This window comes from Triticum aestivum, chromosome 3B (genome assembly GCF_018294505.1).
Source record: "Triticum aestivum cultivar Chinese Spring chromosome 3B, IWGSC CS RefSeq v2.1, whole genome shotgun sequence".
Classification (NCBI taxonomy): domain Eukaryota; kingdom Viridiplantae; phylum Streptophyta; class Magnoliopsida; order Poales; family Poaceae; genus Triticum; species Triticum aestivum.
The window spans coordinates 343010958-343155136 of record NC_057801.1 but is presented as its reverse complement, the minus strand read 5'-3'; the positions used below and the strand labels follow the sequence as shown (position 1 = coordinate 343155136).

General features: G+C 48.4%; 1 protein-coding gene across 1 annotated transcript; it reads left to right on the top strand.

The window, feature by feature from the left end:
* The first annotated feature begins 93071 nt into the window (after nt 1-93071).
* On the top strand, nt 93072-96027 carry LOC123069862 (uncharacterized). The gene is made up of 6 exons (XM_044492813.1): nt 93072-93648; nt 93746-93832; nt 93970-94188; nt 94844-95008; nt 95125-95178; nt 95272-96027. Exons 1-6 carry the CDS (start codon nt 93427-93429, stop codon nt 95794-95796), a joined length of 1272 nt encoding a protein of 423 aa, XP_044348748.1. The 5' UTR covers nt 93072-93426; the 3' UTR covers nt 95797-96027.
* Nucleotides 96028-144179: the final 48152 nt, after the last annotated feature.

The window sequence follows — 144179 nt, the reverse complement described above, 5'->3', positions numbered from 1 at the left end:
ATGGGCTTTATTTTACACATTTATATAATTTTTGGGACTAACCTACTAACCGGAGGCCGAGCCCATATTGATGTTTTTTTGCCTATTTCAGTATTTGGAAGAAAAGGAATATCAAATGGAGTCCAAACGGAATGAAACCTTCAGGAGCATGATTTTTGGAACGAACATGATCCGAAGAGCTTGGAGTGCAAGTCAAGAAGCTTTCGAGGGCCCCACGAGATAGCCCCCCCCTTGTAGGGCGTGCCCCCCTCTCTCGTGGGCCCCTCGGGCGGCCACCGACGTACTTCTTCCTCCTATATATACCTACGTACCCCGAAAACATTCAGGGGCACCACGAAACACAATTTCCACCGTCGTAACCTTCTGTATCCATGAGATCCCATCCTGGAGCCTTCGTCGGCACTCTGCCGGAGGGAGAATCGACCATGGAGGGCCTCTACATAAACATCCTTGCCCCTCCGATGAGTTGTGAGTAGTTTACCACAGACCTACGGGTCCATAGTTATTAGCTAGATGGCTTCTTCTCTCTTTTTGGATCTCAATACAATGTTCTCCCCCTCTCTTGTGGAGATTTATTCGATGTAAACTCTTTTTGCGATGTGTTTGTCGAGATCCGATGAATTGTGGGTTTATGATCAAGTTTATGTATGAATAATATTTGAATCTTCTCTGAATTCTTTTATGTATGATTAAGTTATGTTTGCAAGTCTCTTCGAATTATCAGTTTGGTTTGGCCTACTAGATTGGTCTTTCTTGCCATGGGAGAAGTGCTTAGCTTTGGGTTCAATCTTGCGGTGTCCTTACCCAGTGACAGAAAGGGTTGCAAGGCACGTATTGTATTGTTGCCATTGAGGATAACAAGATGGGGTTTACATCATATTGCATGAGTTTATCCCTCTACATCATGTCATCTTGCTTAATGCGTTACTCTGTTCTTATGAACTTAATACTCTAGATGCAGGCAGGAGTCGGTCGATGTGTGGAGTAATAGTAGTAGATGCAGGCTGGAGTCAGTCTACTTGTTATGGACGTGATGCCTATATACATGATCATGCCTAGATAATCTCATAACTATGCGCTTTTCTATCAATTGCTCGACAGTAATTTGTTCACCCACCGTAATACTTATGCTATCTTGAGAGAAGCCTCTAGTGAAACCTATGGCCCCCGGGTCTATCTCTTATCATATTTGATTTCCATCTTCTTCTATTTGCATCTTTACTTTTTGCATCTATATCATAAAATACCAAAAATAGATTTATCTTATCATAATATCTTTATTAGATCTCACTTTCGCAAGTGGCCGTGAAGGGATTGACAACCCCTTTATTGCGTTGGTTGCGAGTTCTCAATTTGTTTGCGTAGGTGCGTGGGACTTTTGAGGAGCCTCCTACTGGATTGATACCTTCGTTCTCAAAACTGAGGGAAATACTTACGCTACACTTTGCTGCATCACCCTCTCCTCTCTGAGGAAAACCAATGCAAGATTGAGACATAGCAAGAAGGATTTCTGGCGCCGTTGCCGGGGAGGTCTTCGCTCAAGTCAAGACATACCAAGTACCCATCACAAACCCATCTCCCTCGCATTTACATTATTTGCCATTTGCCTCTCGTTTTCCTCTCCCCCACTTCACCCTTGCCGTTTTATTCGCCCTCTCTTTCCCAATCTCCTCCTCTCTTCTCCTTTTGCCTTCCCGTTGCCATGGCTGAGTCAAAAAGAACTAAGGGTTTTCTCCCGAGCTCTAGTGCCTCGGACAACCCCTCTATCCTCTCTAAGCTCATGAATAATGATGCTATACAAAGACCCACCGGGGCCTCCAATGAGAGTTTGAATAATTTTGATGAGGTTGACTCTGGAATTTTTTGCTATTTACTTGATGAGTCTTTAAAAGATGCTTGGGATAGATTATTAAGGATTCGGGCCAGCTATGTGCCACAATATAAAATTGAAGATTACTTAAAAAGTTTTTATGTTGGCTTGCCCGCTTCTTTTAAACAAGTTTTAGATTCTATTTTTGAAGGAAGTTTTCTTGAAAGGGATGCCGTAGATACTTATGAAAAAAAGAAAACCATATTTGGTCAACCTATGAATGATAAGGTTGAATCAACTACTCTCTTGTGCTTTTATCAAAATGAAATTATTAAAGAGATGAAGTCTAGTTTAGAGGCAAGCTTCCGTAACGTGCTTAATCTTACTTCTTCCATTAATGGCCATGTGCTTACCTTAAATAGAAGATTGAATGCCATAGAAAGGAGATCCCTCTCTCCTAGTGCCAAAGATGGCACTCGTTAAATCTATCTTTGTTTTATGCCTAGCTAGGGGCGTTAAACGATAGCGCTAGTTGGGAGGCAACCCAATTTTCTTTATGTTTTTTTTGTTTTTGCTTCTGTTTAGTAATAAATCTTGCATCTACCTTCTGTTTAGATGTGTTTTTATCTTTTAATTAGTGTTTGTGCCAAGTAGAACCTATAGGATAACCTACGATGATAGTTGATTTGATTCTGCTGAAAAAAACAGAAACTTTGCGTGCACGAATATAATTTTGTTAAATCATAGAAACGAGATTTTGTGTTGATTCATTTTTCTGCTGTTCTATAAACAAATTGTCCAGGACTTCCTTTTTTCGCAGGATTTTTAGAGTTCCAGAAGTTTGCGTTAGTTACAGATTGCTACAGACTATTCTGTTTTTGACAGATTCTGTTTTTCGTGTGTTGTTTGCTTATTTCAATGCATCTATGGCTAGTAATTCAGTCTATGAACCATAAAGAAGTTGGAATACAGTAGGTTTAACACCAAAATAAATAAAGAATGAGTTCATTACAGTACCTTCTGTGGTGGTTTCATTTTCTTTCACTAACGGAGCTTATAAGATTTCCTGTTGAGTTTTGTGTTGTGAAGTTTTCAAGTTTTGGGTAAAGCTTTTATGGAATATGGAATAAGGAGTGGCAAGATCCTAAGCTTGGGGATGCCCATGGCACCCCAAGATATTCAAGGAGAGCCAAAAGCCTAAGCTTGGGGATGCCCCGGGAAGGCATCCCCTCTTTCGTCTTCGTTCATTGGTAACTTTACTTGGAGCTATATTTTTATTCGCCACATGATATGTGTTTTGCTTGGAGCGTCGTGTATTATATTAGTCTTTGCTTTTTAGTCTACCACAATCATCCTTGCTGTACACACCTTTTGCGAGAAGCCTATTTGATTAGAATTTGCTAGAATACTCTATGTGCTTCACTTATATCTTTTGAGCTTGATAGTTTTTGCTCTAGTGCTTCACTTATATCTTTTAGAGCACGGTGGTGTCTTAATTTTGAAGAAATTGCTAGTCTCTCATGCTTAACTTATATTATTTTGAGAGTCTTTCAGAACAGCATGGTATTTGATTTGATCTTAAAAGTTGGTCCTAGAATGATGAGCATCCAAGTTGGGTATAATAAAAACTATCATAGAAAGTGAATTGGATGCTATGATCAACTTGATGCCTGATAATTGTTTTGAGATATGGAGATAGTGATATTAAAGTCATGCTAGTTGGGTGATTATGAATTTAAAGAATGCTTGTGTTGAAGTTCGTGATTCCTGTAACATGCACGTATGGTGAACCGCTTTGTGATGAAGTTGGAGCACAATTTTATTTATTGATTGTCTTCCTTATGAGTGGCGGTCGGGGACGAGTGATGGTATTTTCCTACCAATCTATCCCCCTAGGAGCATGCGCATAGTGCTTTGATTTTTGATGACTTCTAAATTTTTGCAACAAGTATATGAGTTCTTTTGATTAATGTTGAGTCCATGGATTATACGCACTCCTTCACCCTTCCACCATTGCTAGCCTCTCTTGTACCGCGCAACTTTCGCCGGTACCATACACCCACCATTTACCTTCCTCAAAACAGCCACCATACCTACCTATTATGGCATTTCCATAGCCATTCCGAGATATATTGCCATGCAACTTGTCGGTGTACTAGAGTAGGGGTACCCTAGTATCCCGAACTTGTGCACGGGCAGTCGCAGCACCCCGCGGCAAGGCTTGTCGGGTGACCGCCAAGGTCCTCCATGTTTCCTTTGGAGCCATTCAAGAACAAAGTATTCAAGCCAAGGAGACAAGGCCCCGGCAAGAGGAGCTTGCCGGGAAGGCCAACCAAGGCATCTCAAGGAACTTGCCGTGACGCGCCACGCATCCCGGCAAGGCCCGGTGAGCAACAAGCTTCTGGACGCGACAAGGCAACGACCGCGGCAAGTCGCTTGCCGCGGCAAACTACCACTCTGTACCCACGCTCCAGCACATCCACCAACGTGTCGCCCTGGGGCCTTTTCAGGCGCGCGTGGCGAGAGGCCGTGCAGCCAGCAGTGCGCGGTGACAAGCGGCGCTGACAAGATAGCCATCGTGGCAAGCGGTGGCGTCCCTGACGGTCCCTTTCTGCACTATTTGGGCGACGCAGACGGGCATTTAATGCCTTTGTCCCCTGCCGTCAGGGTTAGGTATGATACACTGTACAGGTAGTTGTACCAACCACAATTCCTTTTCCATTTTTACCCTTGTCTATGTTGCCACCTGTCGGTGACCCCTTGAGCATATAAAAGGAGGCCCATGCGCAACGTAGAGGGGGGTTCGAAGGCAGAAAAACACTCACGCTCGGTCTCGTTAGCAGCTAGTGTGTACTGTAGCACTCAGCGCTCCCGAGCAAGAACTCAATACACTCAGACATGCAGCAGTAGGAGTGTTATCTCTCCGGAGAGCTCCGAAGCTGGGTAAACTGCTCGTGTGCTTCGCCTCGATCCGCTCTTCGTGCGATCTCCGCCCCCCGCCGAACCGAAAGGGGCTCGGTCCGCCGGTCCCATAGGTGTTCGTGGATCAGTTTCCCCGACATCTTTGGCGCGCCAGGTAGGGGGCGTCGAGGTTGTGTGAACCTGATCCGGCGTTCACACGAGCTAGATCTTCATCTTCTTCATCGACATGCCACCGAAGAAGAAGGCTTCGGCGGCAGCTGTTCCGTCCACGTCGATCCCACCACCACCGGAGCAAACGGGTGGTGGGGTAGACGCCGGCGGAAGAACGGACATCGACGAGGGAGCCCACGGTGCTGCCAGGTCCAAGGACAAGGCTGCGCAGACCTCGGCGTCCGTACATGCACCGCGCCCATCTCAGGAGGCGCAGGACCGACAGCGTCATGGTATTCGCAGTACCATACGTTTGTTGGACCAAGATCGAGCTGGTGGATCTCGGGGTGCTCAAGACCAGCATGCACGCCAACATGCTGGCACGAGCGAGACACGGTCGCCTGGACGGGATACTGCTCCTTCTAACATAGTTAGAAGTCCGAGCATATCCCGCTCCTCGCGCCGTTCGCCACTGCCGCCCACCACTCCAGCAGAAGCTTTGGCGCGAGCTCAACTGCTCCTGGATTACCCTCCAACGGCAGACAAGATCGATGAATGGAGGGCCACCATTCAGAGTCTCATCGGCTTCGCCAACGGCGACACTCCGCGGCAGCCGAGTACATCGCTGCCGCGGCAGGACTGCCAGGCACGAGCCGATGGCGACGAAACCGGTGGGGGTGCAACCACCATGCACTCTCCACCCCGAAGGCCAAGATCGCCGACTCGCCGGATCCACCTCGACAGCGACTCCACCGCATCATCAGATCCACGAGCTCGTCGCGATCAGCGCCAAGTTCTTCACGAACGACAGCAAGAAGACGCTCGAACTCGCATCGAGCGCCGAAGAGAAGCGCGGCGTCAATCGGACCAGCGCGCTGGGCCCTCTGTCGACATGCATGCACCAGGGGAACCAGGCGACTTGCCGTACGCGGGAGGTTGCCCTGCGTTCACTCGTGAGCTGCGGCAAGTCCAGTGGCCCAGCACGAAGAATTTCAAGCCAGACGTACCAGAGAAGTACGACGGCAAGTCGCATCCGTCGGAGTTCCTCAGCATCTACACCATCACGGTGCAAGCTGCCGGGGGCGGGACGACAAGATCCTGGCCAACTACTTCTCGCTGGTGCTCAAGCCCAATGTCAGATCCTGGCTCATGCACTTGCCGGACAACTCCATATCCTCCTGGGCAGACCTATGCCATCAGTTTGTCGGCGCCTTTACAGGCGGCCACAAGCCTCATGGCCAAGAGAGCGACCTTCATCTGCTCGCCCAGAAGGAAGGAGAGCCCCTGCGCAAGTACATTCAGAGATTCAGCCGCGTACAGCACAACATCCCAGATGTCCACCCTGCCGCGGTAATCAGCGCGTTCCATCAGAACGTGCGAAACCGCAGGATGCGGGAGGAGATGGCGATGTGCAAGATCAGAGACGTCAGTGAGCTATATGCCCTGGCCGACAAGTGTGCACGTGCTGAGGAAGGGAGGAAACTCCCCGGAGAGAATACAGAAGCAGGAGGATCTGATAGTGAGGAGGCTGCCCCGGCAAAGAAAAACCGGCGGCGGAACAACAGGAAGAAGAAAGGCAAAGATGTGCTAGTCGTTGAGCAGTCCGGCAACGGAGGTGGCGCCAAGAAAGCCAAAGCTGGTAGCTCCGGCAAGGAGATTGCCGCAGGCACCAACTACCAGGCTGTGGCGGTCGCCGACAAGCAGGACGGCACCAACAAGCAGTACTGCAAGATCCACCGCACCAAGGGCCATGACCTCCAGAGCTGCAAGAAGGTCGAGCAGCTTGTCGAGCAGCAAAAGGCTGAATACGAGCGACGCGACAAGGAGAAGGCCCAGGAAGGTGCTGGAGGAGCCGGCAAGAAACGCCCCGGCCGAGGAGGACGCCGCGGCAAGGCCAAGCAGCGGCAAGGAGACAGACCTCCCCGCGGCCGCGACAAGGATGAAGATGACGACGACGATGAAGATATGGATGATGACGAGACCGATGAGCAGGAGTTCCAGAAAGCCACAGAGGTCCTGTGCGTTGACGGTGGTGCTTCTCTGCATACTTCACACCGCCAGCTCAAGCAGTGGGTGCGGGAAGTCAATGCGGCAGAACCACCCGTCGAGTCACGCAAGCCTCTGAAATGGTCCAGCACGCCTATCATCTTTGATATTGAGGACCACCCTGATCGCATAACTGCGGTCGGGTGCTTGCCGATGTTGGTTTCACCAACTATCCGCAACCTCAAGGTCACTAAGATGCTAGTTGACGGCGGGGCCGGCTTGAACCTGATCTCCTCCGCGGTACTCCAGAAACTCCAGATCCCTGATGGCGAGCTCGAAGAGACCGGCACATTCCAAGGAATCAATCCGGGAAGGAGCAAGCCGAAGGGAAAGATCACGTTGCCGGTGACATTTGGCAGCGAGTTGAACTTCAGGACTGAGAGGGTCACTTTTGACGTTGCTGACTTTCCATTGCCTTACAATGGGATACTCGGCCGTCCAGCACTCGCCAAATTCATGGCAGCCTCTCACTATGCATACAACATGCTGAAGATGCCAGGCCCGATAAGTGTCATCTCTGTCCCTGGCGACAAGAAGGATGCTCTTATCTGCGCCGACAAGATCTACCGGGAAGCAGCAGCCGCAACAGATCGCAAGTCACTTGCCGTTGAAGCTCCCGGGGCGAAGAAGAAGACCAAGTCCGGCAAGAGTTCTGATGCCCACTCCGGCAAGCGCACCTCTTCGGAGTGCTGCGCTACCGTCGAGGACGCACCATCGAGCTCCACCGGCAAGTGTAAGAAGGCAATGGCAGCTCCACCAGAGACCAAGAAGGTGTCCGCCAAGGAGGACGGCACTGGTGGTACCTTCACCATCAGTGCCACTCTCGACCCTAAATAGGAAAGCGCGCTCGTTGCTTTCCTGCGGGCGAACGTCGACGTGTTTGCGTGGCAACCGTCTGACATCCCCGGTGTTCCCAGGAAAGTAATCGAGCACCATCTTGCCGTCTGTCCTCATGCGCGGCCCGTCAAGCAGAAAGTCAGGAAACAGGCAGTGGAGCGCCAAGAATTCATCGCAGAAGAAATCAAGAAATTGGAAGCAGCAGGCCTTGTCAGAGGAGTGCTCCATCCTACGTGGTTGGCCAATCCTGTAGTCGTGCGCAAGGCTAACGGGAAATGGAGGCTTTGTATCGACTTTACCGATGTCAATAAAGCTTGTCCCAAAGACCCATTTCCCTTGCCGCGCATCGACCAGATTGTTGACTCCACGGCCGGATGTGACTTGCTTTCATTTCTTGATGCATACTCAGGATACCATCAGATCTTCATGGCAGAAGAGGATGAGGAGAAGACCGCATTCATCACCCCATGTGGCACATACTGTTTCGTACGGATGCCTTTCGGTTTAAAGAATGCTGGTTCAACATTTGCAAGGGTAGTCCATGACGCTTTTGAGCCCAAATACACAGAAATGTGGAAGCCTACATGGATGACATAGTGGTCAAGAGCAAGGACAAGGCGACTCTGATTCAAGATTTAGACGAAACCTTTGCAAATCTGCGCAAGATCAACCTCAAGCTTAACCCCGAGAAGTGTGTGTTTGGAGTCCCCTCCGGCAAGCTTCTCGGGTTCTTCGTGTCTCAGCGGGGAATTGAAGCCAATCCCGACAAGATCAAGGCCATTGAGCAGATTGAAGCACCAAAGCGCGTCAAGGATGTACGAAGACTTGCCGGTTGCGTGGCTGCTCTCAGCAGGTTTATCTCTAGATCTGCTGAGCGCGCCCTGCCGTTTTTCAAAATATTGAAAAAGGCAGGTCCAATGAAATGGACTCCGGAGGCGGAGGCTGCGCTGCAGGACTTGAAGAGATACCTGTCCTCCACTCCAACACTTGTCGCACCTAAGCCACAAGAGAAGTTGCTGCTATATATAGCGGCAACCAATCAAGTGGTTAGTGCTGCGTTAGTAGCGGAGAGGGAGGCGGATGATGAGCCAGCAACCACGACAGATGTATCCAGCGACAAGCAGGGGACTTCACCGGCAAGCTCTGGTCCCGACAAAGATGGATCTGCGCAGGCACGTGAGAAGATGCAGAAAAGAATGGTGCAGCGCCCAGTTTACTTTGTCAGTTCCCTTCTGCAGGGGGCTAGGTCAAGGTACTCTGGTGTGTAGAAATTGCTTTTCAGCCTTCTCATGGCCTCGAGAAAGCTGTGCCATTACTTCCAAGCACATGAGATCACAGTCGTCACTCGTTTTTAGCTGAAGAGGATACTGCAAAATCCAGAAACAACAGGTAGGATTGTCGAGTGGCCACTGGAACTGTCAAGCTTTGGCCTCAAGTTTGAGAGCACTTCAACTATTCAAAGTAGAGCATTGGCAGAGTTCATAGCAGAGTGGACGCCAACACAAGACGAACAAATTCCAGAAACAAGCATCCTCGTCAAGGAAGCAAGCAAAGAGTGGCTGATGTACTTTGATGGTGCCTTCTCGCTGCAAGGCGCCGGTGCGGGCGTGCTACTTGTTGCACCCACCGGAGAGCACCTCAAGTACGTAGTCCAGATGCACTTTCCTAAGGAGCAAGCAACAAACAATACCATAGAGTATGAAGGTTTGCTTGTCGGTCTCAGGATCGTAGCAGACCTTGGGATCAAGAAGCTCATTGTCAGGGGTCACCGCTTGTCGTCCGCCAAGTGAACAAGAATTATCAGAGTCCGTTAATGGAAGCTTACGTTGATGAAGTGAGAAAGCTAGAAGAGCACTTTGACGGTCTACAGATAGAACATGTTCCAGGAGCTCAGAACGACATTGCCGATGGCCTGTCAAAGTGCGCCGCACTTAAGTTACCTGTGGAACCAGGGATCTTTGTGCTCAAACTGACTCAACCGTCTGTAACGCCATCAACTGGACAGAGCAAGAAGAGGAAATTGATTTCTGGTGACTATTTTCCGGCAGAGCTCCCCGAAGCCGCCGCCAAGAAGGTCCTCAAGATCAACACCAAGGGTGCTGAGGAGCAGTCTGCTCCGGCAAGCCCTAGGGTTTGTTCCGTTGAAGCAGACGCTCCCGACAAGTTTTGCTCCGACAAGCTTGCCGGGGAACATCAAGCTCCGGCTGAGCCGCAGGATCTCGCCGTAGAAGCGGATGTTCCCGCAGCAGCAGATGTGCCTTTAGTCCTTGTTGTCGAGCCGCAAGCTCCAGCATGGGCACAGCAGATTGTCCGTTTCCTTCAGACAGGAGAACTTCCCGAAGAGCAAGAAGAAGCGGAAAGAGTAGCCCGGCAGTCAAGTATGTACCAGTTTGTCGACAACACACTGTACAGAAGAAGACTCAACGGTGTGAAATTGAAGTGTATTCACCGGGAAGACGGACAAAAGCTGTTGGCAGAGATACATGGAGGCATATGTGGTCACCACATTGGCGCAAGAGCACTTGCCGGCAAAGCGTTCCGGCAAGGTTTCTTTTGGCCGACAGCCCTCCAGGATGCAACTGCACAAGTAACCAAGTGTGAAGCGTGCCAGTTCCATTCCAAGCAGATACACCAGCCAGCTCAAGCTCTCCAGACGATCCCTTTATCCTGGCCATTTTCGGTCTGGGGGCTCGACATCCTCGGCCCCTTTCCCCGAGCTGTCGGGGGCTTTGAGTACTTGTACGTTGCAATCGACAAGTTCACAAAGTGGCCGGAAGTGGAACCAGTGAGGAAGGTGACAGCACAGTCAGCAGTCAAGTTCTTCAGGTCGATTGTTTGCCGTTTCGGGATCCCTAACAGGATCATCACCGACAACGGCACACAATTCACGAGCCGCACCTTCATGCAGTACGTCCAAGATCTTGGCGCCAAGGTCTGCTTCGCTTCTGTTGCTCATCCGAGAAGCAACGGTCAAGCGGAGAGGGCAAATGCTGAAGTGCTGCGCGGGCTCAAGACCAGGACTTTCGACAGGCTGCGCAAGTGCGGAAAGAACTGGATTGAGGAGCTGCCGGTGGTTCTTTGGTCGATCAGGACGACGCCAAATCGAGCCACTGGCCAGACACCTTTCGCTCTAGTCTATGGAGCAGAGGCAGTTCTCCCCACGGAACTCGTATACGGGTCACCTCGAGTGCTCGCTTATGATGAGCTTGAGCAAGAGCAGCTGCGACAAGATGACGCGCTGCTCCTTGAGGAGGACCGTCTTCAGGCTGCTGTACGAGCTGCTCGATACCAGCAAGCTTTGCGCCGCTACCATAGCCGCAAAGTTAATGCCAGAAGTTTTGAGGAAGGCAACCTTGTTCTTCGGCGCGTTCAGTCCGCCAAGAATTCCAACAAGTTGACGCCGAAGTGGGAAGGCCCTTACCGGGTGAAACGAGTCACTAGGCCTGGCGCTGTCCGCCTTGAGACCGAAGATGGCATTCCGGTGAGCAACTCCTGGAACATTGAGCATCTTCGTAAGTTTTACCCGTAGGGCGCGGTTGCCGGAACCTGTTCCGGCAACCACCTTTTGTACAAGTCTTGCCGATGTTGCATGTAATCCTTTGTACAAAGCCGGGCGCAGACCCCGTGCATAAGTAAAGCTCATGTGCTCCGCACATCTTGTCAATTTCATGCTTTATACTTTTTTTGCATGTGTTATCTGACACTTTGTGCAGCGCCTACCCCCGGTAAGCAATAACGAGCCGTAAGGCTCCATATCTTTATTTTCTCTTCTTTCTTTTTCTCAAAAGGAAAGGAAGGTTCCCTCGCCCACAAGTTTGCCGGGGGGAAAGGAGAAGATAATGGTGTGGACCAGGCGTCGTTCAAGGAAGTTTCGCCTTACCGGAAAGCAAACGACAGAAAAGCTAAGTTGCCAAAGTTTGAGCAATCAGTTTTAATTTTTAAGTTATCTTCCTCGAACGACCGTGCTTTGTATGGAAAACCTGTGCGCGGAGGAACCAACTCGTAGCTAGTTGCGCCCTTACTTTGTTTCGAGTCCGCTCAACAACTTAAGTGAGCTGCGACTAGTTGCGACAAGGTTTCTTGTCGGAAGCGGCACCGCCAGCAGGCTGCTGACGTCCCGCACTCAGCGCTCGCGGCCCAGGTGCCTGCGCCGACAAGTTCCCTAAAAGCGTAGGGCAAAAACATACAAAGGAAGGAATCAAGTAAAGGAAATAACACAGCAATCTCTACCCAAAATAGAGTTATATTACAAGATAGCTTGTCGCAGCTCTAACAGATTGTTCTCATGACATGACCAGCAGCGACAAAGAAAAAGAGAAAACGGGCGGCCTAATCTACGCGATCGCTCTCAACCCTGTTGATCCCGCTCACCTTGTCCACAATGGGTGCGACAAGGGCCTTGAGCGCTTCCAGATCAGCATCCGGCGGCAGGGACCTGAGGACGTTGGTGAGGTTGAGGCCTGGGTTGCCGAAGGCCACCTTCACCAGCACCTTTTGAAGAGCTCCCGCGCAGATCTTGCGCGACTCGTCGGCCAGCTGCTTTGGGATCTTCTCCCGGAGTCGCTGGAGGGCCGTCACCACGCCTTTGAATAACAAGCTGAGCTTGGTGCTGGGTTGGAGGTGCTCATCGGAGGAGTACCCGAGATCCTCCATCCCCAGCTGCGCCAGCTCCCTGTCGATGGCTGCGGCAACATCCATGAGACCCTCCGTCCAGTGCTCCACATTCTCCCTAAAAGTGTTCTGGGCAGCGGCAGCACTCGCCAGCAGCGCCTCGTCGGCCTTGATCTTCTCCGTCAAGGCCACCTCCCGCTCCTTGGCACCGTCCAGCGTCTGAGTCAAAGTAACCAGCTTCAACTCAAGATCTGCGTTGGAGTCCTTGGCGGCACTCAGCTCTTTGCTCCTCTCAGCGAGACGACCCTGCAGCTCGCCATGAGCGGCGGTGTCCTTCTCGCGCTCACGCTTGAGTGCAGCAAGCTCCTCGTCGCTCGCCTTGAGATCGGCCTCCAGCTGGGCCATCTTCGTCTCCAGCTCCTTCTTGGCGGCCTCGGCAGCTGCGGCAGCATCCTCTGCTTCCTTGAGAGCCCCGCCAAATGTTTGCTCGTGCACGGCAAGCTCCTCCTCGTGGCTGTCAAGGTTAACCTTGCGCTGCGCCAACTCGCCTTCCTGCGCAGATAGCTTCTCGGCAACAAGCCGCTGTTGCTCTTCAACTTCAGCCTTCTCGAGGAGGAAGGCTTTCCGCTCCTCGGCAAGTTGCTCCCGCTCCTCTGCCAGGGACCGGAGAGCTTCCTGGTTGAAGCCCCGGAGCTCCTCCATGCGCTTCTCGATGTCCACTCCCGCCTTCGCGACAAGCGCTTCTCGGGATACCAGCTTGGCCTGTCGGGCGCGGTAGAGCGACAACAGCTTCCGTAGCAGCTGCTCCTCCTCAGGCTCGTCGCTGCTGCTGCTTGGCGCGTCGACCAGCGTCAGCCCAGCAGAGGCGAGCACCTCTCCATCCAAGATCTCTCCTTCAACCGGCGCCCTGGAGCTTGACGCCCAAGGGAGCTTGATGAAGATGCCGTCGCCGGCCTTCAAATAGGCGCCGGGCTGGGGCTCTTTGGAGCCTGGCGCTGCAGCAGCGGCGGAGGGATCAGTGGTCGGCGTAGCGCCTGACGCTCCTGGAGCCTCGGGGCCGTCAGTGCGATCGCCGAATCCCTCGCCAGCTTCTGCGGCGGCAGCTTTGGCGGCCTCTTCTCCGGCGGGATCATCAGCGCCGGCTTCTCCTTCGGTGGCAATGGCGTCGTCGGTATTGCTGCGCGCGTTCTCCTCGCTGGCGACCTCGGTTTCCATCGGCTCCGTGGCAGATGGATCTGACGAACGGAAAAAGGAGAAAAGTCAAGCAAATATCCAAAAAGAAAATCAGAAGAAGAAGAACCCAAGGGAAGTTTTCAAGCAAGAGGATTACCTGTACTAGGATCTGCAGTCGTGGTCTCAACCACCGGAGGGTCGCTGGTGTTGTCCCTTGCCGGAGAACTGTCCCTTGCCGGAGAATTCTCCCTTGCCGGAGAACGCTCCCTTGCCGCGGAATCCTCCCTTGGCGGTGTAGTCGAAGCAGATGGCATTTTGGGAGCGGCTTCCGGGCACTCCTGGTGAGGCTGCTCTGCTCCTACACAAACCAACAGTCAGATATCAGCAAAGAAAGAGCACCCATGCGCGCCTGACAGCAGGAAGTAAACCATATACTTACGCTGGAGGCTGCTTTGGGGAATAGTTGCCGAGTCCGGCAAGGTGGTCTCGGACACGCCCCCTGCTGTCACGGTGGGTTCGTCCTCGATGACAATCACCGAGACCTTGGCTCTCTTCGCCGCTCTCTGGGCCAGAGTCCTGAAAAGGAATGGGTTCGGAGTAAAGCAAATCAGATACAAGACAAAACAGCAAGAATTGAAGAACTACAAGTACATCAAAGAATCTTACTCTTCTTCTTCCTCGTTGGAGCTAAGCGCGGAGAGATCGAAGTCCAGCTCGCCTCCGGTGCGACGAGGCGGAGGAGTAGGTTCCCTTGTCCGCTTGGCAGGAGCAGTAGCGGTGGACCGGGAAGACCCCGCTCCAGTTGCCACAGCGGCGTGAGGCGCTCCCGCGGCAACAGTGCTTGCCACGGTAGAGCGTGTCGCGCGGCACGGCGGCTGTTGACTCGTCTGCCGCCCCGCTACGTCCCCGGCCTTGTGGAGACGCCTTCGTGGTGGAGCTGGGGGCTCCGCTTGCGGCGAGCTGGCTGAAGGTGGGGAGGAGGAGGAGCCGATCTTCAACGAGTCGCTCGCGCCCTCGGCGGGCTCGCTCGACTCAGCTTCAGGCCCAACAAGCTCTTCCTCGCCGGCAAGCTCCTCTCGCACGACAAGGCTTGCCGCCTCTGCTGCCTCTGCCTCCTCCACGGTGAATCCGAACTCGCCCGCGGCAACGGCTGCTGCCGCCTCTTCCAGCCTGGTGGCGATGTGCTGCATCTCATCATCGGTGGTGTCGCGGGTGAGGCTCTTCTGTTCATCGGGGCGGACCGGCACTTCTACCAGGCCGTCAAAGAACTCCTGCACGACGTCATCTGCAGGCTCTTGCCAAGTTGGGACAATTCCATGTGAGTCGCACAGCGGCATCATTGCACGGATGCGGTCGAGCGAGGAGTTGTTACACAGCGGGACGACACCCCTCAGCAACCTGAACATTTCGGGATGTTGATGGTCGTGCTTGAACAGTTCCAGGAGCATCGCGTCCAGTTCCAGGACAGTGAAGTTGAAGTTGAGGCCCGGGCGCAGCCTCATGATATCCGCCGCATTCTGGAATTCCCAGGCGGGTCTCCTCCTCTCCTGCAGAGGGGCGATGCGGCGACGAAGAAAATCTGCGCCAACGGCGCCTACAGTGAGCCCGGCAAGCCTAAGGCGTAGGATCCGGGTGACGGCAATCTTCAGCCTAGCATCTTCCGGGGCCACGCTGCTCCAATCGTTGCCACGCACTACTGGGGCTTGGCGCTGGGCGGTAAACGGCTGCGGGTTCTCCTCGACAATCCAGCACCAGTCTGCTCTCCATTCATCCCACTTGCTGCGGAGCTCTCCCTCCAGATAAGCGTCCTTCTTGCCGGTTCTCGAGATCCAAGCGATTCCGCCGGAAAGAGGCTCCCCTCTCTCAACTCGGGGCATAAAGAAGTGGCGGAAAAGAGCTACGTTTGGACAGACTCCGACAAAGTTTTCGCAGAGATGTGCGGAAACTGCCATGGTCAGAACAGCATTGGGGGTGAAGTCAAGGAGGCGGAACCCGTAGGTGTTCATGATATCGCAGAAAAATTCAGAGAAAGGCGGGCAGAGCCCGCGGTAGAAGAAAGGGTATCCATTCGGAGCCAGTTCCGAAGCGGCAGCTGGGAGTACCTTCGTACGCGGATGCGCTCGCGTCTCCGTCGACCAGAAGAGGTAGTAGTACTCCCTCAGCTCCTTCGCAGCGAGCTGGGGGGGGGGAGATTGCCCGCTCCTTTCGCAGCGCCACGAGCCGCTGCGCCTCGGCCGACTTCACGACCTTCCCCTTGTCGGCTTTCGGAGCCATGGCGGAGGTGGTGGGGGAAATCGACAGCGTAGGTGATGCTGGTGGCGATGGGGGGCGGAGCGCTGCTCTCTTTCAGCTTTGGGAAGAAGGGGGGAGCGGCGGAGATTTCTGAGATTGGAGTAGCAACCGGCGAGATGGGCGAACTGCGCCTATTTCCCCTGCTTATAAAGAGGGAGGGGGCAGGCGTTCCGTCTTTCCGAATAAAGAAACCACCCACGATCTCTCCCACGACGCCGCATTCGACGCGTACCGTTCGGGGAAGACGCATGCCCGTGCCCTGTCGTGGGCCTGGCCCAACAGCGCTCGGCGCCATGTGTGGCCCAGGCCCGGGGGCTCCTGTCGGTGTACTAGAGTAGGGGTACCCTAGTATCCCGAACTTGTGCATGGGCAGTCGCAGCACCCCGCGGCAAGGCTTGTTGGGTGACCTCCAAGGTCCTCCGTGTTTCCTTTGGAGCCATTCAAGAACAAAGTATTCAAGCCAAGGAGACAAGGCCCCGGCAAGAGGAGCTTGCCGGGAAGGCCAACCAAGGCATCTCAAGGAACTTGCCGCGACGCGCCACACGTCCCGGCAAGGCCCGGTGAGCGACAAGCTTCCGGACGCGACAAGGCAACGACCGCGGCAAGGCGCTTGCCGCGGCAAACTACCACTCTGTACCCACGCTCCAGCACATCCACCAACGTGTCACCCTGGGGCCTTTTCAGGCGCGCGTGGCGAGAGGCCGTGCAGCCAGCAGTGCGCGGTGGCAAGCGGCGCTGAAAAGATAGCCATCGTGGCAAGCAGTGGCGTCCCTGACGGTCCCTTTCTGCACTGTTTGGGCGACGCATATGGGCATTTAATGCCTTTGTCCCCTGCCGTCAGGGTTAGGTATGATACACTGTATAGGTAGTTGTACCAACCACAATTCCTTTTCCATTTTTACCCTTGTCTACGTTGCCACCTGTCGGTGACCCCTTGAGCATATAAAGAAGGCCCATGCGCAACATAGGGGGGAGGTTGGAAGGCAGAAAAACACTCACGCTCGGTCTCGTTAGCAGCTAGTGTGTACTGTAGCACTCAGCGCTCCCGAGCAAGAACTCAATACACTTAGACATGCAGCAGTAGGAGTGTTATCTCTCCGGAGAGCTCCGAAGCTGGGTAAACTGCTCGTGTGCTTCGCCTCGATCCGCTCTTCGTGCGATCTCCGCCCCCCGCCGAACTGAAAGGGGCTCGGTCCGCCGGTCCCATAGGTGTTCGTGGATCAGCTACCCCGACACAACTTTCCACCGTTTCATTCATATGACATGCATTACTTATTCATATTGCTTTTTGCATGATCATGTAGTTGACATTGTATTTGTGGCAAGGCCACCTTCATAACTTTAATACATGTCGCTCTTGATTCATTGCATATCCCGGTACACCGCCGGAGGCATTCATATAGAGTCATATCTTGCTCTAGCTTTGAGATGTAAATCCATAAAAGTGTGATGATCTTCATTATTAGAGCATTGTCCTAGTGAGGCAAGGATGATGAAGGATATGATTCCCCCACAAGTCGGGATGAGACTTCGGACTTTACAAAAAGAAAAAAAAGAAAAAAAAAGAGAATGGCCAAAAAAAGAGAAGGCCAAAGAAAAAAAAGAAAAGGAGAAAAAGAAAAAGAAAAATAAATAAAATGAGAGAAAAAGAGAGAAGGGACAATGCTACTATCTCTTTTTCCACACTTGTGCTTCAAAATAGCACCATGATCTTCATGTTAGAGAGCCTCATATGTTGTCACTTTCATATACTAGTGGGAATTTTTCATTATAGAACTTGGCTTGTATATTCCAATGATGGGCTTCTTCAAAGTGCCCTAGGTCTTCGTGAGCAAGCAAGTTGGATGCACCCCACTTAGTTTCTTTTGTTGAGCTTTCATATATTTATAGCTCTAGTACATCCGTTGCATGGCAATCCCTACTCACTCACATTGATATCTATTAATGGGCATCTCCATAGCATGTTGATACGCCTAGTTGATGTGAGACTATCTTCTCCTTTTTTGTCTTCTCCACAACCACCATTCTATTTCACATATAGTGCTATGTCCATGGCTCACGCTCATGTATTGCGTGAAAGTTGAAAAAGTTTGAGATTATTAAAGTATGAAAAATTGCTTGGCTTGTCATCGGGGTTGTGCATGATTAAATACTTTGTGTGATGAAGATAGAGCATAGAAAGACTATATGATTTTCTAGGGATAACTTTCTTTAGACATGTTATTTTGAGAATACATGATTGCTTTGATTGGTATGCTTGAAGTATTACTATTTCTTATGTCAATATGAACTTTTATTTTGTATTCATTTGGATCTGAACATTCATGCCACAATAAAGAAAATTACATTATGAATTATGCTAGGTAGCATTCCAGATCAAAAATTCTCTTTTTTATCATTTACCTACTCGAGGACGAGCAGGAATTAAGCTTGGGGATGCTTGATACGTCTCCAACGCATCTATAATTTTTTATTGTTCCATGCTATTATATTACCCCTTTTGGATGTTTATGGGCTTTATTTTACACATTTATATCATTTTGGGGAATAACCTACTAACCGGAGGCCCAGCCCATATTGCTATTTTTTTTGCCTATTTCAGTATTTCGAAGAAAAGGAATATCAAACAGAGTCCAAATGGAATGAAACCTTCGGGAGCATGATTTTTGGAACGAACATGATCCGGAGAGCTTGGAGTGCAAGTCAAGAAGCTTCCGAGGGCCCCACGAGATAGGGGGGTGTGCCCCCCCTGTAGGGCCCGCCCCCCTGTCTCATGGGCCCCTCGGGCAGCCACCGACGTACTTCTTCCTCCTATATATACCTACGTACCCCAAAAACATCTAGGGGCACCACGAAACACAATTTCCACCGCCGTAACCTTCTGTATCCGTGAGATCCCATCTTCGAGCCTTCGCCGGCACTCTGCCGGAGGGGAAATCGACCATGGAGGGCCTCTACATCAACATCCTTGCCCCTCCGATGAGTTGTGAGTAGTTTACCACAGACCTACGGTTCCATAGCTATTAGCTAGATGGCTTCTTCTCTCTTTTTGGATCTCAATACAATGTTCTCCCCCTCTCTTGTGGAGATCTATTCGATGTAAACTCTTTTTGTGGTGTGTTTGTCGAGATCCGATGAATTGTGGGTTTATGATCAAGTTTATCTTTGAATAATATTTGAATCTTCTCTGAATTCTTTTATGTATGATTGAGTTATCTTTGCAAGTCTCTTCGAATTATCAGTTTGGTTTGGCCTACTAGATTGGTCTTTCTTGCCATGGGAGAAGTGCTTAGCTTTGGGTTCAATCTTGCGGTGTCCTTACTCAGTGACAGAAAGGGTTGCAAGGCATGTATTTTATTGTTGCCATCGAGGATAACAAGATGGGGTTTACATCATATTGCATGAGTTTATCCCTCTACATCATGTCATATTGCTTAATGCGTTACTCTGTTCTTATGAACTTAATACTCTAGATGTAGGCAGAAGTCGGTCGATGTGTGGAGTAATAGTAGTAGATGCAGGCAGGAGTCGGTCTACTTGTTATGGACGTGATGCCTATATACATGATCATGCCTAGATAATATCATAACTATGAGCTTTTCCATCAATTGCTCGACAGTAATTTGTTCACCCACCGTAATACTTATGCTATCTTGAGAGAAGCATCTAGTGAAACCTATGGCCCCCAGGTCTATCTCTTATCATATTTGCTTTCCATATTCTTTATTTGCATCTTTACTTTTTGCATCTATATCATAAAGTACCAAAAATATATTTATCTTGTCATACTATCTTTATTAGATCTCACTTTCGCAAGTGGCCGTGAAGGGATTGACAACCCCTTTATTGTGTTGGTTGCGAGTTCTCAGTTTGTTTGTGTAGGTGCGTGGGACTTTTGAGGAGCCTCCTACTGGATTGATACCTTGGTTCTCAAAACTGAGGGAAATACATACCCTACACTTTGCTGCATCACCCTCTCCTCTTCGAGGAAAACCAACGCAAGCTCAATACGTAGCAAACATTCATTGCCATGTTCATGCTTTTGATGCACCATCCCATTATGACATCATTTTGCGCAATGGTCACATTCATCATATTCACAACACCTTTGTGGATGCCTCAAATAAATTTGACAACATGAATGCTTTACATGTCATTTTACATCATTTGGATAAGCATATCCTGCCTTTTCATGAAAAATTCCATTGGACGACTTCATGCTTACTTGATGGACACCTTGTGTGCGCTAACCATTGTATTTTCGAGTGTCACTTGTGTTTGCTTGTTTTGCATGTATACCATTCCAATGACATCTTGAAGTACTTGGGTTGCGCCATGACTTCCACTCCGTCCAACTACAAGTCTGTCCACGACAACTGTTTCCATGATGATGAGGTTTTGATCTGAGGTTGGATCTTTCCCAAGGGAGGGGAGATGATGCGGAGCATCCGACGCTCATCCCCATGTACACTATGACTACTCCCCAAGCCCCAAGTGGACATACGATGAGACCTAAAACATACGCCATTGGACACAATGTGAACCCGTTCCTAAATGCTTCCCCTTTCCACTCGTGCGAGACATGGTTTCTACCTAATGCAAAAACACTACATGTGCTCAGGAACCTAGGAGACAACCATGGAGATGCTCGAAGCATAGGACAAGTCCACACGGAAGCGGATCAAGAAGTGCCTCAAGTGGAGTCGCCGCGGAGCTACAGCGGACGGACATCCGGCAGGAGCCCGGACCTCCGGTGCCACCAACCAAAAAAAGACTAGAGAGAGATGGACGCCAGGCGACTCTACAGTGGCCGGACATCCGGCCGACCCCCGGACATCCGGTGCCCCATGACTGGCCGGACATTCGGCACCTGCTCGGAAATCCGGCGCAGGATATCCAGAGAGCACCGAGACCAGCCCCGCCAGCCCGGACATCCAGCCTGCACACCCGGACATCCGGCTCCTCATGAAGGCCCGGACATCCAGCCCGATGCCCGGAAATCTGATTCTGCCTATCTGCCCACAGTGAAGGGCCTAGGCCCATGTACCCTTCGCCCACCTAGACTATATATACTCCTCCCCCCCCCCTCTTTCTAGGGTTAGCATTGTGCTAGCTCATATGTGAAATAGAGCTTTGCTCATCCATCTGGATCTACTCCACCTCGAGGGACCGACACCTCTTCGGAGAAGAGCCACTTGGATTCAAGACCCCTAACGGGAAGAACTCAAGACCTCCTAATGGAGAAGAACCGGTTACCCTATGTATCTTTCCTTGTTGGATTCTAATCGTGTATCTCTTTGTGTTTCAAGGATCTAGCATATGTGTGACCATCTCTTGTTGGTTATGTGATTTCTCTCGTGTTTCCCTCGTGTTCCCCTCGATTTCCCCCTCATGTTTACGTGTTCTTTGTAGGATCCCCTCCAATCGTGAAAGATCGGGCATCTATGGTTCCACCCTACATCAACACAGGTTTGAATTTTCAACTAATTTATATGCATTAAAGCATGTGCATGTAGTTCAAATTTGAATTATGCACATGAATGCATAGAAAACTCAGTTAATGTATAAAAATGTCCATGCGAACCCCGAAAAATCCCAAAAATTGACACAGCACTTGTGTTGTTCTATGTTGACACGAGAAAAAATTTGAAACTAAGAAGAGGCAACAGATATCGTTTCGTCCCCCAAGGTGGCACGTCCCTACCGAAACCATCAGGCTTGTTGTGAGAGAAGCTCTGGTTTGCGAGAAGCTTATACCCCAAACCTGCCCCAAATGGGACAATATTTTTACCATGACATGTCAATGTCGTTCCATGATCTCATGTCAAGTTTCATGAATTTCAGAAGAGTTTTTGATTTACTATAATTTTAAAACCATGTATCTCAATGTTAGCAGCCGAGCGACAGTGTCAAGGTGTTTGACATTGATTCTCATTTCTTGCATGTGACCTAAGCTTGCAACCAAGGACAAACATTTGATTTCGCAACCTATTTTTATGGACTGGAGCATGTACATGTAGTTCAATTTTGAATTATACATATAAATGCCTACAAAACTAAATTAACATATAAAAATGTCCAAACAGTCCCCGAAAAAATCCAAAATTTAACACGACACTCCTGTTGCTCTATGTTGACAACAGGAAAAAAATTAAAGGAAGAAGTGGCGATGAATATCGTTTTGTCCACAAAGGTGACACGTTTCCCTAACGGAACCATGAGGCTTCTTGTGAGAAGCTCTAGTTTGTGAGAAGCCTATACCATAACCGGCCCCAAATGGGACAATATTTTTTACCCCAACATGTTGATGCCATTTCATGATAGCATGCCAAGGTTCATGAATTTTAGACGGGTTTTGGATTTACTAGAATTACAAAAGCAAGTACCTCAATGTTTGCCAGAGAGCCACGGTGTCGTGGTGTTCAAAATTCATCCCCATTTCTTGCATGGGACATAAGCATAAACCCATGGACACATATATGATTTTACAACCCATGTTGGTGCACCGGAGCATGTGCATGTAGTTTAATTTTGAATTGTGCACCTGAAATGGCTAGAAAACCAATTTAATGTATAAAATGTCCAAACGGACCCTCAATAATTAAAATTTTTTTATGACACACATATAGTTGCATGTTCACTGCAAATAAAAGGTCTAGCAATTCAAACACCGTCCATTGCCGCTGTGACCCCATTATGTAATTCAAATCAAGATGAAAAATCAAGTAGATCCCACACAGTTTATTATCACCAACCATGTGAGATGCAGTACAAAATATCCTGGAGCATCGTTGTTGTATAGTACGACTATGTCTCACGCGAGAAGGTGCGTCGGCTACAGTCCACAGCCAGCGTGTCAAGCACACTAGCTTGCTCCCCAAATATCATTTCACTGTTCAATCGTCGATGGTGAAAGATGCGGACGTGGACCCACATCATGAGGGCAACTTCGGCCGCCCACTCCGACGAGAGTGCGGCCGCAGCCGCCATGCGTGTGCTAACAAGGTGCATGAGCGTGGCCGCAATCTACAACCGGGCGGCCAAGGCAGCCCAAACGGCCGTTGTTGCTTCTTAGGTGGAGGCAGGAACATCTGCCTCGTGGATAGCAACTGGTGAGAGTGGCCCAACTATTCTCCATTCCGCAGTAGCGGTCTTAGCCCTGATGGAGGCTGCCCACGACCATGTCGAGGCCGCCCACGCCCAACTCATGGTGGTCACCGCACAAATCGAACGAACCTTCTCCGACAACGGTCAGCAACCCATGACCGAAGAGTTGGCAATCATCGAGAGAGTTCGAGCATCTATACGTTCCTCCGCGCATACCTTGCCACAACGTAGCCCGTCCAAGCCCAGATGACGGCCACCCACGTCCAGCTCATGGCGGCCTTTTCCAAAGAGATGGCGGACACAGATGGTGAGATGCTTCCGAGTATGGTGCGATGGATTCCGTGGAGCCCCTTCCCCAGGAGACCGTCGGGCGCGAGCTGGACATGGAGGAGGTGGCGAAGATTGACGAGCACCAGCCATAGTAGTACTCTTTGTTTTGTTTAATTAAGAGCACCGGTCTTTATTTTTTAGAGTAACATTTAGGTCAGCTAGCTCTGTTTAATTTTTGAACTTGCTTGATTAAGAAGTGTGGGTATGTTGTAGTCTCCTTTGTGTACCCAAATTATGCAATGACATGGATGACCACTATAACCAGGGGAACTGGAACCAAATTTTTTGACGTTCAAACTCATCACACACGGGTTAAGCTATCTGAATTGTTTGTGATGTTCACATATCATACACAGTTCTGAATAATGGACTGTGTCGGATGACACTTTGCACCCAAGTTTTTTCATTGAATCGATTCAAAAAATTTGGCTTCCACGGAAGTATCTACCTCCCCCCCCCCTTACCAAAATCCACATTTCCCCTGTTTCCGCCTTCCATTCCAAGTTGAAAACCTCACTCCTTGCTTGCAGCACCGCCCCCTTGCCGGCGACCCTCCTTCACACTGCTCGGCCTCATCTATCCAGGCAGGTAATCCACACCAGACCCCCATCCTCATCCTTCTTCCAAATCCCACATGCCCCAACTACCGGTGCGGCACCATCCACCCAAATCACTGACCCCTCCACCAAATAAGCGCCGCCCAAAGCCATGGTGCACACAGTATAGCCAGGAGCTCAAGGAGCATTTCACAGCGGAGAAGCAAATCGCGGCCGCACGCGCGGATGAGGTCGCGATGGCTGCCATTCGTGCCGACACCCAGATCTTGGAGGAGCACCTTGGCATTTGCTAGCTACGCCGGTTAAGCATGCTCGGTTTACCTGTTGCGTGTGCTGCTCCTACCTTTCCATAACAAATTCTAGTGAATTGTGCTATCTAATTTTACCATGCAATCTATTGCGCTAGTGTATATGTCCTATATGCCGTGCAGTGTGGTGCTCACTTAGTAACTGTTTGTTTAATTAGTTGTCATCTTTAGTTAACTGTTTGGTTCAATTCTGCAAACGTGATGTTCAATTCTTCAGGCTGCAATTTTGTATTGTCTTCCATGTGAGAAATAGATCGAATTTATCTTTACAAAACACATGAGAAACGAATACAATTGCTAATTTCCAAGTTGTCAAGAATGCTTTGTTTGGTTATACATTGTGCAATGTGGTGCTCAATTAATGTTTGGTTCATTTGTTGTGGTGTTTAGTTAACTGTTTCGTTCAATTCTTCAATGCGATGTTCAATTGTTGTGGGTGCATTCTATTATTGCATACCATGTGAGAAGTAAATCGAATTTGGTTGTACTAAATACATGAGGAACAAATACAATTTCTATATTTCCAAGTTGTTAAGCATGCTTAGTTTGGTTAACTGTCTGATCTTCTATTAGGAGTATGTTATATTGTGCAATGTGGTGCTCAGTTAATGGTTGGTTCATTTGTTGTGGTGTTTAGTTAACTGTTTGGTTCAAATCTGCAATGCGATGTTCAATTGTTATGGGTGCATTCTGTTATTGTATACCATGTGATGAATAAATTGAATTTGGCTGTAGTAAATACATGAGAAATAAATACAATTATTATATTTCCAAGTTGTTAAGCATGCTTGGTTTGGTTAATTGTTTGATCTTCTATTAGGAGTATGTTATATTGTGCAATACCGAAAAAGGCTTTCGCCCCGCTTTATAAATAAAGCAAACCGCCAAGAGCACACATACAAGGTCTAGTACAGATCACACACACCCAAGTCATGCAACAAGAGATCCAGAGGTACTGCTGAGGGCACAGCTCAATAAGCCCAACACACACACACACACACACACACACACACGAAATAAAGCCAAGGCTCAGCCGGGGCCAAGGACGGGGAGCAAACTGGCATCTAATCAGGCTCTAGAGGAGGCGGCGACAGGAGGACGGCCATCAAGCGGAGGACGGCGATGAAGGCGGAGATGGCATCCCAGTCCCGAGGGCGGCTAAGCGGCCGCCAGAGCTGCAAGTAACCAGACAGTTTGAAGACAGCGTCAGTAGACCGACGAAGTGGGGTGCGCTGAATCACAAGCTTATTCCGAACCGTCCAGAGCGTCCTCGCGAGAACCCCAATCTCAAGCCACCTAATGTGGCGAGTGGTCAGCGGGGAGGTCTGGACTTCGGCGAAGAGGCCGGGGACGTTGGAGTGGCACCAATCTCCACCAACCTCCTCCCTAAAGCATCTCCAGATGAACTGAGAAGACACGCAGGCGAAGAAGATGTGGTTCGAGTCTTCGGGGGTATCACAGAGAGGGTACAGGCCAGATCCCGGGCCATTGTGCTTGCGGACCTCAACTCCAGACGGGATCCGACCACGGATCCATTGCCACATGAAGATCCGGATTTTTAGGGGAAGACGAATGGACCACACTATCTGGAGGGGGGTGGGGCGGAGGACGGGGCGATCACCGAGTAGAGGGACTTGGTTCAATTAAGCAGCTCATGGAGAGCAATGCAATCAAGCAGCTCATGCTAGGCGGCAACTTCCGGAGGCCCAAATGGCCTCCGAAACGCGAGGCGCCCTAAGTCAATAAGGTCCTATGGAACCGAGATCGTTGGGACGACAGCAATGGAGAAGAGATCGGGGAAGCGGGCCGCGAAGGGGGCGTCTCCCGCCCATCTGTCAAACTAGACCAGGGTCGCTGCTCCCAATTCGACCGAAATGGAAGTCCCAATGCGGAGGACGGGGGGCAATTGGATGACCGACTGCCAGAATTGGGACCCACCCGAACATTGGCAGAAGGCCAGAGGTTGGCCACGCAAGTATTTGTTCCGGATGATGTCTAACCACAGCCCGCCATGCCCTTGTGAGATGCGCCAGAGCCAGCAGGAGAGGAGGGCAATGTTCATGCGCTTCGAGCACATGATGTCGAGGCCTCCTTGCTCCCGGGGCTTGTAGATGTCCGACCAAGTAACCATATGATATTTCTTCTTGTTATTGTCCCCGGCCCAATAGAAGCGGCCTTGGATTTTGGCGATCTCGTGATGGAGGGTCTCGTGAAGGCTGTAGAATCTCATAAGGAACAAGAGGAGGCTGGAGAGCGAGGAGTTGATAAGAATCTTCCGGACCGCCTTTCAGAGCCACCGATCCTGCCAAGGCTCAATGGGCATTTGTAACTTGGTCCCAGGCAGCAATTGAGGCAGTTGGCAATATCAAGGGCCTCAGACGGAGAATAACCCATCACCATCACGTCGCTCTTGTCAAAGTTGATCTTCAGGCCAGACATTTGTTGAAAGCAGAGGAGGAGGAATTTAAGGCTAGCAATGTCCGTATCCATGCCTTCGACCATGATGATGGTGTCGTCAACGTACTGGAGCAAGGAGATGCCGATGCCACCGGCAAAGTGGGGGGGTGATCCCACGAATATGGCCAGCGGCCTTAGCCTTGTCCAGGATGGCTGCAAGTGCGTCCACCGCCATATTGAACAGGAACGGGGAGAGTGGATCGCCTTGCCTCACCCCACAGTAAGTGGGGAAGTAAGGCCCGATCTCCCCATTGATGTTCACGGCCATGCGACCACAAGAGACCATTTGCATAACCCTAGTAACCCAATGGTCATCAAAACCTCTCCGGAGAAGAACTTCCTGAAGGAAGGGCCAACTAACAGTGTCATAGGCCTTATGGAAATCGATCTTCAAGAAGACCGCCTTGAGGTGTTTGGAGCGGATATCGTGGAGGATTTCATGTAGAACAAGCACCCCATCCAGAATATAGAGACCTTGGATGAAGGCCTACTGGTTGGGGTGGGTAATATGGTCTACTAGCAAGGTCACCCTATTGGTGTACCCTTTTTCCAGAATTTGAAAGATCACATTTATCACTGTGATCGGGTGGAACTGACGGATGTCAGACGCGCCAGGAACCTTGGGGATAAGCGATATCGTCCCGTAATTAAGGCGCCCGAGATCGATGGACCCAACGTAGAACTCGTCAAAGATTGCCATGACCTCTGGCTTGATCACATTCCAGAAGGATTGGAAGAACTTAACCGGGAGGCCATCAGGATCAGGGGCCGAGGCAGGGTTCATGCCATTGATGGCAGCCCAGACCTTGCTCTCAAAGAAGGAGGCCGTAAGAGCCGCGTTCTCCGAACCGGAGAAAAGCTGGCGGCCGGACCAACAGTCGGGAGCCAGAGATAAGCCGCTCCGAGGAGCGGCTGTGAACAGGGATCTATATAAGCCGTCGACGTGGGACCTAATGTCCCGTGGGGACTGCCGGAGAGTCGGGCCATCCTAGAGGAGGGGGATGGTGTTGCGCCTACGGCGGCCATTAGGTATGGCTTGGAAATACGCCATATTCGCGTCGCCCTTCAAGAGCCATTTCTAAGCACCACGCAAACGCCAGTAGGCCTCTTCACTACAAAAAAACACACATCCGTGACATTTTTGGCCGAACGAAATTTTTTCTGTCATACATATGACACTTCTATGACGATAATTGTGAGAAAACCCGGTATCATCATAGATGTGGTGGGCTCCTACTTCTATGACAAAAACTCATGACAGAAAATGGGCTTTTTGTCCTGGGCGGGCCGGAGATGCAGCTGCATGACATTCTTTGGGCCATCCATGATGAAAAAAACCATGGTAGAAGCGAGGGGGAGGAAACTTTTGGGGAGTTGCCGGTTACGGTGGGAGGTCGGGGCCCGAGCGATGCGCGTTTCTCTCGTACACGTGCGAGGCATTGGCTCTAACTGAACCTAAGCGTGGCGTTGGGCACTAACTGAACCCGAGCGATTGCACTGCAGGCTACACGTTACTGAACCCGAGTGATCGATCGATGGCTGTTAACTGAACCCGATGGAGCGATTCCTTTGCTATTGCTGCTAACTGAAGCCGATCGATTGGATGAACAGTGAGCGTTGCGGGGGGGGGGAGGGGGGTTGGATGAACAGTGAGCGGTGGCGTTGCCTCTGGATGAACAGGACCCCATGGTGTGGAGGGCTGGATGAACAGTAGACAGTGGAGGGGTGGCCGTGGAGGGGTGGTTGAACAGGACCCGTGGTGTGGAGGGCTGGATGAACAGTAAGACGGTGGAGGGGATGAGTCGCGTGGAGGTGTTGAACAGTAGCCGGTGGAGTAGCACGCGGTGGAGGCTGGATGAACAGGAGCCCGTGGAGGCTGGAGGAGGTCCTACGGTAGCCCGTGGTGGCTGGAGGAGGTCCGACAGTGGAGATGAAACAGTAACCCCTGGAGTTCCCGTTTTGCGGTACGCCACACCCCTCCCGATGAACAGGACATCCCCGTTTCGACCGTAAGGCCCAAAGGTCTGTTTCGTCCGTTTGGCTGTACGCCACACCCTCCCGATCAACAGGAACCCCCGTTTCGACGCGTAGGAGGTCATTTCCTCCATTTGTGGTCGCCACACCCTCCCGATCAACAGGACCCCGTTTCGACCGATAGGAGGTCCGTTTCCTCCATTTGCGGTACGCCACACCCTCCCGATCACAGGACCCCGTTCCGAACGTAGGAGTTTGTTTCCTCCGTTGTGCGTACGCCAGCCTCGTCTTCCATCACCTGTTCCGTCCAAGCCCTCCCGATGAACACGACCATGCATTCTGTTCCGAACCAGCCAGTTGGCTCCCACACGTCCGTCCTCCCGATGAAACGGTGCATTCCGGCCTCCCATGAACACGACGCATTCTGTTGCCTCCCATGAACACGACGACGCTGTTTCTCCGTTCCGACCTAGCCATGTACGTATGCGAGCGAGTAGGCGTTCGAGACCCTGCCCGTATGTACGTACGTGCCGTATTTTCTTTCTTGCACCCTCGCCGCTGACATACGTGTGCATGCTACGTGCGTGCCTCTACTACGACACGTGTGCGCCTCTACTCGACCAGTATGTACGTACACGTTCGCGACCAGAATGACAACACTACGTACGCTTCGACCAGGTGGGTCCCGACTGTCAGGCACTTCCTTGCCTGCGAAGATGTAGCTGGTGGGTCCCAGCAGTCAGGGGGGCGAATCATTTTTTTTTGCCCGAACGCACTTCCTTGCGTGCGAAGATGTAGCTGGTGGGTCCCAGCAGTCAGGGGCGCGAATCGTTTTTTTTTTGCCCGGACGCACTTCCTTGCGTGCGAAGATGTAGCTGGTGGGTCCCAGCAGTCAGGGGGCGAATCGTTTTTTTTGCCCGGACGCACTTCCTTGTGTGCGAAAAGTGCAGCTCGTGGGCCCCAGCAGTCAGGGGGGAAATGTTTTTTTGCGAAATACAGTGGCCCGTCCAGTGGGTCCCCACTGTCAGGTGGAGAATAATTATTTTCCGCATAATAAGGAGGCACTTCCTTGCTGCGACTGTGGACCCAGCTGTCAGCCTCTCCACATACAGTCCACGTCCGATGGAAGTCGTTCCTTGACCACGTTGATCACGCCGCACCGAGAGCACCAGGGCGGTGGACGATGGCGAGGCCTAGGAAGGGGACGACGGAGAGCCGGGGAAGACGCGGCAGTGGAAGCCCGCACGGAAAGGAGTACGAGGGTTCACTGGTTCGGCTGCGGTGTGAGGCTGCCGTCGCCGCAGGGCCTGGCCAGCGGTGGGAATAGTAGGGGGCGGTGAGGCCTCCACGGCAGCACATCCGGCCACGGGAAGCAGGAGCATGCGACACGACCGGCGCTGCTTTGGGCGGCTGGAGCAAGAAGACCAGAGGTTGAAGAAGCACTACGGCCGTTGGATGGACATCGTACGGTCACTGTAGCTAGAATCGTTTATATTGACTAAGTTGACAAAGCCCTCCGTCCCCGTCAACTTAGTAGGCCCACAAGTCAGCCTCCCACCAAGGTGGGTCCCAGCTAGCAGGGGGTATTCATTTTTTTGTGCGTAATAAGGAGGCACTTCTGGTGGGTTCGAGCTGACAGCAAGGGCAGCGTTTTTTCGCGAAATACGGTGGCCCGTCGGGTGGGTCCCAGCAGTCAGGGGCAAACTTTTTTTGCGAAATACTGGTGGCCCGTCCGGTGGGTCCCTGCTGTCAGGTGGAGGAATAATTATTTTCCGCGTAATAAGGAGGCACTTCCTTGCGGCTGCCGTGGACCCAGCTGTCAGCCTCTTCACGTACAGTATTCTTCCGATGGAATTCGGTCGTTGACCACATTGACCACGCCGCGCCGAGAGCACCACGGCGGTGGACGACGGCGAGGCCTAGGAAGGGGACGACACGGAGCCGGGGAAGATGCGGCAGTGGATGCCCACGCAGAGAGGAGTACGAGGGTTCACTGGTTCGGCTGCGCTGCCGTCGCCGCAGAATAACAGGGGGTGTGGGTGAGTGGAGTGGAGGGATGGCCTGGCCAGCGGTGGGAGTAGTATGGGGGCGGTGAGGCCTCCGCGGCAGCACAGCCGGCCACGGGAGGCAGGAGCAGGCGGCACGACCGGCGCTGCTTTGGGCGGCTGGAGCAAGAAGACCAGAGGTTGAAGAAGCACTACGGCCGTTGGATGGACATCGTACGGTCAGTCGAGCTAGAATCGTGCATATTGACTAAGTTGACAAAGCCCTTCGTCCCCGTCAACTTAGTAGGCCCCGTCAACTTAGTGGACATCGTACGGGGAGTATTCTTTTTTTGGGCGTAATAAGGAGGCACTTCCTTGCGTGCGAAGATATAGCTGGTGGGTCCGAGCTGTCAGCGGCGGTAACGTTTTTTTCGCGAAATACAGAGGCCCTTTCGGTGGGTCCCAGATGTCAGGTGGAGGAATCATTATTTTGCGCGTAATAAGGAGGCATTTCCTTGCGTGCGGCCATGGACCCAGCTGTCAGCCTCTCCACGTACAGTCCACTTCAGATGCATGTCGGTCGTTGACCACGTTGACCACGCCACGCCGAGAGCACCAGGGCGGTGGACGACGGCGAGGCCTAGGAAGGGAACGACATGGAGGCAGGGAAGACTCGGCAGTTGTTTCCCACGCGGAGGGGAGTACGACTGTACGAGGGTTTACTGGTTCGTCTGCCGTCGCCGGAGAATAACAGCAGGTGTGGGACTGTGGGTGAGTAGAGGGATGGCTAGGCCCGCGATGGGAGTACGGTGGGGCGGTGAGGCCTGCGCGGCAGCACAGCCGGCCGCGGGGAGGAGGGAGCAGGCAGTCCCGCCGGCGCTTGTTTGAGCGGCTGCAGCAGGAAGAGCAGAGATTGAAGAAGCACGACGGCCGTTGATTGGACATCCAACAGTATACAGGCCATCTGTGGAAAGCCTCAAATCTGTGGAAAACAGCATACAGCCCATCTGCCATTATTTCAAATAGTTTACAGCCCATTTGCTAATTCTTACGGTTTTTTTGGAGCCCATATTCTTTTTGTTAGCATTACAACCCATATTGTGGCCACGGTTAAAAAATTATACGAAATTTTGCATATGTCGGTGCGGTCTGAACTGTTTTTAATCCCGACATTTCGAGTCACATTCAGACTGGTTTTAAAAATAAATGTATATCAATATAAAATCCAATAAATTGTCCACGCATAAAAATCAATGCAATTTAAAATCTCGAAATGAAAAAAAGATATTTGAAACTAATTGCCGGTTTGATGTGTTTTAAAAATGTACAACCCATTTCTCATTACTGATAGGCCATTTTCTCGGCCAGCCGAATGAAGCTCTCCTCGTCTTGAAAGATTTGCAGCCCAACAGGCCTGATAAAGCGACTTACTTGACAAATCACAAAAAAACTGGGCTAGCCATTTTCAGAAAGAAAAAAACTACTGGGCTGGTCTGTGGTAAACATAAAAGAAAAGGCTGTCTAGACAGGCCAGAGTGTCCCGCACAGCCCAGTTGACACCCTGCTTCCGTCTCAAAAACAAATTAGATAAATGCCACTCCAATTATGGTGATTCATAAAAATGCCACTGCAATTTCCAAACTTTGAAAAATGCCACTGCAATTTTTGCAAACTTTGAAAAACGCCACTGCAGTTTGCAAACTTTGAAAAACGCCACTCCAGACTTCGAAAAATGCCACTAGAAATGGCATGAAATGGCATTTTTCAAAGTTTGGAAATTGCAGTGGCATTTCTCGGAGGCATTTATCAAATTAACCCAAAACAAAAATAAATGGGAGAGCTGCTGGGTCCCTGGTGTCAGCTGCTCGTTGTGCAATTCTCTCGTTTATTGACTACGTTGACAATGGCATGGGACCCAATGTCAGAAATCCACTAGGAGGAGCCATTTTTTTATTGGCTTGAAATAAGGAGGCACTTGCTTGCGTACTGCCATGACCTTGGCGGGTCCCTGCTGTCATCCTCTCCACGTACAATCATCTCCTGATTGTGTACGCGTCAACTTGCTAGGCCCACAAGTCAGCCTCTAAACCCTTGGAGGACAAATACAACCCATTTAAAAAAATAACAGCCCATTCCAGACGTTCAAATGGAAAGTTCAAAGAAAACTAACAGGTCTAATCCACATATAGAGTACTGAACCTCCACGTTGACAACCATCATAGCCAACTTAACTATCTACTCCCACTAGACCAGTACTAACTTACTCTTAGCTAACTAGACGATGTCGGCCGCCATCTGTGGTACACGCTAAACGCCGGCACCGGCGTCCTGCGCCTCGCCTCAGACTTGCCAGAGGTGCGATAGGGCACATTGCTCGCGCGCGTTGGCCCTTTCCATGCCGGCGTGGTCCACCGAAGCTTCGGCTTCCAAGCGGGAAACCCACTTGACGAGCTGGTAGTAAAAATCGGCGTCTTGAACGCGTGCGTGCCCGACAGCCTCCAGGGCTATTTGCCGGGCGCCGGCCTCCACATAGTCGGCCCAGTTGCGGGCGCTCTGCTCGTGACTCAGAGCGTCGGTGCGCTGCTGCTCCATGTCCCGCTGGCGGCGCAAATCGGCGATACGCTGCTCCTCCGCCAGGCGGTCGCGCTCCAACAACTCCTGCTCCTCCGCCATGCGGTCGCGCTCCAACAACTCCTCGATCTGCGCATTGCCATCTAAAGACAGATAGAATGCCTCCTCCCTCCGTCTGCCTTCCGGTGAAAAACCGAACACTAGTTCCGGCGGTGACCGCCTCCGGCGTCGCCTACCGCGGACGGGCGGGGGCATGGCGGACGTGGCGAGCGACGTCGGGCCGGTGGGGGCTTATGAGGATATGGCGAGTTGGGTCACGGTGGCACCGGAGAAGGCCGGGAAACAGTACTTATAGGGGGAAGGTAGCGCGACGGTCATCGGAATTCAATGCATAATGGCTTAGCGCGCCAGCTTGCCGTGGAAAACTAGGGAAACTGAAATTATGACTGTGTCGTCCCGTCCCGTCTGGGTCGCACGCCGGCATGGCGGTCAAACGAGTGCACTCGAATCATCTCCCTCCTTGTCAATAATGATTTCACGGATTTAAAAAGCCCGCAACAATTAAAGCGTATCTTTTTTCGCATCAGTTAGCTGCCTTAATTACGGCCGGCTGCATGCAGGCACTCAGAATCGCTCGCAGGCAGTACGCGAAGCAGCATGCAACGAGTCGCAGCCGAGGGCACGCATGCAGCCACTTAAATCGCTGGAATTAATTAGGCTTAAACTTCTGCATGCCGTTAATTATTGCCATGCCTTGGTCTTGCTGCTTTGCTCACGGGACTAATAAACCCGGACGGAGGGAGCACCTTGGTTGGTGAGAGGTTTGAATTAAGCCCTGCAAACCGGAAAGGAGGTACTAGTACGTGCGTGATCCGCTATTTATTCGTGTAGGATCGAGTAGGTCGTTTCTTGAATTGAGCCCTGCAAACCGGAAAGGAGGTAGTACGTGCGTGATCCGCTATTTATCCGTGTAGGATCGATAGTGTAGCTTGTCAGTTTCTTCAGAGGTAGGCATTTTTATCCGTGTAGGATCGATAGTGTAGCTTGTCAGTTTCTTCAGAGGTAGGCATTTTTATTCAAAAAACTGCCACTTCGCATCTTGCGTCGCAAATAAAACTGCCAGGAGCGCATTTGTAGGCTAGCTAGTGATCGATCAGTAACTTGTAAACACTGAGCGAACAGAAATAAGAAACTGTTAATGCATCTCAATGATTCACAGATCATATACAAATATGTAGCTCCAAAAGCAAAGATCAGCCACTTCGGATCTTGCGTCGCAAGACTCGCAACTAAAACTAACTAGTACGATTCCCATACATAAGATCAACATGTTAATGCATCTCAATGATTCACAGATCATATACAAATATGTAGCTCCAAAAGCAAAGATCTAGAAAAAACATCTGTTCTTCCTACTAACATGGATGCTTCTCTTGGCCAACATTCAGTACAGACTGAAAGACAAATTTGTTTGTGAAGTCTACAATTCCTCTTGCAAACGTAAGTGGTTTCACCAACAGCTGGAACCATGAGAATGAACCACACATGATGGAGGAACATCCACTGCAATATGATTTGGTCTTCTCTCGATCACACCGCGAGACTATTTTCGGAATACAAACTTTAACTTAGGGAAAATGATGCCCATTGTATAATCAGACCAAAGCAATGAAGCACCTAGTGTTGGCCAGTAAATAGTACAGTACTACTTTTCTGCAGTCCATGAAGTGACTATCCAATCTTTGTGTCTATTTTCAAATGGCACTGCATGCAGTGACTATACTATTCTTTTGTGCAGTTCAACCAAAATTGCGGACACTTTGTTTGTTTGCCAAATAGCAACGGGCAGACATCTCTGTCTGCACAAATATCAAGCAGCTAGTAAACATATACCACACCATGTTCGCAGTGATGGAAGAGGTGAAATCGATACAACCGAAATTGAGCATCCAATCATTGAATCCTGTCCTGCACCTCCAATGTAGGTCCACCCTGCCAATAAATTCACATGCAAACCACTAGTATTACTATCTAATGACAGTACAAAAAGAGTAGCAAGATAGTAGCAAACCATGTACCTTCCTAATGAACAGCTCATAGTGCCACCAATTGGATATAAAGGTTTGGAAAAAAACATGCTCCTAATGTTGAACCAGTTGGACTTTTTGTGCAGTTCCACTAAAATCGAGCATCCCTGTTTGCATAGATATTGAAAGTGTGATTACTATAAAAGTGGCACTAGTTGAAGCATAGACTCACAAATATAAGCATTCCAATTTCTTAATGGGAAAAGGTAGCAAGACTGTTTCTAACCACCTGTTTGAAGGAATAAATAAAGCAACAACGGCTGATGTCAGGAAGGCATACATAGTTTTTTCTGAAAAACTGAGCCATTCCTGACCTTTCCTCTTCTTTTAAGCAAATTTTGTGCAGTTCTACTAAAATAAAATGCCATCACCGCCTTGACAATTCAGTGACACTGTACAAAAGGAAATGACTTAACATTACATCATGATGTCGGGTATGTAGTCGACAGGCATTAGAGACAAACATACAGACCTCCTCCGATAACATAATGAACATTAATTTTAACAAAGGTGTGACTAGCTTTACCGGGATAATTTGAGTGAACTCTACACCCTCTGTTCCTTAATATAAGACGTTTTCGCGGTTCAATTTAAAGTACCCAAACGTCTAGTATTTAGAAAAACAGGTAGTAGTTTTCTTGAGCACATATCTGGGAAAGCTTGCCACACTTTATTTATGTCCATACGCTAATGCAACACCATTCGAATACTACAAATATACACTAATCCAGTGGCTAGTGCAACAGTAGAGTAGTTAGTTTATTACAGGCTGTGCAACAGCATTAGAATGCCTTAGCTGAAAAATCTTTAATACATCCACAATCAACAGCTAACCCTGAAATAATCCAGTGACATTAAATGGCATTGCTTAAATTTATCGGTGGCATTAGACTGAGAGCGGCATTAGTTAAATGTGGCATCACTTTAGCAGTAGCATTGCTTGACTTGACTGCTGGCGTTATACTAACAGCAAAAAAGTGGCAATAAGAGCATGGGAGGCCCATTCGGACAGTGGGCGCACCAGTACGATGTACCTCCACGGACGCAGAGTGGTGAGGGAGGTATGGTTGCCCAGAGCAACAAATATCCAGGCAGCATATGTGGATTACGTCCCATTTTTGTTCTCTTTAGCCACCTTTTTCCTATGTGAGGACAACAAACCGATCGACCTGGTCATTCTCTATTGCGTTGTCATGCCTTTCTACCCTTCTTCAACCAAGAGACACGAGACTCGTTCCTTAGCTACTGATTTTCCCCTTTTCAACCTAGATGCGGGTTCGATGCCTACTCTCTTGGACAGTACAGTCTCCCTTCCTTTCCTTATTCAACCCAGACATGGATTAGTCTGCATGAAGTAGGGTTTCCTTTAATAGTGCAAATTATGGTTTTCGTCTGCGTGGCGAGCAGAGCAGAGGATAGCAAATTGGGAAGATGGTGGAGTGGAAAAAGATCCACATGCAACGACGTGCCAGATGGGGCAATAGAACAAGGGTATGGTTCGAAAAGAGGTAGCATACCTGAGGGTCGGCGGGAAGTGGCTTCGCTCGTGGTCGTCGTCCTCCGCACACACTACGGCAGCGAGCTTGGGGACGGAGGCCATCCAGCGCGGGCGCTAGGTCTGAGAGGACGGCCTTGTCGTCAGTGCGTGACCTCGCTCGCCGACGACGAGTGCGTCAACGCTGCACGTCCTTTTCTTCCCCGGCGGATCTGTGACCACCGGTGAGGAGGGAGAGAGGGGCCGTCTTTTTTAGATCTGGAGAGAGGGTGGTAGTGTGAGAAGCAAGTGGGCAGCCCTTGGCAAGAAAGCGCTGAAGCTCCAGCCTATATATCTTTTTTATACTACTAGTACTGGAGGTGGAGTAGTGGTAGAGTAGTTTATATTTTCTCTGCGTACAGTACCAGTTAGTCGTGCTTCAAAACTGAACGGCACGCCATTAAAAAAATAAAGGTCGATAACTAATGCGGCACCTCGGGCCAACGCGGCCAGATCGCATTTTGCACGAGAAATTACACACCATGTTTCGTTGACATGTGGTCCCGTTCCAACATATCAGTGAGACGACGGCGAGTAGTAGGAGTATTTCCGAACCGACGTGTAGGCCGGGGCGCCCCTTCGTGAACCGTGGCAAACTGGCAACCGTCCACCGACTCTTCGCCTTTCCCTCTCGATTTGGAACTGCTGTCGCACGCTCTTCCTCTCCCTCCTCCATTTTCCTTCAGCCCTTCACCCTTTCTTCTGCCATTGTTCGATCGTCTTCTCCATGGAGGGAACAGGACGGAAACGACCCCGTTATTCTTGCCCCGATCTGAAAGATGACGTGGTGGAGGAACTCATTGATCGGTGCGACGTCATCACCTCGGCTAGCATGGCAGGTTCGTTCAAGCCCATTCTTGACTCAACTAATAACATCATTACAAGGAACCCAAGAGTCAAGGAGCGGTTTGATCTCCCCTATCTTCTTCGCCGTGACCCTGATGACTGGCGCCGTCACGACGGAGGCCTCGCCCTGTGCAAGTTGATGCCGCTTGATAATGATACGTATGATGTTAAGATGCCATCGCTTGAGGGCAAGGCTTGGGCAGGCGCAAATGGAGATTGGGTTGTTTACATTGGGTCCAACTGCGAGTGGGAACTTGTGAATGTGTACACTCGTGACCGGGTTCCACTTCCAAAAATCTCAGCAGACTGCCCAGAGGTTGAGCACACCGGTATTGTACGCACGTTCAAATACAATCATGGTGACTGTCTTCTACGGAAGATAGCAATTTCTCGAGTTCCCAACCGCTCTTGGAATTACAACAACTATGAAGTTGTTGCTATCTTCGACAAGCTTGTTGCCGTCCTTGCTGGTTTGACTCGATGGATATTGCTCAAAAATCAGTTTCTGTACACGGATGAGTACTGTGATGCAATTGAATACGAGGGCCTTGTGTTTGCTGCCACCACTCGTGGCACTGTTTTTGCATGGAATCGTTGTTTCGGTACGTTTGTCTTCCACCGTAATTATAATTGTTTCATCCACATGCATGCGGGTTAGCAAGTTTCCCTTTACTAATTAACCTTCTTCTTGTGTTTCCAAGGTCCTGCGAACATTCCACCACCTATACTTGAAGATTTTTATAACCAAGGGGGAGATGACGATGGTGATGATCACGAGCATGAGGACGAGCAGCGCCCATATACTATTTGGCGCCTGGCAACTAATTCCGATGGATCACCTCTTCTCGTGTGTATACAGCCCACTGATGATGTTACTGCTAAGGAAGCAGGTGTAGTCTCCCATGGTCGCACTCTCCGGACCTATTCCAACACCCGTTGCATGGTATTCGGGATGGATACTAGTGTGCTAGCGCCAACTCCTTCTCCCTGGTACAGAATTGATAGTCTTGGAGAAAACTCGCTCTTCCTTGGACAAAACTATCCAATGATGGTGAAAGGCGATCCAACTGCTGTTGACACAACGTTACTACCATTTATGAGAAGCAACTGTGTCTATACCTCGGACATTTGGGTGGTTCCCTACCCTGGTACTGATATAGTAGGCCGCTTCAGCCTGGATGATCAGTCCTGCGTTGGTCTCCAGATCGACAATGGATGGCCCGTCCCAGAGAATCACTTGTGGTTCAAAGCAAGCGTTTCCAACGCCGAGGAATGGTTGAGTTGAAGTTCATTTCATTGCTTGTTATTTGTTGTGTGGTGAAAACTTTAGTATTTATAATGTATCCTCGTTGTCGATGTGGGTTGATGACCTGTTGTATGTAATAAAATGATATGCCTGTGATAAACTTACTAAATTTATGAATGGCTTTCGAGTCGCTTCTGTGAGTGAGTGGTGCGACGAGGCAAAAAAATATTTTCCGAATACATAATTGTACGTGCATTGCAACAGGTTATCGGATGAGGCCAATCAACAATAGTAGTACACTATTTGTACTAGCTTCACATGCTTCGCGCGTCGTGCGGGTGTTTTTACTGTAGCCATATTGTACTACGTAACCAGCACCTCGAATCCTCGATACTAGTAGTACTATATAGTAAGTAGTAGGAGTAGTAGGGTGGCATGGGCCAGAACAAGCATTCACGTCCAGGAGTACGGCACACGCCACCAGCACGACTTCCATCTGACACCATATTTCTTGGAGTCCGTGCTAGAGCAATCTCTTCAACCTCATCGTTTCTCTAACTCAGCCATCGCGCGGCGGGCGAGGTGGGGGTTTGCCGATAGTCGGTTTCCTTAACTGCGGTCCCACTTGTAAGGCCAACTGCAACGCACGACCCCAAACGGACCTCCGTTTTGCACGAACTCCAACGATAATTTTGACTAGAAAAGCAAGACCAAAGAAAACAAGAACCACAAGAATACATTTTACTACTCCTGTAAGTTGGATTAGTGCCTTCTCGATGCATTCATTGTTGATCTGCGGAGGCTCGATCTTGCGTGCTTCTTTCTTCTTCGAGTGTAAAGAAGTAGACGTTGCTTCCTCGCATCTAGTCTCATGTCTAGCCTCTATTCTAGTACTCCCTCCGGTCCGTTTTTCTCTGCGTCTAAGCAGCAACACGCATACCAAGTAGGAGTATCAACAAGTGCACTAATCTCATCTATAGCCTCTGTGCTAGCTAAAAGTGATAGAACATCTACTAAATTGCGCTCTATCAATATATGGATGTACTCTTCTTCCCAATACAAAAACTTGCATCCATTCTACTCCCTCCGTTGCACAATACATGCCTTCTATTTGTCAAAATATATATGTATCTAGACATGTTTTAGTATATAGGTACATCCATTTTTGGACAAATGGAAGTCAAGTATTTTGGAACGGAGGGAGTACACAATAAAATTTTTAAGTTAGCACAACTAGTCTAATCCGAGAGCACAACCGAAGATTTGGTCGGGTTCTTCCTCCTTTTGCCGACACGTGGGACATCCAGCATCCAGGTCGTGTCATGAAAGAAAATAGAGTGGTAGTTGAAGCCACGAGATGTGCATCTTGGGTTAAACTGTAAATAGAATCTTACTACTCTTGAGTAACTCCAAAAGCGGCCACCGAAGATCTTTCTTGGATTTGTTTTTCATCACCAGCACGTCGAGGTGAAAGATGTGCAGGTTCAGTGGGTCCGCTTGCGTTTTCACTGACATGTGGGACCGCATGTGAGCAAACAGACGATGGGCTCCGCGCGTCCGCTGGCTGGCTGAGAAGAGAGATAGAGGAGGGCTGAGCACGGACTGCAGGAAATTTGTTCTACGTACCTCGATATAGGCTCGATATAGTGGGCTGGCATGGGCCATAACTAGCATTCACGTCTAGCAGTACGGCACACGCCACCAACACGAGTCCCATCCGACACCAATTTTCTTGGAGTCCGTGCTACAGCCATCTCTTCTCCCTCCTGTTTTCTCAGCCATCGCGCGGTGGGCGGGGTGGGGGTTTGCCGATAGTCGGTTTGCTCAACTGCGGTCCCACTTGTAAGTGAAAATGCAACACCGCACGCATTCCCGCTTGAGCGGCGTGCCGGACCAACCGTGTGGGGGTGCGACGCGAACACGGCAGGCTTTTCCTTTTGAACTCGTAACTTGTAAAATTTGGTTCTGCTCCATGGCGCGATCGATAGATAGAAAATAACGATTTTGCCTAGAGTAATGAGAAGTTTGGTTCTGGCGCCGTTCATGCATGGAGTACGTACGAAAATTATGAAGTTGATGCGAAAGGTAAGATAATTACTGTAGTATCATATACTACTACATGGATTTGACGGAAAGATAAAAATACATACGGATCCATCAACGACATCCTCACGCCCTAGTGCGCCGGGTCACCAACCGACGTGTGAGGAGCAGCGGCGTTGGCGGCGAGCTCAACGTGCTTCTGAACAGTGCCGTCCAAGGTTGCCCTGCGGTCCAAGAAGGCCAGCGTCCTATCGTCCTCCTCTTGCATGTAGTAGTCCTTGTGGACGATTTGCGCGTAGACGTGGGTGATTATGTCGATGGTGTCTTGCTGCGCCAGGCGCTGCGCGGCGAGCGCGACCTCAAGGTGGACATTCTCCGGCACGACTTCGGGCAGTCGCAGGGCCACCAGTGCGTCGAAGAGGTTGTCACCATAGTGGCCGTTGAGGGTGGCGGGCATCGCAGAGCCTGGGCGCGTCGGCTGGAGGCTTACGTCAAAGTCGTCCGCGAGCTTCTTGACGACGGTGAACTTGTCGAGGAAACCGACGAGGACCTCGTCGAACAAGGAGACGAAGCTGTCATCCAAGCAGCCCCTCGCCCTGGCGGCCTCAAGCAATACTACCTGGAGACGTTCCTCGTTGCCGGGCCGTAGGCTGCCGTCGTGGACCATCTGGCACAGCCGGCTGATGCTCGCGCTCATCGCCTCCATGGGTCTAGCTTAGCTTCTAGTCAACTGATCTTGCGATTCGAGTGATCACTCTTGCCCTTGGTTAGCGTGCGTAGGTGCGTAGGATTTCGTACTACTCCTCGGCCCTCTACTGCACCTGCCTTTGGCTGTATGATAGGTGGGCCAGCCACCCCCTGGGCCCACGTGTCATTCACCCAAAGGCAGTTGCCGTAAGTCAATGAAGCTGCGTCCCCCTCCGTGCCGGTGCAGTATAGTCATCTCACCGGACCTCTAGTTGGGGCCAAACGAGAGAAGTTTGATGTTTACTGGTTTATTGGTCCCCTTTGCATTTTGCGCCAAGTTTTGACCTTTGATTTAACTAATAAAATGTTAATGCATGTAAACAAAAATGTTGTGTAAGTCACATTACGAAAACCAAATAATCCCAAAACACTTAGGCACGGTGCATTAACTCCCTCCTTGTTTCTTATTTCGTGACATATCAACCAATGAGAGATGTGGGCCGTGCATGCTTTCAATGACTTGAGACTACCAAACATGACATGCAGTGTTTAGTTCATTGCATGTAATCCTATTAGTACTCTAGTTAGCAAAAAACATTAAGTTCTCTCGCCGATAGGAATAAAACACCATGTATTTATTTACAGAGGGAGTAGTACATTTTTTGTGACATGCATTACTAGATATTGCTAGTCAAATACTAAAATCCAGATGGACGTGGTAGTACTCCTAAATCCAGACGGTGGTGCTACTAGTACTAGTAGTAGTACTACCAATGTAGTAGTAGGAGTACTAGCACTGTACTACCCGTTGGTCAAATTATTACGTGCTGCTCCTCACAGTGAAGTGACAAGACCCTGCGCCGGAGATGACACCTGAGTATAGGCGCCGTGTTCGGCATACCATAGTCAGCCTCACCGTCTGCAGTCACTATCATCATGGCTGTAGAGCTAGCCTGCTTACAACTAGCCCTGTTCGACATAATTTCCCGTGCGTAGATGCCCGTGCATTGCACGGAACACCAAGATTGGGGGTGGACGGCTCCGGCAGCGGCCATCGCGCCAGATTTTTCCACGGCCTTCTAGATGTGGTGGGGAGGAGATAAGGCTGATTGTGAGAGACAAGGAGTTGTTTGTAAATAGGGAACAAGTGCGGGCATCTTTTTGCAAAAATGGAGAAGCTTGGTTTGTATGCGTCAGATCTAGATCCGACGGCTATTGGTGAAAGATGGGAGGCACAACATCATCACCAACTCAGGACCTGTTTGATTCGCAGGATTTTGAAAACGCAGGAATAGGACACGGCAATATTACAAGTTTCAAACTGATATTACAAATGTTAGGAGTAATGCTGCACCTAGGAAGAGGGAATTACTAGGAAGTTTACGTAAGAACTTTCGTTACTTTAGGTGGATGCAGCATTATCATACAAACTAAAATCCACCGCCCTGACAAGTCACTAATGGGCAAATAAGTTTTCGAGTCTCTGGCCACTTGATGTTTCAAAAACAAATTCAGCTTCTGCGGAGACTTTGTCATTTAGGCTTAGACGCTTGCGGTGATCAGCACGCCATTCATTGTTGCGCCAGAGAACGCCAAACCTCATTACCTTGAGCACACTTGCCTCCAGAACAAAGAACCTGGCCAATTTAATCTCAGATGTGCTGCCTCGGTAGTCGATCAAATCAATTTCTGTAAGATGGAGATCAAGGCATTCGATGAGATTGTTATAGTGCAGCACATTTTTCACTTTCGGGTCTTTTTTTATCTGCAAAAGAAGAGAACATATTAGAGCAGCTGGCTGCATAAGATTGCCGTGTCATCAAGAGGTACCAATATCATTCGCTCATACGATAGGGTTGGCTGGCTAGTGATATTTTTCACTCTCTCTCTCTCTCTCTCTCTCTCTCTCTCTTTCTGTTTCCTCTCATTTAACTAGGAGCACGTGAAGAGCTTGGGCATTTGTTGCCTTCCACTATGTGGCCGATGCCATATTTCGCAAAAGTATGCCACATAATACGCATCGATGTCAAATCAAAAGATTTTGGCACCGCTCTCGCGATGTGAGAGAGTTGGCACCGCTGTGCACACAGACCCACATGTATAAACAAATCAATCAAACCAACTACACCAGCCTCTCACTCTCCCAAACAAGTGTTTTTTATTGCCTCAGTCCTCTCTCTCTCCCACGCAGTGTTTTTTCATTGCGTGAGTTAATTTGGCACCGGAGCAAAGTAGGTGATCCAGATTGGGGCACCAGGTGAGCAATGGAGGGGCATCGATGCCAAATGCATCACAAGTGAATTTGGCACATGTTTTGGCCTACATAGCCCACTTTTGTACTCCCTCCGTCCCAAAATTCTTGTCTTAAATTTGTCTAAATACGGATGTATCTAGTTACATTTTAGTGTTAGATACATCCGTATCTAAACAAATGTAAGACAAGAATTTTGGGACGGAGGGAATACTACCTCGTATTTAGTATAAAATTTTGACCATAGATTTACCTAAGAAAATGCCAATGCATGTCACTAAAAATTACACCATTTGAAATTATGTTCAAATACGAATCCAACGATATAGTTCTTAGTGACATGCATTAACATTTTGTCAGTTAAATCTATGGTCAAATTTTGATACTACAAAATTGGAAGAGTAAACCAGGACGGAGGTAGTACTTGCTCTTAGGGTAACCATAGAGTTACTGGAGTAGTCTAAGTTACTTTCCACTATGACTAGCCTAGGCTACTATAGTAGTACAGCATAAAAACGATGCAGGTGATCACGTGAGAAAAAATACTAAAAACATTTCTTTCGGTGCAGTGCGTAGATGCAGTTTTGAACACTACACTTGTCATCGTAATTTGGGAAAATTACGAAAAAATTGAGCTACGTTGTGATTACCGTTTACTTATAGGAAAGAAGTTTCACCTCGATGAGTAGCTTCTCCGTGCACGGAAAGCATGTAAGGAATCCAACAACTTGATCCAGATTGGGGCCGATAGATTTTAGTGCTAAGATCTTCACTGTGCGCATGGACTGGGTCAAGCTTGTGGGAATCATTTTCTGGAAGACGGTCGTAAATACATCAAGAAGAAATTTAAAAATGTGAATTTCAAGAAGACGGAGAAGAAGATGAGTGTTGTACCTGAACGATTACGGATCCAATAAAGAGTTCGGAGAATTTGGCAGACGAGTACACCAACGCTGTCAATTTCGGCGCGTCAATGACCCTGATTTTTGTTGGACCTTCTAGATCCGATACAAGCAATCTCTCAAGGAAAGGCGCATTCTCAATGACCATAACGTGGAACAGCTGGAATGATCTCTTCCCAATTGATGTCTTGTTGCGGGGCCAGCAAGACACATAAATCCATCGGAGATTCGTCGAGGCGATGTGGAGGCTAATGAACCCGTGGATCTGCTCAAGACGAAGGTACTCGAGCGCAGTACAGCTGCGGAGCAGGTGCTCCATAGCCTTCTTCGAGATGACAACGTCGAAGAGGTCGAGCTGCTTGAGTTGAGGGAGAAGAAGGGCGGGCGCGGCATTAATCTGGGGAAGATAGCAGGAGCTGAAGCTGGCGCGGCGCAGCGTTGGCGTGAGGCGGAGCGCGGACGGCGGCAGAGAGCGACATCGTCCAGCTTCAAAGCTGAGCTCCTCGAGCTGATCTAGGGCGGGGGATAAGAACCACTCGTCGAACTTGGGTTGGACCTTGCAGTTGGTACTGAACATGCGGATGTCAAGGCGTCTGGCTGGCCCAGGGTGCGATGAAAGGATCTTGGAGACTGCGGCCATGCGTTTGCAATCCCCGTCGCAGAGGCAGCTGTCGACGGTGAGGTTGAGGGGGACGCAGCGCCAGAGGGGGTGCCACCGCCGGGAGAGCAGGGCGGTCCGCACGGCAGATTTGGTGGGGAGGAGGCCGATGATGACGAGCAGCATGTCATCGGGGAGGCTGCTGATGAAGTCCAGGCTCGCCGGATGCGGTTTTGGCTCGAGCCGCCTCCGCTTGTTGGCTGCCTCGCCGTCCATCTCAACCGGTGGCGACGCCGGTGTACACGTGTGCTGGTGTGTGTTGTGTGCTGGGTGTGCGCGAGTGCGTCCTTCTGTGCATGCCGCCGCACAGTGGTGAATTGTGCGCGAGTGCGTCCTTCACGCGCAAGAAGTTTGTCCTCAATGCGCCCTCAATTTACTAGCGTGCGGGGTGCTACCCCGAGTGGTTTCAACTTTGTTTACTTCACCGCGTGTCAGATGGGCCTCTAGTTTACTTATTTTCACCCACTGCCACATGGGCCAGCACACCAAGATACAGAACACGAGCTGACAACGCAGCATTTGGATTGGTTAACCGGTCAACTAAACAATATACGGAGCTATACGCTGACACAGTGAGCGTATAATCCGTCGGTATAGAGAGTTCGAGTGAGAGGGGAGGCCCGTGAGAGATAGCAGAGAGAGAGAGAAAGAGCTACTCCCTCCGTTCGATAATGTAGTTACAACATTTTTTTAAGTCAAACTTTTGAAACTTTGACCAAGTTTATAAAGAAATTACTTATATCTACAATACCAAAGATAAATGATAGTATGAAGTAAGTACATGTTGTGATGAATCTAATGATCGTTCCAGATGTAAATGTTTTTCTCCACATATACCTGGTCAAACTTTTCTGAGGTTTGACTTTTCAAAACATCCATATGCTTATGGACGTGACAGAGTCCCTAACGAGAGAGAGAGAGAGAGAGAGAGAGAGAGAGAGTGAAAAAGTGTGTGTGCGTGTGTGAAAGAGACATGGACAACACACGATAAAAGTAGAGAAAAAGCGTGCGTGTCTTATGCAAACATATCACACATGCATCTTCGACAACGGAGGCAAGGTGAGGAGATAGTGTGTGGTTGTTTGGAACCGAGAGAGGAAGACCCCTAGCACGTGGCCAAGAGGGGTCTGACAAACAAGGGAGAGAGGTCGAGAGAGACGTACGGAGAAAATGCAGACATGGGGAGGAGAGAGTGTATGTTTGTCATAGAGAGATCCCCTGGAGATCGTGATGGGACTACATGGGTGGGAGATCGAGTGACAAGGTGTGTGCGCGATAGAAGATGCCCCGAGAGATATCGAGATAGACGTATGGATGGAAGGAGACAATACGTGTGTTCCTGATGGCTAGTAAGAGATAATCATACTTAGGAGGGGGGGAGTGCTTGCGCCTATGGCCCTGTTTGGATACTCTAACTCAGTTAGAGGTTAGAGTTAGATTCATACCCTGAACTAACCCTGAACTAACTCTAAGTAAAGAGGTGTTTGGATGGCAGGGTTAGATGGAGCGCGGATACGGCGAGGCACCTTCACGGGCGGTGCGAGAGGGAGGGAGGGAGAGGACGAGAAGCTTCGAGGAAGTGGGGAGGGATCTGCTGCGGGGAGAGCGAGAGAAAAAAGTGTTTATTAGTGGTCCCGAGAAGAACTAACCCAAATAAGCACCTCTTGGATGGGTTAGTTTTTTTGGATGGGTTAGATGCATCTAACCTAAACTAACCCTCCTGTTTGGATCTTTTTGGGTTAGTTGACTCCAAACTAACCCAAACTAACTCTAACCCATGGATCCAAACAGAGCCTATGATGGAGTGAGGGATTATGGTACTTAGGGGGGTGCGTGTCACATGGAGAGAGAACAAGGGCGGAGAGTGTTGGATGGGTCTATATGTATAGCGCGAGCGAGACATGTGTATGTGTGAACCAGGGAGATATAAGGCCAGTTTGGCTTGCGTCGTGAGCATCTTTTGCGTGGCCTGGGGTTGTGGCTGGATTTCATGCACGCTTGTTTGGTTGCTACCCTGTGAAAAAGAAAGCCCGCCTGGGCTGGGTTCCCTTGCACTTTAATTAGCCTGGCTGAACTCCAGACACTGCAAGTAGCCTGGCCCAAGCGACCGATTTCGAACGCCTGGCCGTGCCTGGTCGTGCGGCCACGAGGCTAACAGCAACATGGATGGATATTAGCATTAAATAATTGATGCATGGATTGATTGATGGGACGTTGATGCTTTGCCTGGCCCAGGCATGAACCAAACGCTTCAGCACCACACAAGCCTGGCCAGGCAGAAATATTTTACATCTCACGTCCACACCAGGCAGTACCGGCCATCAAGGCATGAGGGTCAGGTCACGAACCAAACTGACCAATAAAGTTTGAGAGAGATTGAGGAGCCCCGATAAGGCTGAGTGGTGCGTCAGATAGCTGAGAGGGGGAAAGAGATATTCCATCCGCTCGATAATGCAGTGCATGTAAATTTTTTAGAAGTCAAACTTTGGAAACTTTGATCAGGTTTACGCAAATGTTATTTATATCTACAATACCAAAGATACATCATACAAAACTACATCTCATGGTGAATCTAATGGTATATGTTTGCCGTACTAGATGTAATTGTTTTTCTCCACGTACATGGTCAAACTTTGTGATGTTTGACTTTTCAATAAATCTATATGCTATGGACGGAGGAGAGTGCCTCAGTCGAGACAGATCAAGTGCGTGTGAAGGAGAATGAGTAAGTGTGCAAAAAGAGTATGTGTGTGAAAGAGAAAGTGACAACAAACGATAAATTAGAGAGAGAGTGTGTTTTTTCGTTTCTTATGCGAACATATCACGCATGCATCTCCGAGATGGAAAAGCGAGGCGAGGAGATACACGAAGATAGCTAGTGTGTGATTGTTTGCAACGGAGAGAGACACCCCTGTAGCACATGTCCAATAGAGGTCTGGCCAACAAGGAAAAAAGGTCGAGAGGGACACATGGATGGCATGGACGCATGGGGAGGGAGAGAGGGTGTGTTTGTGATAGAGAGATCCCCTCGAGATCGTGAGGGGACTATATGGGTGGGAGATCGAGGGAGTGCGTGCGCGATAGAAAGATGCCCCGAGAGAAATCGAGATAGACCATGCACATGTTTGTGATGGAGACTAAGATTAGCTAGTCATATACATATAGGGGGGACTGCGTGTGCCTACAATTGAGTGAGAGACCATCATACTTGGCTAGCTGGGCATGAGATTGTGTGTGTGTGTGCGTGTGAGATGGAGAGAGAACGAGGGAGAGAGATAGAGTTTTAGATGGGCCTATCGAGTGCGAGTGAGATATGCATGTGTATGTGTGACCCAGGTGGATGGAGAGTTTGAGAGAGGGGGGGAAGAGCTCTGAGACGATATAGTGGTGCATGAGAGAGGTACGGGCAAAGAGCCAAGGAATTTGTGTGCGTACGATGAGTGCACCCAAGATATCTAGCTTGGACTAGCTAGAGTATCATACATAGTGTGCGAGAGAGACCTATAGATGGTGTATATATGAATGCGAACTAGAAAGACCCCCCCCCACACACACACACAAAGAGAGAGAGAGAGAGAGAGAGAGAGAGAGAGAGAGAGAGAGGAGAAGGGAGAGGGACCAACAAGGTTTTTGTGTCGGATGCGTGCGACAGAATTGAAGATTGTCGGCGAGAGAGTGAGAGAGAGAGAGAGAGAACAGGAGTCCGGGAGAGGGGGAGGTCGCGTTTTATGCATCAAAGACTGATATAAACCATGTTTCGATATAAACTTGCATTCAAATATTTAAATTGGAGAACATGTTGTCTGCAATCCACACATGAACGGATATATGCGTATATCAAACAAGTTCATTAATTTGACTTTCAACATGTTCATGGAGTACTATAATACTGTACAACATGCTACTCGATTGAGGTGTTCAATTTTGGATTTAGTTCACTATTTTGACCTACTGAACGAGCTAGTTCATTGAATCGAGATATTTCATTTTGGGTTTGATTCGCGTTTTTGAGTGGGTCAACTATTTGTCATATAGTAAATCGCTAGCAACGAGCATGTAAAAACACATTACTCCCGAGCATCATCTCTCCATCTAAAAAAGAAGTGGCAAGCTAATATTTCAAAATTTGATTCGAATCGACTTGGTAAGGTAGACGTGGATGCTCGTTCTCCCAAAATTTGAACGAACCGTTAAACATCCTCTCTGCTCGGTGGAATTCGCCCGAGCAAATAAATGGGAGACGCGAAATTACCGTCCTATGTGGGACACACATCAATTGGCCCGTTGTACATCGAGGGTAGGTTTGTAACTTCATCCAAGCGCGCCTTCTCCTCGGCCGAAATGACATGTGCCAAATAATTCATAAACCATGGTCGGCAAAACACGCTCTCCTCGCCCGAAATAGCTCGCGCCCACTATTTCAAAAACGCTCTCCTCGCCCGAAATCGCTCGCACCCACTATAGTTCAAAACACGCCCTCCTCGCCCGAAATCGCTCCCGCCCACTATTTGGGGAGAAGCAAAGTTACTACTATCCCCGACCCTCACTACACAAACCCAAGCCGAGAAGCCTATAGGCAAGGGTAGAACTGTAACTCCCCCTCACATTTCAGACAAATGCGTCCGTAAGACATGGTTCCACTCCCCTCCCAATCCCCCCCCCCCCGCCCGCCCCCATTCAGACCTCGTGGGCGCCAAATCACCTTCTCCCCGGGAAGCTCCCTTCTCCCAAGCTGCAAAACCTCAGCCCCACCTCCATGGCGCCCCAACCGCACCAATTTCACAGCCGCCCTCCTCCCTAATGTTGGAGACGCTGTCCAATTGCCGTCGTGCACTGGGTCGTGTGCCTCTTACTCCGTGCTGCTGGTGCTGCCTCGACGACGGTCGCGTGAACCGTACCGGAGCCGACTCACCCCCACCATTGATCACGGCGCCGAAGCGGCTCCAACTTCGGATCTGTCCAGAGTCATGGCGCTGCTTCCGCGTAGCCATCGACCGTCGCGACATCGCTCTTTCCCTGCCGTCGGTCGCCACCGCAACCGCGCCGGCCTCACCGACTCGACAGCTGGACTTGCCTACTTTAGCATGCCGCCAAATAGGTCGCACCCTCATCTCAAATCACTTTATTTAGGCGTCAGTTGTCTGAATTTTTATTCTGGGCCAATCGATTCCCAATGGGAAGCAGCACCCCTTGAGGCGGCGGAGCTCCTAGGCTGTCGGTTGGCTGGTGTCTAACGTAAGGGTGTGGGGCTGCAAGTTCTCCGCGGAAGCAGCGCTTAGAAGGCTATCTTTTAGAGTTGCGTGGGTTGAAGGTACTACCGTCGCCGGATCTGGATGATGGGGAGTCTTTGTGGATTGGCCCAGGGGCGGTGCAACCACGGCAGTGCGGTGGGGCGGGGAGCGGGGTTTTGGCCGGGGCCACGGACGGCGGAGGCAGGCTGCTCTGCCGTTGGTCGCTGGCTCTTCGGGGAAGATTCCGAACAGTGTCAGCCGGGAGGCACAAGACGGCCATCAAGCCATCCGGCGTAGATCGGACAGTACCAAAATAAAATAAAATCGTGTGACCCCAATTTAGTCTTCAGTCAACAGACGTGTGACCACTCTCGTACCTTGCTGTTGATCTCTTAGTGTATTTCTTCAGATCAAAGAGATATGTCGTTCTTAACATTATGCATTATCTGCATCTTCAGACACACCGTCTTTCGACTCACCACAGCTGCACCAACAAGGGAAGCATACACCAGAAGGGAGCTACAGTCCCCACTCAACAGTTCCCTGCATCGTATGTGCGTGCCCGACATGGACAGCCACAACAACTGCAGGGCCATCGACAAGTCAGCACATTATGCTCACTCCTATGGATGGCAGCCAGATAGGTTGTACCCTCATCTTACTTGTGTGCAACATTTATGGCTTTGTTATTCATCTAAGCACGGAAAATAGATCATCACATTTCACTGTATATTCATGCTGATCTCTTACGGGTCTTGTTCAGGAGTTCACGCTGTTCCATAGTTCAGCTAAGATACTTGTTCTTTAGGTAACGTTGTTCCATAGTTATCATACATCAGCCAATGCTATCCCACAGGCTGGTGATTATAGTATTATACCACTTCTAGTATTACCTATTGAGGGAGTCCTGGATTAGGGGGTGTCCGGATGGCCGAACTATGACCTTCGGCCGAACTCCTGGACTACGAAGATACAAGATTGAAGACCCCGCCCCGTGTCCGGATGGGACTTTCCTTGGCGTAGAAGGCAAGCTTAGCGATACGATACGAAGATCTCCTCCCATTGTAACCGACTCTGTGTAACTCTAGCCCTCTCCGGTGTCTATATAAACCGGAGAGTTTTAGTCCGTAGGACGAACAACAATCATACCATAGGCTAGACTCTAGGGTTTAGCCACTCCAATCTCGTGGTAGATCCACTCTTGTACTACCCATATCATCAATATTAATCAAGCAGGAGTAGGGTTTTACCTCCATCGAGAGGGCCCGAACCTGGGTAAAAACATCGTGTCCCTTGTCTCCTGTTACCATCCGCCTAGACACACAGTTCGGGACCCCCTACCCGAGATCCGCCGGTTTTGACACCGACATTGGTGCTTTCATTGAGAGTTTCGCTGTGTCGTCACCATCAGGAAGGATGCCGCACCCCGTCTTTAAAGACGGCGTCGTTGCTAAAGGAGCTTTGGCTGTCGGCCAAACTCTCCGGCTAGGCAGGTTTTTGATGACCGCCAGTCCGGCCATGGCGCCAACGATGACCTCTCGGGCCATCGAAAGCAATCTTCGCATCAGCTCGGAGCTCGCCGAGCAGTTAGATCCGATGGAGCTCTTCTCCCTGAACGAACTCTTGGATCGCATCGCAGCCCTGGGAGTCGCTACTGATTACGACCAGATTGGGATTAAGCCTGATCAGAGAGAGATTGACTCTCCCCAGGTTACCCACCACGTCGAAGTGGTGGAAGAACAATGCGGCGAATCTTCGCCTGCCCTAAGGACCAGATGCGTCCGGATTCCCGATCTCTCCAAGCCGGAAACCCACGGAGGGAAGGATGTCGCCCGAACCCTGAACCTAAAGTCAGGCAGCAGGCCCGATTCATTGAATAATATCCGAGAGAGCAAGCTTCCGAATTCGGAAACTGCTCGGCCCCTGAATCTTACATCGGGCAGGGTTCCGGATTTATTTCCACCCGCCCACCCAACTATACGGGATTTATCCCTAATACGGCAAGAGTCCGGAGAAGCAGTACACCACTACTAGGCCAGATTCCTCCTGGTTATGAACAGGATAAAGGACTGACGTGAGAAAGAAGCAATTTTACTCTTCCTTAACAACTGCACGGACATCGGAATCCTCAACGCCATAAGTCGCCGCGAAATTACACGATTCGCCGACTTGACATCCATAGTACAAAAGTATTATGCGATTGAAAGCGTTCGGAAAACCGAAGATAAATTCTGGGACAATCCGGCCCCGAATATAACATGAGTTCGAAACAAAAGGGCGCATTATCGCCAGGCATCCGAGCCAAATATCAAAAAACAAAAGCCCCTCTACAGGGTACGGGACCGTATTGTAAGGATGGCTCAATGGACCCTGTAGAATTCATAATTCAGGGAAAGTCACACCAACGCACAGCCTCAGAGCATGTTGGATACTATGGTACGTAGCCAGAAGCGGCGAGGAGCTTTTAACTCCAGCACCCGAAGAATACCTCCCCAGTACGGTATCAACAGTCTTCGAGACGTTCACATCAAACAATGCAAGGAAACGAACGCTCCGCAACCTCGCCGAAGTCTACCAAGTAGCAAAAATAAACCCATGGAGTGACATGGCTATCACCTTTAATGCCAGTGACGAACCTAAATTCCAGACAGCCCGCGCACCAGCCGCATTGGTCCTTAGTCCGATAGTGGACGGCTTCCGATTTACAAAGGTACTCATGGACAGCGGCAGCGGACTCAACCTCATCTACGAGGAAACCCTGCGAAAAATGGAAATTGACTGGAGCCGCATTGAGCGAAGCAACACAACTTTTAGGGGAATAATCCCAAGCCGGGAAGCATGCTGTTCAGGAAAAATCACACTGGATGTGGTGTTCAGCACACCGGACAATTACAGATCCGAGGAGGTCATGTTTCAAGTGGCCACGTTCAGCAGCGGCTACCACGCTCTGCTAGGGCGAGAAGCATTTACAATTTTCCAAGCCATACCCCATTACGGGTACATGAAGCTCAGAATGCCCGGGCCCAACGGAATCATCACTCTCGCAAGTGATCCAGACATAGCGCTCCGCGCGGAAAACAAGACATCCGCACTGGCCCTGGAGGCATTATCTGAGGCCCTAGCGGCCGCGGAATTAACGGCGTTGCGCTCCATGGTGGATAGGGACGACGTGATACTAGACAAGAGATCCAAGTCCACCTCTTTTAAACCAGCGGACGAAATAGTCAAATTCCAAGTCCATTCAACGGACCCTACAAAAACGGCCTCCATCGGGGCACAATTAATACACGATGTAGACGCCGCACTCAGAGACTTTCTGCGAGAAAATTGGGACATTTTCGCCTGGCACCCCTCGGATATGCCAGGAATCCCACGCAGGCTGGCCGAACACAGCCTGAACATCTTAAAAGGGTTTAAACCCGTCAAGCAGACCCTACGGCGCTTTTCTGAACCTAAGAGACAAGCCATGGGAGAGGAGCTAGCAAAACTACTGGAAGCCGGGTTCATCAGAGACATAAAACATCCAGACTGGCTAGCAAACCTGGTGATGGTAACAAAGAAGGACAAATCCTGGCGCCTGTGTGTCGATTTCAAAGACCTAAACAAGGCCTGTCCAAAGGACCCTTTCCCACTCCCCCGAATTGATCAAATCATCGACGCCACCGCAGGACACGACTCATTGTGTTTCCTCGATGCATACTCTGGTTACCACCAAATCAAGATGGCAGAGTCAGACCAGGCCGCAACGGCATTCATCACCCCATACGGCCCATTCTGCTTCAACACGATGCCCTTCGGGCTCAAAAATGCCGGCGCAACATATCAGCGCATGATTCAGACATGTCTGGCCAACCAGATCGGCAAAACGGTCGAAGCATACGTAGATGACGTGGTCGTCAAAACCAAACACGTCGATACTCTAGTAGACGACTGGAGGCTCACCTTCGACAATCTCCGAACATATGACATTAAGCTCAAACCAAAAAAATGTGTTTTCGGCGTACCAGCCGGAAAGCTCCTGGGCTTCATCGTATCCGGTAGAGGAATCGAAGCAAACCCAGCCAAGATCCGAGCTCTGTCACAATTAGATACCCCAAAGGACCTCAAACAAATACAAAAACTGACAGGATGCATGGCGGCTCTAAGCCACTTTATCTCCTGCTTAGGAGAAAAGGCATTACCCTCTATCGCCTCCTACGGCGCACCGACCAGTTCGAGTGGACGGAGGCCGCCACGGCCGGACTCGAAGAAATAAAAGCCATATTGGCAACAAATCCAGTCCTGGCCGCGCCCAACACGGGCGAACCAATGCTATTATACATCGCGGCAACCCATCAAGTGGTAAGCGCGGTACTCGTCGTCGAACGAGAGGCGGACGGACACAAGTTCCCCCTCCAAAAACCAGTGTACTACGTGTCCACTGTGCTAACTCCATGCAAGTCACGGTACCCGCATTATCAAAAGATAGCATACGCGGTGTTCATGGCATCCCGGAAGCTGCGACACTACTTTCAAGAGTGCTCCATAACAGTGGCATCCGAAGTACCCCTTAATGACATTATAAACAACCGCGACGCAACGGGCCGGATTGCCAAATGGGCCATCGAGCTCCTCCCGTTCGACGTAACCTACAAGCCAAGGCGAGCTATTAAGTCACAGCTTTTGGCCGACTTCATTGCCGAATGGACTGAAGCCGAACTCCCTAAAGAATATGGCGCATACTCCAACTGGATCATGCACTTCGACGGCTCCAAAATGTTGGCTGGCCTGGGGGCTGGCGTCGTTCTGACGTCCCCAACCGGGGACACAGTCCAATACGTACTTCAGATAATGTACACGGATTCGAACAACGCAGCCGAATACGAGGCCCTTTTACATGGCCTCCGAATGGCAGACTCCATGGGCATTCAGCGCCTAGAGGTCCGCGGGGATTCAAATCTCGCAATATCCCAAATAAATGGAGACTTTGAGCCAAGGACCCGAAAATGGCAGCTTACCGCAACGCCATCTTAAAGATGTTAGCTCGGTTTGAGGGGCTCGAATTTCATCACATAGCCCGGAAAAACAACCAAGCAGCAGACGTGCTGGCACGCATCGGCGCCAAGCGCGAGGCCGTCCCTCCCAACATCTTCCTAGAAAGGTTGTTCAAGCCATCTGCATCATGGGATGGAGAATCCAGAAGCGATAGCCCGGACACAACTACACCGCCCCTCACCAAGCATCCTGACACAATTGGGGGCTACGCCAACGAAACAACGCCGTCAGCCCACGAAATAATGGCAGTCATTGCCCCTTGGACAGAGCCATTCCTAGCCTACCTAACTAGGCAGGAACTTCCTGAGGACCAAAACGAGGCCCGCTGCATAGTGCGGCGTTCTAAAGCCTACAAAGTCCAGGAGGGAGAGCTTTACAAGAAAAGCACAACCGGAGTCCTGCAAAGGTGTATCTCCGAAGAAGAAGGATGAGACCTTTTGGGTGAAATCGATGCCGGACTCGGCGGGCACCACGCCGCAGCCCGGGCCCTTGTAAGCAAGGCCTTCCGTACCGGATTTTATTGGCCAACGGCCCGGGCAGACGCTCAGGACTTAGTACAACGATGTGTTGGTTGCCAGTTATTCACCAACCAAAGCCACATGCCGCCTACCGCCCTACAAACTATACCCATTACCTGGCCTTTCGCGGTCTGGGGGCTTGACATGGTCGGACGCCTTAAAGGAGGAACCCACAAGCAAAAATACCTACTGGTCATGCTGGACAAATTCACCAAATGGATAGAAGCCAAGCCTGTAAGGACGGCCGAATCCGGACCAGTGATAGACTTCCTTTCCGGGGTTGTACACCGTTACGGTGTCCCCCGCAGCATCATAACCGACAACGGCACAAACTTCACGGCCGATGAAGTCAAACTTTGGTGCAAGAACATGGGCATCAAGCTCGACTACGCTTCAGTCTATCACCCTCAAACTAATGGTCAAGTCAAAAGGGCCAACAGTCTCATTATGAGCGGCATCAAACACAGACTAGTGCGACCCCTTAAGGAATCTGACACGCACTGGGTAGAGGAGCTTGACTCCGTACTCTGGGGGCTGCGGACCACGCCGAATCGCACTACCGGATTCACACCATTTTTTATGGTATACGGCGCAGAGGTGGTACTGCCATGCGATATAATCCATGACTCACCTCGAGTGCGCATGTACGAAGAAAGAGAAGCCGAGCTCGATCAGCAGGATAGCTTGGACACATTGGAAGAGGAGCGCGACGTGGCAAAGGCTCGTTCCACATTCTATCAACAGCAGGCTCGAAGATATCAAAGCAGAGAAGTATGGGCCAAAACATATAACGTTGGCGAACTAGTTCTATGCCTGCCGGACAAGAAAAAGGATAAATTAAAGCCCAAATGGGAGGGCCCCTTCATCATCGACCAAGTACTAACCGGTGGAGCGTACCGTCTGCGAGGCGCATCGGACAACCGACTCAAGCCGAACCCATGGAATGCAGCACGCCTACGAAGGTTCTACGCCTAGCACCGGACTCCGTGTTCGTCTCCTTCCCTCGTCCCTTTGTTTATTTTTTGTTTTTATTTTTGGCAGTCCGGGATTTTGTTCCTTCTCCCTCCCCCTTTTTTCTCACAAGCCCTTAGGGGCTCGCATCTGCAATATTCGCACGCACCCGACGCGCTACCTGCGCTCACAATACCTGGGGGCTTCTCTACCAAGAAGTTTATATAAAACGAGCCTCATGCCCAAAACATGTGTAATGCTTCCGCATGAACCTTTTATACACCATTATATGCATCGATATGACTTAAGTTTTGGCCAAGCTGGGTTGCCTGGCTCCTGTGCTTACCCCTATGTTCCAGTTTGTTCGGCTAGGTGGTAAAGGGAGCACCTCTGCGATTGTTACTACCGGGTCAGCCGGATGTGTACCTCAGACTGGGTGAAGCTGAAAGCTAGCATTCTTAAGGGAATATTCGGTCGGTGAGCTAAAAGATGATCTTTCGCATTTACTTTTTTGCCCCCAGATGATTTTCTGCTCTTTCTGGCAGTTCGGACATGCACTTTAGGGCATGCCTCCCAGGGAAAGGAACCCCTAACGGAACTATTCTCTCTGGAAGATGTTTCTTACTAACCATGTAATATAACATAACTAGTTGGGCACTTGTCTGCTAAAGCACTTATGACCCCAACGCGTTATCTCCATGCATGCCTCGGTTCTTACATAACAAAGAGGGTATTCGGACACACTCCGGACTATAAGGTCCAGAGGTCGAAGCGAAAAGGTCCGCAATGACAAATAATCTACAATCCGGCTAGAGGACATTTTTTATGTCATTTTTACATAGTCAATCCGACTCGGCATATTCTCCTTCAATGACATCTAACAGGCGGTCTAATTTACAGTCCTGTTGGGAATACTTTGCAGCCAGCCCCACCTGGCCATATGCCAAGCTGACTGGGATCTCCTTTTCGTCCGGACCTATAGGGACGACCTCGGCCATGTGGTTTGGGTCAGCCTTCGTGTACCGAGTCTTCACCATGGCCCAGGCCTCCCTGGCACCTTGACGGCACGCCGATATCTTCCATAACCGGAAGCGCTGCCGCACTCCCTCCAGCGTCTTAGCAAGCTACTCAAGGCCTTCGAGCATGGAGAGGGATGGCCACATAGCCTGGACGACGCCTCGCATTGCCTGCCGAACTCGCTCGTGTAGTTGCAACAGCTCGGGAAGAAGGTCTCCCGATGAATCGGGCATTTCCTCCGTCGGACGACCCGTCAGCAGACCTACAGACATAGCTCTGTCAAATCGACTTCCTCGCTGAATTCTTTTTTCGAAGATTCGCTCAAGCACTTACTAAAAATGCCGCGTCGAAGTCGCCGATTCTCCTTCACGGCAGAAGACAGCTGAATGCGAACGTCTTTCAGTTCCTCGCCCAGCTGGGTATTGGCGTCTTGAAGCTTGTTCTTCTCTTGCCTCACCCTCGTCAGCACATTCTCGCCAGCCTTTAGTTGGCGTAGGAGTTGTTGCTGGTCCAGATTTACTCCGGCCTCATCTGCATTATTATAGTCAGGGTTGCACGCCTGCCGCATTTCAAAACGGAGGTACCTTTCGAAGCACATATTACCTGTGGTTGTCCCCTTGACATTCTCTGAAGTGGCCAATGCGGCCTCGAGCTGAGCCTTGCACTCTTCGAGCTCCTGGGACAATTGCGTGTTCTTCTTTGTAAGACACTGCATAGCACATGATCCTTCAAACAGTTATCTTCACTGTTTCAAGTCTCGGGGGCTACTGACATATATAACCTTCAATTCTACTCACCTGTATGTCTTTCACATACTGCTCCGTGGCTCTGGCTAGACCATTTTGAGCAGCACAGAGATACGCATCTCCTGTATTAAATGCGTCCAACGCCTCTGGGGAGAAACACGCGTCACGGAGAACAGTCCGGCGATGCCTGTGGTTTAGGGCACTCTCCACCACTGAATTGGTGGCACATAGCCCGTCGGCGCCCTCTGTCGGAGGAGCGCCCGAGGCGCGTCCCGTGTCCGCCTCCGCTTCTGGACCCGGCCTCGAACCTTGGCTGACGGACATAGTCCGGCGGGCTCTCTTCTTTCTAAGAAAATCATGAGCATTAGTAAGACTCAAGGGCACAAACCCTAGGCATTAAATTCACACACCATACCGTTGCACCAGAATCTCGATCTGGTCCGCACTTCTTTTTGGCCCGCCTAGTTTCAGCGGCCCTTGTTGGCTGCCCACCGTGGGCTCGGCCTTTCGCCTCAAGGATTTACCCTGCGAAGCGCTGTTAGTGCACGGCATGCAAGATAAAGCATGAGAATACTGGGACTTCGGTCTTCGTTACCTTGGAAGCTGGAAGTAGTCCGGGGTAGTCGGCCGTGATGGCCACTAAGGAGTTATCCTTGCTCAATTGATGAAATACCCCATCAACCAACTCCACGCATAAGTCCGGATCTTCTTGGGAGTCCGGATCGAGGGACCGTTTCGGATCCTCGGGTTGTGGAGCAGGGCTGTTTATTTCCTTCACAGCCTGGCGCAGCTCCTGCGTTTAAACATTACTAGTCTAAGTACTCAACTACGGGAATTTCGAAAATGGATAGGCAAGTGAACGTGTCTGCTCACCCAACAGGAGGATTGTACATAGATAATCCGCCTTCCGGGTTGACACGGAGGAATTCTTCCTCCTCCCCCTTGTACAAAGCAGATAAGATTCTCGTTAAAGTGGCGGCCGAATCTGGCCCCTTGCGACCGCACCGGGTAGCATCATCCTCCCCGTTGAAATCCCACATGGGGTGGCCTCCGTATTGAAGCGGCTGCACCCCTCGCGTGATGCATATGGCCATGACCTTGATCATGGTCAGTCCGGAATGAGCCAACAACCTTATCCGGCTCATCAGGTACAGGACATCCCTGTAAGCTTCCCTCTGAGGGTTCCGTGGGCGCCAACTCAGGCACTTCTTCAACGGAGCATTATTGAACTCGAGGAGGCCGATCCGTACAGGGTCCGACAGGGGGACGTCATCTATATAAAACCATTCTGAGGGCCAGTCTTCGGACGCCCTCTTTGGGGTGCCGGATAGATATCCGGTCCCGGCGATGCGCCATAGTTCGGCTCCGCCCACTTGATAAATAGACCCCTCCTGAGAACGAGGCACAAGGCAAAACAACCTCTTCCACAATGCGAAATGGGCCTCAACACCCAAGAACAGCTCGCAGAGGGCCACGAAGCCCGCAATGTGCAGAATGGAGGCGGGCGTGAGGTTGTGTAGCTGGAGGCCGTAGAACTCCAGCAACCCTCGAAGAAACGAATGAATTGGAAATCCGAGTCCTCTCATTAAATAAGGGACTAGGCATACCCGCTCTCCTCGAGAGGGATGGGGGATGCAATCCGCCTGCTCTCCGCCGCTATAGGTAGCAATCCCGGCTCGAACGGGGACCATATATGCTGGGGGGGAGAAGTCCCTTGGACTAAAGCACTACTAGCTCGCTATGCGGGACGGAACACCGCCCCCAATCTCCGGGCCGAGCGCTGGAGGGGCGAGAGGAGGAGCTGCACCGACCGGCCATGGTGGAATGGATCTCTGTCGAAGGCACTCTGATGAAATCTCGTGGAGGGAAGATGGTGTGAATTGGATCCAAATCCCCGTCTCTTTTATGGGCGGTTCATTAACGCAACCAGGGGGGTAACTGAAAAAATCCACTGGCTTTTCGCATTCGTTTGACACGTGGAAGATGGTCATTATGGGGCACAGAAGCAGAGGAGGGCAGCACGCACTAAAAGCCAGACACTATTCGACGGATACAGAGAATTTGTAGGAGAACCCGCCTTGCAATGCCGAAGACAACTTGCGCGCCGGACTCGTCGTCATTGAAGCCTGGTTCGGGTGCTACTGAGGGAGTCCTAGATTAGGGGGTGTCCGGATGGCCGGACTATGACCTTCGGCCGAACTCCTGGACTACGAAGATACAAGATTGAAGACCCCGCCCTGTGTCCGGATGGGACTTTCCTTGGCGTAGAAGGCAAGCTTAGCGATACGATAAGAAGATCTCCTCCCATTGTAACCGACTCTGTGTAACTCTAGCCCTCTCCGGTGTCTATATAAACCGGAGAGTTTTAGTCCGTAGGACGAACAACAATCATACCATAGGCTAGATTCTAGGGTTTAGCCACTCCAATCTCGTGGTAGATCCACTCTTGTACTACCCATATCATCAATATTAATCAAGCGGGAGTAGGGTTTTACCTCCATCGAGAGGGCCCGAACCTGGGTAAAAACATCGTGTCCCTTGTCTCCTGTTACCATCCGCCTAGACGCACAGTTTGGGACCCCCTACCCGAGATCCGCCGGTTTTGACACCGACACCTATGTTATTCTTTAATACTTTTGTGTGTCATCTAGTTAATCTCGATTACAAATGATACATATTCTGTAGCTTTCATCTGTGTTCTCCCTTTAGTTTATGAGACCTGTTGCTGCTAGTTAACCCCAGTCCTACTATTTATGTCGTCTCCTATAGGCACTCATTTACATAAATCTAACTACTAATTGTCTTCCATGCATGTCAGATATAATTGCACACACTGATATATCCACAAGAACCTCACGGAGCAATCTAAAGGCCAATAAACTTGATGTCAATGATACCTAATATGATGGAACATGTAAAGGCAGTTCTTCAGAAGACTTGCAGAAAGATGGTGACTCCTCTTCACCCCACAAGGTCCTTGCTCTAACTTGGCCTATGATATGGGTACAACATGCATATAATGTCCTGGAGTGTATCTACTCTGTTGCAATGCCATGTGCTTAGCATGCTGGTCATGCATGTAAATATGTCATGACATCCTGTTTTTCAGTACCTATTCCATTCATGATAACATGTTTTCAAATTCAAGTACTGTCATTCTAGTCTATCGCAATGCCATCTGCTTAATTTGGACATCATGCTTCTGAATATCTTATGCATTGTTATTCATCAGTATGTACTTCATATGTCTGCCATACCATGTTTTTTTACATTGAAGTGCTGTTCTAGTGCTCTGTTGCAATGCCATCTTATTTTCCCAATCATACACGTGTACGTTTCCTTAGTTATTCCTGTACGTATTCCGCTAGCATATAGGTTTACATTCAATTAGTGTTTTTTTGCTGTGTTGTCCTATCGTATCCCTAGCTCTTACACCATACTCCCTCCGTCCGGATTACATGTTGCCGAAATGGATAAAAAAAGGATGTATCTAGAACTGAAATACGCCTAGACCCATCCATTTTTTTCCGGATGGAGGGAATACATGTCAATATGTCATGCCTTTCTATTCTTCAGTACCTATTCCATCTCTCTGTTGTCTCATGTTTTATAATTAAAGCACCATTCTTCTATACAAGGCATGCAAGGGGAAGACGACTATGTTAGAATCTGAAGGGTTACAAACAAGGCCTTTACAAAAGATCCAAACGCTAGGAGATAATAAACCAACTCTAGTTTTTATAGATACTGCTCCAGCATAGAGAAACCCAACTCCTACTGATAATAAGCAGATTCCAGTGGCCAAAGAACTAGTCCGCTCCAGTCCAGCAAAAATATGTCAACTCAATTCTAAGAAGCGTGTGTGTATCCTTGCATCATGAAATTTTATAGCATGATGATCATATTTTCTACATGTTTCTTACCCATCTCTCTTTTAGAACATAAGCTTAACTTATAGAAGAATTTCTGCAATGGTATCGTTTATGAGGAAAGATTCTTGTAGGAATTCTCTATGCTCCAATGTAGATGTAAGTACCTGTTGTATATCAGTATATTTTTACATCAGCATGTATTTTGTTAGTCGGCGTGAATCCAACCTTTATCTGATCTAAATTTAGCTGTAGCAAAATGTATGATTAAAGGCCACAATGTTGATTTTGTAAGGAAAACTGCCTGGTAGTTTTGCATCCTGAGCTGCATGAGTGTACTATCTCATATCAGTGGGTTTGAATACTTTTGTTCTGCAGTGGGTTTTTCAGTGTGTTTTTTTACTGTGTTGTCCTGTCGTATCCCTAGCTCTTACATCATACTCCCTCCGTCCAGATTAAATGTCACAGAAATGGATAAAACTGGATGTATCTAGAACTGAAATATGCCTAGACCCGTCCATTTATTTCCGGATGGAGGGAATACGTGTCAATATGTCATGCCTTTCTATTCTTCAGTACCTATTCCATCTCTGCTGTAGCATGTTTTATAACTGAATCGCCATTCTTCTATATAAGGCATGCAAGGGGAAGACGGGTATGTTAGAATCTGAAGCGTTACAAACCAGGTCTTTGCAAAACATCCAAATGCCAGGAGATAATAAACCAACTCCATTTTTCATAGATACTGCTCCAGCACAGAGAAACCCAACTCCCACTAATAATAAGCAGATTCAAGTGGCCAAAGAACTAGTCCACTCCAGTCCAGCAAAAGAATGTCAACTCCATTCTAAGAAGCGTGTGTGTATCGTCGCATCATGAAATTTTATAGCATTCTGATCATATTTTCTACATGTTTCTTACCCATCTCTCTTTTAGAAAATAAGGTTAAACGATAGAAGACTTCCTCCATTGGGATCGTATTCGAGGAAAATATCTTGCGGGAATTCTCTGTGCTCCAATGCTGATGTAAGTACCTGTTGTATATCACTATATTTTTACATCAACATGTATTTTGTTAATCGGCGTGAATCTAACCTTTATCTGATCTAAAATTAGTTGGAGCAAAATGTTAAAGGCGCCAATGTTGATTTTTGTAAGGAAAATTGCCTGGTAGTTTTGCATACTGAGCTGCATGAATGTACTATCTCATATCATGCACATTACTGAATTGTAGTGCTTCTCTGGTTGCACATTCATTCATTGTGTCAATGTTGCTTTCGTACTACCTTACCTGGCTGATGATAGTTGTGCCATATTGTGTTAATTTGGTGTAGGCTAGTTGCCCAAACGCTCGTTGTGTCAATGTTGCTTTCCTATTATCTGACTTGGCCAATGATAGCAATGCTAGTGTGTTAATTTTGTGCAGGTTGCTGAAGATAAGAAGACAAACTCTGAAAACAGCAAGGCAACCCCATTGTTTCTTTCCAGTAAATCTAGGCCAGGTAATATGGCAATAACTCATGATTAATCTGTTTGGTTCCCGTCCTAATTTATGTTATGATGTAGTGGTCGAGACACTCTCCACTATCAATAATACAGGCCTGCCAAAATCGCCCTCTGAATCTGTGCAGTATCCTCTGTCTCGAATGCAACAGAATAAATGTATGCTTGTGAACCAATTAATGGCTGAAGCAATGATGGAAATGGTGGATGAATCAGAGGTGCAGAGTCGTGCGACACAACAACTGATCAATGTTTTCAGAGATAGTGTAGCAAAGCAGAAAGAACTTGCCCACATGCTTATGGGCATCATCTGTGCTGAGGTTGCAGATTGTGACGTTGTAGATGGTTAGGTTCTGCTCATTTATTTGCACTGGCATCAATCTTTGATTGCCCAGTGGATGTAATTTCTTGTAATATATGCTGGATGTGCAACGTTATTCCCTGTATGTTGATACGTCTCCAACGTATCTATAATTTTTGATTGCTCCATGCTATATTATCTACTGTTTCGGGCAATATTAGGCTTTATTTTCCACTTTTATATTATTTTTGGGACTAACCTATTAACCGGAGGCCTAGCCCAGAATTGTTGCTTTTAGCCTATTTCAGTGTTTCGAAGAAAAGGAATATCAAAAGGAGTCCAAAAGACCTGAAACTCCATGGAACCTATTTTTGGACCAAAAGAAGCCCATGGAGTACCGGAAGCACACCAGGGGAGTCCCGGGCTGCCCACGAGGGTGGGGGCGCACCCACCCCCCTGGGGCGCGCCCCCCTACCTCGTGGCCAGCCCGGAAGTCCACCGACGTACCTCCTGAACCCATATATACTCTCGTACACTAAAACTTCCGGAACGGAGATTGGATCAGAAGTTCCGCCGCCGCAAGCCTCTGTAGCCACGAGAAAGTCAATCTAGGCCCTCTCCGGCACCCTGCCGGAGGGGGCCATCATCACCGGAGGCCATGGAGGAGTATCCAGGAGGGGTCTTCATCACCATGAAGGCCAAGGACCAGAAGGTGGAGGCCATGGAGGAAGAAGCACAAGGGGGAGAACCTCTCCTCCTCTCTTCCGGTGGTGCCGGAGTGCCATCGGGAGGGGAATCATTGCCGCGGTGATCGTCTTCATCAACATCACCATCATCATCATCATCTCTTTTACGCGGTCCACTCTCCCGCACCCCACTATAGTCCCCAACTTGAACATGGTGCTTTATGCCACATATTATGATCCAATGATGTGTTGCCATCCTATGATGTTTTGAGTATATATCTTTTGTCTTTGGGTTGATTGATGATCTAGATTGGTATGAGTTGTATGGTTTACTTTGGTGCTGTGCTATGGTGCCCTCCGTGTCGCGCAAGCGTGAGGGGTTCCCGCTGTAGGGTGTTGCAATACGTTCATGATTGGCTTATAGTGGGTTGGTGAGTGAACAGAAGCACAAGCCCGAGTAAGAGGGATTGTTGCGTATGGGAATAAAGAGGACTTGATGCTTTAATGCTATGGTTGGGTTTTACCTTAATGATCTTTAGTAGTTGCGTATGCTAGCTAGAGTTCCAATCATAAGTGCATATGATCCAAGTAGAGAAAGTATGTTAGCTTATGCCTCTCCCTCATATGAGACTACAATAGTGATTATCGGTCTTGTTAACAATTGCCTAGGACAATTTCTCACAACGATCCACCATTATTCCACACTCGCTATTTATAATACTAAGTAATATATTCTAACTTTATGATAACAGCACCTACTTTTATGTTTTATCTCTCCGATACTATGCAAAGTTATCCTCTTCATACCCACAACGTAGTATTATTTCTCGTTGCTAGATGGAAGCAAACGTCCCGTGCACGTAGAGTCGTATCAGTGGCAGATAAAGCTTGAGAGCATATTGATCTTACCTTTAGCTCCTTGTGGGTTCGACACTCCATACTTATCACTTCCACCTTTGGAAAGTGCTACGATGATTCCTTGCACTTGGGGATTATCAAGCTCTTTTCTGGCGCCGTTGTCGGGGAGCAATAGCGTGGGGTTGATATTCTCGTGTGTGCTTGTTTGCTTCCTTCACTAAGAAGATTTTGTTTTTCCTTTTTGTTTATGTTTAGTTGTGGGTGAAACATACAAAAAATTAAAAATTAAAATACAAAAAAATTATTACTTGCCTCTCATGCCTAAAAAGTTTTTCAAAAAGAGAAGTGATTGGAAGGTTTTGCATTGAAGAAGTGAGGGTCGACCTTGAGCACTTGTGTTCATGCTCACGGAAACAATGTAGAATTTTTCATGGAAGTTTCTCTGTAAATAATTATCCCCTTGTATATATTCATTGTATTATAAAAATAATGTGCCAAGCCTTGGTTTTAGGATGATTAGGTTGCTTGTTTACTATGTGCAAAACAAAAACAGAAACTTTGGCTGTAGTGCGTGAATTTAAATTTTTTACTGGAAAGTCAAATGAGTCTGAAACTTTTTGAACATTACTTCTGTACAAATGTTTCAAATTATCAATTTTAGTTTACAATTTTAGGAGTTACAGAAGTTTGGCAAACTTCCAGATTACTACAGACTGTTCTGTTTTTAACAGATTCTGGTTTGCGTGTGTTGTTTGCTTATTTCGATGAATCTATGAGTAGTATCGGAAGGTATGAACCATAGAGAAGTTGGAATACAGTATATTTAACATCAATAAAAATAAATAATAAGTTCATTACAGTACCTAAAGGTAGTGATTTGCTTTATTACACTAACGGATCTCACAAGTTTTTGTTAAAGTTTTGTGTGGATGAAGTGTCCGAAGGTCGAGGAGCTACCAATATGAGAAGAATAAAGAGAGGCAAGAGTTCAAGCTTGGGGATGCCCAAGGGACCCCAAGTAAATATTTCAAAGTATACTCAATCGTCTAAGCTTGGGGATGCCCCAGTTGGCATCCCATCTTTCTTCTTCAACAAGTATCGGTATACCTCGGTTTTATGTTTGTTCACATGATTTGTGTCCTTTGTGTTTTTCCTTTTCTTCAAGAACCATGCTAGCATGACATAGCCCTTCATTGATTTATAGAATACTTCATGTGCTTCACTTAAATATTTTAAGTATGATCTTGTAGAATTACTCTTTGTGCTTCACTTAAATCTTTTGAGTATGGTTTTATAGAATGCTTCATGTGCTTCACTTATACATTTTGAGCTTGGATATTGGTCAGTTGTAGAATGCTCCATGAACATCACTTATACCTTTTGGAGTATGAATAATACTATCATTTAAAGTGGGTTTGGAAGAGTGTCAACTTTAGGAATTAATGATCCCACTATTTTGGAGGATGTTGAATCTTAGTGTGATATTTATGAAAGTGGATTTGGAAGAGTGTCAACTTTAGCTAGTAATGACTCCACTATTTCGGAAGAGGTTCCAATTGAGTATGAGAACAAAGTTGATATCCATGATGCTACTGAAAATTATTATGAGAGAGGAATACATGCTTGTAGGAGTTGCAATAATATCAAGTTTCCTCTCTATGTGCTTAAAGTTTTGAAGTTACACTTGTTTTGCCTTCCTATGCTAGTTGATTGTTGTTCTTATAAGTTGTGTGCTCAAAAAATCCCTAGGTATAAGAAGTGTGTTAGATTTAAATATGCTAGTCATATTCTTCAAGATGCTCTCTTTGTGTTTCAATTCCTATCTTTAAAGTGGGCATCATTGAAATCATCATGCCTAGCTAAAAGGCATTAAAGAAAAGTGCTTGTTGGGAGACAACCCAATATTTACCCTTACTGTTTTTGTGTGTTTACATGATTAATATACTGTAGTAATCATGTTTTATATCTTCTGTTTCAATAAAGTGCCAAGTAAGACCTTTGGGAAGACTCGGGTGAAAGTGAATGTGATCTTGCTGTAAAAATCAGAAATTTTGCGCTTACGAGAATAGATGTCATTTTTTACATAGGAGTGATTTTGAGTTGATTATTTTTGCAGAAGATTAATAGACAAATTACTCACGTCCACCAATTTATTTCATAATTTTTGGAGTAGCAGAAATATGGTTATTCTTTAGATCATTACAGACTGTTCTGTTTCTGATAGATTCTGTTTTCCTTGCATAGTCTGCTTATTTTCTAGTTTCTATGGCTTATATTTATCAATATAATTTGTAGAAATGATATGGTACAGTAGGCATTGTGTGAAAACAGTTATGAACCTTGTCTTTGTCAGTACCAAAGTGAATGGTTTGCTCTTTATCATACTAACCTCTCTCACGAAGTTTGGCTAAGTTTTGTGTGATTGAAGTTTTCAAGTTTTGGATGAGATATCGATATGAGGAGAATAAGGAGTGGAAAGACCCTAAGCTTGGGGATGCCCAAGGCACCCCAAGGTAATATTCAAGGAAGACTCAAGCGCCTAAGCTTGGGGATGCCCCGGAAGGCATCCCCTCTTTCGTCTTCAAAACTATCGGTACACCTTACTCGGAGCTATATTTTTATTCGTCACATGATATGTGTTTTACTTAGAGCGTAATTTTCTTTTGTTAGTATTAGCCAGATTCTATCTAGAATAGTGTTTTGCATCTTTATTTTCAATAAAAAAATGTCAAGGATAGCCTTTACCATGCTTATTTTGCTAGTTTACATGTTGCTGTTTGAAAACAGAAAGTTTACCGCTGTTGCAAGAATTCCCTAGAAAAGTCAGAGAATGATATAAGGTTAATTCTTTTTGCATATTGAGATCTGATAAATCTTCTACAGCGTATTATTTTTCTCATAATTTTTGGAGTTAGGGAAGTATGATGAATCTTGCATTCTTTACAGACTATACTGTTTTGGCAGATTGCTGTTATAGTTGCATTGTTTGCATATGTTTGCTTGTTTAATGATTCTATTTGAGGATAGGAGTATTAATTATGCAGAGACATTCAGTATGCAATGTTGAATAATAATTTTAGTGTTTTGTTACAGTAGAAAATGATAAGGTTTTGCATTGGTTTATACTAACCTATCTCACGAGTTCTTGTTGAGTTTGGTGTGGATGAAGCTTTCAATAAAAAGAGAAACCATGATATGAGAGGAATTAAGGAGATATAGAAGTTCAAGCTTGGGGATGCCCAAGGCACCCCAAGATAATATTCCAAGAAGTCTCAAGCATCTAAGCTTGGGGATGCCCCGTTAGGCATCCCACCTTTCTTCTTCAACAACTATCGGTTAGTATCGGTTGAGCCTAAGTTTTTGCTTCTTCACATGAGTTGTGATATCTTTGTAATGTCATTTTATTTTGTTTTACTTGCTGTTTGAATAAAATCTTTGGATCTGTAATTTTGAATAGAAAAGGAACCCTCCCATGGCTAGTTAATAATTTGACTACTCAGTGTCTTTCACTCATATCTTTTAGAGTAGTTTGTCATTTACTCATGTGCTTCATATATATCCTATGAGTAAACGGGGGAATGAAATTAATGTCATAAACCTGAACTTTTATATGTTTCATTTGCTTATAACATGGTTAGTGATGACTTCACACATAGAAAGTATGAGGTATAAAAGTTGTTGAGAATTGGCAAACGTAGTTTTGGTCATCGTTGCAATTAATAGGAAGTAATAAGGAAGGAGAGGTTCACATACAAATATATTATCTTGGACATCTTTTATGATTGTGAAGCACTCATTAAGTATGACATGCTAAAAGAGTTGACGTTGGACAAGGAAGACAACGTAATGGTTTATGTTTTCTGACATCTCAGTTAAAGTATATTGTCATTGACCTTCCAAACATGTTGAGGTTGCCTTTCTCCCTCATGCTTGCCAAATCCCTTGCACCAAGTAGAGATACTACTTGTGCTTCCATACCCGTAAACCTAGTTTTGCCATGAGAGTCCACCATACCTACCTATGGATTGAGTAAGATCCTGGAGTAAGTTGTCATCGGTGCAAGCAATAAAAATTGCTCTCTAAATATGCATGACTTATTAGTGCAGAGAAAATAAGCTTTGTACGAACTTGTTGTGGAAGTAATAAAAGCGACGGACTGCATAATAAAGGTCCACATATAAGGGGCAATATAAAGTGACGTCATTTTGCATTAATAATTTGTGCATCAGCCCTAAACGCGCATGACAACCTCTGCTTCCCTCTGCGAATGGCCTATCTTTTACTTTATGTTTTTACTTTATGCTTGAGTCAAGGTGATCCTCACCATTCCCTTTTTCATTTTATCCTTTCGCAAGCTCCTTGTATTTGAAAGATCATGATATATATATCCAATTGGATGTAAGTTAGCATGGGCTATTATTGTTGACATCACCTAAAGGTGAATACGTTGGGAGGCAACATAATAAGCCCCTATCTTTCTCAGTGTCCGACTGAAACTCCATAACCACAAGTATTGCGTGAGTGTTAGCAATTGTAGAAGACTATATGATAGTTGAGTATGTGGACTTGCTGAAAAGCTCTATTCTTGACTCTTTCTGATGTTATGATAAATTGCAATTGCTTCAATGACTGAGGTTATAGTTTGTTAGTTCTCAATGAAGTTTCTGAACCATGCTTGACATTGTGAATAGATTGTTACTTGATCATGAAAAGTTTTATGAGATAAGCTGCTATTATGACACATATTGATGCTAGAAAAACTGATTGGAATTATCAATGATCAAATTTAAGCACTTACTAGCATTCCGCATCAAAAATTATCTTTTTATCATTTACCTACTCGAGGACGAGCAAGAATTAAGCTTGGGGATGCCTGCTACGTCTCCAACGTATCTATAACTTTTGATTGCTCCATGCTATATTATCTACTGTTTCGGTCAATATTAGGCTTTATTTTCCACTTTTATATTTTTTTGGGGACTAACCTATTAACCGGAGGCCCAGCCCAGAATTGTTGTTTTTAGCCTATTTCAGTGTTTAGAAGAAAATGAATATCAAATGGACTCCAAAAGACCTGAACTCCACGGTACCTATTTTTGGACCAGAAGAAGCCCATGGAGTACCGGAAGTTCACCAGGGGAGTCCCGGGCTGCCCACGAGGGTGGGGGGCGCGCCCCCCTACCTCGTGGCCAGCCCGGAAGTCCACCGACATACCTTCTGCACCCATATATACTCTCGTACCCTAAAACTTCCAGAACGGAGATTGGATCAGAAGTTCCAATGCCGCAAGCCTCTGTAGCCATGAGAAAGTCAATCTAGGCCCTCTCCGGCACCCTGCTAGAGGGGGCCATCATCACCGAAGGCCATGGAGGAGTATCCCGGAGGGGTCTTCATCACCATGAAGGCCATGGACCAGAAGGTGGAGGCCATGGAGGAAGAACCACAAGGGGGTGAACCTCTCCTCCTCTCTTCTGGTGGTGCCAGAGTGCCATCGGGAGGGGAATCATCGCCGCGGTGATCATCTTCATCAACATCACCATCATCATCATCATCATCATCTCTTTTACGCGGTCCACTCTCCCGCACCCCGCTGTAATCCCCAACTTGAACATGGTGCTTTATGCCACATATTATGATCCATTATGTGTTGCCATCCTATGATGTTTTGAGTAGATATCTTTTGTCTTTGGGTTGATTGATGATCTAGATTGGTATGAGTTGTATGTTTTACTTTGGTGCTGTCCTATGGTGCCCTCCATGTCGCGCAAGCGTGAGGGGTTCCCGCTGTAGGGTGTTGCAATACGTTCATGATTTGCTTATAGTGGGTTGGTGAGTGAACAGAAGCACAAACCCGAGTAAGAGGGATTGTTGCGTATGGGAATAAAGAGGACTTGATGCTTTAATGCTATGGTTGGGTTTTACCTTAATGATCTTTAGTAGTTGCGGATGCTTGCTAGAGTTCCAATCATAAGTGCATATGATCCAAGTAGAGAAAGTATGTTAGCTTATGCCTCTCCCTCATATGAGACTGCAATAGTGATTATCAGTCTTGTTAACAATTGCCTAGGACAATTCCGCACACCGATCCACCATTATTTCACACTCGCTATTTATAATACTAAGTAATATATTCTAACTTTATGATAACAGCACCTACTTTTTTGTTTTAGCTCTCTGATACTATGCAAAGTTATCCTCTTCATACCCACAACGTAGTTTTATTTCTCGTTGCTAGATGGAAGCAAACGTCCGGTGCACGTAGAGTCGTATCAGTGGCAGATAAGGCTTGAGAGAATATTGATCTTACCTTTAGATCCTTGTGGGTTCGACACTCCATACTTATCACTTCCACCTTTGGAAAGTGCTACAATGATTCCTTGCACTTGGGGATTATCATATATCGTACCTTTGCTTGATCGGTTTTGGTCCTGTGCATAATTGCTCGTCGTAATGGGCTCAAATTATCTAATTTGGCCTAAAGACATGTACGAACTTTAGTGGGCCCATTAAGTTAATGGGCTGTTACTAGGCCGAAAGTTAATGGTCGGCCCTCTTACCTCCCGGGTCGTTAACAGGCCGACTACGAAGCGGGCAACAGGTGGCCCCAATTTATTTCACGGGTCGTTAACAGGCCGTTACTAAGTTTGGGCTACATATGGCCCAACTATACTGTAGGCCTTTAGCAGGCCGAAAGAGACAACGGGCTTGTACATGACCATGAAGACCATGGGCCACTAAGACGCCGAAAGTCAGGTCGTACTGTAAATGGCCCAACTGTGTTGTGGGCCTTTAGCAGGCTGAAAGAGAAACCGGGCTGGTATTGGACCATGAAGGGCATGGGCCGTTAAAAGGCCAAAACTAAGGTCCGACTACAAATGGCCCAACTCATTTATTGTCCGTTAACAGGCGGAAAGGCACATAGGGCCGGGAATTGGCCCAACACTTAAATGGGTCGCTAAAAGGCCAAAACTCAGGTCTGACTACAAACGGCCCAACTGATTTATGGGCCGTCAACAGGCTGAAAGTGACACTGGGCCAGAAATTGGCCCAACACTTAAATGGGCCGCTAAAAGGCCGAAACTCAGGTCCGACAACAAATGGCCCATCAGATTTATGGGCAGTCAACAGGCTGAAAGACACACGGGTCGGAAATTAGCCCAACATTTAAATGGGTCGCTAAAAGGCCGAAAGATGTACATCCTGAAAATTGGCCCATCCATTAAATGGGCCATTAACAGGCCGAAATCTCATCGGGCCGATATTGAGCCCAAATATATAGCGAACTATTAACGGGCTCGAACTGACGATGGGCTGCAATGGTGTCAAATCTTTAATGGGCCGTTGACGGGCCAAATTGGCACATCTCGTATGGGCCATGGGCTTAAATGGACCTGACACAAGTAGACCTTATATGGGCCGGCTTGCTAATTTTTACTAGGCCAGCCTTTTCACAGGAATGGGCCTCTGTTGGGTTGTGCCACATGTCGATGTATCATAGGCGCCTTCCGTCCAATGAGTGGATGACATCTGTCCCAACGGTGAGCCGACACGTGTTTCCTCCAGCCAATGATGATTTTACATGTGGAAAATCCCCATTGGTCGAGGCTGTTAATGGGTTATCGGATCCAAAACCCGACCCGATAGCTTAACGGCGTTCCGTTATGGTGGATGCCACGTGTCGGTCACCCTTGATGAAAGCACTTCTGTGACACGCAATTTATCGTCATGGAAGTGGACACTTCCGTGATGATAATTTTGGTAATGTCATGGAACATTTCTACGACAGCACAGGTATGACTATCTTGATTCTGTCATAAAATTGTCATGGATGTACATGCATGACAAAAAATGTGACCTACTGTGACAAACACGTATCATCACGGAAGTGTATTTTTTTGTAGTGCTTCATCGGCGTAGATGATAGAGAGTTGGTCTTCCAAGTCGTAGCGGGAAAGCCACTCCTCAAGAGAGAGGTCGGTAGAATCGGTGCACAGGTCCAAGGCCTGGTTCATAGACAGTAGGGTCTTCTTACGCACGCGAAGGTCTCGCCCCAGGTTGGCGCCCCACCCCTTCATGAACTGTCGGCCTCGCTTGGCGTAGACATGCCAAGAGTCAACAGCGGAGAGGGGCGAGATAGAGACTGCGAGAGGGCGTGAGCCTCCAGCCAACGGGCACCAACCGCATAGACGAAGCTGGCTTGGGACAACCAAAATGTCTCAAACCGAAATCGGGGAGGAATCGGGGGGCGTTCGTCACTGGAAGATAGAACGAGGGGCACGTGGTCAGAACCAATCCGGGTGATGGCCCGGAGGGAGGCAAGAGAGCAACGGAGGTCCCATTCCGGGGTGACTAGGACCCGGTCCAGGACGGACTGGGTCGGAGCAGCCCGACGGTTGGTCCAGATGAACCTGGCCCCAACTCTATCAATCTCGCGGAGGCCAAGATCAGCAATGCAGTCATTGAACATTTGCATAAGTGCAAAGTTGACGTTGGCATTGCTCTTGTCCTCCGCAAGCCGAAGGAGATTAAAATCACCCCCAACAACAACCGGCAGTGACGCAGCCAAGACCTTTCGGTGCAGCTCCTCGAGGAAGAGGGCGGATTGTCTGTGGTCGGCAGGACCGTAGACAATAATGACCTCCCACTTGAAGTTAAGGGAGCACTCAAAAAGTTCCATGCTAACAAAGAACTGACCCCGGTCCATACTTCCCACTTCGAAGGTAGCATCCTTCACACCTAACAGGATGCCACGGGAATGGCCCGAGCTCCCACTAGAAGGGAGCCAATGCCAGGCGAAGAGGTGGGAGCTTAGGCGGTCGAGTTTCGGAAGGGAGAATTCCATGCGCATGGTTTCTTGGATGGCGACAATATCAATGTGTTCATCACGCATGTACTCGATGAGTTGGCGGCGGCGGCCATCATGACCGAAACCGCGGATGTTCCAGAAAAGGGCATGCATCACGCAACCATTGAGGGGCTGCTTGACCCCAGGACACGAGATGCGCTTTGGGCGCGGAGAGCAGCAGTCCGAGACCGGGTGCGACCCTGAAGTTCGGCGGCGGTCAGGGGGGAATGCCATCGACCCTCCGAGGAGGGGGTGGAATAAGATCCGCCGACGTGGTCAAAGGGCCGGGGGGCGAGAGCAGGGCTGCTCTAGCCGCAACAAGCCTACCATCAAGGATCTCGTGAGCCCTAATGGCCTCGATCTTGGCTAAGGGGGGCCAACCTCTCCCCTGAATATGATCGCGGAATCAGTCGCGATCCTCACAAGGTGTCCAAGCGGAACCGACTTGAGAGTAAGAGAAGGAACAAGTAGCTGCCGAGGGGGGACTAAAGGGGTACCTAGCTCCAGGTTCCGCGCAGCAGCACGGAGCTCCACCCACTCTCGGATGGGCAGCGCCGGGCTACCCTCTGGGCGCAAAGCGTCTAGCCGCGTGCTCCGGCGAGAGGTATTCGCCAGAGAGGAGGCCAAACAGGCGCGCCGAGAGAAGGCCGCGACACGTGGAGGAGGTGGCGGGGCAGCCAGGGGGTGGTCACCCGGGACTCCCCATCCAGGCTAGAGACCGCATCAGGGAGGAGCTGGAGAACCGAGGTCGGGGAGGAAGTCGGCGACTGCATCGGTGTCGGAGACGGCGGTGGTGGAGCAGAGTCGTCGACGAGAGCAGCCCGGGCCACTGCAGGGCCGGGGACGGCGGGGGGGCCGCGGCCAGAGGAGGCAGGCCGGCCACGAGGGGAGGAGCGACGGCACCCGGGCACCCAGCCGGAGAAGGACCGCAGGGAGTGGCCGAAGGGTCGGCTTCGAGAGCAGCATCGGGGGAGGGAGCCGGGGTGTCCACCTCGCCCTCGGCGATCAGCGAGGGCGGGTCCGGGACCAACGGCACAGTGGGGGAGCAGCGTGTCTAGCACCGGCCCAGCTGGAGCGGTGGAAACAGGGGAGCGGGGTGAGGAGGCGGGTGAGGGAGTCCTGGATTAGGGGGTCCTCGGACAGCCGGACTATGTACTTGTGCCGGACAGTTGGACTATGAAGATACAAGATTGAAGACTTCATCCCGTGTCCGGGTGGGACTCTCCTTTACGTGGAAGGCAAGCTTGGCAATTCGGATATGTAGATTTCTTTCTCTATAACCGACTCTTTGTAACCCTAACCCGCTCCGGTGTCTATATAAGCCAGACGGTTTAGTCCATAGGATAAGACCAATCTTAATCATAGGCTAGCTTCTAGGGTTTAGCCTCTACGATCTCGTGGTAGATCAACTCTTGTAATACTCATATCATCAAGATCAATCAAGCAGGAAGTAGGGTATTACCTCCATAGAGAGGGCCCGAACCTGGGTAAACATTGTGTCCCCCGCCTCCTGTTACCATTAGCCTTAGACGCACAGTTCGGGACCCCCTACCCGAGATCTGCCGGCTTTGACACCGACATTGGTGCTTTCATTGAGAGTTCCACTGTGTCGTCACGGTAAGGCTTTATGGATCGCCTTGTTTTCAAGGACAACATCACCTCTGGCGAAGCCCTGGCTTTAGGCCAAACTCTCCGATTAGGCGGCTTCGTCATGACTGCCCGTTCGGCCGCCGCGCCGACAATGACTTCTCGGGTCATCAAAAATAGCCTCCACGTCAGCACGGAATACAGTGAGCAGATGGACCCAAGGGAGCTCTCGTCCTTGAACAAGCTCTTGGGTCGCACCGCCGCCTTGGGAGTCTCTACGGACTATGATCGGATCGGGCTTAAACCCAACCAAAGAGAGATCAACTCTCCGTCGGTCACCCATCAGATAGCGGTGGTGGAGGAGCAATGCAGCGATTCTTCCTCTATTTTGAGGACGAACTATGTCCGGATTCCCAAGCTCTCCGAGCCGGATACCCGTCAGCGGGAGGACATGACCCAGACTCCGAACTCAGAATCGGACAGCGGGCCGGAAAAATTGGGCAACATCCTAGAGCCCGAACTGCCAAGTTCGGAAGCTCCTCTGCCCCTGGGTCTCAGATCAGGTCAGGTTTCGGACTTAAATCTACCCACCCACCTAGATACAAGCGATCTTTCCCACACTAGACAAGAGCCCCAAGAGACAGTACATCACTTTTGGGCCAGATTCCTACTTGCAATGAGCAAGGTCAAGGACTGTCGCAAGGAAGACACAATCTCATTCTTTTGCAAAAATTGCACGGACAAGGGAATCCTCAACGCCATAAGTCGCCGTGACATAACACACTTCGCTGACTTGGCGGCCATAGTACAAAAGTACTGTGCAATGGAAAGTGCTTGGAAAACCCAAGCAAAATTCTGGGATCCTCTGGTCCTCACTAAACCCCTCGTCCGAACTAAAAGGGTGCACTCTCGCAAGTCACCCGATCCAACTACAAAGAAACCAAAGCCCACTACAGGGTGTGGAACCGTATTGGAGGGATGGCTCAATAGGCCATGCAAAATTCATACCACACTGGATACCATACCAACACACAGCCTTAGAGCATGTTGGATACTTCGGCAGGTGGCCAAGAGCGGCGAGGATATCCTCATTAACGATACCGCAGAGCATCATCCCGTAGAAAACAACAATACGGTATTGACAGTCTTCGAGACTTTTGCCTCAAATAACAGGTGCAAGAGAGCACTCCGCAGCTTCGCCGAAGTCGGCCATGTTGCAGCAATAAATCCATGGAACGACATGGCCATAACTTTCAATGCCAGTGACGAACCTCAAACCTGAACAGTCTGAGCACTAGCTGCTTTGGTCCTTAGTCCAATTGTGGACGGCTTCAGGCTTACTAAAGTAATCATGGACGGTGGCAGCGGATTAAACCTCATCTACGAGGAAACTCTCAACAAAATGGAAATAGACAAGAGCCGCATTGAGCAAAGTAGCACAACCTTTAGAGGAATTATCCCTAGTCGGGAGGCACGATGTGCAGGAAAAATCACACTAGATGTGGTATTCGGCACGCCGGAGAATTACAGGTCTGAAGAAATCACAATGCAAGTGGCCCCTTTCAGTAGCGGATACCACGCCCTTTTAGGACGGGATGCATTCACGAGCTTCCAAGCTATACCCCATTACGGGTACATGAAGCTCAAGATGCCCGGGCCCGATGGAATCATCACTCTAGTTAGTGATCCGGACGTAGCATTGCGCGCCGAAAACAAAACCGCCGCCCTAGCCCTTGAGGCATTGCCTGAAGCCCTCGCGGCCGAAGAACTGACTACACTACACTCCACAGTGGACAAGGACGATGTGATACTCGACAAACGATCCAAGTCCACCTCTTTCAAACCAGCGGATGAAATAATCAAATTCCAAGTCCACCCAATGGACTCTACAAAAACAGCATCCATCGGGGCACAGCTGAACCCCACAATAGATGTCGCACTACAGGCGTTCTTGCGCGAGAATTGGGACGTCTTCGCCTAGCACCCTTCAGACATTCCAGATATCCCACGCAGGCTGGTCGAGCACAGCCTAAACATACTGAAGGGATACAAGCTGGTCAAGCAGACTCTTCGGCGATTTTCAGAAACTAAACGACAAGCCATGGGAGAGGATCTAGCCAAGTTACTCGAAGCCGGATTCATCAGAGAAATAAAACACCCGGAATGGCTAGCAAACCAGGTGATGGTACCAAAGAAGGACAAATCCTGGCGCCTATGTGTCGATTTCAAAGACCTCAATAAGGCTTGCCCCAAGGATCCCTTCCCTCTCCCCCGCATCGATCAAATCATCGACGCTACCACAGGACACGACTCATTGTGCTTCCTCGACGCATACTCTGGATACCATCAAATCAAGATGGCGGAGTCCGATCAAGCCGCAACGGCATTCATCACTCCATATGGTCCCTTCTGTTTTAACACCATGCCTTTCGGGCTCAAAAATGCCGGTGCAACCTATCAACGCATGATTCAGACATGCTTGGAAACACAAATCGGCAAAACAGTTGAGGCATACATAGATGACGTGGTCATCAAAACCAGACACGTCTAGTCTTTAATAGACAACCCGAGGCTTAGGTTCGACAACCTCCGAACATATGACATCAAGCTCAATCCAGAAAAAAGTGTTTTCAGCGTTCCTGCCGAAAAGCTCTTGGGCTTCGTCGTTTCCAACAGAGGAATTGAAGCAAATCCAGCTAAAATCCAAGCTCTGTCATAGTTGTCTACCCCAACAGACCTCAAGAAAATCCAGAAGTTAACTGGATGCGTAGCTGCCTTAAGCCGCTTTATCTCCTGATTGGGAGAAAAGGCACTACCCCTATATCGCCTTCTTCGATGCACCGAACACTTTGAGTGGATGGACGCGGCTACGGCCGGGCTGGAAGAAATAAAGGCCCTCTTGGACAGCAATCCAATCCTGGCCGCACCAAACATCAGCGAGCCCATGCTGTTATATATAGCTGCAATGCACCAAGTCGTAAGTGCAGTGCTCGTCATCGAATGAGAGGAGGACGAACATAAGTTCCCGCTTCAAAAGCCGATATACTATGTATCCACTGTCCTCACACCATGCAAGTCATGGTACCCACATTATCAAAAGATACCATACGCGGTCTTCATGGCGTGCCGGAAACTATGACACTACTTTCACGGTGGCCTCCGAAGTACCACTCAATGATATAAAATAATTGTGATGCCACGGGCCAGATTGCTAAGTGGACTATCGAGATCCTCCCGTTTGATATCATATACAAACCATGCTGAGCCAATAAGTCACAAGTACTGGCCGACTTTGTCACCAAATGGACGGAAGCCAAACTCCCTAAAGAGTACGGCGCGCACTCCAATTGGATCATGCACTTTGACGGCTCTAAGATGCTGGCTGGTCTGGGAGCGGGCGTTGTCCTGACATCCCCCACGGGAGATACAGTCCAATACGTACTCCAAATATTATATACAGACTCCAACAATGCAGCCGAATATGAGGCTTTGTTGCATGGTCTTCGGATGGCAGTCTCCATGGGCATTCAATGCCTAGAAGTGCGTGGGGATTTGAACCTCGCGATATCTCAAATAAATGGAGACTTTGACGCCAAGGACCCAAAAATAGCGGCTTACCGCAATGTCGTCCTCAAGATGCCAGCTCGGTTCGAGGGGCTCGAATTCCATTATGTGGTCCGAGAAAACAATCAAGCGGCGCATATCCTCGCCCGCATCGGCGCTAAGCGCGACCCCGTCCCACCTAATATCTTCTTGGAAAGGTTGTTCAAGCCATCCAATGGTGTGGAAAGGGGAGTCCGGCAATACTAGTATGGATCCGACCACAACCCCAGATCCCTAACACTCTGACATAATCAGAGACTCCGCCACCAAAATAACACCTTCGTACCACATGATCATGGCTGTCATCGCCCCGTGGACAGAACCCTTCTTAGCCTACCTAAATATGCAAGAACTCCCCGAGGACCAAAACGAGGCACGTTGCATTGTGCGGTGCTCTAAAGCCTACAAGGTCCACGAGGGAGAGCTTTATAAGAAAATCCTACCGGAGTGCTCCAAAGGTGCATCTCCGAAGAGGAGGGGCGGCACCTCTTGGCCGAAATTCATGCTGGACTCGGCGGTCACCACGCCGCAGCTCGGGCCCTTGTAAGCAAGGCCTTCCGTACATGTTTCTACTGGCCGACAGCCCGAGCAGACACACAGGACCTCATCCAACACTGCGTCGGTTGCCAGCTTTTTGCAAATCCAAGCCACATGCCACCTACCGCTCTCCAGACAATCCCCATAACGTGGCCCTTTGCGGTATGGGGGCTCGATATGGTTGGACCCCTTAAAGGAGGAAGCCATAAGAAAAAATACGTGTTGGTCATGGTAGATAAATTAACCAAATGGATAGAAGCCAAACCAGTTAAAACGGCCAAATCCGGACCAGTGATAGACTTCATATCAGGAGTTGTACACCGTTACGGTGTCCCCCACGGCATCATCACCGATAATGGCTGAAACTTCATAGTCGACGAGGTGAAAACTTGGTGCGGCAACATGGGCATTAAGCTCGATTACGCCTCCGTCTATCACCCCCAAACAAACGGTCAAGTCAAACGAGCAAATGGTCTTATTATGAGCGGCATCAAACCCAGACTAGTGCGATCCTTGAAGGAATCAGATACGCACTGGCTCGAGGAGCTTGACTCCGTACTATGGGGGATGCGGATCACGCCGAATTGCACTACCGGATACAAACCATTTTTATGGTGTACGGCGCAGAGGCGGTATTGCCCTGCGATATCATTCATGACTCACCTCGAGTGCGCATGCACGAAGAGAGAGAAGTCGATCTGGATCGGCAGGATAGTTTAGATGCCCTAGAGGAGGAGCGCGACGTCGCAAAAGCCTGTTCCGCATTCTATCAGCAACAAGCTCGAAGGTATCAAAGCAGAGAAGTATGGGCCAAAACTTATAACGTTGGCGAACTCGTTCTACGCCTACCAGAGAAGAAAAAGGACAAGCTCAAGCCCAAGTGGGAGGGCCCCTTCATCATTGATAAAGTTCTCACCGGAGGAGCGTACCGTCTGCGTGATGCATCAGATAATCGACTCGAGCCGAACCCATGGAACGCCGCCAGACTCCGAAGACTCTACGCCTAGTGCCGAACTCTATGTTCGTCTCCCTACCTCCGCCTTTCTTTTTTAAAGTTATATCCTCTTTCTCTCTTTCTTTCTTTCTTTTTTTATATCTAGCCTTAAAAGCTTCAAGTGTGCCTCGAGTAAACACTCTTGCCGCACTATGCGCACTCAATATACCTGGGAGCTTCTTATACAGAAGCTTAATATAATTATCTTCCGGGCTTCATGCCCACTACATATGTGTCACTTTTCCATATGTACCTTTTCTTCGCCATTATATGCATCGATATGACTTAAGTTTTGGCCAAGCTGGGTCGCTTGGCTCCTATGTTTATGCCCTACGTTCCCGTTAGTTCGGCTAGGGCATAAGGGGAGCACCTCTGCAATTGTTACTGTCGGGTCAGCCGGATGTGTACCTCAGACTGGGTGAAGCCGAAAGCTAGCGTTCTTAAGGTAATATTCTGTCGGCAAACAAAAGATGTTTCTCGCTTATTACAATATAAGCCCCCACATGTTTATATCCTGCGTCTCTTTTCGCAGTTCGGACATGCACATTAATGCATGTGTGCCTAGGGAAAGGAACCCTTAATGAAACTATTCTCCCTGGAAGATGTTTCTTACTATCCATGTAATATAACATAACTAGTTGGGTACTTGTCTGTTCAAGCACTTATGACCCCTACGCCTGGTTTCCACGCATACCCCGGTTTTACATAACTGAGAGGGTATTCGGATAGACTCCGGACTGTCGGGTCCGGAGGTTGAAGCGAAAAGGTCCGCCATGACAAATGATTTACAATCCGGCTAGGGACAAAATATGTCATCTGAAGTACACAGTCACTTAAACTGACCAAATTCTTCTTCTATACCATCCAACAGGTTGTCTAGCCTAAAATCCTTTTGGGAATACTTTGCGGCTAATCCTACCTGGTCATATACCAGACTAATGGGGATCTCTTTCCCATCTGACCCTACAGGTCCGACCTCGGCCATGTGATTTGGGTCAACCTTGGTGTACCGCGTTTTCACCATAGCCCAGGCTTCCCTAGCACCTTGTTGGCAGGCCGATATCTTCCATAATCAGAAGCGCCGCCGCGCTCCCTTGAGCATCTCTACAAGATCCCCCATGCCTCCAGGCAGGGAGGCGGATGGCCCCAAGACCTGGGCAATACCCTGCATCACCTGTCGAGCTTGTTCGTGCAGTTGTGAAAGCTCTTGCAAAAGATCGCCTGTGGATCCGGGCATCTCCTCTTCGGGGCGACTGGTCAGCATACCTACAGATATAAACTCTGTTAGCCCATTTCTTCGCCGAACTATATAAAGGTTCGTTTGAGCACATACTAAAAATGCAGCATTGAAGCTTCTTATTCTCCTTCACGGAGTCTGCAAGCTGGGCCCGAACATCTCCCAGTTCAACGCCCAGCCGGGTATTGGCATCCTGGAGATCATTTTTCTCTCTCGAATAACCTGTGTAAGCACACGCTCGCCAGCCTCTAGCTATCGTTGAGCATGTTGCTCATCCCCTGGTACGATCTCCGGATTCACTCCGGGATTGTGTGCAGAATCTATTGTTAGATTTGCGAGCATGCCGAATACTAACTGGTTCATGTCATTACATTCTTTAAGATCATGACAAGTATTACTAGATGAGGCCTTCTTGGACTCCTCTATTCCGGCAACTGCGGCCCGTAGCTGGGCTTTGCATTCTTCCAGCTCTTGAGACAAATGAGTATTCTTCTCCGTAAGAACCTATGCATACAATGATCCTTAAATCAGTTGTGCCTACTGTTTCAAGTCTCAGGAGCTACTGATATACATATTTATCATATTTTTCTTACCGTATATCCTTCAAATACTGGTCTGTGGCTCTAGCAAGCCCACCTTGAGCAGCTCAGATGTACGCATCTCTCGAGTTGAAGGCATTGAACGCCTCTTCGGAGAAATTAGGATTGCAGAGTACGACCCATCGACGCCTGTGATTCATGGCGCTCTCCACTTTGGAGTTTGTAGCAGATATTCTATCTGCATCCTCTGTAGGAGGACCGTCCGGCGTCGTCCCCATGTTAGCCTCTGCCCTCGAGTCCGGTTCTTGAGTCTGGCTGGTGGAGGCATGGCCGGCAGGATCTCCGGTCACAGTCCGGCGAGCACTCTTTCTGACAGGGGACAAGGGACGTTGTTATATTTTAAAGACGATAATCATGGAGCAGGTTTTAAATCATACCTCTACAACGGTGTCTCGGTCCTGACCGCCTTCCTTTTAAGCCTGCCCGGCTTGGGTGCCCCCTGTTGGCAAGTCGTCGCGGGTTCGGCGCGGCGCCCTGATGGCCTTCCCTATAAAGCGCAAGACGTGTGCGATGGGTAAGGTGTAAAGAAGGGATTCTTCTCGAAAGTCAGGACTCCGGTTTTATTTACATGTGATGCAGGGAGGAGGCCAGGATAATCGGCAATGATGGCCACCAAGGCACCGTCACAGCTTGCCTGGTAAAACATCCTGTCGACGAGCTCCACAAATACGTCCGGATCTTCTTCAAGTCTAGGGTCGAGGGCCCGGTCAGGGTCCTCTGGCTGTGGAGACGAGCTGTGGACCTCCCTCATAGTTTTCGCAGTTCCTGCTATGAATTAGCAAGGTAAATATTTGTGATGCAATGATGCGGGAATGAATGGAGTTGAGTGAAGGATAGCAGCTCACCCAGCTTGGGGTGTTCTACATGGAAAATCCATCCCGTGGCTTAATGCGGATAAACTCCTCTTCTTCCCCTTTATACAAATTGTACAACATTTTATCCAGAGCGGTGGCAGAGTCCGGACCTTTACGACCGCAGCGGATGGCATCGTCTTCTCCATTGAAGTGCCACATGGGTTTCCCCCGATACTGGAGTTGCTGCACCCCCCGCATTATGCAGATTGGCATGACCTTCATTATTGTCAATCCAGATTTGGCCAGTGTTTTTATCCTGCCCATCAGATAAAGGACCTCCCTGCTATCTTCCTCCTGGGGGCTTCGGGGGCGCCAGCTGCGGCGTTTCTTCAGTGGGGCATTGGTAAACTCAAGAAGGCCCATCCGTATAGGATCCGGAAGGGGGACGTCCTCCATTTAAAACCACTCCGAAGGCCAGTCTTCGGAGTGCCGGACAGATATCCGGTTCCGACGATGCGCCATATTTCGGCTCCGCCCACTTGATATATTGATCCCCCCTGAGTGCAGGGGACGAGGCAAAATAGCCTCTTCCATAGCTCGAAATGAGCTTCACAGCCCAGAAATAGCTCACAAAGGGCGACATAGCCTGCGATGTGCAGTATGGAGGCGGGAGTGAAGTTATGCAGCTGGAGGCCGTAGTACTCCAGGAGCCCGCGGAGGAACGGATGGATTGGAAATCCAAGGCCACTCAGCAAGTAAGGGACAAGGCATACTCGCTCCCCCGGATGGGTTGGGGAAACTCTCTGCTTGCTCCCTGCCATCGTAAGTGGCTAATCCGGCTCGGACGGGGACCATTTAGGCAGGAGAGAAAACCCCTGGGTCTGCAACTCCACCAATCGGTCATGGATGACAGTACACCTCACCCAATCACCTGACTTGGCGCTGTGGGAGCGAGAGGAGGAGCTGTGGGGGCTGGCCATGATGGGATGGTTTTTTCGGGCGCGGTCTGATGATTCCTCTCTTGGGGAAGATGGTATGATTTGGATCTGAGGATCCCCATCTCTTTAATAGACATTTTACTTACATGGATAGGGTGGCAAATGTAAAAATGCCCCGACTTCTCGCATTCGCTCGACACGTGGAGACTGCCATTATTAGGGTACAGAAGCCGAGAGTGCAACGTTAATGGGAAGCCGGACACTGCTCGTTACAACAGGTACTCAGGGATTTCGAGAAGAACCCGCCTTGCAATGCCGGAGACAATCTGCACGCGGACTCATCGTCATTGAAGCCTGGTTCAGGGGCTACTGAGGGAGTCCTAGATTAGGGGGTCCTCGGACAGCCGGACTATGTACTTGTGCCGGACTGTTGGGCTATGAAGATACAAGATTGAAGACTTCGTCCCGTGTCCGGGTGGGACTCTTCTTTGCGTGGAAGGCAAGCTTGGCAATTCGGATATGTAGATTTCTTTCTCTGTAACCGACTCTATGTAACCCTAGCCCCCTCCAGTGCCTATATAAGCCGGAGGGTTTAGTCCGTAGGACAGGACCAATCTTAATCATGGGCTAGCTTCTAGGATTTAGCCTCTACGATATCATGGTAGATCAACTCTTGTAATACTCATATCATCAAGATCAATCAAGCAGGAAGTAGGGTATTACCTCCATAGAGAGGGCCCGAACCTGGGTAAACATCGTGTCCCCGCCTCGTATTACCATTAGCCTTAGACGCACAGTTCGGGACCCCCTACCCGAGATCCGCTAGTTTTGACACCGACAGCGAGGCAGACGACCAAGCCCATGCTGGAGGCATCGCTGGCGGCGGGGGACTCAGCCACCGGACCGAGGGGGGCCTTGATTAGGAGGCCTGGCATGACCTGGCGCCCATGCCCAACAGCAGCCGGAGGCGAAGGAGAACCAGACTGCAAATGGGAGTGTGAGTCGTCAAATCCCCCTCGTCCTCCGACCGGTGGGAGCGGGGGCGGTGGCGACCATGGTAGTCCCCACCAGTCCTCGGGTTGCCGCTGGGTGGGCCAACGTCGGTGGAGCGCGGGCGACCGACGTGGTTGGGAGGCTCGGGGGCGATGCGGAGGTCGAAGCCTTGGTCATTTAAGAACACACGGATGGTGACATGGATCTTGGAGGAGTCTAAGCACTTGACCTTGATCCGGACCTCCTCCTCCTTGAGGAGGGAGAACTCGTCAACCGCCGCCACCTTGCCCAGAATCCTAGACATCTGGCGGATGTCGGGGAGACAACCCACAAGGATCTAGCCGGTATCCAGAACAGCCACCGCCGGGGCGTCGAGAACCGGCTCGGTGATGTCGACGATGAGCTGGTTGAGGGCAAGGGTGATCCGACCACTATTAGTGGCGTAGCCATAGCTGATGGAGTAGGGGAAGACCACGGTGAAGATGTGACCGGCAGTAGGGGTGACCACCCAGTCCCACTGGCGACGGTAGAGGTGGTTGAGCTCAGCCTCAATCATCTCTGGAGATGCCACCCCGTCGACCATAGTGACAACCGCCAGAAGGGAGGTGGTGGGCGGGGGGAGATCAGGGACCTCGAGGTGGAAGAAGCCCAGCCCCTCGATCCCGTTGCCGTACATCATGAGCTCCGACGTCACAGGGCAATCAGGACATAGCAGAGCGGGATGGCCAGGGTCCTTGCATATGTAGCAGCACTGGGGGTTGACGCAGCTGACTTGCGATTGACCCGCCACCCCACAATTGAAGCACGGGGGGCGAGGCATGTTGGAGACCGGACTCGGGGCTGAAGAGGAACCCGGGGCCACCGGGGGAAGCAGAGCTTTGGCGCCCCGCCCCTGACCACGGCGCTTCTTCTTCTTGGCCGGACCTTGGAGGCCGCGGGACGGGCCGGCGCCCGGGGTGGCCGTGGAAGTCGGCACCAAAGGTGCGGCGGCGTGGGGCGGGACATACTTCCGCGGAGTGGGGGCGGATGGCTGAGCATGGGAGCGGGCCGACGAGCGAGGCGGGGACGGGCTTCGGCTGCGCCGAGGGACAGGGGACGGCGAGCGGCGGCTGGGGCGCCAATCGCCCGAAACCGTCAGGCGAGGGAGCGGGATCTGCCCCGGGTGTCCCGACGGGCCGAAGAGCGCAGGTCATCGCGACGACCATCGCGGAGTTCCCGCAGCTCGCAGCGAAGCTCCTTCTCTCGGCGCAGCGCGTTAGGAGAAGGACGGTGAAGATGTGACCGGCAGTAGGGGTGACCACCCAGTCCCACTGGCGACGGTAGAGGTGGTTGAGCTCAGCCTCAATCATCTCTGGAGATGCCACCCCGTCGACCACAGTGACGACCGCCAGAAGGGAGGTGGTGGGCGGGGGGAGATCAGGGACCTCGAGGTGGAAGAAGCCCAGCCCCTCGATCCCGTTGCCGTACATCATGAGCTCCGACGTCACAGGGCAATCAGGACATAGCAGAGCGGGATGGCTAGGGTCCTTGCATATGTAGCAGCACTGGGGGTTGACGCAGCTGACTTGCGATTGACCCGCCACCCCGCAATTGAAGCACGGGGGGCGAGGCATGTTGGAGACCGGACTCGGGGCTGAAGAGGAACCCGGGGCCACCGGGGGAAGCGGAGCTTTGGCGCCCCGCCCCTGACCACGGCGCTTCTTCTTCTTGGCCGGACCTTGGAGGCCGCGGGACGGGCCGGCGCCCGGGGTGGCCGTGGAAGTCGGCACCAAAGGTGTGGCGGCGTGGGGCGGGACATACTTCCGCGGAGCGGGGGCGGATGGCTGAGCATGGGAGCGGGCCGACGAGCGAGGCGGGGACGGGCTTCGGCTGCGCCGAGGGACAGGGGACGGCGAGCGGCGGCTGGGGCGCCAATCGCCCGAAACCGTCAGGCAAGGGAGCGGGATCTGCCCCGGGTGTCCCGACGGGCCGAAGAGCGCAGGTCATCGCGACGACCATCGCGGAGTTCCCGCAGCTCGCGGCGAAGCTCCTCCTCTCGGTGCAGCGCGTTAGGAGAAGGACGGGAGGGCTCGCGGTGATCCTCCGAATGCCGCTTCACCGTTGACCCACTCGAGCATGTCAGGCCACAGCGGAGGGAGGGGAGGCGGGGCGAGCGCACAGCAGGGGACGGCGGGGAGGAGGGTGGAAGGGGTGGGTCGCGCAGATGGGCAAGAGAGACGGGCGTGGCGGCGGGCGGAGGGGGGGTGGGGGAGAGACGTGGCGACAGTGCATCCACGAGGGAGCCTAATCGAGCCAGCCATCGGCACGGGCCTAGGGCACCGGGGGGACCAGCCAACGCGGCCCGGCCCAGCCAGGGCGAAGCTGGCCCAGACAGCGCGAGCGGCTGCTGGGTTGGACCGCGGCCCAGAATGCCTCGGGCGTCCGAAGCGAGGTCCCGCGGGCGGCGAGGAGGAGCGAGGTGTAGGGTTTCCCCACTATCGGCAGGCGGAGCCGCCGCCACCGGCGCTACCGACACGCCGCCGACGAGGGGCAGCGCGGGGCGGCACAGGGGAATGGAAACCCAGACGCGGAGCGAAGAGGACCCGAAGGAGGCAATAAATGGGCGAAAGGGGGAGGAGCGGACCACCGGAGCCAGGAGGGCCAGGGCTGGGCGCGACGTCGGCGACGCCGGAGTAGTCACCGGCCGAGCCGCCAGTGGGCGGCGCCACGACGAGCGGGCGGACCCGCTGTCGGAGCGGCCTGCCACGCCCCACGAGCGGACGCGCCGGCGTTGGGCATCCCCACACCTCAAGTTCCCGCCTTGCGTCCCAGCGGCCCGAGTCGAGCTCAAAGGCAGCGTCAGCGACTGCACCTGCTGCAAGCCGGCGGCAGAACCCCGCGCCTGGGGGGCTGAGCCACCGGCCCGGCCGGGCTGGGCGGTGCGACAGGGAGCAACGGGAGGAGGGGAGGGACGCCCCGCGGGGGAAGGGAACGACGCCTCTTCAGTGAGGTCCGCACACCTAACGCGGGGAGCAGGCTCGGGGGCGGGCGAGGGAGGCGGCGGGGCGGCAGGCGCAGCCGGCACCGGCAGCGGGGAGGGGGGCACGGAGGCCAGGGAGGCGAGAGGGCCGGCGGGGGCAGCGGGGGGAACCAGCACCACGGGCGGGGTCGGGATGTCGTCGCCGTCGTGAGAGCCCTCCATCCTTTTTGAGAACCCGTCTTCCACCCTATACAGTTATTTGAGATACTTACAGCAGATACCATTGTGCAATATGGTGCTCAGTTAACGTTTGGTTCATTTGATGTAGTGTTTAGTTAACTGTTTGGTTCACTTCTCCAATGCGATGTTCAATTTCTGTGGGTGCATTCTGTTATTTTATACCATGTGAGGAATAAATTGAATTTGCTGTATTAAATACATGAGAAACAAATACGATTGCTATATTTCCAAGTTGTTAAACATGCTTGGTTTGGTTAACTATCTGATCTTCTATTAGGAGTATGTTATATTGTGCAATGTGGTGCTCAATTAATGTTTGCTTCATTTGTTGTGGTGTTTAGTTAACTGGTTGGTTCAATTCGGCAATGCGATGTCCAATTCTCGTGGGTAGTTTTGTATTGTTGTGCATGTGAGGAATAAATCAAATTTGGCTGGACTTAATACATGAGGAACATATACAAGTACTATATTTCCTAGTTCTGAATCATGCTTGGTTTGAATAAATGGGTTTTTCCATGTGGCTTAAATTAATCTGATGAATCTGCAATGTGATAATTTTCATCAACATATTTTACTGATAGCATGCGAACCCTTACTTAACTTGCTGACTAACTACCTTATATGTGTTGCAGAGAAACAATGGGAAGCACTGAGGTTTACAATTGAGGTTAGCACGTGCATGGTCCGTTGTCTAATAGCACATTATTGTCCAACTGCAGGAACCATTCTAATATGTAGGTTTTTAACAATTTGGTCTTGCACATGTAGGTCTTGCTGCCAGAGGTTTTGACCCACTGTTCGGCCTTTTTTGCATGTGGGGAAATGAGTTGTATCAATCAAGTTAAGAAACTCAGAAAGATTGTTAGGATAAAGAAATTAGCGACAAAAAACAACAAGATTTTTGTATGCACAATGAAGAAGACATCAGTTCACTACAAGATGGTACTAACTATTATACCTTGCCTTTTTTATTCCTTTGCTCCATTTCCAATATAGAGAAGATATTTATGCACATCCTTATTTTCGGGCCTTTCCAAAGCAGTTCACTGATGATTACCTCTCAAACCACCTCTATGGTCAGGAGGTGAGAAAGGTTTTCATACAACACCCACAGTTCAATATTGAAGTGTTCCTAAAGAGGACGAAGGATGGACGGTCAATCATCCACACGCACTGGCCCTGAAGTTGCAAAGACCTTCAACATGAATAAAGGCTCAATATTTGCCTTCCGCTTCAGCAGTTTTCCAGATGAGATGCATCTGTCTATGTGTCGTCTATGATGCTAATTTCGAAAGATTCTAGATGTTGCATGTGAAAGTTGGTGCTGGTGCAGTTGTGTAATGGGGTAGCTAGGTTGAAGCTATATCATGTTGTACTCTGATGTATTTCAATTATGAAATCCTGCTTCCTTAATATGGAAATGAAATATATTATGTGCTTAATATGAATGTCAATTAGATTAATAAATGGATTATTAATACTAGGGCAAATAGTCCGCTAATTGGGTTTTGCTATTCCAAACGGTAATTGAGAAAATACCGTGGGCGATGACCTCAGGCAACGGACACAGTTTCTAGGAATAAACCATGTTGAATCAATGAACAATCACACATGACATTCTCTTGAAAACTGTTTGTGTTAGGCCACCTTGCGCAAACGTTTACCACATAAAAACTGTGTGTGATGGATAGCCTTTGCCACGCATTTTCTTCTACGCACCATGTGCGATGCATTCAATAACGCAAACGATAAAATTGTTAATATCTTGTGCAATGGCAATGCTATCACAAACGACTTAACGGGGAAAATTGTGTGTGATGCACCCGCGAACGGAAACGTTTTCCTTGGAGCGACTATGTGAGATGTATATATGAACAGAAACGTTTAGAGAGGACTGACTGTGTGGGATGTATCGGAAACGATTTTGCCTTTATAATTGTATATTTTTTAGCACTATTGTACGTATAACCGTATTTGATCGCTCGTCGGACGCACACGACCTCATTTTGCCGAGTGTGTGTGCCAGGAAGGCATATCCCCGATGGTTTCCGGGTCGTGTGGGAAGGGCCCCCCTACCGCAGTCACTCACTAGGTGACGGTTCAGAACGCCATCGCAGAAAGGGATTAAAAACCGTTTATATAGCACCCCGTTGTACCAGTGATAACCGGCCAAAGGCCCTTGTATTCCCTCTTCTCCTCTCTTATCTCGTGCCACACTATATATAGACCCCCCCCCCCCGTCCTCCTAGCTAAGGTTAGCAAAGTATATGAGATTATCTAGAGAGAGCTTTGCTCATATACCCCTCCTCTTGCAGATCAAGATTTCTTAGGAGAAGATACCCAAGTGGATATCAAGACCTCCTCTTGGAGAAGACTATCATCAAGACCTCATCTCCTTTGAATTTGAGAAGAACCTTACCTTTGTGTTATTTTCCTTTGATTGTTCATGTTATGCTTGTGGATCTCACATATGCTATTCTAGTGGATGTGTGATTTAGGTTTGTTTGAGTGATTACTCTTGTTGTTCTTGTTGTTCTCCCCCTTTTCCCCTCCAAGTGTGCAAAGATAATCAAATTAGGGTTCCACCCTACATTACTATAGCTGCCCAAGCTCGCTCCATCCGGTTAGGCCTAGCACGGGGATTGTAGCTCTGATATCGACGATCACCCGTCGACACTCTTCGAGGCTGAGCTCTGAGAGAGGCGCAATGTGACGTGTCGGGCATCGTTAACGATGATGGACGACCGCCCTGGGTGCCGTGGACCCCGCTCCATGGAGGCATGAGCCCTGGATTGGTCCAGGACCACCGGAAGACCACCACCCGTCGTCACCACCGCCGGCTCACCGTCCAGGTCCTCAGATTGGGGTTGGCCAAGTCCGAGCGTTTGACATGGCTTCAAGGCAACGACGGACAGGGTTAGGCGGAGTCCAGTCAGGGATGCTGAGACGTGTAACGGGCCTTCTGTCATTGAAAGGACGATGACAACGACGGTGGCGATGATGACGATGAATGTGTGAGTGACCTCAGAGGCAATGCCTACCAGATCACCTCGCCTGGTTTACTTTAGATTTTATTTGGTTAGTTGGTAGTTTTAAATTTCGCGTGTTGAATGCAATATATCAAAATTAAGCCAATAAATTTAGTCCATTTTGGATGAATATCGTTCGTTTTTTGTGCTCGATCCGTTTGAAATGGGCCAGGCATTTGATAATCTGCATTGTAGTTGCTGCCCTTAGCATACGTACTCATCCGGTATTCTCTACACGTAGTGCTTGCTTTACCTAAAAGCCAAACACATGACATGAGTTGTTTCTTTGCGGTGCATACGTTGAGTGCATGCAATGCCATGGCATTCCTTTCCTTGCAAATTTACGCACCTGGTTCGAGACCTGCTGCTGCTACTCATTGCAGAGAGCCCAAAGGCAACAGCAGCACGACACTCCAGTCCCCTTGGGGCAGGGCGCCTCCCCTTCCCTTTACCAAAAGCACACCCCGGCCCGGCCCCACCCCAAAGTAAACTACAGTAGGAGTAGGAGTAGGAGTATTATTATTATTATTCCCCCTCTCAACTCAATTGCCTCATGCTGCAAAGCCCCATGCTTTGTCGGCCCGCCCTCCTTCATAACCATAAGCACCTATGAATAAGAATGATGATGGATATATAGCTCCATCTCGCGGGGCCTTGGAGGGAGAGATCTTTGCTTAGCGGGAGGACGAGTGCTCCTCCTCCTCCTCCTCCTCCTCCTCCTCCTTCTTCTTCTTCTTTGGGAAAAGGGATTGATTGCGTGCGAACGAGGCCGCGCTCGCTAGCTCTGAGCTGAGCTGCCACTGCCAGTACTGGCTGGAGTGGACAGGTTCTGTGGCGAGTACTAGTCCCAACACCCAAACAACAAGCGGCAGGCACCGAGCAGCCAGCCAATGTATTCCTCGCACAGGAGCATCAGTAGCAGCGACAAGACGCCGCCGTGCAGGAAGCTTCACAGGCACAGAATCCCACACTGATGGCTGCACCCTACTCTCCATCTCCATCTCCATCTCCATCTCCATCACATCCCACTGCTGCTGCCCTTGTCCTGCTGCTGCTGCTGCTTCATGTCGCGCTTCTTGGCAACTGTGCGGCGGCGGCTAACGTGACGTTCCGGCCGGGGGAGGAGCTAAGGAGGTACAGGCGGGTCCAGGCGCTCCTCACAAGGCTCAACAAGCCGTCTCTCCGGACCATTCAGGCATGTCTCCTCGGTCGCCCTACTGCCAGTGTTGCTGCAATTCGGTCTCGGTCGTGGCCGAGAGAGATTAACCGTGGTGCTCGTTGGTTCATGGCAGAGCCCCGACGGCGACCTCATCGACTGCGTGCCGGCGCACCTGCAGCCGGCGTTCGACCACCCCAGGCTGCGCGGCCAGAGACCACTGGTAATGCATCCATCTCGTTAGCAGCTATGGTTAATTTTATTTATTTATTTCCATTTCAAAGCCAAGGGAAAGCCAGCATGCAGATTGATTAGTTAACCAAGTCTTGGGCTCTTGTTCGATTGGTTGTCTTGTCGTAGGGCCCGCCGGTGCGACCGAGTGGACACCACCGCCGCCCCAATGACACGGCGGACGCCGGAGTGCAGCTTTGGGCGGTGTCCGGCGTCTCGTGTCCGGAGGGGTCCGTCCCGGTGAGGAGGATTACGGAGGCCGACGTCCTCCGCGCCAGCTCCGTGAGGAGGTTCGGAAGGGTGCCCACGGCCAGATTACGGCGTGACACGGTCGCCGGCGGCCACGAGGTCCGTAGTCTACTCTTGTCATAGCATACCATTACAGTACTAGTACTCCCTCTGTAAAGAAAGTAATGCTCTTATATTTCTTTACGGCGGGAGTACACTGTAAGCACAACCTGAATTCAAGTTACTGTAGCCTGTAGTATGTAGGATAAATCTTGTCTTTGTTGCTGAATGAAATTGTCCGTTTCAAAAAAAAAAAATTGCCCCTGCGCTAAATGATGCTTAAAAAGCAGAGTATCCGAAAAAGTTGGGTAAAAACGTGATATCGAGCAGAGCGGTCGCATGATGCCATGCACTGCGAGGACATAGATTCAGCGCACAGCTTTTAACCTCATGGATTTGACTGGATTTGATTTGTTTGCCGTTGCTTTTACTCCTCCGAGCTAACATCCGCAGAGAGCATTGACCCGAGTGTCGCTTCTTCGTCTGCATTTTGGCTCTCGCTAGGTGCATATTAATTGATCTGAGTATGTTTTTTCTTTTCTTTTCTTTTGACATTAATGTGGTGTCAGGAAACGTCCTAAGACGGAGGGAGTAGTAGTTAACTGCAGTAGAGCAGCAGGGGGAACATTAACAAGACAGTAACACTAGTAACTCATCAGCGGATGGATGGATGGTTGTTGAAATGGGGTGTGTGTGTGTGTGTGTGTGTATGCAGCACGCGGTGGGGTACGTTGCCGGCGACGAGTACTACGGCGGGCGTGCGAGCATCAACGTGTGGGCGCCCAAGGTGAGCACGCCGACGGAGTTCAGCCTGTCGCAGATCTGGGTTATCGGCGGCACCTTCGGCAACGATCTCAACACCATCGAGGCCGGATGGCAGGTACGTTTGCGATTTGAGCATCATCCATTCCTCTCTGGTCTCTGCTCTCTGTCTCGGGTGGCAGGGACAACAACAACAACATATAATTAACAGCTGCTTGCTGTTTTGTGTGACAGGTGAGCCCGCAGCTGTATGGGGACAACTCGCCCAGGTTCTTCACTTACTGGACGGTAAGCCCTTTCTCCTCGATCCATGGATGGATCGATCGTCTGGTGAAATAAAAGAAAAGAAAAGGGTTTGAATTTGCATGGCATGGCATGCAGACGGACGCGTACCAGACGACGGGGTGCTACAACTTGCTGTGCTCAGGGTTCGTGCAGACCAACAGCCGGATCGCCATGGGGGCGGCCATTTCGCCCACCTCGGGCTACAAAGGCGGCCAGTTCGACATCAGCCTCCTGATCTGGAAAGACCCCAACCACGGCAACTGGTGGCTGGAGTTCGGGTCGGGGGAGCTGGTGGGTTACTGGCCTAGCTTCTTGTTCAGCCACCTGGCGTCGCACGCGAGCATGGTGCAGTTCGGTGGCGAGGTGGTGGACACGCGCGCCGAGGGGTCGCACACGGCCACGCAGATGGGGAGCGGGCACTTCCCCGGGGAGGGCTTCGGCCGCTCCTCCTACTTCCGCAACCTGGAGGTGGTGGACTGGGACAACAGCCTCATCCCGCTCACCACCTTCCACGTCACCGCCGACCACCCCAACTGCTACGACATCCAGGGCGGCGTCAACGCCGTCTGGGGGAACTACTTCTACTACGGAGGGCCAGGGAGGAACGTCAGGTGCACCTAGCTAGCTGCTTGCTTGGATAGTCGTAGCCACAACAAATTCATTTTTCTTTCTTTTTTTCTTTCTTTCTTTCTTTCTTCCTGGAAGTTGTTCCACTAGTCTTTGCTCCTCTTCTACAGTTTATTTTCCAACCAAAGGGAGGGTGGGTTCACTACTTGTTGTAAAAGATGGGTCTCCTGACCTCAACAATGTAGTGTAGCTTCGTTTCAAAAACAGTGTAGTGTAGCCAACTCAGCACTACTCCAGCGCATACTACATGCATGCATGCATGCATGCATCAATTGTTTATTGCCCAGCCAATCGCTCGCTGTGTCTCTCCCAAACGGTTCTTCACTTGCTGGACAGTAGTACTAGTAGTACATGAATCACGCTTCAACGGCAAGCAACATTTGAAGCAAAGACGCAGATACCGCGCCTACCTCCATGGGGAAACAACCCACTGATTGCGCCAGACCATCCACGGAATGGAGCACTAGAGTATTTCTCCGAGGTAATAGCACCTCAGGTACCCTAACTTGCACTCAATGTGATGATCTAGTCCCAAACTTGTAAAACTAGACCAACTCATACCCCAACTTGCAACCAATGTGATGTTTTAGTCCCAGGCCAATCACAGCTCGCCAATTGGCTGCCAAGTGGCCGGGCCGGTCAGCGCCTGTAGTTTTGCACAAACCCCCCTGCCGTTTCACTCATTCAACCCGCAGTACCCCCCACCTGAATTAAAGTCGAAGGAATCGAGTTCATGTCCGCTCTGCTGGTCCACTCGTTCCCCATCTGCCCCCTTGCCCCCGCGGCTCCAGCATCAGCTTATCCACGCCGACAGCAAGCTCGCCGCCGCCGTCCAGCTCACCGCCGCCGTCCAGGTCGCCTCCATGGTATCTTGGAGTGACGGATCGAGCTCGTCCTCCGACGGCTACTCTGTGACAAGTGAGGTTAGTTCTTGGCTATGTCTCTGGCAGATAGGGATTGAGCAGAAATGTATGTTCTTGAGTAGCAAAAATGTATGTTTGGTGACAAGAATATGTTGTATGTAGGCTCCTGCTCCTGCCACCATTTTCTGCTCTGAGTGGACAGGCCTTGCTCCAGATATTGCAGCTAGATGTGAACACCAGTGTGTGTGTGAGAAGTTTGTGTGCTTTGAATCAGTTGACAGTGGAAGGAGGTATCTTGCTTGTGCTCAAAAGGTAAGTAGATCTACCAAACTTGCAATGTGTCATGTAAATGTGGAGGAGTTCATTTGATCTGTATAATAGTGTGCCATGTAAATGTGGAGGAGTGCATTTTCAGTTAAGAGCATCTAGTTTGTGAACTTAAATTAATCCTCTAGTTAACAGCATCTTGTTAGTGAACTTAAGTGAATTTCAAATGAACTAACAGAACTTAACTTAACTTAACTTAATTGAAATGAAATAACAGAATTTAAATGAAATAACAGAACTTAACTGAATTAGAATGAAATAGCTGAACTTAACTGAAATTAACTGAATTCAAATGAATGACTGAATTTAACTGAATCCAAATCAAATGAACTAACTGAATTCTATCTTATTTGTTAGGAAATACCTAAATGCAAGTTTGTGGAGTGGATTGACCCTGCATGGCCAGACACTCTGAAGATGAGTTTAGCCAGGGTTTGGGCCATGTATGATGATGAGGTAAAGCTGAGGCTCAGGGAAAGTGTAGTTCTTGCTGAAGAAAATTTTAGGGTTGTGAAAGAGAAGGAAAAGATGGCAAATGATCTATGGTTTTTTAAACTAGATTTTGCTAAGATGGTGGGTGACAAGGAGCAGGCAGTTACTGAATTGGGCAATGCAAGACTTGCTCTTTCTGACCTAAAGGAAGAGCTTCAGAAGAAGAAGATGGCTGATAAATCTACCACTAGCATTCATCAGGTTGTGAGGGCTAAGGCAGAGAAAGAGAGGGATGAGATGAAGCAACAGATGGAGAGCATGAAGGAAGAGTTGGACAAAGTGGTGTCACAGAGGGATGAGCTGAAGAAGGAGAAGAAGAAACTAGAGTACATGATTGGTGATCTATTCAGGCACAAGGAGGAGACCAAGAGCAAGATAAGGAGGGTGAAGGAGATCTTAGATGAATCTGAGTAATTCATTGTTGGTGCAAGTTGTATTAGACTGAATTTGTATGAGTACACAGGTTATGTTGTTGCAAGTTGTATTAGACTGAATTCGCTTTTAGTTAAGTGAATTTGTATGACTGCCCCAAGTTAAGTGAATTTGCAAGTTGTATTTCATTTGCTTTTAGTAAACTGAATTTGCTTTTAGTTAACTGAATTTGCTTTTAGTTAACTGAATTTGTGTGACTTACTGAATGACCAGTTCAGTGAAGATTCAGTTACATGCAAACTCTAGTAAAAATGTCCAGAATTGGAACTAACAGAGAATAAGTAGTATAGATTTAGTACATTGCACTAAGAGTTAACTGACTCATACATAGATAGAACACTGACTCATATATAGATAAAACTCTGACTCATACATAGATAAACCACACTCAGTCACAAACATAGATAAAACACTCACTCATACATAGATAGACTTGCATTGACATGCAGTGCATTCATACTTAGATAGAAGAGCTAGGAGCAATGGGGTGTTTAAGAGCTCATTCATCTGGGTAGAGGATCCTACTCCACCTCAGCCTAGTGCACTGAAAAGGATGGAGATTAGCCCTCCTCCTTGCCCAGTAGATGATATCATCATCAGTGGGGTTTGATCCAGGTGGGAATGCCTCCAGGAACTGTTGTACATCCTTGCGGTTGCGTGCTGCAAGGATCCTCTCTGCCAGCTGCCTTCTTTGCAACCTTCTTGCCTCTCTACACCTAGCTCCACTGGGTACCTCTTCTGCATCTACTACCTCTCCAGGATCCATTGGGTTCTCTCTTGCGGCTGGGGGGAGAAGTGAGAGATTTGGCTTTGACTGGTGTTTGTGCCATTTGGTGTGCTTTATATAGAATTAAGAGGGGTGGGTGGTAGGTAGGCAGAGGTAAATATGGTAGGTGGGCAGAGGTAGCCCATTGTTGTGTGCTAATTTTAGGCACGAAAATAATAACAAGCCAATTTAGTTAGTGGCTAATATTAGTTAATTGGTAAATTTAGCTAATTTGTATTCAGTAACTACGACTGAATTGGTATTCAGTAAGTTTAACTTAATTTAGCTAATTTCTTTCAGTAAACTCATTCTAACTGAATTTGTATTTGTATCAGTTTGCTTAACTGAATTTCTTTTAGTAAACTCATTTTAACAGCAAGATTTCTTAGCAGCATATACAACTACCAACAGCAACAACAACATAATTAGATGGCAACAGTTGCAGCATAAGTTCAACCCAAAAGTAGTTCAAACCAGCCCATTCGAAACTACAAATAACTTATGTGCTACCAATATACGAAGCACACCTAACTACTAACTGATATGCTAACTTATATGCTACTCAGCATACCTAACTACATTCTGCAGTCTTCAGTTCTTCATTTCTGGAGCTCCTTCAGACGCTGGGACCGGCGCACCTCCCCTGCAAGTGGAATCTTTGTCGGCTTCTTCCTCTTCTTGGAGGCATCCCGTGCTTGCCCGTCCACCACCTCCGTCAGCACGTCCTCCAGCACCTCCTTCTTGACAAAGTCAGGCATCTCTGGCAGCAGGTCCACGTCAATGGGGCGGTGCCTGTCGCCCTCGTTGCCGGCGACGACGGGAGCCAGCATGACGACGTCGTCCGGCTCGTCGTCAGATAGCAGCACTACCTCAATCTCCTCCTCGGCAGAGTCAGAGTCGGTGTCGTCGGAGAAGGATTCATCGTCGGAGTAGGTGGTGTTCACCGGCGCGGGGACGGCGAGGACGACATCGTCGAGGCGCTGCATCCTGGAGGCAATGCGGAACGGATCCGGGTGCGGCGACGGTGTGGTGGCGGAGCGGTACATCCACCACCGCGCGCGCTGCCTCGGATCGTCCGACCGCGTCTCCGCCATTGCGAAGCGCAAGACCAGGACCAGAGCTACGCCAGGTGCGGGCATGGCGCGCCACTTCTCGTCGTCAGTCATGACCTTTACCAGGCCTAGCGCGTGGTGGAGGAGCATCTGGCCGGAGGGGAACCAGCGAGCTATCTCCTTCAGGTCCGCGCGGAGCGCATCGTCGTCGCCGGCCAGATCCTCGATGACCCTCTGCCATGCGGGGGTCTTGTCCATGGCGCCGGCGGCGGCGTGGAGCTCGGCGACGAGGGTTTTCTTGGTGGAGCGGGGGGTGGCGGGGGCACCGAGGAGCGGGGGGTGGCGGGGGCACCGAGGAGCGAGCTGCGACGTGGGTGGACTGGGAGCTAGGTGGAGTGGCGTGGAATTGAGCTAGTGGAGTTGAGTTGGTTGGCTTTAAAGCACTAGGAAACCGAATCGGCGGAGCGAACGAACTAGTGGAACGGTGGGTCTGCTTAACTACAGTGCGTGCTACCATCTGAACAAATCACTACTACTATCACACTGGCAATGCAGTTAGGTTTGCTATTCACAGGTCCTGGGTTCGATACCCAGGACAAACATTTTTTTTATAAACAACAGCACTATTGACTACAGTACTCACTTAACAGCAGCAAAATTCACTTCAGTTAACACCACAGAATTCAGTTAAATTCAGTATATTGGTTTTTTTTCCAGTCAATAGCAGCAAAATTCACTTCAGTTAACACCACAGAATTCAGTTAAATTCAGTGAACAGCAAAATTCAGACATGTGGCAACATTCAGTGAAATTCAGACATGTGGCAACATTCAGTTAACTCCTAATTATAATATTTAATTACAAAAAGGGCACTGTATGCCATGGTTTGCCATCCAGAAATTAGGCAATATATGCCACAATTTGCCTTCAAAAAAGAGGGAATGTATGCCACAGTTTGACATAACAAAATAAGGCCAGTTTATGAGTTACATAAGTATAGGCCTTGTCAAAAAATGGTGGTTGACAACTGCCACTACATCAGGCAGCAGGAAAATCATCAGGAGGAGCATTTAGGTCAGGAATATGACTGGCAATGTCATCTCCAAACATTATCCACCATGCCCTCTCACCTGCTTGGCCTCCTCTCCCTCTGCCAGCACCTGCATTTGCTCCTCTCCCTCTGCCAGCACCTGGATTAGCTCCTCTCCCTCTCCCAGCACCTGCATTTGCTCCTCTCCCTCTGCTAGCACCTGGATTTGCTCCTCTCCCTCTCCCAACACCCGCACTTGCTCCCTCTCTTGACCCTGCATCTGCACTAGCACCTCTTCCTGGAGCTGAGACTGCACTTGCTCCCCTTCCTCTTCTTGCATTTGGATGTACCTCTCCTCTGCCTCTCCTTTTCTTTCCTCTTGCAATGTCAGCTTCAGTTCTTGCCCTTGTCTGCCTAGCAACATTCATTTCTGTAGTCACCCTGGGTTGTGGTATTTCAGCCCCAGCAGCAGCAACAAATGAAGAGAGCTCAGGCAATGGGCCATGGACCCTTTGAGGAGGTCTTCTTACTCTTTCCCTGCTGGCCATGTTGAAAACCATGCTAGTTGGTGACTCAGTAGGATCCAGCCTAGGATCTGGCCTGTTTGGAAAGATGTTCTGCAAAGAAAAATGTTCAGATAAGCTCATTTTAGAGAGTTCATGCATTACAGCCAACTGTGCAAAATGAGATGCAGCAGAAGCATACCTGAAGAAATGATGGATCATCATAGTTATCATCAACAAGCTCTACTCCTTCTGCAACTAGTGCTTCCTGCCACCTGTAGTGCCCTTTCCTGTTGTGGTCAGCTCTGCCACAAATTGAGCAGTGCATTGTCACACCTTTTTTGTTCAAATATCTAACACCATTCCTGCTTCTCTTCTCTTCTGGTGTTTTCTTTCTGTTTTTCTTTGGCCTTCCCAACTGTTCAGTGAAAACTGGTGGATATACCTTGTCTCCATTCTGTTTCTCCCAATGCTTTGGATCTCTAAGTGGAACCAAAGTGTATCCATATGCTTTAAGATAATTCTCCACACTATAGCATTCATGAACCATTGTCACTGGGTCAATTCTCTCCTCCCTGCAACATGCTATACTATGGCCACATGGTACTCCAGAGAGCTGCCATCTCCTGCAGTCACAAGTGTGCAAGCACAAGTCAACTGTATAGCTAGAGTTACCAGACTGAACTCTGAACAATTGTTGGCCAGCTTCAGAGACATGGCAATTAGCAGCAAACTCAGTGTTCTTGTCTAGTTTCTTCATGATCTTTGGGCATATTCTCTGCCCTGCCCACTTCTCTATGGCCTCCCTCTGTTTACTCACTAGCCTTTGCATTATCTTGTAAAAAATGTATTCCAGCATGGAGAGTACTGGCATCTCTCTGCCCTCCAGAATATAGCTGTTAAATACTTCAGAGTTATTGTTCAGCAGAATATCACACTTGGGAAAAACACTAAAAAATGATTTACACCATGTCTTTGGATCTAGTCTCTCAGTCCAATGGAAGGCAGCTGCACTGTGGGAATCCATTTTCTCACAGTTTTGGCTCCACTTAACCCTGTTTGGTGCTCTTGCAATGGCCCACAGATCTTGCTTCAGTTGCTCTCCTTTGTGCTTCTCATTGAAATTCTGATAAATATGCCTAACACAAAACCTATGCTCAGCATCTGGCCAGATTTTTTGCACAGCATTGATCAAACCTTTCTGCTTGTCACTCATAATAGTGAAAGGAGCAGTATTTGTGATGTTAAGGTCATCTCTCAATGTAGTGAGAAACCACTCCCAAGAACTGGTGCACTCTATTTCTACCCAACCCATTGCAATGGGGAAAATGCAGTCATTTGGATCAATACCCACTGCACTAAGCAACACTCCTTTAAACCTATTTTTCATGTGACAACCATCAATGAAAATAATAGGCCTGCATCCCTTGAGCCAACCCCTTTTGCATGCATCATAAGACCAATATAGAGTTTTCAGACATTTCCTGCCCTGTGGGAAATCTATGTCTCTAACAACCTCAGTTGACAGAAGAAATGTAGACCCAGGGTTGGTATTCCTCAATTCATGACCATAGTCCCTAAGCCTACTGAACTGCTCTTCTTCATCACCATGGATCTCCTTAAGTGCTGCAGTTCTTGCCCTAGCTAGCTTCCATCTGTTAGGGGTGACATGAAATTCATTGGTGATCTTTCTTGAAAATGTACCTAGTGACATCTTCTGGTCATCTCTGAACTCATTTATGAAATACTTGCACAGGAATTTTGCTGTCAGTGACCTTATCTTCCATTTCTTCTGACATATATGTTCTCCATAGTAAGTCTTGATGACAAACCCCCCTGTCCTGTTGTCATTGCCAGCATACAGATACCATGGGCAACCATCTTCACAAACTGCTTCAAGTCTCCTCTTGTCATTCTTTAACTTCTTGATCTGCACTCTGTTTCTAACTGAATATGCAGTCAGTGCATGACTTAACTCAACCACATCAGCAAATACCATCCCTACTTTAAACACAGGGCAAATCATGTCCACCTTTGCATTGAAAGCTTTAAACTTGTACCTAAGTTCATCTGCTTCTTCAGTTGATAGGTTGAGATCTTCATCCTCAAGGAAATATTCAGGCTCCACATCATCCTCATCCTGATCTGCTTCTTCATCAACATCAAAGTCAATGTTGTCATCATACAGATCATCATCACCATCATCTATGTCATAGTCACTATCACTGAAATCAGAATCTAATACAACTACATCTTCAATAACTGTTTCTCCATCTTCAGTTAGCATGTTCTGCTCAGCACCCTCCGTAAGCAAACTCTGTGGGTCTGTTCCAATTGGTGCAATATCTAACAAGGGATCTTCAGTTAGCATGTTCTGCTCAGCACCCTCAATAAGCAAATTCTCTGGGTCTGTTCCATTTGCTGCAATCTCTGACAAAGGATCTTCTACAAAGACTGAAACTAGGCTATGGGAAGGGGATGCACTTGCTGCTTCAAAACTTGTGCACACCAAGTCAGACCTAAAGTTGCTGATGAAATCTGTATGGTCAACCTGCACTACAAGCACCTTATGATCAGCACTGGCTCTGATCATATGCTGCACATCCTCATCACTGCTAATTCTGATCAACCCATCTGAGATTGGTTTATTTGGTTTGCTGAAGTAGATGATGTGCTCACTCACAGGATATCCCAACCAAGCCAAGTGTTGTTCAAGGAATGCATAACATAAAGTGCCAGAGTCAACAAAGTCTAACACCTCAACAGAAGGGCTCCAGTACTCCAGGTTTGTGATTAGGCCACAGAAAATTCCACCATGCTCAAGTTCCAGTGTAAAAAATGGACTGTCCACCTTTTCTCCATTTGCTGCATCACACAATGTTTTCAATACAAAGATGCATCAGTTCATAAACAAATAGTCAGTTAACTGAATATTCAGTTAACTGAATAAATTAGTCAATTGCATAACATACTTGAACAACAGTAAAAGATTAACTGAACCATGATCAAGTTCCAGTGTAAAGGATTTAGTTAACTACAGTTGTTCACCAGACGAGCAGAATACAGGCTACAACAGCAAGATAAGGCATTAACATCTAACTTGTCCGCCATAAACCCTAGCTATCGTGTCGAACCCAAACCTAAATTCATCGGCTGAAACCCTAGCTTCACTTCGCAATACATGACCCTACTCAAACCCAAACCTAAATTCATCGGCTAAAACCCTAGCTTCACTTCGCAATACATGACCCTACTCAAATCACACCACTAGACGACCCCGATTCGAGCACAAATGTACGAGATTCGAGCTGCAAACGGCGGGGCGACGAGCTCAGAGCTCAGAGGAGTAAAGCAGAGGAGAGGAGAGGGAGGAAAAGAAAACAGAGAGACGGGGCGTCGAGCTCACAGTAATCAGGAGGGAATGCTCTGAACGGCCGGACGAGATGAGCAGATGCCGGTGCCTCCACGCCGCCGTTCGCCGGCGGCAACGACGCCTGGGACGCTGACGTCACCATCGCCCCGCCAGCCCGTGAGCTCTGTCGCCCCGACAGCGACCAAGTGAACCCTCTCGAACGGACGTCAACTGGAATCCGACAGATTTAATTCAGGTGGGGGGTACTGCGGGTTGAATGAGTGAAACGGCAGGGGGGTTTGTGCAAAACTACAGGCGCTGACCGGCCCGGCCACTTGGCAGCCAATTGGCGAGCTGTGATTGGCCTGGGACTAAAACATCACATTGGTTGCAAGTTGGGGTATGAGTTGGTCTAGTTTTGCAAGTTTGGGACTAGATCATCACATTGGGTGCAAGTTAGGGTACCTGGGGTGCTATTACCTCTATTTCTCCGGAAACTGTAGGTAGTAGAGAGTATCGTTTCTTTTGTCCCCCAGGGCCAGGGCCAGGGCCAGGGATTTGTCCCTTCCTTGGCGTTGAAGCTTCCATCCATGTTTCCCTGCAGTAAAGCACAAGCATCTACTGATTCACACCCATTTTTTCCAGCCTATCACCTGGACCACACGTCCCGTTCGAATTCGATAGCTCCTTCCGTTTTACTGAAAATAGTACTGCAATAGGCAAACGAGAAGGCACACTGTAAAGAATGTCATAAGCCCGATTTGCCAACATCAGAGCCCTGCCAAGATGTGAGAGCCAATTACAATCTGTGACGTGTGCTTCTTTCGCATGGGGAGCGCTTCATGCGTATGCTAATGGTGGTGTCGAACGGTGTTGCGTACATAATGGATTTTTTTTATAAAAAACGCTTTTATTAATTTAAAATGTAGCATCAATGGGTAATGGGTAATGTCCGGCCTCTGCATGACTAAAATGCACACAACTAATCACGAACGGTCTGACACAAGAAAGAAAAAACCAATATATTGGCACCAATAAAGTCGTATAAGACCAACACTACGCGTATGTCTAAGGAGGCGATGGACCGATCCGGAAATTATGCCGCCATCCATGTTGGGTGAAAACCTTCCTGAACACCTGTTTCAGCCGCATACACACCACCTTAAATAATGGTTGGTACTCCGTTCGATGTAGTATACATCACGTACGAAGGCAGTGTGTACAGCGAAAAATTATCTGCAAAGGAGCAGAGTTTTTGCCATTATAAATCAGATTATCTCTACATCGCCACAACGACCGTAACAAGGCACACGATCCCATCCTTATTAGCGTGCTGAACCTATTTGAAATAACGTCCAACCAATGACCAAAAATGTTGGCAATACTTGTGGGCGGATACAAATTGGACGTTATTTGGATGATTGGTCATGTAAAACACGCAAACTTGCACTCGAAAAAGAGGTGTTTGATTATCTCGTCGTGAGTACAAAAACTACACATTTTGCTTCCTTGCCAGTTGCGACAGGCGAGGTTGTCTTTCGTTAGCATAACTCCCCTTCGACGACACCACATGAAAATTTTAACTTTTAGTGAAATATTGGGCTTTCATATCTTCATGTTATTATCCAATGGGAGCTCTGACTGCATGAATGCCTGGTACATAGAGTCGATTGTGAAGGACCAAAAGAATCTGGCTACGAAATAATCCGACCTTTGAAAGACTCCTTTAGGGAGTTGGACAAAGGAAAGCATATAGAGAACCATATTTGTGAGGACAAAATTTATCAAGACATGTCATCCTCCAATGGAGAGTAACTTGCCTTGCCAACTGCTCAACCGTTTCTCTAAGTGTTCCTCTACATGTTTCCACTCCGTGTTTGTGAGACACCGATAATGAACCGAAATTCTCAAATATTTAATAGGGAACTAGCCTTGCGCAGAACCAAACATTTCAGCATAGCCGACCGCTACCTCACTGGCTTTCCTAAAGCAGTACATAATGGATCTGTTATAAAATACGCGGATAAATAAAGCCAAACTAACTAAGTCATCCAACAAATGACAGTGACATAGAGTTTTACGGACTTAAGCCAAGTACAACCAATTTAGATGGCAAGACAGGCACACAGGCACACAGGCCAACAGAAACATGGAGTCTGAAAGCTACCAAATGATATTACGCTCCGCGGGGCGTCAGCATTGAACGAGCAGGACGCAAGGCGATGGCAGACGAGATCTTGGCAATTATTGAAGCGATGACATAATCATTCACGACTGTAGAGAGGCTTCCACTGATGTAATAAGGCAACCATTTCAAAGAGAGAATCGACCATGTTTAATAGTAAACTTGTTCCTAGTCATGCAAAAGCACCAAGCAAAGGTTGCAACTGCCATCCAGTAAGCACGAATAAACTAGCCCGAATGATTCGAAAGATATTGCTAAAAGCTCAACAACACAAGTCGGGTTCCAGTTGGTGTTCAACCATGATTGAACCCAGCTCCAGCCCAAGAAGGCTAAGTCACAATTAAACAAGACGTGTTGAGTGTTTTCAGAATCTTCACAAAGAGATCAGCCAACAGTTGTCGTGATATTTCTCTTAATAATTTGATCGATGGCCCACCAAAGAAAGATTTCGATCTTAAGGAGAATCCGTGCTCGCCATATTTCCTTGAATCATTCATCAGGGTATACCCAACGTTCCACCCTGAACGGGTGCTCCAGCACTCCACGTCACGCTCAACTGTCCAGCCAAGCCCAACCCACTGCCTACAGACTAAAGCGTGATCTTGCAGAGGAAGTAGCCTCTTGGCTGACAAAGGGATTTAACAAAGAACTTGCCCGAGTGGGAATGAGGTCAAACGAGTTTATTCAGAGTCTCCAAGAGCACCGACAAAGGGGCAGTCAACTCCTGCTAGTTGGCCAACTCTTAGGGGACAGAACCCGGCGCAACCCCGACTCTCGATTATTTGTAGCTAGCTCCGAAATGGAGACAACTAGTTAGAAATATAAGAAAAGAGAGTAGGAAAAGGTGGCAGTGGGGGCCCTCCCCATGCCACAAATCTAGCCAAAAACGAGTCGACGTGTCGAAGCAAACCACAAACTTAAGGAGGCCACAAAATTCATGTCGCACCTGACTATAGATTTCCAAAATTGCGAGCCATTGCAAGCATTAGAATAAAATGATGATGGGTCCCGAAAATATTTAGATTTCAGAATTTGGATCCAAACGCAGTTCGCTGGTCCATTATTAGTCAAAATTTGGCTGCCAAAAGTTTTAACGGAGAAAAAGGAACCCCTAGGAAGTAGTAGGAAATGAACCAAGCTTGTAGTTCTGAAGGTCAAATATTCAAATCTTCTCTTGGTGAGGGCATCCCAACACAAACGCTTCGCTCTTACTAAGGTTAATTTGAGGCCAAAAATGATTTGAGACACAAGAGGATGAATTTGAGGTTGGCAAGCTCGAGATCATTTTTGCCAACCGAGATAATCGTGTTATCAGCATACTGATAATGTGTGACAGTGGTAGGGAAAAGGTTAGTAGCAACGCTGGAGATATGTCCAGCATCAGCTACGCTGAAGAGCATCTTGGTCAAGGCGCCAGAAGAAAGTTAAAGAGGATTAGTGAGATGGGGTCGCCCTGCCTAAGACCAGGACCATTTTTAATGAAGGGACTGACAACCCCATTGATAGAGATGGTGGTATGTGCACCGCAAACCAACTACATCAGGAGGTGAGCATAAGAGGGAACAAAGCCTCTAGACATAAGAACATCCCTAAGGATGGACCAGCGAAAACCATATGCTTTCTCAAAATCCAATCTGAGCACCACCACCTCCCACCCGCTAGCATGAAGGTCATGTAGCAGCTCATGCAGGATCAGGATACCATCTAAAATATACCTACCATTGATGAAGGTTGTTTGTGTTTTAATAATGAGTTTGTGGGCGATAGGGGAAAGTCTAGTGGCGGATGCCTTAGACATGAATTTAGCAATATTATTGATAACAGCTATAGTCTAAGCTAAAGAATGTTATCTACTTGCCGGTGTCAAAACCGACAGACCTTGGGACAGGGGGGTCCCGAGCTATGGATCTCGGACAGATGGTAATAGGAACAGAGAGACAATGTTTTACACTATAATAAAAGACACATCCATGACATTTTGGGCCGAACGGAATTTTTTTCTGTCATACTTATGACACTTCTATGACGATAACTGTGACAAAACCCGGTATCATCATAGATGTGGTGGGCTCCTACTTCTATGACAAAAAATCATGACATAAAATGGGCTTTTCGTCCTGGGCGGGCCGGAGACGCGACTGCATGACATTCTTTGGCCAGTGCATGATAGAAAAACCGTCGTAGAAGCGAGGACAAGGAAAATATCGGGGAGTTCCCGGTTACGGTGGGTGGTCGGGAGCCGAGCGATGCACGTTTCTCTCGTGCACGTACACGCGTGGGTGCGATGCGTTGGGCTCTAACTGAACCTGAGCGAGGCGTTCGCCTACTGAACCCAAGCGATTGATCTACAGGCTACGCGTTACTGAACCCGATCGAGCGATTCCTTCGTTTGCTACTACTGGTAATTGAAGTCGATCGAACCTGCTGCCTCCTTCCCTTGATGAACAGTGAGCGTTGTTGGGGTGTTGGATGAACAGTTCCCGGTGGGGGGGTTGGATGAACAGGACCCCGTGGTGTTGCCGCTGGATGAACAGGACCCCGATCGATCGAGCCGGTTGGGCGTGGATGAACAGGACCACATGGAGGGATGGATGAACAAGACCCCGTGGAGGTAAGGTTGAACAGTAGCCGGTGGAGAGCTAGTTGAACAGTAGCTGGAGGAGGGCTGGATGAACAGTAGCCCGTGGAGGGGTGGTTGAACAGGACCCCGTGGAGAGGGTTGGTTGAACAGTAGCTGATGGAGGAGCGCGCGGTGGAGCCTGGATGAACAGGAGCCCGTGGATGAACAGTCGCAGGTGGAGGCTGGAGCAGGTCGACGGTGGATGAACAGTAGCCCGTGAAGGCTAGAGGAGGTCCACGGTGGAGATGAACAGTATCCCGTGGAGTCCCGTTTTGCGGTACGCCACACCCCTCCCAATGAACATGACCCCCGTTTCGACCGTAGCGCTCCAACACAAGTCCGTTTCATCCGTTTTGCAGTACACCACACCCCTCCCGATCAACAAGACCCTGTTTCGACCGTAGGAGGTCCAACAGAAGTCTGTTTCCTCCGTTTTGTGATACGCCAGACCCCTCCCGATGAACAGGATCCCGTTTCTACCGTGGCTAGTCAAACACAAGGTCGTTTCCTCCATTCTGCGGTACTCTAGGCCTCGTTTCCATTGGCTGTTCCGTCCAAGCCGGTTGGCTCCCGATGAACAGCACGTGTTCCGTTGCCTCCTGATGAACACGACGTATTCTGTTGCCTCCCCATGAATACGATGACGCCGTAGATTCTCCATTCTGACCCAGCCATGTACACGAGCCCTGGCCGTACGTATTCGCGAGTAGGCGTTTGAGACCCCGCCCGTATGTACGTATGTGGCTATATTTTCTATCTTGCACCCTGGCCGCTATACGTACGTGTACATGCTATGTGAGCGCCTCTACTACGACACGTGCGCGCCTCTACTATGACACGTGCGTGCCTCTACATCGACCAGTATGTACGTACACGTTCATGACCAGAATGACAATGCTAGGTACGCTTCGACTAGGTGGGTCCCACTGTCAGGCACTTCCTTGCGTGCGAAGATGTAGCTGGTGGGTCCCAGCAGTCAGGGGGCGAATCATTTTTTTTGCACGTAATATGGATGCACTTCCTTGCGTGCGAAGATGTACCTGGTAGGTCCCAGCAATCAGGGGGAAACATTTTTTCACGAAATACGATGGACCGTCCAGTGGGTCCTTGCTGTCAGGTGGAGTAATCATTATTTTCCGCGTAATAAGGAGGCACTTTCTTGCTGCGGTCGTGGACCCAGTTGTCAGCCTCTCCACGTACAATACTCTTCTGATGGAAGCCGGTCATTGACCACATTGACCATGCCGTGCCGAGAGCACCAAGGCGGTGACGACGACGAGGCCTAGGAAGGGGACGACGCGGAGCCGGGGAAGACGCGGCAGTGGATGGCCACGCGGAGAGAATTACGAGGGTTCACTGGTTCGGCTGCGGTATGAGGCTAGCATCGCCGCAGAATAACAGGGGGTGTGGGTGAGTAGAGGGATGGCCTGGCCAGCAATGGGAGTAGTAGGGGGAGGTGAGGCCTCAGCGGCATCACAACCGGCCACGACAGGCAGGAGCATGCGGCACGACCGGTGCTGGTGGCTCGAGCAAGAAGACCAGAGGTTGAAGAAGCACTACGGCCGTTGGATGAACATCGTACGGTCACTGGAGCTAGAATCATTCATATTGACTAAGTTGAAAAATTCCTCCGTCCCCATCAACTTAGTAGGCCCACAAGTTAGCCTCCCACTATGCTGGGTCCCAGCTAGCAGGGGGAGTATTCATTTTTTGTGCGTAATAAGGAGGCACTTCCTTGCATGCAAAGATATAGCTGGTGTGTCCGACCTGTCACCGTGGAGAACATTTTTTTCACGAAATATAGAGGCCCTTCCGGTGGGTCCCAGATGTCAGGTGGAGGAATCATTATTTTGCGCGTAATAAGGAGGCATTTCCTTGTGTGCGGTCGTGGACCAAGCTATCAGCCTCTCCACGTACCGTCCACGTCCGATGGATGTCGTCCGTTGACCACGTTGACCAGGCCGCGCCGAGAGCACCATGGCGGTGGACGACAGCGAGGCCTAGGAAGGGAACGACACGGAGACGAGGAAGACTCGACAGTGGTTTCCCACACGGTGGGGAGTACGAGGGTTTGCTGGTCCGGCTGCCGTCGCCGGAAAATAACAAGATGTGTGGGTGAGTAGAGGAATGGCCTGGCCAGCAATGGAGTAGGGCGGGGTAGTGCGGCCTGTGCGGCAGCACGGCCGGCCACGGGAGGCAGGAGCAGGCAGTCCCACCGGTGCTGGTTTGGGCGGCTGGAGCAAGAAGATCAAATATTGAAGAAGCATCACGGCCGTTGGATTAACATCCAACGGTCACTGCTGTTAGAATCATTTGTGGACTAAGTTGACAAAGCCTTTCATACCCGTCAACCTAGTAGACCCACAAGTCAGCCTCCAAATCTGTCCCAAACAGCATACAACCCGAAATTTCTAGCCAGATTCAAATTAATTTGAGAACTAAATATACCTTAATTTAAATTCAATGAAATTTTACCCACACAAAAACAATGAAATTTAAAATATCAAAATTCGAAAGAAAAAAGTATTTTGGAACTAATTGCCTGTTTGCTGTATTTTTTCATTTTACAGCCCATTTATTATTACTTATAGCCCATTTCTTATTACCTATAGCCCATTTTCTGGGCAAAATGCATCCCTCCTCATCTTGAAAGATTTCCGGCCCAGCAGGGCATAGAAAAGCAAGTAGGCCTATGTTGGTTATTCTGCAAAAAACAAAATAGCTGGCTAGCCATTTTCAGAAAGGACAAAAACAAACTGGGCTGGTCATCTACTAAACATATGAAATAAAAGTCTGGGCTAGACGGGCCACATCTCCAGCACAACCCAGTTGATACCCTTCTCCGGCTCGAAAAAACAAAATTACTGCGTGCGCTGCTGGCCTCACCGTGTATAGTCATCTCCTTATTCCTCTCGGTTGTTGACCATGTTGACAACACCGGAGGGCGGCGCCGCGGCGAGCGAACCAAGGTGGAGGACGATGGTGAGGCCTCGGACAGGAACGAACAGGAGCCTGGGAAGATGCGCAGAGTTTTAGGGTGCGATGTGGCCACGATGCATGCGCGGCAACACAGCCAGCCATGGGAGGCGGGAGCAGGCGGTCCTGCCGGCGCTGGTTTGGCTTTGGCGGCTGGAGGAAGAAGTGACTGAAGAAACACGACAGACGTTGAATGTCAATCCAACGGTCAAGGTTGGAACAATCGTTTGTTGACTAGGCCGACACCAAGTAGCATACTATTTTATATATAGGAAGAAAAGAAAAACTGGGCTCGTTTACCTGATAACATTCCCAAAACTGCGACCGTTCGATCTTGCGTCGCAACTAAAACTGCGAGGAAAATGCGTTCATCTGCCGTCCTCCTCCCGGGGAATGTTCGCCACATAAGTGACTTGCACCCTTGTTTTTCAACCGAGAGGTCTTGGGTTCCAGTCCCAGGAATTCTCAATTTTGTCCCCCTTCCTTCCTTGAAAAAAAAGAAAGAAAATCAAAGACTTGAGAAGGCGTACATAACAAGCTAGTGTACCAGTAAAGAGACGTTGCTGAGTTTTAAAAAAAAGACGTGCTCCTGTAGCTGGTTCGTATCCAAACCTAGACTATGAGTATATATGGTGCTACGCTACTATGCAAGTAATGAAACTGACATATCCAACATTCGCTTCTCCTCTTCTCTACTTACTCTGCCTAGCATCAGAAGCTCTGGCCGCAGCAACCATGTCCACCGGCTGCTCGTCCATCTGCTCTTCAACAGGCAACAACCAGATATGCGCCAAGTCGCCACCCATACCATCGCCTGTGGGTCTCATCACACCCCCACCGGCACACGCACCGCAGCCGATTTCTCATCGCAACCCGTTGCCGTTGGTGTGGTGCCACTGCTGCAAATCACGCAGAGTCATCAGTCGCGTCTCAACCACGATCCTCAACCCTGGCCGAGTCTTCTACAAATGCCCGAATCATGGGGTGATAATATGTTTAAGTGTTGTTCTGCTGCTTTCAGTTGCTGATTTTTTTAATAGCTTGGTTGATGATCTTCCAATTTAATTCATGCAGAAAAGGGAAGATTCGTGTGATTTGTATTTCTGGGAAGTTGCTGATGTGGGGGAATGCAACTACGCTGATTATTTGGTTAGCCGAAAAATCCCAATACCAGCAGGTTGGGGTGTTGGAGAAGTAACTGAAGGAACGACAGAAGAGGAAGATGCAGAGCAGAAGGTTAAATATGTAGTTCCTCTGATCATGGCCAAGCAACAGCTGTTGAACGGCCTTGACAACAATGAGGAGATGAAAGAGCTTGTGAAGATAATGGGCCAAATCGATGTGCTCTCTAGGATGATTGTCTCTTTATTTGTAGTGTATGTAGCACTCGTGATGTATTCAGTGGCTATGACATGAGCACTTTGCTGAAACTAGTAATGAATGAAACCTGTGTAGCAGGCTGGGCGTAGTGTTGTGAACATCTAATGATTTCTATTAACGGAAATCAGGGTGTATCCCCTTTTGCTCATAAATAAATAAATAGCAGAGGCCCTTTTGGTAATAAATAAATAAATTAGCAGAGGCCCTGTCGGGTCAGCTTTGTTCCCATTCAAAGACGTCGACCAAATTGCAGTCCAACAGCAAACTATGTCATCAAATTCAAGTTTCGCAGCCAAATATGAGTACAACTAAACAACAACGTCATCATGTTTTAGTCGTTATACAATCACCAAACACATATCAGCATACATAACAAGTGATGTTCTCACTGCAAAATACTAAACAACACGTTCATCAGGCTTCAGTTGTCATAGCAAACACAATTTCATATAGTAGATAAAAAAACGTCTTCTGACAGGCAAATACGACAAAAGCAATCTAATCATCATCCGTAGGAGCAGCGTCAACATCTTCGCCATGTGTATCAGTCTGAATCATAATTCCCCACAGTGTCATCTTCTTCTTCATCCTCAATGTTCTCGAATGTTGACTTCTTCTTGATCAACTCTTGTATGTCCAGAGCACGAAAGGCAATCTTTTCGCTAGCGTCATTGACGTGATGGTTCTCAAAGATATTAGGAACATCTGTGTTATCTTGTACATCAGGAGCAGCGTAAGCATCATCTTGTTGTGCAACTTTATTAAATGAATTTCTCTGCTCAAACCTTTGCAATACTCTCCAATCATCACTACATGCAAATGTGTCTTCAAAGAAAAATATCTGTGTTGCTTGATTTGCCAAAATAAAAGGCTGATTGGTCTAGTACGCCGCCTTGACATTGATGGATTTGAAATAATCATCAGCTCTGGGTTTTGTGATCCTGGAAAACAGGTTATACCAACGACAGCACAACAGAACCACACACCAATGATCCTCGAAACTGGAGATATACTGCAACTGTACAATGTCTGGTATGTTAGTATACATTTTAGTTGTGTCTTTGTCGTACGTATCTCTGCTCATGATGGCACTGTTTTGTGTCTTTCTGCCTTAGTCGCTTGCAAGGGTGTTGTAGCACACATCTCCAACAACGCAAGATTCATAATGCCTTACCCGAGTATCAGGACCCATTGCTAGTGAGTAAAGGGCATCATCAACTGCCTGCCCATCCTCCCACATGTTCTTAACCTATGGTTAGAAAATAGACAAGCTGATCATCTTATGTACTCAATATATTAAAAAAAACTAACAGTGCAATTCAAAAGCTTACATGGCTCTTGAACCATTTCGCAAATCCTTCCGTAACCAGTTTGTCAATGTTTCTTGGATTTTGCGGCAGTAACTCCTTTTTCTAGAAGCTGCACAACATAGTGATCGCGTCAAACATCTAAATATATAAGAATGTGCTGCGAGTTTAGTAGGTTACGATGTATAAGCTGCAGTACTTAGCACTTACTTGATATAAGGTAGTATCTCAGGACAGTTATTCAACACATACAAAACCATTTTTTCCAAATCAATAGGTTTGTCCTCTTGTCGACTCTTCCCTGTAACTCGAACAGAATAATCAGAAACATTGAGCCCGATATTGTCTTCACCAATCTCTTTGCTAAGGTGATCAGCTGTTTCAATGTATTTTGAGCAGAATGTCAACGCTTATGTAGCAGTGTAGGCCTCTGCAATGGAACCGTCGAGTCTAGCTCTGTCCATGACATAGCCCTTGAAAGTGCCCAGCTGCTTTTCAATAGGGTACATCCTGCTATACTGTACTGGACCTCTAAGTAGTGCCTCATCAGGTAGATGAACAGCCAAATGCACCATCACATCAAAGAAGGCTGGAGGATATATCTTCTCAAGGTCGCATAGGATAGTTGGTATCTTGTCTCCAAGATGCTCCAAAGCATCTATCCTAATATTTCTACTGCAGAGTTCCCTGAAGAATTGTCCCAACTCTGCAACTGCTCTGGATAAGTCAAGGCGGCCCAATCCTCTAAGGATAACAGGTAAAACCCTTTGAAGTAGGATGTGGCAGTCATGAGTTTTCAATCCTTGTACCTTGTTTCCATCTGCACTGACTCTCCTTTCAGGGTTGGAAGAAAATCCACGTGGGAATCTCACACGTGACAGGACCTCGCAACATTCTTTTCTTTTTACCTTGTACAAGGCGTACACAGTTGGTGCCATATCCCGTGGTTTACCTTCATCTTGCACATGCAAATCCTGTGTGATACCTAGGTTTGTCAAATCAATCCTAGATTTTAAGGTATCTTTCATCTTGCCTTCAATATTAAGAAAAGTGTGCCGATAATGCTGTCACATATATTTTTCTCGATGTGCATCACATCAAGATTATGCCGCAGATCCAAATCTTTCCAATACTCCAATTCCCACAAATTGGACCTGCGGGTAAACAATAATCTCTCCTCTACCCTGCCACGCTTCCTTTTCCCGCTACCATTACCAGGATGGTTTCCTGGTGTAATATGCCTGACCTTGTCTAATTTCACTTGCAACTCATCGGCGGTGAGCCTCTTTGGTGCATCACGGTTTTCATCCTTTGCATTGAACACATGTCTTCGGTATTTTCTAAGATGCGGCTTGTCCTTGGCAAGGAAACGACGGTGTCCAATGTAACAAATCTTGCTAAGTATTGCGTATGACAGCGAATTCCCGTCACAGCAAACACATGCATTGTAACCATGTGTCGTTCGCCCTGACATAGTGCCCAAAGCCGGATAATCATGGACGCACCAAATTAAAACAGCACGCAGAAAGAAATCAGCTGGTGGGTTGCTATATAGGTATCGAGTGAGAACACCCCTCCATAGCTGTTGAAGTTCCTCCACAAGAGGCTCCATAAATAAATCAAAATCCTTTCCAGGACTTTTTGGACCTGGGATGAGCAAGGCCATCATGTAGTTTGATTCTTTGGTGCAGACATTTGGAGGCATGTTGTAAGGGATAACAAGCACTGGCCATATGCTATATGTGGCGCTCTGGTGGCCAAATTGGTTAAATCCATCTGAAGCTAAGCCAAGTCTAATGTTTCTCGAGTCAGCAGCAAACTTTTTGTGTTTATGATTGAAGCTTTTTCACTCACTACCATGAGATGGATGGCTCATGACATTCTGATCTCTGTACTCCTGGTTCCTATAATGCCACAGTACATCCTCTCTTGTTTCAGCATCATGAAACAACCTCTACAATCTTGGTATAATTGGAAAATGTCTCAGAACATTATGAGGAATCCTCTTCATAGCATCGCCATCTTTCCATCTTGATGATTTACATTTTGGGCATTCACTTAAGTTGGTATAATCCTTCCAGAATAGAACACAATTATTCTTACAAACATGGATCATATCATATCCAACTCCAACTGCACAAAGGAAATTCTTCGTTTTACTGTAGGTGTGTGGCAGCTCAGACGCATCTGGGAAATATTTGCGGAAAGCAGCCAACATCGTATTGAATGATTTGTTGGTCATCCACTCAGATGTCTTCACCTGAAGAAAGGTGACTATAGCTGAGATTATTGACAGCTTATTTCCTGGGGTGACAGCCACGTTGCATTGTTCCAACATGTAGGCCCACCGTTTTTCTTTTGGAGGTGAAAGTTCATGAAATGCATGAGCATTTCATAGCATTGTTTCAATGTTGGTCAAACTCAGTGGCTCCGCCACCACCACCACCTCCTCCTATTCCACCTGAGCATCAGACAGATCGAGATGGTGATCTGCTGCTTCCACGTAGTCAATAACATTGACGTTCATAGCTTCACCATGATGAATCCACCTAGTATATTTGACCGACATCCCATACAAGTGTATATGATTTTTGCACAGTTGACTGGGGTCTTGTAACTGAATTCATACGACTGCTACATGGGCAGAGCACATCTGATTTCGGACCACCGTACTCGGCTCTGATAAAGTTCATGAAGTTTTCAACCCCCTCGACATATCCAGCGGAGAATCTTCGAGCAGAAGTTATCCAAGTCCTGTCGATCTGTTAGACATACAAATTAGTTCTTCTACTAGATATTACAGGAAAAACATATATGCTTTTTTATGAAGTCTAGAAAAAAAATACCTAGGTCAATGTCTAAATCTATGGCAAGATATTTGGATGAGCAGATCTAAGTAACGAAATATATGTAAAGCTAATTCATCAAACAAACTTGAGTGCTAAATTATGGCAAGTTGTTTCAGCAGTCAATGAGGCCGAGCACACAACCATTTAACTATCGAAGGCCATCGTAGCAACAAAGATCGATTATAAAATGGTGTAGAGCAATTACACCTAACATATTGGCTACTAGACCATGGCAATCTACGTCACAATAAATATATGGCAGGATATTTTAGCAACTAATCGGCCTTGGCATGCCATCTCAGCTAAGCAGATTGAGTGCATAACAGGGCAAGGAAGCTTCTTAAGCAAAGCATATTGACTGTAAACTACTTCGGCAAACAGTGAGATTAACAGCGTCTATCAGCTAGCATTCAGCGCTACACCGACATGCACGGGGCCTCAGTCTAGAATGCGGGTACCGTGGGAGAAGCTTACCGCCGTGCGTCTCCACAAGAACGTCGTCAGCGGTGGCGGCGCTGACCGCCATGCGCCTCCACAAGAACATCGCCAGCGGTGGCGGCGCGGCTAGAGTACGGAAGTCTACGAGAGCGTACTGTGGGGCGAGAGGATCGCCATGCATCCCCTTGATGAAGCGCAGCACCGACATATCTGCGCGGCGGGGAGGGCAGCTTTGGCGGAGCAAATGGAGTGGAGGGGGACGGGGGAAGGGGGGTTTGGGGAATATTATTTGCTAGTTGGCCGAAGGGCTGTTGAATTTGGGATTTGGGGGGAATTTTTTTTGGGGGGGGGGAGGATTTTTGCGTGGTGGGCAAGGGGAGTTTGTCCCATGGTCGGTTTCTCCAAGTGCAGTCCCACGTGTCAGTGAAGAGGCAAGCCGAAGCACGTTCCGTTTGCGTGAGCCGTGTGCAGGACCAAACGTGTGTCGGGTGCAATGCGACCGTGATAGGGGTGTTGTGAGTGTACCGCCTTTTTTCCTTTTAAACTAGGTGATTCGCCCCCTCAAAAAACACTTGGTGCTCCGCGTGATCCATCGATACTACTACTAGTAATCTGGTAATCCCGACTAAAACGGCGCGGCCGAGTCTTTTCCCGCGCGATATGTTGGGAGGTTGGCTTAGTTGGATTTTTTAGGACGAGTAATGCTACACCTACGTAATCCCAGTAACGTAATTAACATAATGTGAAACGTGTGAGCTATTGATTCGAGATTGGGGGGAGGGAGGGGCCCACCACCATGAAAATCAGGGAGGAGAGAGAGAGGCAATTTACGTTAACCCTTTCGTAGGTTCCCGTAGATGTAGAAAGATGTGAAATGCGTGAATGTGTAGTGGACGTATTATTGGAGTGCCTAAGATAAATTGTGTATGTAGACCCTATGTGTTTATTTACTTCACATGTTAGCTTTGTCTTGGTTCAATAAAAAGCGGAATTGGTGATGACGGTGTGCCTGTCATCCTGCAATATAGGCAGTCCGATCTATATCTAACGGATAGGAAGGAAACTATGACAATTTACCCGCACTCCTCTCCACATTTGTAGATAAGGCCTTCCCTCGTTCATCCTTTTCTCCCACAAGATCTTGATGTTCCGTGCAACGCACGGGCATCTTGCTAGTACTCCTACAATATACTGTATTATTGTGAAAGTTCATATACACCGGTCGAGATTAATGCAAACATGACAGATTTTCATTACATTTCGAACTTTTATAGGACAAAAAATTAAAAGAAACCCGACCCTAAACCTACTCTACGGCGGCGACCGACGACCTCCATCTGCGATCTCTATGTACGCGGGCAGGGTTCAAGACCCGTGAAGTGAAGGTGTGGTCTCCGGCGAGGAAGAGTAGAACACGGGATACAGACCGGCCAGTTGGCACGCCATGCCCTAGCGCCTCCCATGACGTACTCATCCTCGGAGGAGTCCCCAACCTCGGTGGTGCCGGACATTGGACAGCGGCAAGTAGGACGCGTGGCTGATGGTGCTCCCGTCGTCGGCGCCAGCGTGGCCACCGCTTGTGTGGTTGTTTCCGCGTCCGGCTACGCCTCTATTGCGTCGTGAGTGGCGACTTGAGCTAGGGCGGCGACTTGGAGCTTCATCCCCGAAGACAAGCTCTCCCCCACAGCATTCGCGCTTGCGGTCATGGCGGATGTAGTGGCAGGTAGCAGGACGATGCACTATGGTGTGGAGGTTAGCTGGGCGTTGCCGCTTTAAGTAGCACATTTCGGTGAGGCAAAGCGTCCGGTTGCGTCATTAAGTCACTGGAGTTGGTTCCTCGGGAACCGAGCCTCTTAACGACGACATACGAACGAACGGCATGAATGCGGGCAGCTGGCACCGGCTGGGAATGCACCATGCGACGGCGCGAGGGACGAGGGTTTTGGTGTGCCAGGGTAGTCAGCTGTGGTCGTGGCAACGTTGGAGATGCCCTTTGCTCACATGCGATCCCCACATGTCATTGAAAAAGCAAGACAACCCGGCATGGTCTCGGGTCTCGGGGATGCAGTTGGCCGCGCTAGACCACTCCGCGGATGCGTCGCGGCGCACGCGCACTTTGGCGCCCCGTGCATCCTCGACGTGCCGGGTGTTGATCTGCTGGTCGTGCCATAGCGCTAACGCCACCCTCGGCATAGTGAAACCGACCGTGTCCAGCGATGATGAGCGTGTCGCTCATCGCGGTCGCCGTGTCCAGAGGCGGTGCTGGAGCTGCGCCACGTTGCTGGCCCCCACGACCCACATGAACGGTTGCCGGTGGCGAGGAGGTCATGGGCCAGCTCCTCCATTGAACTAGTCTGTGCTACATCGTCCCGACAGGTGTGACCCACATGTCGGTTTCCCTGTTTTCCCGGCCATATTCGAGCGTCAGTGCTCTATGTTGCGCATTAGGCCTTTCACTATGTAGGCCAAATGAGACAACTTATTGTTTATTTGAGCTATTCAAGTATAAGCATGTGGCGTTTACTTATTTCTCATTCCTGTCTAACCCTCTTCTCAATCGATCATGCCGCCCTCCGGTCGAGTCCATCCTCCCGCATGCCTCATTTGAACATTCCACCGAGTATCATTCGCATGTGGGCCTAGACAATGCTTGTATTTCCAATGTTGTAATTTGTCTCACATGCATACAAACAAACGGTTCATTTAAAGTTTCACTTTTCCTCGACTACGTGTCGCTTCCCGTCTTAGTTTTGACATCCCATTCGGTTCATGCCCCGACACATGTTGACGAGATCGATTGATGTTGAGAGATCAATTGTGTGCCGTGCAAGGAGATAAAGGTTTGGTCTGTTTCTATGATAGAAATGACCCGCGGGGGGGGGGGGGGGGGTCAGAGGGAGTATATTGTATGTTCATAAGCGAAACGAATGTATTGTACCCACCCTAGTCCTCTTTCAATCGATCTCCGGACCCCGAGATGAAATCGAGAGAGAACGAGTGAGGGCATGTGTGATACCTAAGGTGGATTCAAAATTTTGAACCGGTGATCATAGCATCTGCAAATCGTATATAAAAGGTATTCAATGTTCGTTTCGCTTTTGAACATACAATATACTCCCTTCGATCCTTTCTAGTTTACATATAAGTTTTATGTGTAGTCAAAGTATCTCTACATTGATCAAACTTACAGAAAAAAGTATCAACATTCAACAACGCCCAATCAATATTGTTAGATTCGTACGTACTGCTAGATTTGTATGCAGACGGAGATGGTTTCCAATTTGTTTTCAACCACGTGAATGTGCTTGTTCTCGTGCATGCTCTTCCTACTAGGATTTTGCCACATATAGCCAGTCCAATAGTAACTTTTTTAAGCTCCCTGTCCAATAGTACTGGTGGAGTACTGAAAACATCTGTAGTAGAGTATGCAGTGCTCATAGTACTCCCTCCTGCCATTTATATAGGGCCTATGTGGAGGAGGGAGATGTGAACAAGTAAGGGGAGTGAACTCTCATGCAAGAGCCTAGCTATATATGCATTCCTAGTTAAATACAATAAATATGAAGAAATAGATAGAGAGGAGATGGAAAAAAGTACTAATACAATAGCCAACCTTATATTTTTTTGTGGGAAATAGCCAACCTTATAGCCCGCACTACTGTATGAGTGCATCTAGATGATGGCTATAGATGACATGGCAGTTCCTTATAGCCATTGGCTGGCTATATTATTCACCATGCTCTAATGTGCTTTTCAAAACCTCCTTTGACTATTGACAAGATTAATAGTACATGAGATGTATAATGTGAAAATTATACCATTGGAAGCTCCTTTCACATACGAATTTGACCGTATGCTTTGTGTAAGTTGCATGTCGTATATTATTACTCTAACATTTGGTCAAAATTAGCCTCGATAAACGCATTAGGCCCTGTATAGTAAATGGAAGGAGGGAGTAGTAGTGGAAGTGGATCCTCTGACGTAGGTATCCATGCCTTACCCTCCCTTTCGATCACTTACTGGTGGACCCCATGCTTGCTAGGCCCCGCATGTCAGTTACTCAATGGGTTCGTCCACGTCAGGGGATCCTCATCCGTAGTATACTCCCTCTGTTTTTATTACACCGCATAAAACAGAGTGAGTGGTAGTATAAATGACGCGGGCGGGGGAGGGGAGGGATGTTGGTTTGCACTCAACTACGTTCCCACAAGCGAGCGAAAATGGAAGACGAAGCGCGTTCCATTCGCTGAGCGACATGGAGGGTCCAGCGTGCCGGGGTGCAACGCGAGCGCGACAAGAGCGATGTACAGTCAAAACCGATTGACCGGTCGTCACCGGAACCACTATTCACACCAGAACCTTCGCTGATCGGCCTACGCCAGCCACTGCCCCAAAACCACACCTCCTCTCCAGCCCATTCCCCCGCCTTTCGATCCCCTAGCCCACATCAAGCGTCCCCTAGTTCGCCGGAAAGCCATTGTGCGCTGCAAGATCACGTACTACAAGATGCTAACGCTGGAGCGCCATGCAGAAATCGTGGCGGCGGTTGGTGCCACAGTCCTCCATTCCCAAGATCTCTATGCGGCGGGCCAATCCCCGAGTTCTCTAGAGCCAGGCTACGAGGAGGTGGAAGCCGATCCAATGGTCATGGTGGAGGTCACGGCGCAGAAGGCCCCCGATGGGTATGAGACAATGAGCATGGTGTGGGTACCGGGATTTGCATGGTGTGAGGGCAGTGGATACCGGATTTTGTTGGTAGTGTGGGTACCGGGATTTGCATGGTGTGAGGACAGTGGATACGTAGTATACCGGATTCTAAAGCGGGAATTTGTGTCTGTCCTCCTCTCGTTCGATGACGAGCACCACTCTCACGACTTGGTGTGTGGTCGATAAGTATAATAACATGGGTTCACCGACGTTTGGCGTGGCCAGGATTGGGTTGCTTGCTAGAAGAGCCTTTATTTCTTCCAACCCGTTCGTTGTCGCGTCCGTCCACTCGAAGTGTTCGGTGTGCCGGAGAAGGAGATATAGTAGCAATGCCTTTTCTCCTAGTCTGGAGATAAAGCGGCTTAGAGCTGCCACACATCTGGATAATTTTTGGACTTGTTTAAGGTCTGTTGGTGTAGCCAACTGTGACAAAGCTTGGATTTTAGCTGGGTTTGCCTCAATTCCTCTATTGGAAACGATGAAGCCCAGAAGCTTTCCGGTGGGAACGACGAAAATACATTTTTCCGGATTGAGCTTGATGTCATATGTTCGGAGGTTGTCGAATGTAAGACGCGGATCGTCTATTAATGACTTGACGTGTCTGGTTTTGAGGACTACGTCATCCATGTATGCTTCAACTGTCTTGCCGATTTGTTTCTCCAGGCATGTTTGAATCATGCGTTGATAGGTGGCACTGGCATAGTGTTGAAGCGGCCCGTATGGGGTGATAAATGCCGTTGCGGCTTGATCGGTCTGCTTCATCTTGATTTAATGGTATCCGGAGTATGCGCCGAGGAAACACAGTGAGTCGTGTCCTGCAGTAGCATCGATGATCTGATCAATGCGGGGGAGGGGAAAAGGATCCTTAGGGCAACCCTTCTTGAGGTCTTTAAAATTGACGCATAAGCGCCATGACTTATCCTTCTTTGGTACCATCACCAGGTTTGCTAGCCAGTCCGGGTGTTTTATATCTCTGGTGAATCCGGCCTCGAGTAACTTGGCTAGCTCCTCTCCCATGGCTTGTCGTTTGGGTTCGGAAAAGCGCAGTAATATTTGCTTGACCGACTTATATCCCTTCAGTATGTTTAGGCTGTGTTCGGCCAGCCTGCATGGGATCCACTGGCATATCAGAAGGGTGCCAGGCGAATATGTCCCAGTTTTCGCGTAGGAATGCCCGCAGTGCAGCATCGACTGCGGGGTCAAGCTGTGTCCCGATGGATGCTGTCTCTATGGAGTCTGTTGCGTGGACTTGGAATTTGACTATTTCATCTGCTGGTTTAAAGAAGGTGGATTTGGATCGCTTGTCGAGTATCACGTCGTCCCTATCCACCATGGAGCGCAATGCGGTTAATTCTTCAGCCGCGAGGGCTTAAGACAATGCCTCGAGGGCCAAGGCGGCGGTTTTGTTTTCGGCTCGGAGTGCTATGTCCGGATCACTGGCAAGAGTGATGATTCCATTGGGCCCGGGCATCTTGAGCTTCATGTACCCATAATGGGGTATAGCTTGGAAGCTTGCAAATGCATCTCGCCCTAAAAGGGCGTGATATCCACTGTTAAAAGGGGTCACTTGAAAGGTTATCTCTTCGGACCGATAGTTCTCCGGCGTGCCGAATACCACATCAAGTGTGATTTTTCCCGCACACCGTGCCTCCCGACTAGGAATAATTCCTGGAAGGCCGTGCTGCTTTGCTCAATGCGGCTCCTGTCTATTTCCATTTTGTTGAGAGTTTCCTCGTAAATGAGGTTTAGTTCGCTGCCGCCATCCATGAGCACTTTGGTAAGTCGAAAGTCATCCACAATTGGATTGAGGACCAATGTGGCAGGTGCCCGGACTGTTATAAATTTTGGTTCATCACTGGCATTGAAAGTTATGGCCGTGTCGTTCCAGGGGTTTATTGCTGCGACCTAGCGGACTTCGGCGAGGCCGTAGAGTGCCCTTTTGCACCTATTGTTTGAGGCAAAAGTCTCGAAGACTGTCAGCATTGTATGGTGGTTGTATTCCGTGGGATGTTGCTCTGCGGTATTTTTGGTGAGGAGATCCTCGCTGCTCTTGGCCACCTGCCGGAGTATCCAACATGCTCTAAGGCTGTGGGTTGGTATGATATCCGATGTGTGTATCTTGCATGGCCTATCGAGCCATCCCTCGAGAACGGTTCCACGCCCCATAATGGGCTTTGATTTTTTTGTTATTGGATCGGGCGACCGATGAGGGTGTATACTTTTTGTCCGGACAAGGGGTTTAATGTAAACCGGTGGTTCCCAAGAGGCTGCCTGAGTTTTCCAGGCGCTTTCAATTGTGCAGTACTTATGTACTATTGTTGCCAAGTCAGCGAAGTGTGATACGTGATGTCGATTGATTGCATTGAGGATTCCCTCATTCGTGCAATTTTTGCAGAATAATGAGATTGCGTCTTCATTGCGGCAGTCTTTGATCTTGTCCTTGACAAGGAGGAATCTGGCCCAAAAGTGATGGGCCGTTTCCTGGGACTGTTGTCTGATGTGAGTAAGATCGCTTATATCTGGGTGGGTGGGTGGATTTAAGTCCGAACCCTGACCCTATCTGTGATCCGGAGCTTGAGAAACTTCCGAGCTTAACAGTTCGGGCTCCGGGATATCAACCAGTTTTCCAGGCCCACAGTCCGATTCTAAGTTCGGAGTAGGGGGCATGTCTTCACGCGGGTGAGTATCCTGCTCTATGAGCTTGGAAATCCGAACATAGTTCGTCCTCAACATAGGGGAAGAGTCGTCACGTTGTTCCTCCACTACTGCTATCTGATGGGTGATCGGTGGAGATTCAATTTCTCTCTTATCGGGTTTAAGCCCAATCCGATCGTAGTCTGTAGCGACTCCCAAGGCTGCGATGCGATCCAGGAGTTCGTTTAAAGACGACAACTCCGTCAGATCCATCTGATCGGAGTATTTTGAGCTGACGTGGAGGCAATTTTCGATGACCCGAGAAGTCATCGTCGGCCTGACGGCCGAACGAGCGGCCATGGTAAAGCCGCCCAGCCGGAGGGTTTGACCTGAGGCCAGGGCTCCCCCGGAGGTGATGTTGTCTTTGATAACAAGGAGAGCCATCAAGCCTATCTTCGACGTTGCAGCGAAACTCTCAATGAAAGCACCAATGTCGGTGTCAAAACCGGCGGATCTTGGGTAGGGGGTCCCGAACTGTGCGTCTAAGGCTAATGGTAACAGGAGGCGGGGGACACAATGTTTACCCAGGTTCGGGCCCTCTCTATGGAGGTAATACCCTACTTCCTGCTTGATTGATCTTGATGACTATGCGTATTACAGGAGTTGATCTACCACAAGATCGTAATGGCTAAACCCTAGAAGTCTAGCCTATGAGATTATGCTTGTTGTCCTATGGACTAAACCCTCCAGTTTATATAGATACCGGAGGGGGTTAGGGTTACACAAAGTCTGTTATAGAGAAAGGAATCTACATATCCGAATCGCCAAGCTTGCCTTTTATGCAAAGGAGAGTCTCATCTGGACACGGGAAGAAGTCGTCTATCTTGTATCTTCATAGCCCAACAGTCCGGCCAAAAGATATAGTCCGGCTGTCCGAGGACCCCTTAGTCCAAGACTCCCTCACTAACCATCTCATTCCTCATCGCTTGATTAATGCAGCGCCATGCAAACCAACCTTCTCACTTCCGCATGCATGCAAGGGTATATTAATGTCCTTGGTTGCTAGTATGAGGCAAGCCCCATCAATATTGCCTCGATTAGTGTTAGTGGCCTTTTGCAAATTGTAATTTTGATAATACTGGCCATGTGTACAAAAAATGGAGGTAGTAACTATACTTGACTTGCTTCCCCATTGTGGTGACGTCGACGATATCTCGAACGTTGTAGTTTGGCGAAGTCGTTCGACGGAGAACACCATTGAGGGAGACCACGGTAAGTCATTCGCAAGTGCCGCCTGCAAGCCGAGACAACCACCTTATTTGCATCCAAGAAGTCCGTTGAACCAAAGGACGCGTAAATGTACTAGTACTACTAGTACACAATAGCATCGTCCGTCCAGTTTAGTACGGTGAGGTGGTTTCTCGAAGAAGATGGTGGAGAAGCGGAGTCAGCGAAGAGTGAAATGATGGTTGCTTCGTCCGTGCTTTGTGATTTGACGCCTCACTGCTTTGTGATTTGTGATAGAAGGTACAGGGGGTAGACTCTGTGTTCTATACTGTACATGCATTCAAGCATGGGAGAAAGAAGAAAGACGTTGCATTTTTCTATTCCTTCAATCAATCAATCAGGGAGCTTTGGTTCCATCTTTTTGGCTTTGGCAGCATAGTCCACAATGGTTCCCATCAATGCCAAAAGCCATTTTCACATTTGGCTACACATTGTGGATTCCCTTAACCGTACCACTTGGTTTTGCTCCCGTGTGCTATCTATACAAATCTCAATTATATTGATCTAAAAATTATAGAATAAAGATTAGTAAAAGGAGGTGATTTTGCCACGCGGATGGCGTGGGAGGTTTCTTATTTTTAGAGGATGTTGGCCTGACGGTTTTCTAACATGCGGTCCCACGTGTCAATGCTTTACCAAGCCGATCCGTGTCCCACATGAGGTAGAACAATGACAGAAGCAACACGGGATTAACTTCAAGAAGATGAGGAAGAAGCGGATTCAGCAATGAGTGAAATGATGGTTGCTTCATCCCTCCAACTTCTTTTTTAGGATTATTACTTCGTCCCTCCAACTAAACTGCGGGAAAGGTGCAGCTTTGTGATTTGACGCCTCATTGCTCATTACTACATCGGCGCCATGACTGGGGTGCTTCACCCCAGCTGCTCTGGACTGTATTTTGGTATGGCACGTGGACCCGGTAGCTTGATGTCCCACATGTCGGCGAAAGGGACTAGAACATTTATGAAAGTGAGCACTCCACTCTTACGACGGAGGAGTACACGACAAGGCGGCCCAGTGAACTGTCACTTGTATTGTATAGTACTATAGTTTTCCTGTTTCGCACGATCCATGGATACAAACCCGATTAAACAGGAAAGGGTGGGATTTTTCCTACGTGGTAGATGATACTGGCCATACATTTCAAAGGCAATTTTAATGTATGCAAACTGAATAATTAAGTAACAATATGATATCTAGTAAAACTAAAAACACATGATTTATTGTGTTTGAGTGTAGTAGTAGTGCTGTACTGCATATTTCTTAGATGTAGCATCCAAGAACGTGTAGATATGTAGTTTTTGAGGGCCTATAGAGAGAAAAGTGTAATACGATCACTGAACTTCAGAATACGCTGATTACAGTCACTATATACGTTTTGTGGTGATTATACAGTCAGTTGCTCACGGTTCAGCATCGGATTGCACTCTGTTGACCGGCCAAATAGTCTGCGTGGCACCATGTTGACTAGTTAAATTGACCACGTTCCATGTGGGTCCCACCTGTCAGTTCGCATAGGAAAAAGGTCAGATAAACACAAATTTACGCAGGTGCGACAAGACTCCAACCCGTGCGCGGGAATGCTACGTCTTGAGCTTGCGTTGGTTTTCCTTGAAGAGGAAAGGGTGATGCGGCAATAGTAGCGTAAGTATATCCCTAAGTTTTTGAGAACCAAGGTATCAATCCAGTAGGAGGCTCCTCAAAAGTCCCACGCACCTACACAAACAAACAAAGAACTCGCAACCAACGCAATAAAGGGGTTGTCAATCCCTTCACGACCACTTGCGAAACTGAGATCTGATAGAGATAGTATGATAAGATAAATATATTTTTAGTATTTTATAATATATATGCAAAAAGTAAAGATGCAAATAAAAGTAGATATGAAGCAAATATGATAAGAGATAGACCCGGGGGCCATAGGTTTCACTAGTGGCTTCTCTCAAGATAGCATAAGTATTACGGTGGGTGAACAAATTACTGTCGAGCAGTTGATAGAAAAGCGAATAATTATGAGATTATCTAGGCATGATCATGTATATAGGCATCACGTCCGTAACAAGTAGACCGACTCCTGCCTGCATCTACTAGTATTACTCCACACATTGACCGACTCCTGCCTGCATCTAGAGTATTAAGTTCATAAAGAACAGAGTAACGCATTAAGCAAGATGACATGATGTAGAGGGATAAACTCAAGCAATATGATATAAACCCCATCTTTTTATCCTCGATGGCAACAATACAATACGTGCCTTACAACCCCTGTTGTCACTAGGTAAGGACACCACAAGATTGAACCCAAAGCTAAGCACTTCTCCCATGGCAAGAAAGATCAATCCAGTAGGCCAAACCAAACTAATAATTCGAAGAGACTTGCAAAGATAACTCAATCATACATAAAAGAATTCAGAGAAGATTCAAATATTATTCATAGATAAACTTGATCATAAACCCACAATTCATTGGATCTCGACAAACACACTGCAAAAAGAGTTTACATCGAATAGATCTCCACAAGAGAGGGGAGAACATTGTATTGAGATCCAAAAAGAGAGAAGAAGCCATCTAGCTAATAACTATGGACCCAAAGGTCTGTGGTAAACTACTCACAACTCATCGGAGGGGCAAGGATGTTGATGTAGAAGCCCTCCGTGGTCGATTCCCCCTCCGGCAGAGTGCCGGCAAAGGCTCCAAGATGAGATCTCACGTATACAGAAGGTTACGATGGTGGAAATTGTGTTTCGTTGGCTCCCTGGATGTTTTCGGGGTACGTAGTCTTATATAGGAGGAAGAAGTATGTCTGTGGATGCCCGAGGGGCCCACGAGACAGGGAGGCGCACCCTATAGGGGGGGGGCCCTCCTATCTCGTGGCTACCTCGGTTGCTTCTTGACTTGCACTCCAAGTCACCTGGATCACATTCGTTCCAAAAATCACGCTCTCAAAGGTTTCATTCCGTTTGGACTCCGTTTGATATTCCTTTTCTTCGAAATACTGAAATAGGCAAAAAAACAGCAATACGAGCTGGGCCTCCGGTTAGTAGGTTAGTCCCAAAAATGATATAAATGTGTAAAATAAAGCCCATAAACATCCAAAAGGGGTAATATAATAGCATGGAACAATAAAAAATTATAGATACGTTGGAGACGTATCAAGCATCCCCAAGCTTAATTCCTGCTCGTCCTCGAGTAGGTAAATGATAAAAAGAGAATTTTTGATGTGGAATGCTACCTAGCATAATTCTCAATGTAATTTTATTTATTGTGGCATGAATGTTAAGATCCAAATTATTCAAAATAAAAGTTCATATTGATAAAAGAAATAGTAACACTTCAAGCATACTAATCAAAGTAATCATGTCTTCTCAAAATAACATGGCAAAAGAAAGTTGATCCCTACAAAATCATATAGTTAGGCTATGCTTCATTTTCGTCACACAAAGATGTTCCCAACTTCTATACCCCCGATGACAAGCCAAGCAATTGTTTCATTCTTAAATAATCTCAAACTTTTTCAACCTTCACACAATACATGAGCGTGAGCCATGTATATAGCACTATGGGTGGAATAGAATACGATGATGATGGGGATTGTGTGGAGAAGACAAAAAAGGAGAAAGTCTCACATTGACAAGGATAATCAATGGGCTATGGAGATGCCCATCAATTGATGTCAACATGAGGAGTAGGGATTGCCATGCAACAGATGCACTAGAGCTATAAATGAATGCTCAACAAAAGAAAACTAGTGGGTGTGCATCCAACTTGCTTGCTCACGAAGACCTAGGGCATTTGAGGAAGCCCATTGTAGGAATATACAAGTCAAGTTCTATAATGAAAAATTCCCACTAGTATGAAAAAGACAACCTATGAGACTCACTATATGAAAAACATGGTGCTACTTTGAAGCAAAATATATGAGACTCACTACATGAAGAACAAGGTGCTACTTTGAAGCACAAGTATGGAAAAAGTGATAGTAAGATTGCCCCTTTTATTTATTTATATTCCTTTTTTTCTTTTTTTCTTTTTCTCTTTTTTTGGGCCTTTCTTTCTTTTTCTTTTGGACTTTCTTCTTTTTTTATTCTTTTTTACTCTTTTTTTTCTTTGGGAAATGCTCTAATAATGATGATCATCACACTTCTATTGATTACAACATATGAATTACAACTCGAAACTAGAACAAGATATGACTCTATATGAATGCCTTCGGCGGTGTACCAGGATGGTGCAATGAATCAAGAGTGACATGTATGAAAAATAATGCATGGTGGCTTTGCCACAAATACGATGTCAACTACATGATCATGCGATGGCAATATGACAAAAGATAAGTATGTCCTGATGATGATGAACAGAATGGTGGAAAGTTGCATGGCAATATATCTCGGAATGGCTATGGAAATGCCATAATAGGTAGGTATGGTGGATGTTTTTAGGAAGATATAAGGAGGTTTATGTGTGATAGAGCGTATCGTATCACGGGGTTTGGATGCACCGGTGAAGTTTGCACCAACTCTCAAGGTGAGAAAAGGCAATGCACGGTACAGAAGAGGCTAGCAATGGCGGAAAGGTAAAAGTGCGTATAATCCATGGACTCAACATTAGTCAAAAGAACTCATATACTTATTGCAAAAATTTAGAAGTCATCAAAAACCAAGTACTACGCGCATGCTCCGAGGGGGATAGATTGGTAGGAAAAGACCATCGCTCGTCCCCGACCGCCACTCATAAGGATGCACAAGCCAGGTACACTTCATGTTTCAAATTTGTTACACAACTTTAACCATACGTGCATGCTACGGGACTTGCTAACTTCAAAACAAGAAGTCTTTAAATTCATAATCACCCAACTAGCATGACTTTAATATCACTACCTCCCTATCTCAAAACAATTATCAAGTATCAAATTGATCATAGCATCCAATTCACTTCCTATGATAGTTTTTATTATACCCAACATGGATGCCTACCATTCTAGGACCAATTTTATAACCATAGCAAATACCATGCTGTTCTAAAAGACTCTAAAAAAGATATAAGTGATGCATGAGAGACTAGTAATTTCTTCAAAAATAAGTCACCACCGTGCTCTAAAAGATATAAGTGAAGCACTAGAGCAAAAACTATCAAGCTCAAAAGATATAAGTGAAGCACATAGAGTATTCTAGCAAATTCTAATCAAGTAGGCTTCTCCCAAAAGGTGTGTACAGCAAGGATGATTGTAGTAAACTAAAAAGCAAAGACTAATATAATACACGACACTCCAAGCAAAACACATATCATGTGGCGAATAAAAATATAGCTCCAAGTAAAGTTACCAATGAACAAGACGAAAGAGGGGATGCCTTCCCGGGGCATCCCCAAGCTTAGGCTTTTGGCTACCCTTGAATATCTTGGGGTGCCTTGGGCATCCCCAAGCTTAGACTCTTGCCACTCCTTATTCCATAGTCCATAAAAGCTTTACCCAAAACTTGAAAACTTCACAACACAAAACTCAACAGGAAATCTTATAAGCTCCGTTAGTGAAAGAAAACAAAACCACTACATAAGGTACTGTAATGAACTATTTATTTATTTATTTTTGTGTTAAAACTACTGTATTCCAACTTCTATATGGTTTATAAACTATTTTACTAGCCATCGATGCATCAAAATAAGCAAACAACACACAAAAAACAGAATCTGTCAAAAACAGAACAGTCTGTAGCAATCTGTAACTAACGCAAACTTATGGAACTCTAAAAATCCTACCAAAATAGGAAGTCCTGGAGAATTCGTTTGTTGATCAGCAGAAAAAATAATCAACGCAAAAGCACGTTTCTGTGATTTAACAAAACTAAATTTGTGCGCACAAAGTTTCTGTTTTTCAGCAGAATCAAATCAACTATCATCATAGGTTATCCTATAGGTTCTACTTGGCACAAACACTAATTAAAAGATAAAAACACATCTAAACAAAAGGTAGATACAATATTTATTACTAAGCAGGAACAAATACAAAAAACACAAAGAAAATTGGGTTGCCTCCTAACTAGCGCTATCGTTTAACGCCCCTAGCTAGGCATAAAAGCGAAGATAGATCTAAGCAGTGCCATCTTTGGCACTAAATTCATAAGTAGCCCGCATGATAGATTCATAAGGTAATTTGACTTTCTTTCTTGGAAAGTGCTCCATGCCTTTCTTTAATGGAATTTGGAATCTAATATTCCCTTCCTTCATATCAATAATCGCGCCAATCGTTCTAAGGAAAGGTCTACCAAGAATAATAGGGCAAGAAAGATTGCAATCTATATCAAGTATGATAAAATCTACGGGCACCAAATTTCTGTTTGCAACAATGTGAACATCATTGATCCTTCCCATTGGCTTTTTTAATTGTGGAATCCGCAAGGTGCAAATTTAAAGAGCAATCATCAAGATCATGGAAACCTAGAATATCACATAAAGTTTTCGGAATCATGGAAACACTAGCACCCAAATCACACAAAGCAAAACACTCATAATCTTTAATTCTAATCTTTATAGTAGGTTCCCACTCATCATTAAGTTTTCTAGGGATAGAAACTTCCAAATTAAGTTTTTCATCATAAGATTGCCTCAAGGCATCAACAATATGTTTGGTAAAAGCTTTATTTTGAATATAAGCATGAGGAGAATTAACAACGGATTGCAACAAGGAAATAGAGTCTTCTAAAGAACAATTATCATAATCAAATTCCTTGAAATCCGAGATAGTGGGTTCAATGCTATTTAAAGTTGTGACCTCTCCAATCCCACTTTTACCAAATTTAGCATCAAGATTTAAAAACTCCAAATTCTTGGGACGCCTTCTAGGTAAAGTTGACTCATCATCAGTCCCATAATTATCAATATTCGTATTGCAAAACATAGATCTAATAGGAGACACATCAATAACTTTAAGATCTTCATCATTTTTTTCATCTAACTTCTCTGGTTTGGCGGCCATCTTATTGACTAAGGTGGCTTTCTTATCAGAAATTTCGGCTATAGCATTTTCAAGCCGGGTAATTTGAGCGTTAACACCATAAAACTCTTTATTCATATCATCAAGCTCTTTGTTCATAAACCCCAAAAAACCTTTTTGTTCCTTAAGCTCTTTTCTAAAGAAATTATTATGCTCAAATTGCAAATTCATAAAGCTTCTAATATTTGTTTCAATCTCTTCCAACCTTCTGAGAAGGCGGTCAGAACCCTTACGCAAAGCCATAAGGACAAATAGGCACACAAGCAAGCAGAAAAAAGAGCAAGCGAAAAAGAGAGGAGGAGATTGGGAAAGAGAGGGCGAATAAAACGACAAGGGTGAAGTGGGGGAGAGGAAAACGAGAGGCAAATGGAAAATAATGTAAATGCGAGGGAGATGGGTTTGTGATGGGTACTTGGTATGTATTGACTTTAGCGAAGACCTCCCCGGCAACGGCGCCAGAAATCCTTCTTGCTACGTCTTGAGCTTGCGTTGGTTTTCCTTGAAGAGGAAAGGGTGATGCAGCAATAGTAGTGTAAGTATTTCCCTCAGTTTTTGACAACCAAGGTATCAATCCAGTAGGAGGCTCCTCAAAAGTCCCACGCACCTACACAAACAAACAAAGAACTCGCAACCAACGCAATAAAGGGGTTGTCAATCCCTTCACGGCCACTTGCGAAAGTGAGATCTGATAGAGATAGTATGATAAGATAAATATATTTTTGGTATTTTATAATATAGATGCAAAAAGTAAAGATGCAAATAAAAGTAGATTGGAAGCAAATATGATAAGAGATTGACCCGGGGGCCATAGGTTTCACTAGTGGCTTCTCTCAAGATAACATAAGTATTACGGTGGGTGAACAAATTACTGTCGAGCAGTTGATAGAAAAGCGAATAATTATGAGATTATATGGGCATGATCATGTATATAGGCATCACATCCGCAACAAGTAGACCGGCTCCTGCCTGCATCTACTACTATTACTCCACACATTGACCGACTCCTGCCTGCATCTAGAGTATTAACTTCATAAAGAACAGAGTAACACATTAAGAAAGATGACATGACATAGAGGGATAAACTCAAGCAATATGATATAAACCCCATATTTTTATCCTCGATGGCAACAATACAATACGTGCCTTGCAACCCCTGCTGTCACTGGGTAAGGACACCGCAAGATTGAACCCAAAGCTAAGCACTTCTCCCATGGCAAGAAAGATCAATCTAGTAGGCCAAACCAAAATGATAATTCAAAGAGACTTGCAAATATAACTCAATCATACATAAAAGAATTCAGAGAAGATTCAAATATTATTCATAGATAAACTTGATCATAAACCCACAATTCATCGGATCTCGACAAACACACCACAAAAAGAGTTTACATCGAATAGATCTCCACAAGAGATGGGGAGAACATTGTATTGAGATCCAAAAAGAGACAAGAAGCCATCTAGCTAATAACTATGGACCCGAAGGTCTGTGGTAAACTACTCGCAACTCATCGGAGGGGCAATGATGTTGATGTAGAAGCCCTCCGTGGTCGATTCCCCCTCTAACAGAGTTCCGGCGAAGGCTCCAAGACGAGATTTCCTGGATACAGAAGGTTACGGTGGTGGAAATTGTGTTTCATTGGCTCCCTGGATATTTTCGGGGTACGTAGGCCTATATAGGAGGAAGAAGTACGTCGGTGGACGCCCGAGGGGCCCACGAGACAGGGGGGCGCACCCTCCTATCTCGTGGCTGCCTTGGCTGCTTCTTGACTTGCACTCCAAGTCCCCTGGATCACGTTCGTTCCAAAAATCACGCTCCAGAAGGTTTCATTCCGTTTGGACTCCGTTTGATATTCCTTTTCTTCGAAATACTGAAATAGGCAAAAAAAACAGCAATACGGGCTGGGCCTCCGGTTAGTAGGTTAGTCCCAAAAATGATATAAATGTGTAAAATAAAGCCCATAAAAATCCAAAAGGGGTAATATAATAGCATGGAACAATAAAAAATTATAGATACATTGGAGACGTATCAAGGAATCACCTGGTTGTGTATGTTTCTGTCAGGGCCTGATGTGTGCGCATGCACGTGTAGGTTGAGCACTTGAGCGTGAGAGTGTGTGTTGGTCGTGTGGTGTGTGAATGCATGTGTGCGTTTTGCGTGTCTGCGTTTGTACGTGTGAGTGTTGCGCGCGTGCGTGGCTGCATGTGTTCGTGTGAGTGTTGCGTGCATGCAGTTCGTGTGCATGCATGCGTGTGTGTATAATCCCCACACCAGCTCCTATGTGTTAAAACAGACGGCTCAGCATACCAATACAAGGCCACCTTGTCCTCTGTGCCCGCGGTCATGACTTCGAACCACCATCCAATATTTTTTTGTCGTTTGTTTTCATTCATACTAGCAAGATGCCCGTGCATTGCATGTAACATCAAGATGCATTTGTATGACTAGTTTATCTTGTGAGAGAAAAGGATGAACGAGGGAACGCCTTATTTCCAAATGTGGATAGGTGTGTGGGTACCTTTTTGCAAAATTGCCATAGGTCCCTTCCTATTCGTCAGTTATAAATCGGACGGCCTATATTGCAGGATGGCAGGCACACCATCATCACCAACTCTGTTTTTTATAGGAGTGTAGAGTAGATACAAGCCGACAGGTGGGCCCATTGGTAGTGAGATAACGTGATTGTCGGATGTTTGGTTCCGGCAGACCCTTAAGGTTCAAACTCTGGAGTGCGCACGAAGATCTCTCCCCTACCGATCTACGTCCGATCGCCTTGTGAGATCTAAGCTGAAAACGATGAACAACACAAGGGACACAAGATTTATACTGGTTCGGGCCACCGTTGTGGTGTAATACCCTACTCCAGTGTGTGGTGTGGTTGATTGCCTCTGGGACTGATGATGAATAGTACAAGGGAAGAACAGCCTCGCGAAAGGCGTTCTTGAGCTGGTGCAATGAACTGATTGAGTGAGTTTGATCGCCTCTCTCTCTCTGATGAGTACTCAATCTGTTCTGAACTAGCCTTCCCCCACTCGCCCCTCTCTAAAGTGGTGGCTAGTCCTATTTATAGAGGCCCTGGTCCTCTACCCAAATATTGAGCGGAAGGGCGCCAACAACGGCCATTTTGAAGGGGAACATCTAGTACAAGCTATCGTGACTAAAGTTGGTCTTCGGCTGCCAAAAGCACTAGCGTTGATGCCGTCTTGGGCTCCACGGTGACCTCCATCCTGCCGCTCCGCTGGTCTTGGTCTCATTGCACTGAAATGGCAACCTTTGCCTGATGCCTCGGTACCCTGCGCCTGTGCTTGCCCCCTTTGCACCAAAGAGGAAACAAGGACACTGCGCAGGCCGGCGCCCTCCTGGCGCCCGCATGGTCTCGATCATCATGGCTTGCGTCACAAGCACCTCACGAGGTACCCTGCGTTCATCTCTCCGCCTCCTCGCGAGCCTTCCTGGCGAGGCTATTCCTAAGGAAGTCCTGTGTCGTCCGCCCTGCGAGGCTTGGCCCATCACGAGGGTCTTGAGTCTTGTGCTGAAGATGGGCCGTACTGGGCCACCACTTGAGCCACGCCGCAGGCCGTAGGCAGGCAAGTCTGGGGACCCCCATTTCTAGAACGCCGACAGTGATGTAACACTAGAGGTGCCACGTGGAGCGTTTAACTGGTCAACCAGTCGTGTCTTGAGCAAATACAGAGATGTACGGTGAGCCCGTGACTGTATAATAACCACAAAATGTAAATGGTGACCGTAATGAGTGGATTCTCAAGTCCAATGTACATATCATGCTTTCACTTCAAATACAATGATCGTCACTATATATACCGCGAGAGAAAGATGAAACATGCATGAATGTGCCAGGGGCTTACTTTTAGAGGACCTGGAGATAGTTTGTGTGCGTACATGAAAGGGACGTAGAGGGGTGGTATGCGATGGAGAGAGAGATGCTCTTCGTTTCTCTTTATTATGACTAACTTCATATATAATATAAAAATATACAAATTCACAGTGCGGAATAAATATCATTGTGGGCACCATGCAATGCAAATTAACGTTCATACTCCTCCATATAACTTTGTAATGTTGTATATATGTAGTAATTCTAAAATAATTTTTTGGCCACACTTTATTCAAAAGGAATGTTGTATGCGAAATAAATGTGAAGAGAGGGCTTTTTAGATCAATGGGGTACGTGATGTAACATGTGTGAATGTGTAGTTGATGTATTTGGCAGGGCCTCGAGAGGTATGTGTGTGTATTACATATTCGAGAGAGGCATCGATAGAGGGTCCGGCGGGGGAGGGGGGGGGCTGGGAGAGATAACACGAGAAATGAGAGTGGTCTAGAGAGAGAGATGAATATGATATCACGGCGAGAGATTCCCTTGAGTGTGTATATGCAAGGTGGAGGGGATAGAGGCACCAAGAGATTTTTTTGTGTGGTCTCTGTGTTTGTATGTGTCGGTGTGAGAAGATAACGAGACCCAGGGGCAGAGGGTGTGACACCGCGTGAGGTCCGGTGGGTCGAGGTGAGGCCCTTGGTTCGGTTCCGTTCTGCGCCACATTGGTCGGCCCGTGACGCATTTAGGTAGACCCATGGATGACTAGTCATACAAGACAAGGATACAGAATTTTGAAGGACTCTGTGTCCACTGACAAAGCCATCTAGGATTTGTAACCCTAGGTTCTCGGACAAAGGTAACCCCTTATTTCTGATATTAATATTCGTCCAACCTAACTTTATGGGGCATCCTACAAAATGCTCTCCTAGAATCATACTCGTCGATTAGGAAGAGAGGTGTGAGACAATGCGTGAGAGACAGGCCTAAAGATAATGTGCGTACAGGAGACACGTAGGTAGGTCTATGTATACAGAAAGGGTCGATGGGATTGTGCGTGTGTATGCTTGTGAGAGGAAGAGTGCTTGTGATAAAGGTTAGTGAAAATAGTCGTTAATGGTTACTAGAGGGAGGGAGGGTTATCTCGAGAGCATGTCTGTGAGAAAGACACCTCGGGAGAGAGTGTGTGAGCATGTGTGAGAGACCACCGATGGAGAGTGAAACTACACGTAAAAGACTGATGTACACATTGATTAAAGATATAAACTGTATCCAAATATTAGGATGGGATCATGATATTTGCAATTCGCGTAAGGAACGGTCATTGATCTATCAGACATCTAGATTCTATCAAATTTGAGCATATCTATGTTATTACTCGACATATTGATCCACATAGTTAGTATCTTGAACGCCAGAAAATGCATCCCTTTAGCAATCGAATATAAACGTGAGTATAGTTCATGTTGTGTGTGTAAAGCACATTATACATACGAAAGTTACACAATGAACATTATAAATAGCTACCTATGAACTAGCATACATTTGAATTCAACTTAAGGTGGTTTAAAAAAATCGAATTCAACATGAAGTCCATTTAATTATTTGAATTCTATATCATGCATCTGTAAATCATACCTAAATTATGGGGGCACCAATCTTTTCTCTGATTTTGTATATAATAGCATATGTAGTCGTGTACAAAATAGATTCAAATTTAGCTCCTCCATTCCAAAATAATCGTAGTTATTGGATTTTCAAGTGTTAAAATTTCAAAAAGAAGCAGATAATTTAATGAGGCTTTCAAACATACAAGGTCAAATTTAACGTTGTCTATTTAGGTCAATCCTCAAAGTTCAAGAGTACTCTAAACGTGAATGCTTCTATTTCAAAATTTCGAACGAAGCGCCAAAAGAGCCTCTACTCGCCCAAAACCACGTGAGACCAATGTTTGGTAGTACAAGGAAATTACTTTTCTAATAACTCAGACACGTGAAACCGAGACACCACGATTTCCAAAGGTCTAAACCGGGGTAGGTTTGTAGCTTCATCTAGACGCCACGCAACCGCCTCCGAAAAACATTCATACACAATGGCCGCCTAAGCACACATGTGCGCGGCCGAAATCGCTCCCGCCCACTATTTGGGACACCTGGGATTACCATCCTACCCCCAATTGGCAGTAGGTCCGAAATTTAAGAGGGGGGCAAAGTTTGTACTTTCCCCAAATTTCAAACAAGCGCGTCCCATCAATTCAAAAAAGCCAAAAACAAGTGCGTCCCAGACTGAGACATGGTTCTCCCTTAGCCCCCCCCCCCCCGCCCACCCGTCTGATTCCCCATTCGTACTTCATGGGCACAAAAACTACCTCTCCACAAGCCGCGAAACCCCGGCGTCCTCCGTCCGCCACCCCATCCCACCCATCAACCGTCGCCCTCCTCCATCATGCAGGAGTCGATACCCCGACGTCGTCGTCCACCGCAACCTCAACCGTGACGCCCTCCAAGGCTAGTAGTTGAAGCCGAGGCCGAGCCGTCTGTACCCGAGCCAGTTCAACCACGCCGTCCTGCGCCTCATCGCTGCCGCTCCAACTTCGCCACCGTCCACTGCACCAGAGTTGTTCCTGCTACGTCGTCCTTCGCCGCCTCAGATCTGCTTCCCCTCCGCCTACATACGGCCACGGCAACACAGTCAACAATTTGGCCATGGGTTCGTCCAAGGCTCCACCATCCTCCAAAACATCGGTCCCCCCAGGAAAAAGAAGAAGATCGTCGCGACATATGGAGGAGACCACACTGGCAACTGGAAATGGTAATCCTCTTCCCTTATTCATGCAAGTCTTATGTGTCTGCTTGCACGGTATTCATCCCATAAAAGACACTAGTTAACCGCTTCTTCTTGATACTAGATGTTCCTAGTAACTTGCGATGCATAAGGTTTCTCCTCATATACTATTTCACCTTAGCTAGAGGTATGTCGCCCCCTTGGATTTCAATTCCTGGTCAGTTGATTCCCAATTAAGGGAAGCATTCCCCGGCGTAATAGCGCTAGTCCGCCTATTCCACCAGGGAAGCAGCGCCTCGGTGTTTATCTTAGGGGCGTGTGGGGCCTAGAGCTGCTGGCGCCCGATCTGGAGGTCGGCCGGGATTAAAGGGATGGCCTGGGGGCGCTGCCAAGCACGGCGGTGGTGTGAGGTTCAGGGGAGGGTGGAGCGGCGGAGGCAGGGGTCTGGGCCGGTGGTGACTGGCGGTTCGAGAAAGATCGTCAACAGTTACTGGCGGGACATAGACGAAGGACATCTTCCCATTCCTTATAGATCGGATGGTTCATAAAAAAATCGACTGACCTATTTATTTTCAGTCGACTGTTATCTTGATATGACCACATGTGGTGGTGTGCTGGAGGAGTACCTGCATTTCCTGTGCTCATATATTAAAAAATGATACAGAGTAGAATCTAATTTTGTTCGCCATGCAATGTTGTAGAACTATCATATGTCTCCTGTCATTTATTTTTCAGCCACCTGCTATCTGCTACTTTTATAGTGCACTAGTTCCGCACACACTTCACCCTTACTCTCACTATTGTGTTTTTATGCAAGGGGATTTCTGACTCTACTGCCATGAGAGAAGCAAAAAAGAAAAGAGAGAAGTTGCTCCAGCATGGTAAGCGAATAGGCCAGACACGTTTCACCCTTATAAAGGGTGCAGTGTCAGCAGATGGAGACGGTAAACATAGCTCTGGACTTGATGACCTCGCTCGCAATGAACCACCATCCCAGGTGCTTGCTTTAATTTCGCGGTGTCATATGTGGTTGCATGTTCCATATGGTGTCTAGCTTGTATTCGAAAGGCCTAAGTCGGTCTTTATTAAGATAAGGAAATATTTTTTTTACATGAACCACCATCCCGTGAGCACCTGAAGACAAATAGCTAGTCACGACACTGGCTGAGCCAGTGACAAGCCCAGCACAGACAAGCATCACCTGGAAGCCAACTTAAAAGCCACAATGGTGGCGAAGCAGCCCGCCTCCCACCAGGCTCTCAGGTCCTATATGATCATGCTCACCACTCCAGCCGGATGTCTAGCTTGTATTGGTTCCAGTTTGGTTAAATTGCATCTGCTTAGCTTACACATTATACCTTTGAATATGACATGCCTTCCTGTTTTTGGTACATACTAGTACATCTGTCTATTAACCATGTTCTTACATCAAAATAATGTTCTTGTGTATCCCTCATCAATCACTTATGATGATGTAGTCAGGCCAGTGGACTACTGTGAGTAAAGATCCTCATTTAAAGAATGCAGCATCAGCCTCCCGACATGATTCTCAAGAAACAACAAGGCTAGATGAAGATAGTGAACATAGCTCTGTAGTTGATTACCGCATTTCCCCTACACTAGCATCGCAGGTGCTTGCTCTAACTTGGCAGCGTGATATGTGGTTGCATGTTGCATATGGTGTCTAGATTGTAATTCTTCCAATATGGTTAAATTGCATGTGCTATTCTGCTTAGTTTATACATTATACCTATTAATGTGACATGCCTTCCTGTTTTTAGTACATAGTACATCTGTCTATTAAGCATGTGCTTACATAAAACTATTGGTTTTTTTGTATCCCGCATCAATCAATATGACGAGACACCTTTAGTATATGCAGTGCGATATTAGTTGCATCTTTCATATGATTTATAATATGAACTGCTTCTAATTTGTTGAAAAGCCATTTATGATGGGACGCTTTTAACTTGGCAGAGTCTCTTGGCGATGTCATCCGCTTCCCTGTTCGTTCCCCGTGGCATGTGCTGCAGCTCTAAGCCTAGGAACCGCTTCTCCATCTTGCGTACCTCTTCTAGGTATGCCTCCATGTGCTCGTCCCTGGGCGCGTACTCCTTGTTGGAGAAGTTGACAAGGAGCTGGGAATCGCCCTTGATGGTGAAGCTCTTCACCCCCAGTGCCGCCGCAGCCCTGAGACACAGCAAGCAAGCCTTCATATTCCGCGATGTTGTTGGAGACCTTCTCGCCCTGCTGGAAATAGAGTTGTACTGCGTAGTAGAGCTTATCCTTGGTGGGTGAGATGAGGACAGCCCCGGCCCCTGCGCGTCGTCGTGCGACCGCTCCGTCAAAGTACATGATCCACCCGTCTGGCTCCTCGTCCCCCGGTAAGAGGGAGCAGTCCTTGCTTACCCCGTGGTCTAGGACGTCAGTCCACTCTACCACGAAGTCAGTGAGGGCCGCACCCTTGATGACCCTGGTGGTGTTGAACTCAAGATGGAATGCTTGGAGCTCGACGTTCCACTCTGCAACTCGCCCGGTAGCGTTCGGGCTCCGGAGCACCCTCTCTGGCGGGTATGCCTAAACGACTTTGATGGGGTGGCCTTGGAAGTGGTGGCGCAGCTTTCGGGAGGTGACAAGGAGCGCAAGCAAGAGTTTTTGAGGCATGGGATAACGCGCACGTGCGTCCCTTAGCACTGTGCTGACGAAGTAGACTTGGTGCTCAACAAGGGGGGAGGTATTGGTGGAGTCTTGTTCTTCTTGAGGACGCGATCCTTCGGTGGTCTCGCGAGGACCGCCCTCAGGAGCCCCCCAGCTGAGGGGTCAATCGCGGCCTTGGGAGGAATGCTGACCGCTGTGTCGGCCGAGGCCCCGGGTGCGCTGTCCTGAGGATGTTGTGCTTTGCTCGGTGATTGAGCGCCCTGCCGAGGGCCCTTGGACGGGCGCTCCTTCCTTAGCGCCACCAGGGCGGCGCTTGCTGAGTGAGGGGTGGCTGCCAATTAGAGCACCAAGGGTTCAAGAGGGCACGACGCCACCATCACTGGTGGGCTGGTCAGGTATCTCTTGAGGTCTTGAAAGGCTGCATCTGCCTCAGGGGTCCACTTGAACAGCTCCTTCTTTTTCATCAGCTTGAAGAACGGGAGGGCGCGCTCCCCCAGCTTGGAGATGAAGCTCCCCAGCGAGGTTACACAGCCCGCCAGCTTCTACATCTCCTTTAGGGTCTTCGGAGGGCTCATGTCTTCTATTGCCTTGACCTTCTCTACATTTGCCTCGATCCCTTTGTGCGACACTAGGAAGCCCAGCAGCTTGCCAGAGGGGACCCTGAATACGCACTTTTCGGGATTGAGCCGCAGGTCCACCTTGCGCAAGCTGGCAAACGTCTCCTCCAGATCTTCTATCAGGGTCCCAGCCTCGTGAGACTTCACTACTATGTCATCAACATAGGCCTCTGCGTTTCTCCTGAGCTGCCTGCCCAGGGAAATATGCATGAGCTGCTGGAAGGTAGCCCCAGCATTGCTCGGCCCGAAGGGCATGCAGGTGTAGAAATACACTCTGCAAGGGGTCCGGAACGCCGT

What these genes read in the sequence shown, in the direction of transcription:
- LOC123069862 (XM_044492813.1), top strand. Translation starts at nt 93,427, where the DNA reads ATGGCTGCACCCTACTCTCCATCTCCATCTCCATCTCCATCTCCATCA. An exon ending in CGTCTCTCCGGACCATTCAG is followed by an intron (nt 93,649 to 93,745) that starts GCATGTCTCCTC and finishes GGTTCATGGCAG; the next exon opens with AGCCCCGACGGCGACCTCAT. An exon ending in CGGTCGCCGGCGGCCACGAG is followed by an intron (nt 94,189 to 94,843) that starts GTCCGTAGTCTA and finishes GTGTGTATGCAG; the next exon opens with CACGCGGTGGGGTACGTTGC.